The sequence below is a fragment of the Prionailurus bengalensis genome, chromosome A1, assembly GCF_016509475.1.
Source record: "Prionailurus bengalensis isolate Pbe53 chromosome A1, Fcat_Pben_1.1_paternal_pri, whole genome shotgun sequence".
Taxonomy (NCBI): domain Eukaryota; kingdom Metazoa; phylum Chordata; class Mammalia; order Carnivora; family Felidae; genus Prionailurus; species Prionailurus bengalensis.
The window spans coordinates 236,737,086-236,878,986 of record NC_057343.1 but is presented as its reverse complement, the minus strand read 5'-3'; the positions used below and the strand labels follow the sequence as shown (position 1 = coordinate 236,878,986).

At 51.3% G+C, this 141,901-nt stretch overlaps 1 protein-coding gene across 4 annotated transcripts; it reads left to right on the top strand.

The window, feature by feature from the left end:
• The first annotated feature begins 34,775 nt into the window (after nucleotides 1-34,775).
• On the top strand, nucleotides 34,776-91,852 carry ICE1 (interactor of little elongation complex ELL subunit 1). 4 transcript variants are annotated; one of them, XM_043601423.1, is made up of 19 exons: nucleotides 34,777-35,099; nucleotides 47,416-47,474; nucleotides 48,135-48,169; nucleotides 50,365-50,383; nucleotides 51,127-51,238; nucleotides 52,747-52,823; nucleotides 53,769-53,806; nucleotides 55,934-56,016; nucleotides 56,237-56,276; nucleotides 56,362-56,418; nucleotides 63,959-64,045; nucleotides 66,728-67,140; nucleotides 69,428-74,188; nucleotides 75,331-75,499; nucleotides 78,075-78,235; nucleotides 81,397-81,587; nucleotides 83,844-83,950; nucleotides 89,661-89,759; nucleotides 90,799-91,852. In XM_043601423.1, the coding sequence occupies exons 1-19, from the start codon at nucleotides 35,016-35,018 to the stop codon at nucleotides 90,978-90,980; spliced, it is 6,774 nt and encodes a 2,257-aa protein (XP_043457358.1). In that variant the 5' UTR covers nucleotides 34,777-35,015; the 3' UTR covers nucleotides 90,981-91,852. The 4 variants fall into 4 exon arrangements, with proteins under 4 accessions (XP_043457374.1, XP_043457366.1, XP_043457385.1 ...); XM_043601439.1 differs by lacking the exon at nucleotides 83,844-83,950 and having other exon boundaries at nucleotides 34,776-35,099; XM_043601431.1 differs by lacking the exons at nucleotides 89,661-89,759; nucleotides 90,799-91,852 and adding an exon at nucleotides 84,583-85,414 and having other exon boundaries at nucleotides 34,776-35,099.
• Nucleotides 91,853-141,901: the final 50,049 nt, after the last annotated feature.

Sequence of the window (141,901 nt, the reverse complement as noted above, 5' to 3'; positions counted from 1 at the left end):
AATAAGTAATCTGTGGAGGGGCGCCTGGGTGGCTCCGTCGGTTAAGTGTCCGACTTCGACTCAGGTCACGATCTCGCAGTCCGTGAGTTCGAGCCCTGCGTCGGGCTCTGGGCTGACGGCTCGGAGCCCGGAGCCTGCTTCCAATTCTGTGTCTCCCTCTCTCTCTGCCCCTCTCCCGTTCATGCTCTGTCTCTCTCTGTCTCAAAAAGAAGTAAACGTTAAAAAAATTAAAAAAAAAAAAAAGAAATCTGGGGAGAGGCCCTTTAAGATTTGACAATATCCTGCTCCTCAAAATCCGGCCCCGCCCCCGAAAAGACCGAGCAGTCATTGATGATTCCTGCCGGAAGGACACTGTTGGGCAACATTCTACCCAGCGCACCTGCCGCATTTATTTATCGGCCTGACTCGTCAACACCACTGCAACACCACTAAAATGCCACCACAATGCCACTACAATACTATTCTAATACTACCACAAGCGAGAGCCCTCCCTTCTCCCCCGGTTAGCTTGTGTGTCTATTTATTTATTGCATGGACTCCTGGATATTTTGCAATAATTCATTGTCATCCTTGAATACATTGGAATGCAAATACTCCCGGATTTGGCCAGTGGGAGCTCCTTCTGGCAGCTCCTGTGTCCTTGTGACAAGCCCCCATCTCTCTCTCTCGCCCTCTCCCTCTCTCTCCCTCTCCCTCTCTGTGTAGTATTTCCTTACTTTCTGACACAATAAGACGTTCCTTGATCATCTACTTTCTCCACCGCAATCCGGGATCTGCCATTTTTTATGCCCAAAATAAAGTGTTTGATATCTGTATAGTATACTTCAATGCTGTGTACAGAGTTTTCTTTACTAAGGAATTAGGCTCTAGGATGGAAAGCCACTAGTCCGATAGGACCCCTTTGGTGGCAAGAAATAGAAAACCTGAGGTGAATGAGCACGAGGAAAGCGTCAGTTAATCGGGTTGGCAGAATCCAAGGAAGGGGGTAGACGGCCAAGCCCTGGCCGTGAGCAGCGTTTCTGAACCCCAGCGGCTGCTGACCGCTGGATGTAGGCTCAGGCTTTCTCAGCGTCAAGACCTCAGCTCCTCTCGGTGGGCCACCGTGAGCCCAGAGCCCTCCCCCTAAATAGCAGGAGACCTGGTGCCCAGGGTGTCCTTGGCTTACGTTGTTCGACTTCCGCCCCTGAGGAGTTTCCATTCAAAGCCCTGGGGAAGAGGCTCAGCGTTTCCCGGCGAGGATTGGGTGTCCCTCGCTGGATCCGTCGAGATGCCCTGGAGACAGCCTCGTAAAATCACAGGACAGCCTCTGAGCTGGCGAGTGGTGGCCCAGGAGGAGGAGCTGAGGGAGCATCGGGCGTGCACGAAGATGGTTGCTTGGATTCCTGCTCACTCTTCTCGGGTGCTGCAGAGGAGTTATCGTCTCTCTTGTACGCGATGCTGGAATGTGAAGTTTCCAACAGCTACAAAACCGTATGGCGTCCCTGACAGCTCGTGGGTCATGGCAGCCAGGTATCAGAGTAGCGGCGGGCATCGCTTCCTAGTGTTGCGTGCCCCTGCCCGCGCGGCGGTGGCGTTTCAATACATAGTGGAGAGGTCACCGGGTGGGAGGTAATTTGGTGACTCGGGCAACTGGCCTGACCTTGCGGATCATCAACTAGCCTGAAAGGCACTTCCTCCTCTGGCACCCCGTGGCTGTGTGGTCTGTGTTCGGCCGAGTCATTGTTTTGATGACTTATAGCCTTGCCTTCACATAGACCTTGGCCAACCATGACTGTTGGTGGCCACAGATGGACGGAGAGTCCAGGCGTGGGCTAGCCCCTTTCTCTCCATATTACTTAATTCCCGACTCCCTTCCGGCATGCCTTTGGCTTCCTTCTGGTTTGGACCCAATCTACGGGTCCCGTCTCACCCGTCAAATTCCAGATTAGGTGTGTCCAGGACCATCGCAAGGAGTGGCCAGGGTGAGGCCAGCATGCCGGTACCCTCTACACGGAATGGCAGCCACTGCCCCTGTCAACCCAGGGACCGCCCACCACGCACAGCCCACGTGCTCAGACCTCATGATCAGCAGCCGTGGTGGTCCTAACAGCAGCCACTCCGCCATCAGCTGGGAGGGTCTCCATGAGTCCAGAGCTCCCACCAAGGTTAGGGAAGCTGCAGGGAGGCGTTTGGAAGTGAAGCTGGGCTCTGGGGCTAGGGGACTCGTGTTTTGACTTTATTATGAATGTGTCATGTTTCCAGGAGCATGGGCATGCCTGAGACTAAGCCATCGGCTCCACCGTGAGGGACGGGATTAGCGGTTCCGGGGCCCTGCCAGAAACACAGCTGTGTAGACAGGCCACAGTGACCTAATCTCCCAAACTATGAGCTGGCCCCGTCCAGCTGCAATGGGGAGTATGAGAGGGAGCCGGAACGGAGTGGAAAGGTGTGCCCGTGTTTGTGGATACAGGATGGGGAGGGAAATGGCTAGGTCAGACAGAGAGAGAGCACGAGAGAGAAATATACTTTATGATTCCAGGGAAAGGCTATGTGAGCAGATGGCGAGCCCCTGTGCCCAGGGGGAGGAGAGAAACCACAGTGAAGGGGCGGACTGCTTTTGTCCAAAGGAAGTGAGTTATACTTCACTTCCGGGAAAGTGACTAATAAAATGAAAATACTTGGTTGTTTTAAAGAAGGGATTAGTGCGATGTGGAGTCCTCATCTTGATAAGGGTTTTCCCCCTTCTGGGGACAAGCTCACATCTCTGCTCTATCACCTGAAACTTAATGAGTAGCCAGTCTGGTGTGCATTTCTTCCACTCATTTAGTTGACGTTTGCTGAACACCTACTCTGGTGGTGGTGGATGCAGGGGACACAACAGCGGGGAAGGCATCGAAACCCAACACGAGAAAATCGAGGTGCGGACAGATGGCAGGGTGGCAGGGCTCGTGCTGCGTATAGCACATGGTGAGCGTGGGGTGTGACAGTGGGCGATGGGGGTGGGGGGGACCCTGGAGATAATGAGGGACAGCCGCATCACATGGGGAGATTAGGGAGTATGTGGAATTAACCTGGCCCGGGGCATCATCGTAGCGTGTTTACAGGGTGGTGGCGTGTGGGGCTTAAGGAGCTGGGTGGGTCTCAGTCATTTCCTAGATGGAGGGTTATGGTCATTGCGTCCAAGGCAAAATGGATCCAAGCACAAATGCTGTCTCCCAGGCTGGGATGCTCCCCTCAACTCCCTTCCCCTGATTCTTCTCTTACCCCTGCTGTCAGCCCCCACATCCCCCCTCAGAAAAGAGGGACCTGCCCTGTTCCAGCCCCAGCCCTGTGGGCACAGTCCAAGAACACAGAGCACTTCTCAGTTATTCCTGTGGTCGCTCCCTCCGTCATTGTGCAATTGTTGGGGGCCCAGTGTTCTCTCCTCCCCACCCTTCCCCAGCCTCCCGACAGCCTCCTCTCCCCCGCACACATTTCCAGAACAAACCACAACTGATGGCAAAGGAGCCTCTTCAACCCTTCGATCGCTTTTACTGATCTTTTCCAGTTATTTTTGGACACTCACTTTACCATTAAGGTATTACTGAAAACAGGTTTGGCCTGTCCCTTTGAGTCAAAAATTCAGAGTGGTATCCCAAGAAAAAGAAAGAACAGAAACCTTTGGACAACAAGCTTCAAAGATTCGTTTTTTTTCACCGATTTCCTTATCTCAGAACAAAATACTGGAACTAGAAAGAGAGCACACGTACATTCAGTAGCTGGTCTGCCAATCGCTCTAACGATACATGTAACTGGATGGATGAACAGGGGACATTTGGGGAGGAAATGGAGCCAATTATGATCATTTCTGAATGGCTCCAATTAACCGGTTCAAAACGTCCAAAATTTAGTCCAAAGCCTGGAAACCAACTCTTGTAAAATTGGAATCTTTTACGCGAATGAATGAGTTCGATAAGTGGTACGAGGCCTTCCCCCTTTATCTGTGTGCCAGTACCGCATCCGTAGTGTTGGTGGGTGGGACACAGAAGACCCACGGTGGCCTTGGCTGGATGTGTGGTCCCGTCTTCCCCTGCCCCGGGGCTTCCTCCGGGGGTTCCCGTAGAGGTGAGCAGCGTGTCGGGAGGTGGGGGCCTGGCTTAGATTTGACTCAAAAGCAACTTGTTTCACAAAGAAGGTGCCAAAGTGAGCTGTTCAGCTTTCTGAAGACTGGAACAATAAGAAAGTCACTGATCACATCTGTCGGCAATAAATGGTATTTTCTAAACCAAGGAATTCGGAAGCGGTAGTACTCTCAATGGACAGAGGGATGCGGGTACCTGAGGTCCCGATCTTCTGAGAGATCAAGGAAGGGATTGGGGAGGGGGGCGGGATGGGTGGATTTGGATCATGGCACAACTCAACAATCATTCCTGTCCTTAAACACATCCCCTAGGGAGGCTGTCATCCTATGAAGAGACCCAGCTACCATCCAGTGAAGTCACACATACGCCTGAGGGGAGGGGTTTGGCAGATCTGGGTGATGACGATAAACTTGCTGGAAAAACAGGAAAGACTTCCATCCCAGTGACATTCATTTGAACACCTGAACATTCTCTCCAGCTACGTTTTTGCCCCTTGCCGATTTGGTGCTGACACATAAATCTGCTTCCATGAAGACGTATTGAACGAGGTCCTGCTCAGCCCGTGAATTCCGAGGCAGGGGTGCAGGGCTCAGGGGCGCCCTCCATGTTCTGGATGGCCATCGGACCAGAGGTTGGGTTTACTCAACCTTGAAACACTGTCTCCTGGCCTCCCGAATGGCCATCTTCGAAGTGAAATAAAACCCAAACTTCTCTTCTGTCAGCTTTCGGCCCCGTGGTGAAGGTTGGCTGATGGTTTTCCCGGTCAAATTTTCAACAACCATAACAACGTAAGGGTTTGTAATGACCCCAAGTGGGGAAAACGCAGAAGGCCAGACTAAAGCCCTACGATGGTGAGGTAGCTGATTGCAAACCCACCTGGAAATACAATGACTTTGGTCCACAGCCAGAATTTTCTCGAGTAAGCCAGAGCACTCTGGAAAGACACTTGCAACCCTTACCAAGTTCACGTAGGTATGTTTGGGCCGATTTTCCCAGTCGTGCTGCATGGTAACTTGCCTCCCAGGTCAACTCTATGAAACAAAAAGGCAGGCTTCGGGAGACAAAAAGATAATACTGCTTGTTCAGAGTGAGATCAAACCTGAAATTGGATTCCATCCAACTGACGTGATTAATTCAAAGAATCCACCGCAATTAGAGACTGAAATATCTCAGACTGTTCTATTTCCATCACTCGCCCCTCCATGCTACAGGGGCTTAAGAAGGAGCCAAATTCAATAGGGACAGACATTTAAGGAAGGGAAAAAAAAACCACCTCATTTTATTTAAAACCTCATTTTATTAAACTCAAGGAATTTGTCTCTAGGTTTAGAGAGTTGATCCCGTGACTCAAAGGTTTCACACTGGCCTCCTCTGAGGCCTTGAGAAAGCCTCGGGTGCCCACAGAAGACACAGCTGATTAAACAGAGACACTGCTTACCCCCCACATCAATGGGCACTTTCGGATGATTCCGATGGGATAGAAATGCCCCAGATACACAGAGTTCTCCAGTGCAGGGAAACAGAGAAGCATCAGCCTTGCCCCGGGCTAGGAACGCCGTTCTGCTTTCCTGGTTTTTCATCAGCTACAACTATGACTCTTCCTAGACTGAGAAGCTGGTCCGGCTGCCACATGTGTGCAGAACTTGTTTCATTACCGCGTTCCTTCCTGCGATGTCTGCCCTGCAGAAGGATGACATAAACGGATGTCACGAAGGAACAGAAGAGATCAGCAGCAGGGCGCAACCTGTCCCTGGAGGGGAAGCTTTAGCACAGGACAGAAGATGTTCCTTGCCCACGGTGTGGCCCACACCATCCTCCCTAGCCCCCCAAAGCAGCAGATATGTGCTCTCGGGGGCGGCTTCGTCTGGCCGCTGTGTGTTTGTGGTCACCGGGAGAAATGCGTTCTCTGCCACAAACACTGAGGACTGCCCTGTGTGTGGACAACTGGGTACAGATGTTGTCTCTTGGAGGAGATGTTTGACAATGGATTCAACTATTGACATTTTTTTTTTTGTCCTTAATCACATAAACCATCCTTGACGAGCCTATATGCGTCTTCTGTTTCAACCCAGAAAATGCTGAGTGATGCCTGGATTAGAGGGGTAGTTGAGACCATATGCCTCTGTGTAATGGGGAAAAGAAAATGACTTTCTTCCTAAAATGACTCCAGGGGATGACGGGAGGTCACTTTATTAGAAAGTTTAGTTTGAAACCACATGCAATCCACACACGTGCAACCCTTGCAAGTATCTGTGCCTTTAATTATTGCAATTAATTAGGAGAGTCGATTATACTCGGAAGAGCTTAGCTGAGACATTTGTTTGCGATGAGCATTTCCCCTCTGTGGAACTAGAAATATCGTAAATGTGGCGACGAACATCTCTCTCTCCGGCTCAGAAAGTGTTGACACAGATGTTTGGCTAATCATTCCGAGCAAATCACTATTCCCATAAAGGCTAAGATTAGTCGGAATTGGCATACATTTCTTTCTTCTGTGAGCCTCGTTTGATTATAGATGATGTTTTGTTAGAGTGTATCCATGCAACCTCATAAATGATGTAAAACCCAAGAAAAACAGAGATTCTGTGCCAAAACCAAATTAAATACACATCAGAAAAATGCGGGCTCGATTCGGGTTCAGGTACCGTGCGGCTTGCCTTGGTCTATTGTTGCTAAAGCCTTCAGGAAGACTATAAAAAGCAACCGTGACATTCATACCAATTTAAAGTTAGTGTGGCCGCCAGCATGTACTCACCACGAGGCTCAGCTGGCTGTATCCTCTCGAACTCAGCGTCTAGTGGCGGCAATCACAGCCTCCAGAAACCGTGAGAAACGGCCCGCGCGGACCAGGCAGGGAAAAGCGTTCTTATCTGTTGAACGTATTGCAGTCCCCGTCCTCTTTCCCGCGAGCGGCACAGACATGTCGGGAAGGTGGATGGAGGGCTTGCTCTCTGGGTGAGCAGCTACAGAGTCAGCGGCCCGTGTGCCGGGTCCCCTTCCCCTCCCGCCAACCAACCCCAAGAGACACGTTCAGATCGCCGCCCCCTTCCCTCCTTGGCCGACTCCTCACCCAGGTCCCTGGAGCTGCTTGTTTAGTTACCACCGGCTCCCTCTGGAGCTTCTCAGGAAACCTGAAGTCCCCAGTCTCGTCTCCCTGCTCCCCGCCGTCCCGGTGGAGGGGGTTCAGGGCGACCAGAGCAAGGCCAGCCCCCAGCTGAGAACCGGCACAGAAGCAGCAAGGCTGGGGTCCACTTACCACTCACAGGTTTCAGAGGCAGTCAGGTGCCTGCTCCCTGGGCGGGGGCATCCCGCCAGGCGCTGGGGACAAAGGAAGACCGATGCTTGGGCACACTTTGCCCGAACTTGGCCACCAGGAGGCAAAGTCACAGCGGGAAGGCAGATGAGTACTTGAGGCTCCCGGATATCAGGTGAGCTCGTAACCAGTTACCCTGGCAAGAAAGTGACATCGGGTGAGCGGAGAGAAGGCTGAATTACTTGTCTCCAGTGGGGGGGGGGGGGATGCCAGCACCACCTCGGGGACCCGCCTGTGTGGATGGAGCCCGTTCTACAGGTGCCATCGGCCGCTCACCGCAAGGTGCTTGGCCTGCAGGAGGCGTGGGCTCCAAGTGACCCTCAGGGTCTTGCCGAAGAGCCTTTTGTCCCCGTGACAAAACGTTTCCTCCCCCAATCCCACGCCACCTCTTCTCCATCTCACGGACACTAGTTAAGCGGCCTCCCCTCCGAGTAACGTGGCTCCGTCCCCCCAGCACTCATGCTGCGCGAACGCTCTCTCTGTATTAATCTTGCCAAGCTTGGGGTTTTACACCTGGGTGCGTTTCTATTTATTTTCAGGGCCCTGGGTAGGGTCAGCCGCTCACCTGTCACCCTCTGCTTCACCTGGTGGCTCCCGCTCATCCTTGGAAACCTGGCTCAAGGTCAGCATCTCCGTGCTAAGTGCTCCGCACCTGTGCGCTCGTCTGCCGGGACTCATCGGGCCCCGTTCTCCCGTCCATCCTTCGGCAGCCGACTCCGGACGCCTCCTGAGAGGGCCACTGGGTCTTTTCTACCACGCGGCACACAGCTCTGAGCGCTCGGACTTCCAGCAATGACGCGGGAGCGGGTGCCGGAGGGGTGATGTGTCGTCGGCTCAGGCTGCCATGAGCAAGCGTCACAGGCTGGGCTGCCCAACACACAGACGTGTTTTCACGGTTCTGGAGGCCGGAGGTCTAACTTGAAGGTGTCATCCGATTTAGCGTCTGCTGAGAACCCACTTGCCGGTTGGCAGATGGCCGCTGCCTGGCTGTGTCCCCACACGGCATGGACGAGAGGGGTCCGGTCTCTCCCTCGTCTTGTAAGGGCCCCCGTCCTATCACGGGGACCCCACCCTCAGGACTTCAGCTAACCCTCGTCCCTAGTCGCCTCGCAAAGGCCCTGCCTCCAGAGGCCGTCTCGCTGGGGGTGAGGGCCTCAGCATGAATTGGCGGGGGTGGAGGGGACACAAATATTTAGTCCCTAACAGGCAGCCACTAGCTACGTGTGACTGCAGAGTTCTTAAATGAGCACCGTGAGACTAAGGAACTGAGTTAACTGTGGTTTGCCTCAAGGAGTTTACGTTTCTATTTCCATGGCCACATGTGGCCAGTAGCCACCAGATTGGACAACACAGCTCCAGAAGCTGCCATACTGCTTGGAATAGAGTATTCAGCCCTGCAATGAACTGAACTTAGGAGGAAAATCTATGTCGGTTCTTAGTTTAAATAGTTAAATCTTCCGAGATCTCAGGGAAGCTACACCTCTTTGTCTTCTCGTTTCCCAAACATCTGTGGGACTGGCCCGTGCGAGCCAGATGCCCTCTTGCCTTGGGGACACCTGTCCCACTGGGCCCCATCCTGTGGGGGAGGGAAGCTCTCTGGAACCGGGAGCTCATCTGCACAGAGAACTATGCACATGGGACCATCTGGTGGGAGTGGGTTCCAGGGGGAGGGGCCAGGACCTGAACGGGCCCCGAGGTGGGAAGGGACGTGGCGAGGACAGTGGACAGAAAGGCGAGGAGGCTCTTGGAGGCCAGGGGGTCGAGGAGGCCGCATCAGAGAAAGCAGGCTGCGGGCCGCTGTCATATCTGAACTTTATTTTGAGCCAAACGGGAAGCCGTTGGAGGGCCTTGAGCGAGGGCACAGAGTGACGTCATGTGGGTTTGAAACCCGTTCCCTTGGCACCTGGGTGGAGGGGGACACTGGGTATTGGGGCGGGATTCTTTCCAGCGGCCTGGCTGGAGGAGGGAGGCAGAGGGACACGGGGCCAGGAGGACATCCCATCGAGGGATCTGAGCTCCGAGAACGTGAGAGAAACCCAGGGGCACGTCCCGAGTGAGGTGTGAGAGGTGGCTGGGCTGCAGACCGGGAAGGGTGAGATGTGGGGCACGCGGGGGCGGGGCGACCGCCACCCACACCCACGGGGCATCTCTGTGGACATGTGGAAGGGAGGGAGGCGTCCGGAATGACTGATCTCAGAGCCACCACCCTGTTCTCAGAGGGGACAGGGCATGGCCCGGGGGGCGGAGCCTCAGCGTCTCTGTGCTCTCTGCCCCAGAGGTGGGGGGCTCCGCGGGCCCTGGTGGGGGGGGTGGGTGGCCAGCTCCGCCCGGAACAGCGCTATCGCTGCGGGCTGAGCACCGTGAAAGGCCCCGAGGCCTCCCCCACTCTCCTGGCCACACGCTGAACTGCTAGATAAAGTTGTTGAGAAATTCTGGAACCCCCCCCCCAGGTTTCTGTACAGCTTTATTTCTCACAGTGGACTATCAGCAGTGAGATAAATTTAGACTCCCTGCTAAGTGTGACACACAGCGGTAATTGTGCAAGTATGATGTCTTAAATTACACTTTTATTATCTCGCGTTTCTCTTCCAGCTTATAATTCTTCTTTCTCATCACTCTCTGACCTGTGTCCCACCCCCGCCTCACAAGACAATCATTAAACTTCTCCGATCACCAGTAAATGGTGGAAAGAATGAAAGAGCTTGGCTTTAAACACTTCTAAGTAGACAGCTGGGAAGTGCTTGCAAATTAAAACCAGGCGGCTTAATGATATTAGCGTGGCCTGCTTGGGACACGGAGCCCGGCCCCAGGCTCTGGGCCCGTGGTCCCCATGACATCAGAGCTCGGAGGGGATAGCAGTGCGGGGGACGCAGGGACCGGCCCTGGAGCGGGGGGCCCGTGCGGTGGGGCCTGTCCACTCAGCCCCCAGAGGAGGCTTGTTTCACGTTGTAACAGGAAATCACTTCCCGGCCGGTGGGAAGGCTGACGGTTCCTGCAGGGGGGAGTATGGCAGGGAAACAGAAGGGCGGGGGGGCGGGGGGCGCTGTTCCTTTATCATCTCCCCAGTTCAACCCACCCCGCAATGGTGGCTGAAAGCGGGGACCTGCGACCCACCGATCAGTGGGCCCAGGGAGTCTGGTTTGGCTAAGTGTTTTCCTGCTGGATTTCACTAAAAACGTAGGGTGACATTTACAAGCTCGCGATTAGGAACTCGGATGGTGAGGTGAGCGGTAGCTGGGGATGTGACATTCATGTGACAAAGGGTCAGTTGGGGGGGGGGGGTTGGGAACCGTGGTCTCTAGGCATTGATCATCGACGACAAACAAAACGTGAATGATGTTAACATCCCGTAAAGAACAGCCGGGCCACGGTGGCTAAGGATGTCATTGCCCCCAGTACATGGAGCATTATTTCAGCCACAGACAACAAGTGGAGTTTCAAACAGAATCTTCTTCAAATAGTCACTAAAAGGCAACCATTGAACGCTGCACAGATTCTTTCCAACCCCGGGACAGCACGGACAGGCAGCAGCGAGGAACGCGGTTTTGCCGGACGTGGAAAGAACGTGGCCCGGTTGTCACCATCAGCTTCTGGGGAGCCTCTCTGGTGTCCTCGTGTGTTCTACGAATTCTAACTGACATCAAATCTCTTGTGACTCATTTTTTATGTCCCCAAACACACATGGACCACCTTAGCAGCACACAGAGTTTCTAAAGCAAGCCCGATCCTGGAGCCCCACCCAGTAAGAGGTGAATGTGGCTGGCAGAACACCCCGGATCCCCACTGCTTCCCCCCAACCCCATCCGGTACACAAACTGTCTCCCAGATGTTCGATCCACACGAACCGCCGTGACTGGATCTTACAGGGACCAGTAAGGGTCTTAAGGGACCGCCGTGACTGGATCTTACAGATGGGATTGAGGTGCAAGTAAATTGACTTCTAGGCAGGGAGACTATCCTGGGTGAGCCTGACCTAATCAGGTGAGCCCACACAAGGGACAGAGCTCCTCCTGAAGAAAGAGACCTGGACTCCCTGTTGCTGGCTTGGAAGATGAGGGTTCACATGGCAAAGAGCGTGCACGGCCCCAGGACCCGGAATCCGCAGTCCTACAACCGTGAGGAAATGAATTCTGCCAACAACCCACATGAGCTGGAAGCCGAATCTTCCCCTGAGTCTCCAGAAAGGAAGGAAGCCCGGCCAACCCTGATTTCACTGTGTGAGACCCTGAGCGGAGAACCCGGCTTCACTCTGCCGTGTTTCTGGCCTGGAGGACTGTCAGCTAATAAATGGCTGTTGGTTTCTGCCATTGAGTCCTGTCGCTTGACACAGCAAAGGAAAGCTAACAAAATCTGTCGTGCAATCCACGGGCGCAATGCTCGTGCGGGCTCCGGCATCCCACGGCCGGAGGACGGCAGCCTTCTCAGCAAAGAGGGATGATAATGCCTCGCCTGCACTCTGCACCGGGGAGGAGGGAGGGCCGCCAAGAAAATGTACAGAACTCACTTGGGAAAGCCGAAACCGCCACCAGAGATAGAGTGGATCGCCGCCTCCTTGTCGATGATGATCATTAATTACGGCTGTTTTCTTTTTCTCTGCTGGCGACATTTTGTCTTTTTCAGTTTTGTGTGAAAAATCATAGTATCGGAGAAATAGTCTTTCCCAGGCTTCAGAGCTTAGACAGCCTAGTGTTGACTGCGATGTTGACTATTGTTTCTAGGAGAAGGGTGCCAGGGTGTAATAACCAGCGTTTCTGGGAGAAGGGTGCCAGGGTCTAATAACACTCTTGGAGTGTCACAGGATACGAACAGATTAAAGGCCCTGAGAAGTCCCGCTGCAGAGAACCTTGTTCGACATGGTACAACAGGGTATTTTCTAACTTTATTTTGAAAGAACTTTTCTCCAGCTACTCTGATAAATCTCATGGAACCTGAGGAGCCCAGTGTGAGAAAACTGGTTCAGAAGTTAATAAAAACAAACAGGGCCACCTGGGTGGCTCGGTTGGCTAAGCGTCCAACCTCGGCTCAGGTCATGATCTCATGGTTGGGGAGTTCAAGCCCCGCATTGCACTGTCAGCGCAGAGCCTGATCGGGATCCTGTCGCCTTCTCTCTCTGCACCCTTGTCTCGTTCTCTCCCTCTCTCTCTCTCTCTCTCTCTCAAAATAAATAAATGTTTTAAAAAATTAAAACAAATACATAAAGATCAGCTGACTCTTCACTGCAAGCACTCTGATCAAGCTGTGTCGTGAGCATATGAGAGTCTGCACCCTCTCAAGTGCCCAGTTCCCCCCCTCCCTCAGCCAGTTTCTGGACACCCCCCTATGACTCTGGGCCTAAGCATTCCCAGACACTCAGGCAGAGGAAAAGGGCACCTGGTAAGAATATTTAAGGTCAATGGCAGTGCCTTTCATTCCACAGAGGGAAATGCCATGCCCTCAAAGGATTCACTAAGAAGTGAAAATACCTTTTTAATAGGAAAATAGCTGGTTTGATAAGATGATGGAACACCACTGTCCACCGAAAAAGAGAGAACACCCTTTTGCTCATGTAAATTCGATACAAATCGTCACTCTCCCATTTGCAAATAAAAGCTGTGGTATTTAAAATCAGACCTGCTCTGCCAGATAAAGAAGTATGGTACGTGATCACTAGCAATTTACATTTTGTGGCCTGGGGTCAAGACCGCAGGTTGATCAAGGGAAGAGAACAGACAGTCCAGAAGCAGGCTCTTCTGTACAGAGACTTCACATCTGAACAGTATGGCTTAAAAACATGAATTATTCAACAAAGCCAAGAAAACTGGATAATTCTTTGGGGGAAAAATAGTTGTATCTCCAACTCTCATCTTCTTTTAGAAATGGGCTTCGAATGGAACACAGACTTAAGTATAAAATAACCACTTCTAAATATAGTTGGAGGAAGCATAGGTGAAGATTTAATCCCGGGATTGAGAAAGGACTTTTATTTTTTGTTGTTGTTCATTTACTTATTTTGAGAGAGAGGAGGTGAGAGACAGAGAATCCCAAGGAGGCTCCCTGTTGTCAGCGCAGAGCCCGACGTGGGGATTGATCCCACGAACCGTGAGATCATGATCTGAGCCGAAACCAGGAGTTGGATGCGTAACAGAATGAGCCACTCAGGTGCCCCGAGAAAGGACTTTTCAACATAAAATCTCAGATGTGAGCCCATGAAGACAGATGCTGGTGAACTGGATTCTGTATCGATTTCTCTATTAGAGAAAAACTAAATGAAAAGGCAAAGGGAAATTTAGAAAGACATTTCTAACATTTGTAAGAGACAAATGACACATAGACAGATGGGTTGCAAATGAATGAGGAAACGCAGAACTCTCTAAAAGGAAAATCGACAAAGGACGGGAAGGCAAAATAAATTAGAGCTGAAATGGCCAATAAATGTGTGGAAACATACTGGCCATCCCAGCAGTGACAGAAAGGGAAGTGAAACACGAGATACCTGTCTGGTGGGCGGGAAGAGAAAGGAATGTTCATCCCATGTGGATGGTGGTTATGGGAGCCGGGGCAACTGAAGAAGACAACTCTGTGCGCAATGTCAGGACGGCGACATTGAGAGAAAACATCGAAACTCAGGAATGGGCAAGAGGATGACTGTGTCTTTTCAAGGATATGCGGGGGTGAACGCAAGGACCACCTGAGACCTCTCTCATTCATGACTTACTAGTTTCCACTGACTAGCGTATCTCACAACCCTGTACGAGTCCACACTGACACACAGAGAACTGACCGCAACGCAAGTGACCGATGCTGTGGAGCCTCACGGAGGACGCTGTGCACATTCAGAGCTTCCTTGTGAATGCGATCGTGAAACCCCCTTTTGGGCACTGTGTCCCCTCTTCCTCCTGAACCAGCCTCCCAGCCCACCAGCTGTCTCTCTAAATGAGACAAAGAAATCTTGGACATGGGCTCCCTATATGTTTGTGTCAGAGCTGTGCTTTTAACTTTCTAAAAATGATTCTTGGATAGAAATTTGGCAAAAATATATCAGAGTTCTCAATGGATGCTGCTTCTCTGCAATAGTAATTTAGCAGCTGGGAATGTACCTTCTGGGTGTACTTGGATGGAGGCAGAAAGCAGGCTGTGGGGAGGTTCAGGCAGCTTTGTTTAATGATCAGCAAAGCAAGTAAGCGAACACACCTACAAAATAAAACCACTTAAATCCACGGTTCTCAACTTTGGGTGAGCCTGCCCCTGGTGGACAGTTGGCCCCATCTGGAGACAACGTGGGTCGTCACCACTGGAAAGGGCTGCTGTGGGCATCCGGGGGCAGAGGCCAGGTATTTTCAGTGCCCAGATCCTCTGAGGTCTTCATCATGTAGCCGTCCCCGCGATTTCGCAATGAACAAACGGTTAGCATCCTTACCGTTGACGTCCCCGTTGAGATCATTCCCTTGGCCTGACCGCTTTCTCCTGTTACTTCCAAATGATCGCAGACTCCAGGGAGGAGAACTGAGGTAAACTTCTCTCCAAGTGCTAGGCCCCAAGTGTCCCAAAGAAATGTCTCCCTACAAGACATTCTAGAATGTGGCCGTAGAAATCCAGGTCGACCAGCCCCGCTGCTCCCGTGGGCAGAAGGCGGCGGAGGAGGCTGGCTCTGTCTCTAGTCTTTGGTGGGTCCTGATCTGTCACTTGATAACATGATTTTCCTTTAATTCCTTGAAGCCCAATAAATCTTCTCCCGCTCTGCAGCACTTACAATTGTTGCCTCATCTGTTCATGCATGTGAATGTCTCCCCAAGGTTGCTATGGGATTTTAAAGGTGCTGAGTTCAGTAGGTGCTTTGCGACTAGGTCACTTTTCCTCTTCACTTCCATTGGGCAGAGCCATGAGGTATGACCGAGAGAGAAAGGAACACCTTTGTGAATACTGTCCTCCACCCCACAACCTCTTCAGCTTCACATTCTCACGTGAGGATTGAGACCAGGCTCTCAGCCTCGGCACCATGGATGTGTGAACCGGGACAATTCTGCGTGTCGTGGGATTTTTCTCGGTGTCCCTAGGCTCCACCTACTAAATTCCAGTAGCACTTTCTCCACCCCGAACGGTGTAATAATCAAAAATTCAAAAATGTCACATCACCGGGGGCTCTACTGGCCCAGTTGACCAATGGCCTCCACTAGCAGGGGAAGAAGGAGCTCCAGAAGCTTCTCTCTCACCAGTCAAGATGGAGCCTCCTCTCTGTGCCCTACAAGAACCTGTTTGGTCCCAGACTATTTCTGACGAGTCCTCAGTCTGCGACATTCAAGTGTTGTAAGTGATCATCTCTTCATGGTAGAAATAGTAATAGCCAGGAATGATTTTATTTTCTTATTTGGATTTATTCATGTCATCTGCATTTTCTATGTTTATTCCTTTTGCAATTTCTAAATGCTTAAGAAATAGAAGGATTCATACACGTTTAATATAGTCTTAGATAATGTAGCAGACATACCATAGGGTGACCCCCTGTCCAATGATTGATGTCCTATATAATCTCCACCTTTTGAATGTGAGCGGGGTTTGTGACTTACTTTTGGACGACAGAACATGGCAGAGGTGATGGGCTGTCATATTCAAGGTTATGGGTGATGTAAGAGTTTGAGGAAGAGAGACTCTCCCTTGCTGCCTTTGAAGAAGTGAGCTGCCGTTTTGTGGGACCGCCTGCAGAAAGACCATGTGACAGGGAACTGTGCAGCCTCTAGGAGCTGAGAGTGGTCCCAGGTGACAAACAACAGCAAGGTGGGGACTTCCATCCTGTAAGCCCGGCCAAACAAAATGAGAAGGCTTGGAAGGTGATCTTTCCCCACTTGGGCCTCTGATGAGACCACGACCCCACCTGATGCTTGACTATAGTGTGGTGAGACCCAAAGCGGAGGACCCAGCTGGGCTGTGCCAGGATGTCTGACCTGCATAGAGTGTGAGATAATTAATGAGTGTTGTTTTAAGTCACTAAATTTGTGGCGATTCATGATGAATCAACAGATAAAACATGTGGGAGGCTTCCCTGTCCTTTGAGAACACATGAGCCAAATAACTTCTGTACGTATTGCGGCTGTGTCTATATTGAGGGACTAGTGAGCCCTTAATTATCCAAGAACTGATGGATCAGAACCTATGAATTTTTCAGAAGAGGAAAGCAGCCTCCAGGTGCTGACAGACCCGGGCACCCTTGGCCATGCTCCTGCCCCTGTGGGGGTTAAACGGTGTCGCAGAGCACCAGCGCTACAGAAGGCCACTCTGGGGACATGGTGGAGCCGGGCAGAATGAAGACCCCTCCCAAATCATCCCGCACACAAAGACAAGTGCCTCATCAAAACCACAAACGTGACTGAACATCCCTCTCCTCTGGCTCATGTGGGTGACTGCTACTTTTTAACCAGACAGCATTAGCCTCACTCTGCTCTTTTCACCTTCTGGTTGAGAGTTATTATGACATCCAGTCCTGGAATCATGTGAGCCAACTCCTTAAAATCTCTCTCCTCCTGCCCTCCCTCCGGAGAGTACGTATGTATCAGTGTATGTAGGTACATACATATCATCCATCTATGTATTTGTCTATTATCTATGTATCTATCTATCTATGTATCTATCCATCTCATCTACCTATCCATCTATCTATTATCTATCTATCTATCTATCTATCTATCTATTATCTACTATCTATCTATCTAATCTCCTCTTGGTCCTGTTTTCCTGGAGGACCCTCTATCATACAGAGTTTCTTTTTTTTAATGTTTATTTATTTTTGAGAGAGACAGAGAGACAGAGCATGAGTGGGGGAAGGACAGAGAGAGAGGGAGACACAGAATCTGAAGCAGCTCCAGGCTCTGAGCTGTCGGCACAGAGCCCGATGCAGGGGCCTGATCTCATGAACCGTGAGATCATGCCTTGAGCCGAAGTCGGAAGCTTAACTGACTGACCCGCCCGGGTGCCCCTGTCACACGGTTTCATGATCATACTCTTTGGAAGCATCAGTATGATTGCTGTCTTTCACTAACAAAACACTTTAAGGGGTGAACACCTTGTGTGGTGGAGAAAGCTGTATATCATCAGGACCTGATGGTCAACAAGTAATTATAGAGGCTCTTCCGTGTACTTGGCACTCTGCCAGCCTGGAGCATCTTGGAGTTGGAACCTACAGATCATCTGCCCACACGCCGCTTTGTGGATCTGGTACGAAACTTGGTTTATTTTTATTTTTATTTTTTTATATTTATTTTTATTTTTATTTTATTTTTTATTTGAGAGAGAGAGAGAGAGAGTGTGAGCAGGGGAGAGGGGCAGAAGGAGAGAGAGCAAGAGAGAGAGAGAGAGAGAGAGAGAGAGAATCTTAAGCAGGCTCCTCGCTCAGCAAAGGACCCAACATGGGGTTCCAACTCACGACTGTGAGATCATGACCCGAGCCGAAATCGAGAGCCGGACACTCCATTGCCTGAGCCACCCAGGTGCCCCGAAACTTGGTTTTAAACAGAGACATACTAGTTACAGTAATGACGTTGAGTGTTTACTGTCTGACTCTGCCCTCAGTGCTTTATGTGAGTCACCTCACCGAACCCTTGCAAATGCCCCTGCTCCTGTTTCTGCACCGTGCACTCCAAACGTGAGAAAACTGCATTTATTTGTGTCCTGTTGCCGCTGTGACATATCACCACAGACTTGGTGGCTTGAAACCACACGAATTTACTCTCTTGCAGCCTGGAGGGCACAAGCGCACAAGCAGGCTAAATCGAGGCGTGGGCAGGATGGGTTCCTTCGGGAGGCACCAGAGATTTTGCGGCCTAGACCTCCCCAGATTTCATCGGCCACCTGAAGGGCTTGTGGCTCCTTCCACTGACTTCCCAGTGCCTCTCTCCCTTCACGTGGCCTTCTCCTCTTTCCCAAGCCTCCCTCCGCATCCCTGTTGAAAGGATACCCGTGTTTACATTTAGGGTCCCCCCCCGGGGAATCAAGGAAACCGCCCCCCCATCTCAAGACCCTCCTATCACATCTGCAAAGTCCCTTCCACACACCAGCTGACGGGGAGGGGAAGTTGTGACTTCTCAGCTCACCAGGAGAGCAGGTGTTGGTAAGGGGGGAGTCTGGACCCACAGCAGATGCTTTAAAACAAAAAATGTTTAGTTATTTATATTTGACAGAGAGAGAAAGAGAAAGAGAGAGAGAGAGAAAGCAAGGGAGGGGCAGAGAGCGAGGGAGAGAGAGAATCCCACGCAGGCTCCTCATTGTCAGCGCAGAGTCTGAGCTCTGAGTGGGAGCTCAAACCCACGAACCGTGAGATCTAGACCTGAGCGGAAACAGAAGAGTGGGATGCTTAACTGACTGAGCCACCCAGACCCCCACTGCTGCTGACGCTTGGCCCTGCACATGGCTGTGGCCAGTCCTCAGAGATCCACGTGCTCAGCACAGAGGGCAGAGCCCCCAGGGAGGTGACCAAAAGTGCCTGTGCGTGCGCGTCATGCTGCTGAAGGCTGGCTCCCCGAAAATCCTACCAGTGCCCTCTGGGGACAAGCAGGGCTGAGGGGGCTGCTCGCTCACCCTGGCGCAGGCAGGCATTGCCCTGACGGTCTTGGATTTGTCTGGGAGGGACTTGGACAAAGGCGACATAGTTGTGAGGTTTCTGCTTTCTGGTCCAAGGCCGGTCTTTCAAGTGGAATTGGAGCTGTGTTACCGGTCACGATCCATGATATAATCCAGTTGACCTTTGGACAACACGGGTCGGAACCATGTAGGTTCACTTAACGCGTGGAATTTTTAATAAATATGGTAAATGCATTTGTTAATAAACACCGTAAACGTATTTTCTCTTCCTTATGAGTTTCTCAACGTGTTCTTTTCTCTAGCTTCGTTTATGGTAAGAACACGGCAGATAACACCTGTCACATTCGAAATGGGTGCCAATATACGTGTGCCAATGTGCTTACCTTAGCGGTAAGGCTTGCGGTCAACAGTAGGCTGTTGGTGGCGAGGTTTTGAAGCGTCAAGGTTACACGTGGATTTCTGCCCGTGCAGAGAGAGGGTCGGCGCCCCCGACCCCTGCGTTGTTGGAGGGTCACCTGTAGTTTAGCAGAAGCGGACGCGACAAGCCCTGGAAGCACACCGTCGGGCATCGCTGTTCATTGTACATTCAGTGGCCTGATACCCATTTAAATTAATACCGGGGAAGTTCCTGATATTAGCAATGAAGTTACTTGCACATTTTATCTTTCTGGGCTAGACTTACCTAGAGCGGTGAAGCCAGACTGCTTAGGACAGAGGAAAAGCAAGCAGAGGTTAACGGTGACAGTCCGTTATGGGTATAGATGCGTTGGATCTTATTGAGAACCAGCCCACCCCCAATTCCTGAATCACATTAGAGCGGGGCATGCCTCTGGGAGGTCCGTCCTTGGTAGGAAACCCAGAAGTACAAAGTGAGAGAGTCAGACGCATGTGAGGACAGGAGGGGGTCACCTGCGTAGTTTGCAAGGAAGGCAGCTGTCCGAGCGGAACATTTTCTCCACATGACTTCCCAAACCCACACCCCGAATGACTTCCAAGGGTGTGTTCAAATGACAGAAAGTGTGGAACTGGAGACAGAAGGGGGGAGCATTCCGTAAGTGACAAGGGCAAGTGCGGCAGCCCCACCACAGACCCGTGCCGCCTGCCACCTGACCACGGAGGGCCTGCACCCAGGCGTGCGCGTGCCAGGGGCCGCACGCTGGGGCGAGTTCGAACGTCGACAAAGCGTGAGCCCTTCGCCTTATTATCCAGAACCAGGGGAGTGTTCTGGTAGCTCGTTCTGCTTCCAGTGAGAGAGCACAGCCTGTGGCGAAGGAGTAGAAATTCGCAAGTACCGAATTTACGAACATAGTGTGTCTTCAGAGCTCAACATCTCCCGCTCGCTGAGCACCTACCTGCTGCTCAGGTACATTGCATATGCAACCAACTCAGCACAGACAAAGGTCTCGTAGCCGCATCTTACAGATGTAGGAAAAAAAAAAAACCCTCCCGGAGGCTGAGTATCCCGCCAAGGCCACACAGCGAGTGGCTAAACCCTAAACTCTTAGCCTCTGCACAATGCCATACTGCCCCCTGGCCTTTCTGGAAAGTCACTGTTAGGTCTGCTCTTACGCTCTGCAGCGATTGCACAATACGTACCTATAAATACACGTGTTGCCATAAATCACGCATTGTACGCCATGTGTGTTTTTATTTCTGTCCCACTGAAGGGAGAAGACGTCTATCCCAAGGAAGCTCCCTTCCTTAGAAGCCCAGACTGTCATACAAAACCCCTCTCCTCCCCCACCTCCCACAGAATACGGTGTCCTTGGTGGCCAAACTGTATTTCTGGAACTCCAGGGGCCCCTCAGCCCACGTTTATGAGCCCATCCTCACTGCCCAGTACGCCTTTCTTTCTAGTTCTGTGCTACCCTCCAGCTCCCCTCCTGAAGCCAGTACGTCTGCCAAAGCCACCCCTCCCCCGGGAGCGCCCTAGACCGAATGGCCCTGTTCTTGGAAAAATCCTTTTTAAATGGCCACCTCGAAATTTCCTCCTCCTCGCTCTTGTGAATCATCCCCGGACACCCGGTGAGATTCCTGCCTCTGACCCTGCGGTGTCTCTCTGTTCCCCGAGTGTCACGTACAGTGCAGAGTGTCCCGGCCTGGGAGGTGTGTGCCAGGCCAGGAGAGCAGCCCCAGCACGTCCATATCCCAGAGCAGTGCCCCGCCTGAACACACGCTCAGTCTGCACGGTTCAGTGAGCCGAAGCGGGGGCAAGGCGAGGCCCTGACGTGAGCCCTTAGTGCTGGGGAGACGCTGGTGTGAGGAAATTGTGCATTCTCCTCCTGTAACATACAGATGCATCATCAAACCTGGTGCAAAACAGGAATTTCCCTTCCAAACGGATAGGAAAGACTTTTAGATAAGTGAATTAAAAACATAAACTCTGGCAGGAACAAAGATTTTTTTCTGTTTTGGTCTTCTTTGCTAAATTAGTACCACTTGGGTTCAAAGACGATAGATCATGTTTGTCAAGTTTGAAATTCAGCAAACTCCTTTCGCCTTTCCCAAATTTTAGATCTGTGACTTAAACATACTTCATAAAGAAGATTACCCTGTCCTCTCCATGTTGCTATTTATCAATGAGAAACACAGTGCTTTATGAATAACACCGCACTTCACGGGATTCCTTTTCGGTGAGACAATATACGTACGCCCGCTTCTTGGGCGGAAAATCTGAAACACGGGCGAAGAAAATATTTTTAAGCACACAGGAAAGGCACGACCAGCTGGGTACTAGACGTAAGGTATTTGCCACCATCTTCCAGGTCTGATGGCCGGGGCTATAGTTCCATCCGTCATCCCCAAGTGCCTGCTCCCCTCGCGCCATCACAGATTAAAGCCTTGGGAGTCACTTTGCGATGTGCACTGGGGAAGACAGTGCTGCTGCGTGGTTCTGAGGGGCCGCGCCCTACCTGTTGAAGAGTGTGGGGTGGCTCGAGACGAAGCATCTAGCGCAGGGCTCGGAGGTATGGGGCAGGGCGCTGTTCTGGGCCAGGTGCAGCCCTCTCCTCTCCGGCGGGGTGGGGGACTGGGGCACGGAGTCAAAGGCAGCAGCATTTGGACGAAGTTATGGGCAGGAGGGAAACGTCTCGAATGAAAGGTGACATCATCCAAGGCATGATTGGGAGTTTGAGGGCTGACTTAATGTTCTAATCGATATTAAGCTTCCAAAGGGCTTCCAGAAGGCTGCGCGAGGGGTGGAGAGGAGGCTGTGAGTCTCCTTCTATGGTAGCGGGGCTTTGTCTTGTAGGTTACTGTAGTGACAGTATTTAGGCCAAGACAGTGACTTGCTTTAAAAAAAAAGAAGAAGAAGAAGCTCTTTAAGAGCACTAGCGTGTAGAACAGTGAGGGATGTGGAACAGGTGGAGTGTGGGGCTCTGTAAGTCAGCCGACGCAGGGGAGCACCCTTGCTGTGATGAGGTGCAAGGAAGGGAAGCAGAGGCAGGAGGAAGGGAGCAGGGGAAGCGTGGGCTGGTGGGGAGAATGCGCTGTCGTTGGCAGAAGTCAGGTGGGTGAGCAGGGAACCAGCCTGGGGACCGGGTTCGGGAGTAGCGTGTGCTCCTGCCTCCAAAGCCATGCCACGTCAACACGCAAGCAGCAGGAATCACTGGCTATTTAATTTTATGTATGTATGTATGTATGTATGTATGTATTTATTTATTTTTAATTTTTTTTTAACGTTTATTTATTTTTAGGAGAGAGAGAGACAGCGTGAGAGCAGGGGAGGGGCAGAGAGAGAGAGAGAGAGAGAGAGGAAGATACAGAATCCGAAGCAGCCTCCAGCTGTCAGCACAGAGCCCGACGTGGGGCTCGAACTCACAGACCGTGAAATCGTGACCTGAGCCGAAGTTGGACGCCCAACCGACCGAGCCATCCAGGCGCTCCTTTAATGTTTCTTTTTAAGAGACAGAGAGTAAGCAGGGACAGGCCAAGAGAGAGGGAGAGAGAGAGAGAGAGAGAGACAGAGAGAGAGAATCCGAGGCAGGCTCCAGGAGCTGAGCAGTCAGCACAGAGCTCAACGCGGGGCTCGAACTCACCAACCATGAGATCACGACCTGAGCCAAAGTCCGGTGCTCAACCGACTGAGCCACCCAGGCGCCCCGCTAGCTATTTTAAGCAGAAAGATATCTCCTGCAAAGAATTGTGTGCTGCCATCAGCGTCCAAGGGAGGAGTGGTCCATGCCCCAGGCTCCAAGAATGAGTCTGGAAGGCCTTCTGTAGAGCTACGTCCCCTACCCGGGGCAGGAAGGTGAGGCCTGGGGAGGCCGCGGCGGGAAGCCTGCTTTAGGAACGCGCAGCCTTAGCCACGTCCCCGGGAACACGCACCCTTAGCTGCATCCTGGGCACCAGAAAGCCACCTCTGGGTGCAGGCAGTGAGGGCCCAGAGAGCAGGCTGCAGCCGCAGAAACCCAGCATCTCCGTCCTGCCTGCCAGCCCCACGGGCCAGGGCGACAGCTCCCTGCTGCCCCCTGCCCGGCAGCCTTCCCATGCCGGTGGCTGCTTCCTGGAAGTTAGCTTCCGCGTGACGCAGTTGGAATAAAATGACAGAAACACCGCCTCAACCTTGGACCTCTGGGAAGTCACATTTGCGAGAGTGTCCAATGGACTTGGAGTGCCCACGTGCCAAATGTGCCCTAGGAACTCCTTTGCCAACTCAGGGTCTACACACCATCGCGCACCGAAGATTCCGCACCGCTGTGAGGACTCCCGATGCTCCCGCCCAACGTGATGGATTTGTTTATTCTTCATGCAAGTGAGAAGTAATTCCATCTTCTCTGCAGAAGGGAAGACAGAGAGTGGTGTTTAAGTAGAGATTTAAGTTTTCCCCTCATCAACCATAAAATGTCTTACTGGATCCGAAGTCTCTTCTTAAATAGAAATGCAGGATATAACCACAAGTTCAACGGGATGCATCCAAGAGACATTTGGGGGTCATACTTCCCTATCTTTCTTTCTATAAAGAACATCAAGCTATTTTCTTTTTTTTATTCTGGTATATGGTCTCCAACTCTTGGAGCACTCGCTACACATCTGGAATGCACTGTTCAAGTCAGCACCATTTTTCTTCATGGCAGGGCTTGAAGATGAGCCCAAAGGAAAATTTCTGGCCGAAGATGTTTGGTATCATTTTATCTAAAATTCAAACAATTGCTACACACTTATTCTAAATGAAAGACACTTTCGCCACCACCCCCTTCTTGGCAATAATTTTCTGCCTGGATAATTTACAGAATGTACTATATTCTCACGATCTTAGAATAACACCATTCCAACTCACAATCTGAATCATCGGTTTCAGAAATAAGGAAGTTTTGAGACCCGTGGCTTCTCAAGACCACTTAGAAACTCAAAACACTGCTTTTCAAAAAAGTTCTTTGTCACCCTGGGGTCCAGAGAGTTTTGTGTTGTGTGCTTTTTCCCCTGAAAAAAAGTTAACCTCTTTTAGGCTGCATACGTCATTGAATCAACACATCCTTGACTTCCCACCTACCCAGCACCAACTCTTCCTTCCCAACTGGGGAGACGACACCCAGGCTCCCAAGTCTATTTCCAGAAGGCAGCCGGAACCAAAGGATTTCATGCAAATCTGAGAATGCCACCCCCGTGTCTGAAAACTCTTTACGGCGGCTCCTTGCACCTGGAGTGTAAAACGTGTCTACCCTGGTTTCCAAGACCCTGGTGGCATCGGCAGGTGCTACCCTGCCCCCCAAGCAATCAACACCAGGTAAGTGGCTTCCCACTCTCTACACTTCAGACTCTGAGCTGGTTTCTGATGCTTCGACATGCCAAATTCACTTCTGACTCGGAGACTCTCTATTGTCACCTCCAGCGCCTGTGACTTTTTTTTTTTTTTTAATACACTTTACTCTTTAGAGTATCTTTAGGTTCACAGGAAAATAGAGCGGAAGGTACAGGGTTCCCGCGTGCCCCTGCCCCCCGCACTGTGCTTAGCCTCCCACATCGTCAGCATCCGGGTGCTAAGTCTGTTACAGCTGATGAGCCCGCACGGACACACCCTCACACCCCGTCCATGGGGAGCGTTAGGGTCCACTCCTGGTGTTGCACACCGTATGGATTTTCATGCACGTACGGATGATGTGTATGTGTCATTACAGCACCACACAGAGTAGTCTCACTGCCCTCAAGATCCTCTGCGCTCTATCTATGCAGCCCCCCTCCCCCAACCTGTGACAGCCACTGACCCCTTTACTGTCTTCGCGGTCTTGCCTCGTCCAGAAGGTCACAGAGTTGGAGTCCTGCAACATGTAGCCTTTTCAGATTGGCTTCCGTCATTGAAAAATATGCATTTGGGGTGCCCGGGCGGCTCAGCTGGTTAAGTGTCCTGTTGTTGATTACAATCTCACAATTTGTAAGTTCGAGCCCCACGTCAGGCTCTGTGCTGACAGCACGGAGCCCGCTGGGGATTCTCTGTCTCCGTCTCTCTCTGCCCCCTCCCCGATCATGTCCTCTCTCTCTCTCTCAAAATAAATAAATAAACTTAAAAAAAAATAAAATTAAAAATACGCATTTAAGATTCCCCTCTCTGTCTTTTCACGGCTCAACAGCTCGGTTCTTTTTAGTGCCGAATAATATTCCACTGTCTGGATGGACCCCGGTTTATCTACTCGCCTACTGAGGGACATCTTGGTTACCTCCAAGTTTTGACAATTTGTAATAAAGTTGCTGTAAACATGTGTGCAGGCTTTCTCAAGGAGATACGTCTTCAAGTCATTTGTTTAAATACCAAGGAGTGTGATTGCCGGAGCTCCTGGTGTTTAATCTCACAAGGTTATACTTTTATTCAGATGAATATCCACATATTCATGTGCTCATTGATCCTTTCAACAACTCTTTGGTGAATGACTGCTTCTTCACTCCTTCTCCAGAAAAAAAAAAAAAAAAAAAAGCCTTTCCCTTGACTCCAATGGCCCTCTTCCAGCCACCGAGAACATCTCAAAAGCCACTGCTTACATGTAGAGTGACAGTTCCCCACCAGGGAGCTTCTGTGCCTCCCCCCCCCCACCCCCACCCCAGGTCGTGGGGCAAGTCCGGAGACAGCTACGACGACCACGGGACTGGGCCAGGCGTTCCTGGAGGCTGGCGTGAGACGTGGGGGACGGCGCACAGGGCATAGGATCGCCCCGGCCGGAGACCCAGGAGACCTGCTCGGAGTAGTCCCCAGCCTCAGGCCCCCTAGCAGAGCCCAGTGGAAACCCCCTACACCAAGCACACAAATCTGTGACGATACTTGCCCGCGTGGGACTGAAGACACCAGGGGGCTTGGTCGTGCCAGACCTTGAATAGGGCTCACCAGACCTCCGGCGGTCCCGTGGATGATGGTAAGCAAGGCAGGGGTGCTAAGGGAGGGGAGCCCAGGAAACGTCAGGCAGTGCAGGAACGGACCAGTTCCAGAGCAGGTGCTCGGGGCCATGAGGATGTGGGCGCATGGGCGGAGGCCGTGGGACCTGAACCCACGGGGCTGGGAGGGCGCACGGTGCAAGCGGGTGAGGGGACGGCACGGGGCCCCCCACGCGGAGAGGGATGGAAAATCAGAGCGGTCTCCGAGGAACCCTACAACAGAACGCCTGGCACCCTGTGAGGCCCACGGCCAGAGGTCAGCACAGGGCTTAGCCTCTGTGCTGGACGTAGGGAGGTGGCACCAGACCCCCGGGGAGGGACCTCCAGGGCCGCGGCAGGGGGAGAGGGTGGGCAGTGCAGCTGGCAGGTGACAGCTGCCCTGGGTTCTGGGCGACTCAGCAGCTGGGACTCCCACGAGGGAGTCCGTCCTCGAAGGAGCCCGGCCTTCCCTGGACAGCGCCCCTTAGAGACCCCGTCTTTCAGACTTGCCTAGAAGGACCAGGGGACCAGTTCTAAACCAGCAGGCAGGTACTAAGGCAGCGGACAGCCTTAGCGAGGGCATCGGTGAGCAGGGATCCCTGTGACGCCTGCCTTGCTCCTGTCACCCCGATGCAGGGACCCACCCTCTCAGCCCCGAGGTGGTAAGGCTGGAAGATTCTTTACCAGGCGTCTGATGTGGAAACGCCCTGGGGGACCTCCTCGGAGCGGAGCCCCCTTCACCAGGCCTCGGCTCTCACTCTGGCACAGGTCCGTTTTCTCTGGGAGTGAGAGCCCTCCTCAAGGAGGCGTCCCGGAGGAGGCCTGGTGGCAGGTGTGGTGTGGTGGGGACCAGAGCCCCGTGACAGTAGCTGCCTCCCATCGTGACAGTCTCTCCTGACCCAGTGTTGGCCAGGCCCCGACCCTCTGCTCGGCCAGGCCCCGCCTTCTAGGCTTCCGTGCTCATCTCTGCATTGTCCTCAAGAGTCCTGCTAAGTGTTTGCCCAGAATCCCCCACCCTCTAGGTCTGACCCCCTTGATATCGAGTCCATTGTCCCCCAGGTCACACGTGGTCACTCCATCTGCCTAAAAATCCTGTGAGGTCAGCTGCTCCCAAAGCCGCCTTTCCCCCAACGTTCCCTCTTAGGAACATTCCATTCTCAGGCTCCTCTTGGGCTCCCTCGGGTCTTATGTCCACGGCCCCAGGAGAGAGGACAGACATCCAGCATGGGCAGGCAGGAGAGCTGCTGTGTAACCGGAATCACCAAGGGCCTGGACGGACAGACGGAAAGGGCAATGTGAGACCTGGAATCCAAGTTTGGTGAGGGTGATATGGGTCGGTGCCCGTGGACCGGCCGGATGGACGTGCCTAGAACAGGGAGGGCTGGGCCATTAGAGGCAAAGCGCCCCTTCAGTGCGCAGAGTCTGAGGGCGAGGCTGGGGTGACTCTGTGACTCTGGACTGGGAGGAGGCCTGTCCCTGCAGGCGAGGGGGCCGGGAGGGGTGTGGCCAGGAGGCCGCTGGCAGGGAGCTTCCCTGGGCGTGCGGTGCCCCCTCCGCTCTCGTCCTCACGCTCTGCTGTCGGTGCCTTCGAAGCCTCAGTACGTGTGAACACAGGGCCTGGCGTTTTCATCTTGCACTGGGCCACGCAAATCGCGTAGCAGGTCTTGGCGCTGGAACGTGCTGGAAGCTGGCTGGGCCTGCGGCGCGGGCGCCTGGAAGGTGCGGGTCGCTGAGGAGGGTCCAGGCAGACAAAGGGGCTGCGCAGGAAGCCGGGGAGCGAGCGGCCCGAGGGCAGGGCCGTGTCCGGCCTCCCCTCCCCGAGGCGCCGCGTGCCTGGCGCACACAGTCATCCGGCAACATTTGCCATGTGATGAACGAGTGCGGGGGAAGGGAAGAAAGAAGGTGGACGAAGCGTGGCCTCTGGGTCTGGTCTCAGGGCACCTGGAGGTGAGCAGGGAAGAGGCCGCTGTTAAGGTACATTTGCAGGAAGCGCATAAGATGGAGAAGAGCTGGGGAGGCGGCGAGGGGCTGGGGAGTCGGCTGCCCCTCCGCCCCCGGTCCAGGGAGGACAGCGGACGAGGCCCGGCGTGGATATAGCGAGGCCCCTTCACATCTCACATTCACCTTCCTCCTGGGAGAACGGGGCTACTGTGGGGAAGGAAAACGCAGGAGCCGTGGGGCGGGGTGGGCACAGGGGCCTGGAAGGTCTGAGCAGGTAACATCTGGGTTGTGACCGGGTGAGGCAGAGGGCCGGCCAGATCCAGAGGACCGTGGGGTCACGTGGCACGAAGCGTGGCCCGGACCGGAGCCCGGGGAGCCTTGGCGACGGTGGAGAGGAGTCCAAATCCTGTTTCTGGCGGAGAGGGAGACGGTGCCTCGATCCACAGCCTGTCCGCCTCTCTCCTGTCGGCGGTGTCGTCCTCATGGACAGCTGGACACCGATCTCGGCTGGTGGCGAAGGGCGGGAGCTGGCTGGGGGGGGGCTCCCGGGCCGTCCGGGGGCTGCCGGTCCCCGGATGGTAGTGGCGGCCGTGGAGGGGAGCTGGACGGTGGGGACGTGGCACCAGCAGGGCCGCAGGTGATTGGCCGTGTGGGGAGGCGAGGGGGCCGAGCGGGGAGGACAGCCAAATAAGACAAGGGGACGAGGCACCAAGGCCTACACGGCAGCACCAAGGAGACTCCCAGGGGAGGAGCCGCCACCGGGACGCCCAGCACCGCCCCTCAGTGGCGGCCCAGAGGGGCGTCCTGTGCAGGCCGGCCGCGCAGCCAGGTGCCTGGAGCCCCCTTCGAGGCACGGCCCAGGGGGCAGAGGGAGGGCAGTGACCGCAGGGTCCACACAAGTGCAGCAGGTGAGCAAGAACAACCCTGGGCAGGGCCACCGCGAAGTCATTCCACTGACTGAGCTCTCTGTCACCGGTCCCCACGGCGCGGGCTGTCTGGGGCCCCTGGTACCCTGGACCCCGTGTTGGGCCCGTGGTCTCGCAGGCGTCTCCGTCCACACAAAGCCCAGCACAGCTTGCTGGCCGCTCACCTCCTGTCTTGGGCTTGACTTCTCCCACCGGCTGAGCTCCAGCCTGTGCCGGGATGCCCCAGGGAGGCTGGGGGAGGGGGAGGGGTCAGGGTTAGGGTTAGGGGAGGGGAGGCCTGGCCGGCTTTTTCTCTGCTGCAGCCAGGGCCTGGGCCCTCCAGGCGGAGGAGAAGTTACGGTCCCTCGTGGTTGGTTCTGCGGTGACTTGGGTTCCCAGGCTGCTCAGCTCGGGGTCAGAGTGCGACGTGGACAAGCAGGCTGTTGGGGGGGGGGGGTCCCCTCCTTTCAGGACGGGGACCTCGGTGCTGCCAGAGGCACCTGCCATCCCGCAGGCTGCAGGTGACCTCGGGCAAAGGACAGAACCTGCAAGAACAGAAGCCTGGAGGACGTCCCCTGGAGCTCAGGTTCAGACGTGGGAGGAGGGGCCCTGTGGGGCTGGGAAGGGACTCTCCGAGGACTCAGACGTGGCCCAGGGCAAAGTGAGGCAGAGACACTGACAGGGCCTGGAATCCGCCAGTACCAAAAGGGAGGCCCAGGCCCTTCTCCCTCCTCCCACCGCTGCGGAGCAGCCTCTGGGCAGAGTCTGCGGGTCCCCAGCAGCGGGAGCCCAGCAGGCCCAGCTCAAGGGTCCCAGTACCGCAGGGCAGGGCGGGTAGCAGGGGAGGGGTGGGGCTGGGAGGCGGGAGCTCCCTACCCCTCAGTGCCCTGGGGCTCCTCTCTGCCCCCTGGGGGGGCAAGTGAGGAGCACAGAGGGTCTTCTGGGCCAGGCCCCTGCTGCTGACAGTCAACCGGGAGAAGGTAGTTGCACGCCAGGGGCCCGGGGGGCCGGGGAGTTCTCGAATGCCGCGGAAAACCTGACGCTGTTGAGCCGCTGCCCTGCCCTGGTCTGCGGCTGGTACAAGACCCAGGAGGGGGCCCAAGCGGACCCTTCCCAGCGGCAGTGCTTCTGATGGTGGCGGAGGAGCCACATTGGACGTCCGGCTGCCTGCTTCCACTCTGCCTTGGCCGTGGCATCGAGAACACCTGCCAGGCAGCTTGCCTCCCTCGGGCCGCCCTCTGGGTCCCGAGCGGCTTTCACCAACAGGCCCACGATATCCAGTGGGCAGAAAACCCTCACCTTTTGTCCCCCGCCCGCAAAAGCGTGGCTCACTCCCCGCGCGCCCCACCTCCCACAGCCTCAGGAGTGGGTCCCCTTGGAATGACACCAGGGCAAGTGCCTGGCTTGGGGTGGGCCATCCCACAGCCCCCTCCCTCCTTCCCTCCCTCTCCTTTGGGGTGGGTGGGTCGCACCCCGCCCACCAGCCCTCCCTGAGGGAAGCCTCTCTCCCTTGCCCCCGAGACCCCAACCTCCCTCTGCAAATCCCCAGAAGCGACTCGGGACAAGCGGTTTACTGCTGCCTGGTGTTCACAGAACACCCCACGAGGGAGTGAGCCTGAACTCCCGTGGAACCGTGAAAGTCCTTTAAAGTCATGCTTCATCATTAACACTCACATGGGTTCTGCATTCCCCTTCAATGATGCTTGTCTTGAAAAATGGATTCTTCGGCTTTCTGAGCGAGCTCCATCTTCCAGGAAGCGGCCGCATTTCCCCCCAACTCTGCATCACTTCGAGGGTGGGAGCTGGGCTCTAAGCGAGGGCCCAGGGCCGAGTAGTGGCCCGTGGGGACAAGTCACTGCCGTAACCCAGGACAGTGACACCAGAGCAAAGAGAGCTTAGGACCATGCGTGATGGACTGTGAGGGGGCAGATGCTCCCTGAAAAGTGCCTTCCACTGAGGATGCCACACAAATAGAACCGTAAATGTGGTTCCAAAGTCCATTTGTGTCTAAAAACACAAGGAAAGACTGACATCTGGTGGCCATTTGTTAGCATGACATCACAGGTCCAGAAATTAACTTCTTCAGATGCTGTCTGAATTATAAACTGTCAGAGCTGGAAACCACTCCATGAAATGTAGCCAGGGATTTTAAACGACATAATGTGGTTGATTTTTATTATGCAGAAGCGCATCAGATGAAGGAATAGCTCTTCGTAAAGCAAAACATAGGAACTTGCAAAGAACAAGTATCTTTCCGTTTTGAGTTCATATCTCCTTGGCTTCTAGACCAAATCTATTAACCATTTCAGGGGAAGACGACATTAATGAATTAAGTCATCAGTGTAACTAACATCCAAATTATGTTACGTTCTAAAGCTTTAGTTTGGAGATGTTACTGAGTATCTGGGAGGCCGTGAGGCAAGAACTGAGCCTTTGAGTCAGTTCCTCTAAACAACTGACTGGGCTCCACATGTACAAGGGAGCCCCCTCATCAGAAGCCAGAATCTAGACATCTCTCCAGGCCTGAGGATGCTCGAACAGAAAAATGCAATGTTTTTCTTGTAAATTTGGTAAGAAAAAATGATTAAAAAAAAAACAAACAAAACCAAACCCAAGAGACCACAAATTAGTTTTGTACAAGTAAGCTAAAGGCATATTTGTTTTCCGAAATGGATACCATCGATAACTTGTTACTAAGTACTCTCTGCTTCATAGATCCTATGGATTTGGATCTGTCCTGGTTGCTTTTCCCCTAAATGACAGGTAATCCTTTATAAGAAAACACCGGCTCAAATAGGCCACTCACTTGACAATTTAAAGGCAGGTATGTGGTTCCAAATTCACTGTCCGTGACTTTCTGTAGTGTAGACGTTTGCTGGCTTTTTTCCATGACAACAATGAGACAGGTGTGGCTGTGGGAAATGGGGAAAGAGGAAAAATGTAATTTTCGGCATTCCTCAATTAGTGGCCCTACGTCAGTTTCCATCACCACGTATAACATGTGGTTTTGTTCAGCTGGCAAGGTAAGAATGAGTTTTACATTTCTTTTAACAAACTTAATTTATTTGTTTCTCATGTTTATTTTTGAGAGAGAGAGGGAGAGGGAGACAGAGCGTGAGCCGGGGAGGGGCAGCGAGAGAGGGAGACACAGAATCCGAAGCAGGTTAAGGCTTTGAGCCGTCAGCACAGAGTCCCACACGGGGCTGGAAGTCACGAATGTCGAGATCATGACCTAAGCCAAAGTCACATGCTTAACCGGCTGAGCCACCAGGTGCCCCAAAATATATATTTTTAAGTAATCTCTGTACACGACCTGGGGCTTGAACTCATGACCCCAAGATCAAGAGTCGCATGCTTCATGGACTAAGCCAGCCAAACACCCCAAGTTTTACATTTTTAAATGATTCTTTAAAAACCAAAAAATAATGACAAATACACAGTAGATCTACGTGGCCCCCAAAAGCCTAAAACATTTATTATGCGGCCCTTTGTAGAGTTTGTCTACCCTACGTTATATGAACAAAACGCTTGTTTCTTTGAACGTCTTCAGGAATGGTTTAAGAAGAAAATGCGCGTTCAGTTTTGAATGTTAAATGCTTAATTTTTTTTTTTTACCTTCAATCAGTTGTAGCAAATTTGATTCACTCTGACATTCATTGAGTACCTACTGTGTACAGCACTTCACGAGGTTTATAAGGAAAACTGAGAGGTGTCAGAAGACATGACAATCACTGTAATCCAAGTCTAAACGCGGGGTTACAAAAAGATCAGTCAAGGGGCGCCTGGGTGGCTCAGTCGGTTGAGCAACTTCAGCTCAGGTCATGATCTGGCGGTTCGTGAGTTCGAGCCCCACGTCGGGCGTCAGGCTCTGTGCGGACAGTTCGGAGCCCGGAGCCTGCTTCAGATTCTGTGTCTCCCTCTCTCTCTGACCCTCCTCTGCTCGTGCTCTGTCTCTCTCTCTCTCTCTCTCTCTCAAAAATAAATAAACGTTTAAGAAATTAAAAAAAAAAAAAAAGATCAGTTGGTGCTAAGGGGAAGAAAAGAAGGTAGGTGTCACTTCAGGTTGTGGAATAAAATGTGGGACCTGTAAGGATTACCTGGTAGATGACAACCAGTAGACCTGGGAGGAAGGTGTTCCAGGCAAGGGGAAGAAACGGGCCGAAAGACAAAGGCAGAAAGGCAGCAGTGAGAGTTCTGAGTTCCAGCAACAGCAGGTGTGCTGTGGGTGTGGAGGGCAATGTAGAGGGAGATGAGGCTGGAGGGTAAGCTGGTGCCTCCTCCACTCAAATAACCTGGGAAAAAAAAACACTCATTTGGGAAACTTTAAATAAAAGGGAAGTTACTGTTAAGACACGTTTGTCTGGATCAGAAGCCAGAGATGGAAAGTTACCAGGACGCAGACATGGTCTGCTCTCCCCTTTCTCTAATGGGTCACACGACGGTCTTCCGAGGTACATCTGCTTCCCGCTGCGCTGCTGCTCATCTCCTTTCCCCGTAAACCCTGGTCTTGTTTTCCGCTCAGGGGTAAATGGATCCGTCAGGTACTGGACCGCCTTAGGTGTCAACGACAGGAAATCTGGCTGTCAGGTCCGGAGCCCTGGTCCCTTGCTCCACAGCAAGTGGCAGCCACAGATTGTGTAAGAAGGGGCAGGGGTGCGGTATTTGTAGAGGAACCAGACTGCTCTCTGGGGAGGGCCGTTTCCCGTCGCAGTGTCCGTACTGAACATTTTGGAAAAAGCCGGTGAAGTCTGGGTGTCTAGGTAGCACATACAATGCTCGTATCGAATGCTAAGAATTTGGACGTTGGGAAGCCGCGGGAAGTTTCTGAGCCAGGCAGTGATACGGTAACGAGCTGGGATCGTTAAGAAGAGAATTCTGCTGCCGGGGGATAAGGTGAAGACCTTCGGTCCGAGCCGAGGATCAGGGCCCGAATTTACCCAGGAATTGCGGCCAGGGGGAGGAGTTTTGTTTTTTCCCTCTCAAGGGGTATAGACTTGAGATTTGGGAGCGGCCTGCTACCGTCCGTGACTGGGGTCACCGGCTGCGCCCCAGCCAGGGCTTCGGGCCGCAGGGAGGGGCCTGGCAGAGAGACCGACCGACCGACCGACCGACCGCCGCAAGCGCGGCCAGCTGCCGGGAAGAACGACGGTTCCCGCAGGAAGGAGCGGCCGCTGTCGCGAAGGCCGCGCCACGGCGGGAGGACTCGCCCGGGGTCGTCCGCCGCACGGGGCGTCGGGAAGCGTAGTCCGTCCTTCCCCTCCGGGTACCCGGCCGGGCTCGGACAGAGCGGTTCCCTCCAGCTCCAAATCGCACACCTGCCCGTCCCGGCGCGGGACCTCCCATTGCTGCAGGCGCCTGAGTGACGTCATCAAGGGGGTCACCGCCCCCTCGCTGAGGGCTGTAGGTGTCTATGGGAACCTGCCACACAGCCAGCCGGCAATAAAAGATTAACCCCCTACTCGGCGCAAGGGGTGCACCTCCGATGCCTCTGCTCTCCCTGACTTTTCCTTTGTGGGCGCCTCTCCCGCCGCCTCGGCTCGGCTCCGCTCCCTATTTTGCTCAGGCGGCGCCGCGGGCAGCCCCAAGCCGCGGAGAGGGGCGGGGCGAGCTAGGGCGGGGCGGGGTCCTGGCTGGGCGCTGTCGCGCTCGGGGGCCGCGCCGGGTCGCGTTTCTCTCTAGTGCCCGAGGCGGCTCCGGTTGGGAGAGCCCTTCGCCAGCTCCACGGGGACCTCTGTGCACGGATGGACCCGCCCGGACCCGGCGGGAAGCGGCCTGGCAGGCGGCGGCCCCGGCGGCGTCAGCAGAGGGAGGACAGGGCCCGGGCCGCGGGTCCCTGAGGCGCGCGGGCCCACCGGGCCCGGCGTTGGCACCATGATGCCGGGCGAGACCCATTCGGCGGCGCCCGGGACGGCGGCGGACCTCTCGCGGTGTCAGGGCTGCGCCTCCCTGCAGCAGGTGCGGCGCCTTCCCGGGCCGGGGGCGCGGAGGAGCTCGGCCGGCCGGGGCGTGGGGCTGGGGGTCCCGCCGCGCGCGCTGCGCCCGCTCCACGGCGGAAGCTCCCCCTCCTCCCCTGCCCGCCCCCCTTTCTACTGCAGTTGTATTGGGAACCGCCTCCTTTGCTTTATTTAGGCTTGCATCCCGGCACTCGTTTACCGGGATGCGGCGGTGGGAGCGGGGGGCAGCGTGAGCGAGCGCTGGCGGGGCCCCTTGCTTCACTCCCCCAGTCTCAGGGCTTCCCCGGGGCCGACGGGTGATGGGCGAAATGCTCGGGGCCGCTGCCTCTCCGAGGACGAGGTTTGGGGCTGCTCTGGCTCATCTTGAAATATTTCTTGCCCGGAGGCAGGCCGTGCTGGTTGGCGGGGAGGGTCATTCATCAAAGGCGTGCACGTACTGGAAGTTTCTAACAGCAGGAGGGACTGTTCTCTACGGTGACAGGAGAGGAGTTACTAGTGTCTGGCCCCAAGTCTTGTGAGGTAGTAGAAACGGTCCCAGGCACTTGTGTCCGACCTGATCCTCTTAGCTGTCTGATATCGAGGGTCTCTTAACTTCTGTCAGCACCATTAGTGGTGAAGTGGGGCCCCTCCCTGCCCTACCTACTAGATGTCATGAAGTTGTCACTCCTTCTGCCTGGTGTTCTAGGCACCAGGGACATAGTGAGCAGAACACACGATCTGCCTTTATAAGTAAGACTCGTGTGTGCAAGTAAGACTTTACAGGGTTTTAAGGATTGGGAGGAAAATAAAGGAGGAGTTGGAATGGTGGTCTTGTGGGGGCAGAGGGTTTTTGAGGGGGTGAGGTAGGGAGACCTGAATGTTAGCCGAAGAGCGGGAGAGGACCTTCCTGCGTGGAGGGGTCAACGTGGAGGAGCCAACAGGTGGGATGTTCGGAGGTGGGAGGGAGCAGTGGGTCTTTGGGGAGCAGAACAGCGTCTGCTTGGCATGAGCACAGTGTGGAGGGGAGAGTGGCTGCTGGGATGAGACCAGAGAAGAATGTAGGCCAGATAGGCCATCGAGATAAGGTGTTTGGTTTGGTTTTTTTTTGTTTTTTTGTTTGTTTTTTTTTAAGAGCGCTATCTGTGAAGTGATCCCAATGTTAAGTGTTGAGAGCAGGGGAGAGAGAAAGGGAGTCCTGCACTGGCAGGAAAAGCGTTTCTGAGCTCAGCTGCTGCGCTGGATAGGTGTCTATAATGTGCTTTTATTTTCCCTCAAAACCCCGGGAACTTGAGTGGAGGTCTCTTGGATCTTTCATAAACCGCATTCTTTGGGCCAGTTTCATCCCAAACTATTTATAGGTAACCTGCTGTGTTTTAGGCAGCAGGAGGAAAAAGGCAAACATTCTTGATTTCTTGAGCTTCCATGTTAGGAGGTGGGGGGAGGGAACAGGTTAAACAAGTTACATGAGAAAATAATAAATATGTTGGAGATAAATTAAGCAAAGGAGGTAGAAAGAACAAGTGGGCCAGGAAGGGGCCACTGGTTGGTGGAATTTACGTAGGAAGCCCTGGGAAGGCCTCTCTGAGAAGGTTCTGTTTGAGCAAAGGGAGTGTGAGAATGAACCCCATCGACATCTCGGGAAGAGAGCGTCCCGTCCAGCAGGCAGATCAGGTGTGGACGCCCGACACGGGAGCATGCCGGATGTGCTTGGGAAGAGAAGGCCAGTGTCGTTGCAGTGGAGTGAACGTGGATGTCATACCCCTTCTAGGCTGCGTAACAAAACGCCGTAAAATACAATGGGAGTTCATTCCTCATAGTTCTGTTGACTGGGAGGTCTTAGGTCAGCACAGGCAGATTTAGGGCTCAGGGCGGGGTGGGGGGGGGGCGGCGTGGTTCTGGTTCCTGGTTTGTGTCTGTCTGTCTTCTCGCCGTGTCCTCACCCCGTGTAAAGGGAAGGGAGCTTTCTGGGGTCTTTTGGAAAGGGCACTAATCCCATTCCTGAGGGCTCTGCCCTCATGACCTAAACACCTCCCAAGACCCCACCTCCAAACGCTGTCACATTGGGGATCAGATTTCAACCTGTGAGTTTTGGGTGGAGTTTATTAGCAGTCAGGGAGTCTGATGAAGGCAGAATGAGGAGGGCCTGATTGTGGGGCTCTTCTGGACACCGTAAGGATTTTGGCTTTTACTCTGAAAGGACAGTGAGCTGTTGGAGGCTTCTGTGCAGAACAACTGGTGTGAATTTCACTTTTCAGTTGTGGATTTCGTCCTCCTTCAGGAGCGTGGTTCCCCGTCCTCTGGTAGTTGAAAGTAGCAACTGTAGCTTTCTCTTCGTGTAGGCCGGAAACTAAGTGTCATCCTTGGTTCCTGTCTTTCTCTCCCATCCTGCATCCAGTCTGTCAACCCATTCCCTTGACCCAGCGTTCGTTTCCCCCCACTCCTTGCTCTTCCCCGCTGCTGCCAGCCTGTGTGACCCAGCGCGATCTCTGGCCTAGAGATTCTCGCTGAATCTTGCCGAGGACTCCCCCTCTCCTGCCCTTGCCGCATTCCCAGACTTGGGTCTCAGAACAGCAGTAGGAGACCTGTGAAGTCTCTTCAATCCAGGGGCCTGCAGACTGGTTCCCTGGGGGGCAAGGTCATTGAGATCCAGGCTGTTGGCAGCTCCTCCCCTGGTCATCGCAGGGCACACGCCGTGCGGGCAGCAGGCAAGGAGTGGGCATGCTTGGGCTCCAGGGAAACTTGATTCACAAAAGCAGGGCCTGCCTTTGGAGACCTCTTCCCTAAATCAGGACACTCCATTGCATTTGGGGTTTTTCCTGGAACGTCTTTTTAGGGGAAGAGGAGGATCAGATACGCGTAGAGCCTCGAGCAAGTCTTTAATTTTGCAAAGTGAGGCTGGGAAAATAGGTTTGTGGCAGGCGATTGAAGATCTCGATGGTCACCACCTTACAGTTCTGCGTTAGTATTCTCAGCTTATGGACTGGAGCGAGGTTTTGCACGATTGCCACGTAGTAGCCGTGTCTTCCCTCAAAATAGCAGGTGGTGACGTACTGCTTGGATTGGAGGGGGTGCCACCAGCTGTGGTACGTGCTAGTGATAACAAAAGCCTGGGGGAACTGAAGCTTCCCAGGGATGGGAACAAAGAAGAAAAAGGTCTAAATGTGAGAATCTACAAGGAGGAGACGGGTCCCAGGTCTGGGAACTAGAAGACCAGAGAGTAAAACCTGAGCAGCTGAGCACTGGTGGAGGGAAGGGAAGTAGAAACGCGGCCGGAAGAGACGTTGGAAACGTGGGAGTGAGGTTCTGGAACGACCACGGGATTGGGGATCCCCAGCTGCAGTCACACGTGGTGTGTGTGGCGATTTGTGTGGTACACCGTGCCCCCAGGTGCCCAGGGGACTTCTGGGAAAACAGAAGCGGCCCGGAGGGTACGCTCCATCACTTACGGAAACTTTGGAAACTTCTGCGGCAATCATGAGACGAGGTGCTGTCGTGAGGGGTCCGTGAAGGGAAAGCTGCTGGCGGAAGGCAAGTGTGGACCGAAGGGGACAGAAGGGCACAGGGAAATGGGAGCCCGCGAAGTCAGGGTGGGGAACGTGGAGAACAGGGAGCAGGATCTGGCCGCCTGAGCGGGGTCACCTTTTGGAGAGGCGCCTCAGGACCGCAGCGGGTTCCACACTTGAGGCAACCTTGTGCCAGAGAAGCTAAGGGGGTGCCCTGCACAGAGAGGGTGGCCTGCTGTGTAGTGTCGCACAGCTCCCCGCATCTCGCACACCACGGGCAAGCAGGCAGGTGTCATCCCTGCGGGAGGCGGGTGCTAGGCCTTTGTTGCGGACCGTGGCGGGTAGCTGACTGTCTGTCCTAAGTCCCGCGGTCCTGTCCTTGCACTGGAAATCTTCCCTCCTGCCCCCCTCCTCCTGCCCACTCCGTCTTTTTCGTGGTACCCTGTGGTCGTCGCTGCGTCCCGCAGGGTGCGGATTAACCACATCTTCTGCATCCTCTGTGTTTTGTAGTCTCGTGCCTCCTCTCCTGTCTCTTGTCACCCTCAGTGGTGATCATGGTTTGTCACTGAGCTCTGGCCCCAGGTGCGTCTGGGTTCCTGAGTGTGGGACGCCACGGGATCCAGTGTGGGTCCTTACCCTGCTGCCAGTGACCGTTCTCGAGCTGGTTGTTTTAGGTCTGGCACAGGCTGCTGTGTTCTGGTGGAGGCGAGGCCCCCTTGTCACCGGTTCCACTCCCTGCGGAGCAAAACCGTTTAGCCCTGGGAACCCTGATGAGAGGCCGAAGCACATGGTGATCCTTTTGTGCTCGCGTCACTGGACTGGATGCGGGGCAGATGCTCTCTGGCCGTCCTCAGAGCAGAATCGAGCCTGTGATTTATGTAAACTTGTGTTGGACTCCCGCTGATAATTGCCTGTGGTTTAGAACCTGAAACCTGTTCTCTCCTAGACATACTGTAAGTGGTTTGTAAGTGGTTGTGTTACAAGGGACACTCCCTTGTCCGGCATTGTCGGTCGTTTAGCAAACGTGTGTGCGTGTCACGTCATGGTATGAGTTTGGAACACAGTCACGGACAGGAGGGGCTTGAGGCTCGTGTTCTAGTTCAGGTTACAGATGGCGAGAAAACCACAGAACAAGTGTAGGAAACAGGTACCACGTTGGGGGATGCACGGGGTACCCCGAGAGCACCGAGGGGCGGGGCAGCGGAAGGCGGCTTCCTACAGGAAGTGAGTCTGAACTGAGGTCTGAAGATGATTCTTAGCTGAGTAAGGAGAGAGAGTGAAGGGAGAGTGTTGTGGCCCGAAGGGGGGCCACCGTGTCCTGCCTTCCCGGGACGCGGAGCCACTCAGCTGGTCTGGCGGGGAAGTACCCGGAGCAGCACTGGAGGGGAACGTCCCTACCTTCCTGCCGTGTTCCCAGCCACTCGACGCCAAGGAGTCCACAGGGGGGGTCCTCACTCACCGTTCAGGAGACACGCTCCGCTCTGGTGGAGATCAGTGTGGACTTTAAATGATTGCAGTTGATAAAAAGTTGGCCAGGACGAGGAGGCGGAGGTGTGTGGCACCCTGGAGAGGATTCAAGGCGAGCAGCGAGCCACATCACCCCCAGCCTAGGGGTTAATGGATTACTGTGATTTTTAAAAATAATTTCTTTTGAAAAAAAAAAAAACAAAAAAAAAAACGACTCAACTTAGAACGTACAAGAAAGTCGCCAGAATAGCACACGGAACTCCAGCATTCTCTTCACCCCACTCGCCGATTGTCCAGGGGTTTGCTCGTGGGCCTCGTCCCTGCTGTGCACACACGCCTTCCCTGCCCTGCACGCTTCGGGCTGTGTTGCCCAGAAATCCGAGCACCCTTCAGCATGGTGAGCCTGCTGCCCTCCAGTCCTGACGCGAGCGTCGGTGCAGCCGCTCGCCCAGTCCCTGGGCCCCTCGCAGTTTGCTTCCGGGCCAAGGAGGAGCTTCTGCCTCTCGCTGGTTCGAGGCCCGGTCAGGAAAACGTGTTGTAGAGCACTTGTGTCTCTTCAGCCTCCTCTGTGGAGTCTCTCTCTGAATTTCGTGTCCCTGAAAGCTTCAGGAGCATAGCCCGTGTTCTCGTTGGCGAGGTCTGCAGCCGTTGTGGGGGCCACGCTGTGTCAGGGCTCCGTGAGCCCACACCCGGGGTCAGGGGTTGGCCAGGAGCATGCACGTGAGTGCACTCCCCTCCTCGCCAGGGGCCTTACGGCCGGAGGGCACAAAGCAGAGTCTGCCCTGCCGGGCGGAAAGGCCCTGAGGAAGCCCAGCGAGGGTGACTGGACTCAAGTGACGTTACCCAGCAGTGCTCAGTGACACACACGGAGTGTCTGCTGGGGGCCGGTAGGGCGGATACACACTCAGATTCCAGAAGGAAAGCAAGTTTCGGCAGAAACCACACTGCAGGTCAGCACAGGGAGCCACTCAGCATCGAGCGAAGGGTGGGAACCCTCTAGAATCCCAATTCCCCACACACCACCACGGGCACCCTTGTAGCAGGCCTTTCTGGGGACAGTCTCAGACCTGCCGTGTCCTTTGTTCCCACACGTGCCCTGGGGGGGCCGAGGGAGCGCCCCCGCCACCTCGTGAGCCAAGGCCAGAGACGCCGCGAACATCGCACAGTGCACGGCACAGCCACCGCAGACGAGAACCTGCCAGCCCGGATGTGAGTGTGGAGGTCGACCTGGGCACCCTACTTCTCCTGTCGCCACCTCTGCTAACTGACTTGCTGTCTGTCACACGTCGTGCTGACCCCTTCGGCGGTGCCGGTTTCCTAACCGACCGCACCGGTGGCCTCTCGCCTGCCCCAGGCCCGCGGGCCGGCCCCCTGCCAGGTTGTCCCGCCCCTCCTCGCCCTGTGCCCTCCGGCCACCGCTCCCGTTCCACGTCCCTGGGAGAAGGGAGGGAAGGTAAGCAAACGGCGGTGCCCTTTACTTTCGTCAAGTGCTAGGCGTGCGCAGTGACCGTCCAGAGGACCTTCGTGGATGAGATTGAAACAGCGCGCTGTGGAGGAGGAGTACTGGGGAGTCAGTAGGGGTGACGGGACGTGCTGGTCCGGGAGCCGTATTGGTGGACGAGTGAGTAAGTGCGACGGAGGGCTGGAGGGAGACTCAAGGTGGGGTTAGCGACGGGGGACAACCGGGAGGAAGCCCGAGCCTTCCGGCAGACGTTGCAGCGCGACTTCCAGAAGAGCCAGACGGCTGGGAGAGAAGCCGCGGTCCCGGGGAACCCCGTCACGTGGGCCTGTCCTGGAGGGGAGCTCCCCACACCTGCCTCCTTCCCGAGGCTGGGCGGCGTAGGGCCGTGTGCACTCGTAAATGAGCGAAAGTCACTTAGACACAGCCCGCTGCACACTCACAGCCCTGAGATGTGCTGGTTAGTTAGAGACGGTTTGGACCGGATTGGAGAGACACAGAAGACTTGTCAGGGTGCTGCAGGATCTGCCCGGATTTGAGCTGCCGTGAAGGCGGGCTCAGAGGGAAAAGTCAGGGCCTCGAGTGCTGTGGTTTCGTCTTTGCTTCGTCTGCTTTTCCCCTGTGTGGTGCTGTGTTTTGTGGTTTTCATTTCTTGCCTGTAGCACATGTGGGCGAACACAGGTTAGAGAGGTGGCCAGATGGACAAGATGTGTCCACGGACGGACAAGAGCCAGCAGCCCCCAGCCCCACCCCCCTCCCGTCCCACTTTGAATTGTTCGCGGTGCGTTTTGTAATGAACCTTAATAGCGTTAAGTGACAGACTTGTGTTGCTGCTTCTTGCTCTTCAGTGTCAGGCGTCCTGTCGGATGGCTGACCTCGGCAGGTGCACGCTGAGCTCTCCTTGCAGCCGGGACCCTGCTGCCCCTGAGGCCCCTGCCCTCCCTCTGCTCCCCTGCCTTCTCAGCCCGTGTGTGATTTCGGTTCCGTCCCTGCTCCGAGCGGAGGTTATTCTGACTGTATGGTCTTCAGAGCTGTACTCTGGAGTAAATCGTGATTACTTTTCCTTTCTTGTGTTTTTTTTTGTTTGTTTCCCCGGATGAGTGATTCTAGCCTTAATTCAGCTTGCTCATCTTGAACATGTTAAGGACTCTTTGCTGTATGCCAGGGACGGGTTGACCCTTTCCTGGCTCATCCTGTTCACTTCTAATAGCAGGCCAGCTCTGTCCCTCCCAGTGCTCTGTCTCCTTATCTGTAGGATTGGAAAGGGTCCTGAGGCAAAGGGAGGCTAAATAAATCTGCCCAAGGTTCCCGGGCTGGAAGGAGGTGGGGCAGGAATTTGAATCCAGCTGTGTGGGACTCTAGAGGTTTCTGGAATGTCTCTTGCATGGTACTTAGCACTATAGAACGGCATCTGGAAGCAAGGTGGGGAAGATGAAATCCACTAGCAAAGAACTGGAAAGAGGATGGGAAAAAAGGAAGAATCACTCGTGTTTAAAAAATCATACTTTAAACGCATGGTGCGAACCAACCACGTTGACTTGCAGCTCTCTGCCAGTTAGGTCAGAATATCCTCAGGGCTTTCATTCCGCCAGATGCTCTGTCGTTTGCTCCTTAAGGGGGAAATTCCGTGCAGAGCCTTGGGGCCTCCCTTCCAGGGTGCAGCCGCCTTCTCGATTCTCGTCACCTCTGTCTTTTGTGCCACGTCGCCTTCTCTGGGTTTACTCCAGGAGTTGGGGGGCGGGGGGGGTCACGTGTGGTCATGACCTGCAGTACCTCCCTCAGTAAGGATGTCTGCGAAGTAGAACTTTTGTAGAACTTTGTAGAACTTCTGACTGGGAAGAGTCTATTTTCAGCTAACTTGAATTTACATAAAATCTTGTTGGAGGAAAAAACCAAGAGTGTCAGTCTTACCATCCCAACTGATTGCTAGCTTGCACAGAATTTTACCTTGGAATTCACTTTTCCTTCAAAACTTGCAGGGTTCTAGGTTTCCAGATTGTTGTGAAGGCTGAAGCCATTCTGGTTCCAGATTCTCTGCATGCGACTTGGCTGGTTTCACTTTTCTCTCAGCATTCCTGTAGGGTCTTTGCTGTGTCTCCGATGCCCTGAAACCTGGTGCTGATGTTTCCTGGTTTGGATTCTGTTTCTATTTAATGTGCTGGGACCTTTCAGTTTGGAAATGTCTGGCTTTGGTTCTGAGATTTGTTTTCCTTGAGTATCAGAATGACTTTGATCATCTGTCCGTCTTTCCTGTTACTGTGTCTAGAGCTCTTACTTGTTGGGCATGTGGGATCTTGCCCTGACAACTTTCATTGCTTTTTATTTTACTTTATTCTTAGGTCTGTGTTTCGTTTTATCTGGGGAACTTTTATTTTCAACTTTATCCTCAACTCTTTTGAGGTTTTTATTTTGCTTCCCTGTTTTTAATTTAGTTCTGACAGTTTTATTGAGATACAATTCACATACCATAAAATTCATCCTTTTTATGTGTGCGATTCAGTGGTTTTTAGTTCGGTCACAGTTTTGCAACCCTGTCACCACTTTGTAAAACACGTTCCTCTCCACCCGAGTCCCCCACCTCGCCCCTGCCAGGAACCTCGTGGGCATTAGCGGTCATTCCCTGGCTCCCCCGCCCCCCGTCCCTGGCAAGCGCCAATCTCCTTTCTGTCTCTGGATCTGCCTGTTACGGGCAATTCACGTGAATGGAGTCATACGTGAATGGAGTCCATTCACGTGAATGGAGCTTTTGCGAGCTCGTGTGGGTAGCGTGTGTTTGCAAGGTTTACCCCTGTGGTAGCGGGTGGCGTTCATCCGTTTCATTGCCGAGTAATCACGTTATGTGGCTGTGTGACATTTTGTTTATCCGTTCTATTAGCTTATTTTTTACTTCTTTGTCTAGCGTGACTAATGCTGTAAACCACAGTGTGCGGGGTTGGCAGGGACGTGTGTTTTCGGTTCCTCGGGGCACGGACCTAGGAGTGGAATTGCTGGATGGTCAGGTGATTGACATTTGAGCCCTTGCCCAACCGTTCGACGCAGCTGCACCGTTTCCTGCCCCCCACCCCCGACTCGGAGGGTTCCGGTCTCTGCACCCTCACCAGCACTTGCTGTTGTCTGTCACTGTGGTTTTTCTAGCCATCCTCGTGCGTGTATGTGTTTTTAATTTTTAAGAGCTATAATAAAGTTCCTCGGAACTCTGTACATTCCTTTTACGAGTGTTGTTTCGTGAATGTAGCATCACTTAACCTCCGCTCGTACTACTGTTCTTGCGGTTTTCGTCTCGGTCTTTGTTTACTCCAAGTTGCTTGGTCTTCTTTTGGTCTCTCTCGCTCACGTTCAGGGTTGTCTCTGATGGGCAGAAATCCTTGATTATTTGTTCGTATTAAAACTGTTGGCTAAGGTGCTGGCGGGAAACGCTGAGTGTGGGGCTTCAGGACCCTGGGCTTCACACAGAAGGTCTGGCGGGCCGTTTATTTGAAGCAGAGCTCCTGTCAGTACCTTTAGATCTCATCTGCAGGCTGGTTACACTTCCTCCGACGAAGTGTGGTCAGTCTCCTGCCCGGAGGGCAAAAGGACTGGCTGCCAGTGTCTGGCAGCTTCGTGGGGCCCGGAGGTGGTCAGCGTCCCCTCTGTGTTTAGGAGCGGCTCGTCCCTTTGTTTCTGGCACTGCGTTCAGTGTCCCGGGCGGAGAATTCCTCACAGCAGACCTTTTCCTGGATGGTGGCAGAGAGGTAGGAATTTGAGGATTAAATGCTTGCAAGAGAGCTTGCGACCAGTTCTCACGTTAGCACCGCCTGCCGGCCTCTGGTCTCAGGGGAACCTGGTGTCCCCGTTCCCCGCCCCCACCCCCTGCTCTCTGGAGCCCCCTGAATCCGTGTTCTTGAATCTGCTTTCCAGTTGCCATTGGCCTCTTACTCTGCTCTCATCTTTGTGGGTCTTGCCTTTGGCGGAAAGTTCCTTGACTTCAGTTTCAGCTGCTTTTTGGGGAGGGCGTCAAAGCAGATGCATTCCTTACCCTCTGGGCCTGGAAGTCTGTTGCTACACCCCAAATTTGTTAATGAAAGATTGTTTCTTCAACGTGGGAGGCCAACTATACATTGAATACAAAAATGAATGGGCCCCCTGTTGCCCTTTTGACCGTCAGCGTTGAGAGTCTGGATTGTACACAGCACCGGAGCGGTTAAAGCTAGAAATACAAAATATGAAAGCCTAAAAGTACTAGGACAGCATAGAGGAGAATCCCTTAATTTTAGCGTCATGGGTGGGATAGGACTTTCTAAATACATCAGGAAGCCGAAATTTTGTAAAAAGTGACAGATTCAACTCTGAGTATTTAAGACGTATACATGCCTGCGTGGGTGTATTTCAGTAGCCACCTGACATACCGTATATGCATTTGTAACATTTAATGAAATGTCACCGTGCCTTAGATGTGGCAGCCCCTCAGAAAGGGCAACTTCCCCGTGAGCAAACAGTAGGAAGGAGCTGTTAACTAAGAGGAGAAGAACTGTGAGTAGCCGGGAGAGATTTGTCAGTCACGCTCCTAGAGAAACACAAATGAAAAAATAAGGGCCCTGATGGGGCGCCTGGGGGGCTCAGTGGGTTAAGCGTCCAACTTCGGCTCAGGTCACGATCTTGCGGTCCGTGAGTTCGGGCCCCGCGTCAGGCTCTGGGCTGACAGCTCGGAGCCTGGAGCCTGCTTCCGATTCTGTGTCTCCCTCTCTTTCCGCCCCTCCCCCATTCATGCTCTGTCTCTCTGTCTCAAAAATAAATAAAACGTAAAAAAAAAAAAAAAATAAGGGCCCTGAGATTTGCATTGCCTGTAACTGTCACTGCTGCATGAGCCTGTCTGCACTTGATCCTAAGGACGGGGAGCAGCGTCTCACAGGGGATGGGCAGGGACGCTCGTGGGGTGCGGGTGAAGGCTGAGGAGAACCTGCGTGTCCCGCAGTGGCCCCTGGTGCCCTGAGCACACCCAGTGTCGTGTGTGGGAGCGGTTCCGGAGGGAGATGGGCGATGTGGAATCGAGATCTTTCATTGGGGGGCGGGGCCAGAAGAGAGCTAAGATTTTTTCTTTATGTCTTTCAGTGTATACGGTTTTTATTTTAATGATCACGTTACGTGTAGGACTGAAGAAGGTGCACGTGGTACTGTAGAGGGAGATGTTTCTTTAATTCTCAAAATCATTTGGATTATCTAGAAAAAGGTGTTTTGGTATAATCAGTGAAAATAAGTACTTATTTCTGAAATATTTGCTAATGAAATGTGCAGACATGAAGGGGAAAAAGTCACTTAAGGAAAAAAAATTTTGCTTTTAAATCTTAGAAACACTTTGAGCAGTGTAATTAATGATGTTTTCCCTGTCGATAGCAGCAATGTAGAGCCGGATTTGTAGTTCGTCCCTAAAATCTACAGATCCTTATAAAATGAATTTTTTTTATTGAATCTGGTCCCTATTTTAATATTCCTATTTGTCCTTCCTGTGTTATTTTAATTTTTAGTGTGTGTGCGTGTGTGTGTGTGTGTAACTTCTGTGTCTTTTCGGTTGTCTTCAATCCCTTCAGAAACAATGCAGAGTAAGTTGTAGACTGATGATGACTGGTAGTTGGTGAGCGAAGGTACTGACTACTCACCAGACTGTCATTGAGAGCACAAGTCACGGCCTCAGCACGGCTCCCTTGCTGTCGGGGAGAGAGCGTCATTCACGTAAAAATTCAGGGAGATAGAGCATGGGTTCAAGATCACTCGGAGTCTGTGGGTCTGTCTTTATAGGTAAAGTGAGTAGCGTCTTCATTTCTTTTATGTCACAGAGTGAATGAACAACGTGTTCGTGTTTCACAATACGTTACACAGAGAATCTGTGTAATTTCTAAAACAAGTAGCTGACTGTAGCTGTTTTTGTCTTTCAGAATTTAAACGAGTATGTTGAAGCATTAATTACCTTGAAGCAAAAAATTATTAATACAGAGTGAGTATGTTTTCAAGTGTTTGGTTGCACTTCATGAACCCAACGGATAAGCCGGAGCAGGTGGTGTGTTAGACCCCTGGGCCAAAGAGACCTTGAGTCTGTCACTGGAGCCCCCGTGCTGTGGGCCACGGTGCAACTCACATTGCGTTACTGGCCCACAGGCCTTTACAGCCAGCCTTACAGCTTGGGAAGTGATCTGTGCTAGACAGAGTAGACATTTTGTTTCAAGCTGTTTTCTGTCTTTAAAGCCCTCTTAGCTTTAGGACTGGACCTCAGGTTTCCTCACAGTAAGTATTTCATAGTCATGGGATGAGATTTAGTCTTTTTTTTTTTTTTTTTTTTTTTAATATTCTAAAAGTCACATGAATTTATAGGCTAAGATGTTACTCCAGTCAAAGGGATTTAAATTAAAAGTTCATGTATCCGTGCAGCGCTGCCTCTAAGGAATTGAAGGTGATGTGTACATGTATACATATATACATGTATATATATTCAATATATGATACAGCTGCAATATATACACACACACACGCATACATATTAAGCATAAATCTGTTGCCAGAAACCTAGGAACAAGGGTGCCTGGCATATTTTGAAATGTGATTTTAACAATGTATTTTCCAGATCAAAAAGGTAACGTAATTCTTTTCTTTGTTGCAGTAATTTATTAACAGAATATCAGAAGAAATGTGATGATATCCTTTTACCAGCTTTTTCCTTCGAATTGTAACATTTACATCTTTATAGTTTCTTAATGAACCGTGGGGATTTTCAGTTATCTTTCGGAAGGTGGGATTTACAGCCTCTAAGGAAGGAACACAGCGTGGACGTGAGTCTCTTCCTGTGACCGCGTGGAATGACAAGGACTGTGAGTGGCCGTTTTAGAACAGTCTGGTTTTGTCCCTGGCTTCGGTTTTCTTCAGGTTTCCTAACTTTCTAACGCGTGGGTCTCTTTCATTTGTCCTGAGGAGGTGTGACGTATGTTCTGCGGGTTTAGGAATAGCGTGAAGCTGAATGTGAGAATGTTTCGGAATTTCTGAAAGACTTGCCCTGTAGGAATAGTCAGAATGTTGGAAAATTGACTTTTGTTAATTAGCTTTCTGATTTGTAGGGAATTACTATCGATACTATCCCTCATCGGGGTAATTTGTGTTGACAAGACAGGCGTGGACTCGTGGTCAGCATTTGTTGAGTAACCGTCGAAGTATTTTGTTGCGAGGGTGCAGATGGTGTGTGTGATTCATTTTTCTGCATTTTGTGGTGAAAACATTCATCACGAAGGAAATCTTTCCCGTAAAAAATAGCACAGGTGTATTTGTGAGGATTCGCTGAAGTTCAGCTTCAGTCTCGGGACACATTCTGCTGTTCAGCTTTGTCGGGAACCTGAGGCCTGCTTCGATACTCTTTCTGACTTTTCTGAGCTTGTGTGTGATCGCTGATTGTTTGTGTCGGTGCTACCGTATCTAACTTGTGTGATTCGAGTAATAAAATGAAGGCATAAGCTGTAGACTTATTTTTAGTACTGGATTTTTATGTTAAAAACCATAGGTCAGTGAAAGCCCCTTGTGCTTTATTTGTTGAAATTCGCAGTCTGTCTAACTAAATGTATATTATGGTAAGAGCAACGATATCTTTGATAGTAATAATATCTTTTATATCTTTGATCATGAAAGCTGAACAGAAACAATTAATAGAAATACTTCTAATTAGCTGAATAGGGAAATAGGCGATTCCAGTATTAGAAGAGTATATACTTTCATTATATCCTTTTTTGGCATAAATTTTTGAGGTAATTAACACATGTAATCTAGCAGGAAAACTGATTTACTTTTCAAAAATTTGTCAAATTTTAAAGTCAAAATTGTTAGAATAGTTTATTAAAAACTGGTAAGCCTCGGGCTTAATTCTTGAATGCGCGTTCTGTGCTCTGATCCTCTGCGGCCTAGCTGCGTACTTGGCGTTGGTCCCAAGTACGGACTTCTGTACCTCGCGTGGGCAGTAGCTTGCCCTCGCAGCCCACGGTGCTCGTGGTGCAGGTTTAAATGGCTTTATTTTGTAACTTCATTTCCTACTTTTTTGTGTAATTCTGGTTGTTGTGTTAAGTTTATTTCCTTTTTCTGAAGGACAGAGAGTATATTTTATTTTTCCTTTCGATATGTTTGAACTTTGCTTTCTTGCAAAGACTGGCAAGAGTGAATATAGTCCTTGATCTGGAGCAGTCTGTATTCTGGGAGGAGGATGCAGGTGTGATGTTGTAGACATCTGCCACATTGTGCTCTAAACGTGGAAACTTCCAGGAGGTGAAATTTAAAGGGATAATTGTTTTGTTCTTTTAGCACGGTTTTCCTGGCAGCATGAGATGGGGGTGAAGTGATCATACCATGGACGCTGTCAGAGTAAGGTCGTCTAGATTTCCTGTTCTCCCTGTGTTTCTCTTCTCCTTGCTCATTAAGTGTAGTGGTAGATGGTTTGTGCAAGAACCTAAACTCTTTTTTGCTGGAATTATGCTGGGGACCATCTGAGAAATCCAGGGTAGGTTGTTTCAGGATTTTGTTACTCACAGGATTGGAGGTGTTGCTCGTTGGTTGATTATTACCTTGTGTTTATTCTTGGAATTTCATATTAATCTGTATTTAATTGAATACCTTGTTTCAATTTAGAGAAGTAGGTGTTTTGACTTTAGGTACATGGTATGGTAAATAGAATAACGTAGTAAAAATTTTTATTGCTGTGTTATAAATGGCACGTCAAATAATTGTTTTCTAGGAATTGTGATCTTGCCTGTATGTATATTGAACAGAGATTATTACAGATACTTTTAAAGTGAGTTTAATCTTCAGACAACTGTCAGTAGATAAAACTCTCAAGAGTTTTCTTTAACAAGTTTCACAGCTGCAGTTTGCAAGAAGGTAAGCTACCTGTTTTCATCGTTGTTTTGGGGTAGACATTTAAAAGACTAGATTTTTTAAACAGACTCAATCGAAGTGTCACATGGGATTGATCCATTGTATACAGTGTTGCTTTGATGGTCATAATAGAAGAAGATTTACATTTTTATCCAAATCAATTTGTTATCAAGGTCTTAAATTACAGCCTGGCGTTTGACTTTTCAATACTTGAACCCATGGCATTGCCATTGAAATGAAGTTTACTGTTAATCAAATTGTAGTCTGTATGAATTGGACTGTTAAGTGCGGTTATCTTGTGCATTTTAAACAATTTTAAATGGACTTAACATTTAGCAGCGTCTCATACTCTGAATACATTCGTCACCTAGAAGAAGGCAAAACATTGTTATGACCTGGATCACAAAATTGCCCGTCACTTAGTTTGAGTAAATGGAGATGACTTCCAGATCGGAAAAGCCAGAGTATCTGACAGATTGTTCTTTAATATATTCTCCGTCAGACTGAGAGTGTCTCAGGTAGCTGTTTCATATACTTTTTATTAGAAATAGACTATCATGTCAGAGGAACAAAGGGCAGCATGAAGGTCATGTTGATGTAAATAGAGAGAAGGCATTTCAAATGAGACATTCTCTTGTTTCTTTTTTGTTCCAAGTTAGAGAAACCAGGAAATCATCAGTAGGTCTGTTTAGTAACATGCTGGAGATACTTTTGCCGACTGACGCTAACGCATTGTCCGTTTTTAGAGAGAACAGTACTCTGCATCACCAAGTGGAACAGATGCTTCAGAAAATCTCTCCTCTGCAGAAATGTCAGGAAGAGCTGGGATCTTTAAAAGCAGAGCTAGAGGAGAAGAAGGTACCTGAAGGGATTTTCCCACAAAGCTTCACCTTCCGTAAACTAAGGGCTGCTTATTCACTGTCATTGGAATGAGGGGGCATTTTACATCTTCACAGAGGAAACAGGTGCTAGTCAAGAAGCATTAAGCGTATTACTATTTTTAGAGAAGGTCGCACGGGTTGATTCAAGGCTTGGTCCTCATGGTAATTGCTAGCCCTGTAATGCTGTGTTCGTGGCTTCTGTGTTCTTTGAGGTTCTCCGGAGGAACCTGCTAACTGTGGGTTTTTAGGGCTATTGCGTGTCCTGCGTTGATTGCCTATTCACGTTGGTCTTGCTTTAGTTATAAAATGAAAAGCAAACATTCAAACTTAAAGGAAGAGAGATCATGTTCTCTGTTTCAAAATCAAGTTGCAGTTTATTTAAAATTCTGTAAACCTGGGGGGTGGTGCAAAAAAAAGTGCTGTAAACTTGCACTTCAGTATGAATTTCGGCGTACTCTTCCCAGGAGTCTTAGGAGAGAATTTATGGCTTTTGCGGGTAACGTAAGTCAGAGGCCAGTAAAGTTGGTTGCTTGGTTTGCTTGAGACATGTCGTAGCTAAGCTGGGACAACGCCGGTCTTCTCAGCCTGTTCTCCAGGCCCTCGTCACGATAGTGTCTGTGCCTCCCAGTCTTCACCTGGTGCTGTTCTAGCAATGTCGTGCACCGATCGGTTGTCTGACCTGCTTCAACAGTGACCGGTCGTAATACTTTTGTAGAAAGTCTTTATTCTGTGTTGAATGATGCGAAGAAGGTGAAACGGAAACAGCCGCAACATTGAATTTTGGCTGCCTCTGACACATAATCGTGTCCGCAGCCACAGCCGAGAGGAAGCAGGAACACTGGCGTCAGACCCCAGTGGCAAGCCCTCATTTGTCACTCGTTCTCTGTGGCTCTAGAGGAATAAGTCAGCTGTGGATCCTCAGACCCCTCGTGTGTACAAGGGGGTCGTGAAACCCCTCTCGGAGCTGTGGCAGTTAGAGACCCCGCATGTGCACGTAGTAGGAGACAGTGCTCAGTGACAGTCTTTCCCGTTCTGTGCTGGCCATCAGGACATACACGTTAGTGGGTGTTAACACATTCTTCCCAGTTATCGTTAAGTATAATGGTTTGTGTATATTTTTGTATAGTAAAAATGATAGCTTATATTTATTAAGCTCTAAAATTTCCTCAGATGTTGTTGAATTTTAACTGGTTGAGACCAAAATATTTGCTAATCCGTATTACAGAGATTTGGTGTTGCCCTAAAATTAGTATATTTTCACATTCTTAGCAGCTTTCTTTGATGAGACTATTAATCGTGTTAAATTTACGTTAAGGATCTGGTTATCTTTATTAAAATGTTCAAAGAATTATATGGTGGTTTCCTGCCTAACGTATGTATTCATCTGGTTAACTTCTTACTGTTAAGTGATGATAATTTTGCTGGTCAAGGTCAAAATAAGTTATCACTGATGGTGATAAGATAAGATATGTTATCTTTTTTCAGAGTTCTCTGAAGTTGTACCAGGACACTCATCAGGAGTATGCTCGTGTGAAAGAAGAATGCTTGAAAACAGATGCTCAGTAAGTGTTAAGATAACTGTGGAAATATGGTTTTCCTTTTCCAAAAGAGCTAATGGTACGATTTGTCTCTCTGTCTTTGGGCTGTTGCCTGTAACTAACCTTGTGGTTGTAAATGAGCCGGTCCTTCAGCCTTAGTCTCCACATCTGTAAAATGGAGGTCACACCTCGCGTGACGGTTATAAGAAGGACTAAGAAGCCTGGGCGCGTTGAAGAACTGCACAGAGAAAGAACTCCAGAGTTTTTAGGTCTGTCTGCGCGTGCATGCACGCGTCTCCGTGTGCCTTCAGACACGACCGTCAGCTCCTTGCCCTGTGCCCTGTGCGGTGGGGTCTTTGTTACCATTAATAAAAAGAGCTGTCTGAAGGCACCCAGTTGGTCACTTCCCCGCTCCTCACAAAGCTTGGGAGCCACACACACAGTGCGGTGACGTCGACCTGACGCGGTGGTTACTCAGAGACGGTTTCTCGGAGTTTCCCACTCGCTCTGACTCCAAGTCTGTCTGAAAACCGGTGCAGCTCGGCAGCCCCTGCCTCCTGGGACGTGGGACCGTGAGCACTGCCGGCACGTGCGCCCCAGAAGTCCCCCCGCCCGCACCCGTGCCGCACCGCTTGCGGGAGCCCGTCTGCACGCCTCGGCTCTGCCTGGCGGCGAGGCCGCAGCAGTTCCGGGAAACCCCAGACTTGGCGGAAAGAGAGTTTTTTTAGAACCAGTGCATGCTAAGCCGCGTAGCGCTCTCTCTTGGGTTTCCTCTGCCTTCAGAACAGCTGCTGGTGATTTCAGTGGTCGAGGTGCGAGGCTCGTCATGACTGATCATGACCGACGTGCCTTTGTTGTGTAAATTGTAGCGATTTAAGAAAATCTAGGTACCGTGAATTGTAACGTACATGTTTCTGGTTTGAAAGCTGACTGTTTTTACCTTTTTAACTTATAAAATTGTCTCAATAGGAAGAAGAAGCTAGAAGCCAAGGTGAAGAAGCTGGAAGGTAATGGGCACTGTTGTCACCTCGCTGGTGGGGTCACTGCTCTTCTCACCAGTCCCACCGGTGACTTCACAGAGTTGTAGTGCTTGGCCCGGTGGCTGCGTGGTTCTCGAGGGCGGGCCCTGAGTGGCCGCGCCGAGGGCACAATTAGCCGGAGGGTCGACGGCAGCGCTCCCTTCCGGGGGAAGAATAGGAATATGAGCATACTGTGTGGCAAATCTCTGAAACGTGGCCCAAACTAGGAGCGGCCCGTGTTTTTACCTTCAAAAGCAGCAGTCAGGAAAAGGATTTAATTCGGGAAGTTGAGTTTTAGGAGGCTTTCTCATTGTTCCCTGAAATAAGAGGTTAGTAGAAAGAAAATACTACTTCTGGTGCCAGGAAACTTGATGTTTTTAGATAGTTATGACACATCTGTGGGAAGGTTCTGAGAAACTGCCTGCCCTGGGTATCATCCCTTTGTCTCTGACCCCCTCCCCGCCCCAGCGTTTGGATTCGGGCTCATTCTACGCTGAGTAGGAAGAACACAGAGGGACCGCGAGAGGGTCAGCTGAGTCCTCACGGGACAGCTAATAGCCCTTTCAGGAACTGATCTCAAGATCTTTCCTTTGGGTTCTTTCCCCTTTCGTTATGTGGTTGGGACACGGAAATACATCAGGGAGAGACCAGTGGGGCTTTGCGGGTCTCCGTGTCCCCCTTTCATTCCTGCGTGGGCTGTTTCATCAAGCTGATCCCACCTTCCTTCAGAGCGTGGTTCATTTTTCATGTAGTGGAGGAGTAAGAATTTCAACGTAGTTGGATCGGGCACAGAGAAGAGACTTAGCTGAAAATATTTCTCATCATTAATTTACCTAGACTGAGCCTACATTTTTAGATTTAAACTCTATAAATATTTTAACAAGTTTTCCTCTGATTGGGTTTTTGCACAAACACTGACAATACGGTAGTAAATGTGAAATGACTGTGTTTGTTAAGTATTGCTTTCTCTTGCTAGTGTGTGGAGAGAAGTGTCTATTTTAGGGAATGTTTCAAAGACATCTGAAATGCCTGGGAGACTGTGTATAGCTCTTAGAACAGATTTCCTTTGAAGCAAAAGTGTAACCTTTATTTCCCGTGTGACAAAAATATTTTTTCCTCGTAAGTGATATGGCATAATAATCAGGTAAGGAAATGCTCAGGCTTGTCGGAGCAGTCAGGGATGGATCGTTACTGCAGTGGTTTATGGGAGTTTAGTTTTCATGGCAGTTGTGTCTGAACATATTCAGATGAAGTCAATGCTGGTTAGATTCTTTTTTTTTTTTAATTTTTTTTTTAATGTTTATTTTTGAGAGAGAGAGAGAGAGAGAGACAGAGCATGAGCAGGGGAGGGCCAGGGAGAGAGGGAGACACAGAATCCGAAGCAGGCTCCAGGCTCCCAGCTGTCAGCACAGAGCCCAATGTGGGGCTTGAACACATGAACCACGAGATCATGACCTGAGCTGAAGTCGGATGCTCAACCGACTGAGCCACTCAGGCCCCCCTAAATTCTTGATTAACGTATTTGGAGCGTGTGCTTCAGAACCAGAAGCCAGATTGAAGAATTTGCCGAAGATCCAGGGAAGAACTATCACAATTCCTTAAAAGTAGGTCTAGAGCAAAGGCACTCGCTGGAAGTATGTGCTTGAAGGGAACTCCAGGAAGGCACAACATAGAAGAAGCACGGCGAAGATTGCCCCCCTCCCCAGTAACAGAGAACGGTAGGAACTATTCTGAGATGAAGCCACGCTTCTGACACGTCTGACGCGTGAACGTTGCTTCTTGCTGAAGAGCACGGGGGAGCAGTGCCCCTCCTTCTGGAAAGTTCATGTGTATCGGGTTCTTGCCTGACCAGAGGGCACGGGCTGGCTTGTGCTGGGATCGGAAAGGAGTCTTAGGGTCTGAGCCAAGTCTGTGGTTTCACAGACAACAGGGTAAATGCGAAGTGTTCCTACATTTATCCCTGACCGATAACACGCTGAAGGAGCAGCGACTTACAAAATTTGTGTTAAAGTTCTGCGAAGTAAGGAAAACTCAGATTATATTTTGAGTATTATGCGAACGGTAGTTGTAAAGTTGGTAAATTATCGTTCTCTCTCTCCGTTGCACTCTTGAAAGAGGCTGCTGTTAAGCAAACTCAGGACTTCAAGCAACTGAGGACCGAGAAGAAGATACTCGAGAAGGAATTTAGGAAGACACAGGTAACAGATAATAGCACACACACATGGGAACTGCCAGCCTCGGGGCTTCGTACTGTCCACCAGCCCAGCGGGTCCTGGTCCCACGGGAGTCAAGAGCGGGGCCACCCCACAAGACTCCGCAGGACCCGCTCAGCTCCCTGTCTCACATTGGGTGTGGGGCGCCTGCGCTCTGTGTCCCCCTCTGTCCCCTACAGACACTGGCAGCCTTTTGTTTTCACAGGAACGGCTGGATGAATTCTCTAAACAGAAAACTGCAAAGGGTGAGTATTCACTTCATGCCTACTTAAAAATCCTGGCTCGACATGCAGTGTTCTTTATTAACAGTTTTCTCCTCCATGATTTTAGAGTTGAGACATATTGGAACACAAATTTCAAGCGATTCTTACGGAAGCATAGATAAAAGTGAGTATATTACAGATGTCTTTTTACTTGTGTGTGATTTCGGTGGTTTGGGAGGTGGCTCGCTGCTCTCACCTGTAATTAGGAAGATTCTGAGGTTTAGCGGGTATTCACGTGCGAGGCGTCCTGTCCTGTTTTACGTCTCCCCCAGGTCTGCACGTGTTAGCACCTTGCTGTCTGATCAAATAAAATAGCGAATGAAAGACTCAGAAAGCAATATTGTTTGGAAAAGGAAACTGTCAGAGATATAATTTCCATACTTGTCAATAAACAAGTATAGTTTTCTTACGAAGTTTCTCAAGTTAATTTATAAACTTTCTTAGGTGCCAGATGTATAACGATTATTAAAGTCAGGCAGGAAAACTGGAGTCAAAGCCCTCGGCTGTATTTTTGGAGGACAGAAGCATTTGGGGGAGGCCAGCATTTATACAGGAAAGTAAAAGGGCAGTCGTGGGGGAGCGAGGGGTTGCGTCCGTGTGCGTTTTGTCGTTCGGTGTGTTATCTTGCAGGCAAGAAGGTCTAACTCTGGAAGTTGAGAAATTGGCAGATTTTGCTTTAATCTTCCTCTTTGTTGTTTGATCTTTGGCCATTTACTTTCCTTCTTTTTTCTTCACTTTTATTTTTCTTGAGAGAGAAAGTGAGAGTCAGGAGGGTCAGAGAGAGAGGGAGAGAGAATCCCAAGCAGGCTCTGCACCGTCAGCGCAGAGCCCGACGCGGGGCTCAAACCCACGAGCTGGGAGATCATGACCTGAGCTGAAGTCGGAAGCTCAACCGACTGAGCCACCCAGGCGCCCTTGTTTTTCACTTTTAAAACCTAGATTGTGAATTTCTGCTCTGCCTGTCTCACACTTTCTCGGGAAGGGATGGATTGAAAATGGTAAATAAGTAACTAATGGTATTTTCATTCACCAGCGTGTTATTTCTCATCCAAACGGAAATTACTGAAACCACTCGTGTTGTTCTGGGCGTGTAGATAGTGTCTCTTCGGAAGTCTCCTTTACCTTGTCTCTGCTTCCTTTTTTTTTCTTTTAATTCCGAGCATAGGACCAGCTTTTCCTGGGCTTGAGGCTTTAATAGTCGACGCCTTGCAGTTGCCTGGACCCCGGTTGGCCGTTCACTGCTCTCGCTACGTTCCGTGTGCTCTGACCCTGCTCTTCGTGCCCTTACATGTGGAAAGCCAGGCTTCGGGCAGACGTGCTGCCCAGGGAAGCAGCGGGCACGCTGGGCTGGCCTCTCGCAGCCACCTGCCGGCTGCCGGTGTCCCCGTCTTCTCTTCTGCGCTGACGGGTGATTGAGGATCTGATGTGCTCAGGCCTCGCCGTCTCAAACCGAACCCTCCCACCCCACCCCCTTGGCTGCTCTCTAGCCCCGCGTTCTGTTTTCTTTGGTCTTTTGCCTCCCCTCACCGTGACGCTGAGCATATTGTCTGCTGTACGTTTTACTTCTTCTAAGTAAGTGAAGTCTTTGGGCATCTGTGAATTATTTCACTGAGGACCTTGGTGGATTTAATTCCCAAGTAACACTTTTTCTCTTAATACACTCTTTTGGCCCTTCACACTTGTTTGAATTACACGCGTATCCGCTTATATGTGGGTATTCTTTTTTCCTGTAACTGCAGTATAGCACTGTGAGTGTTTCTTCTGAGTTTTTAACAACGTTTTCTTTCTTCTAGCCTACTTTAGTGTAAGACTACAGCATATAACGTGTGTAACATAAAATATGTGTTATTGCCTGTTATGTTATCAGGAAGGTTTCAGGTTAATAGTGGGCTATTAGTAGTTAGGTTTTAGGGGAGCCACAGTTACATGTGCATTTTCAACTGCCGGGGCTTGGTGCCCCTGACCCCCATGTGATTCAAGGGCCATCTATACTTATGAAAGAATTCACAAGTTGGAGTATTGGGTTGACTTCATTTTTAAAAAGTCTGCCTGAATGCCACATTTCCCTTTTATTCCTTCTAAGTTCCATTAAAAATGGCAGGGAAAAAAAAATAACACAGAACTCTCCTTTAGAGTTAAAAAGTGTATGCAGTGGAGGAAGGTGTAAAGCAGGTGGCTTCAGTTGGTGATGAAACCCAAAACGACAGAGAAAATAGCAGCCCTCAAAAAGCAAGTTTTATCGCAGAAGCCCTATGTTGCTTCCACTCAGGGGCACGGGGAGTGGGAGAAAGAGCAGGACAGGACAGGTTTGCCAGGTGATTGATTCAAGGGTGAACATTTTGTAGCCTTTCCACGTCACAAGCCGTTTCTGGAACTTGTCCACACGCTGTGGCCCAGAGTTCGGGTCTGTGAAGTGTCACTTGTGGCACAGGAGGCACTCGGAGTGGGTGTGGATGTGAGGAAATCAGGAAATTGAGGAATGATGGCTGCTTTGAAGGGTAGCCACTCCGGTTCCCAGAAAATGGGCTACTTACGTTCTCCGGGTAAATCCTTGTAACTGGTTCACTCTGCATCCCTTCCGTCCGAAGGTAGAGACCTGTAGGTCCGTGAGATAAGACCCTTCGTTTGTCGCCAGGGAAACGGACGCTGAAGAAGTAGACACTGGCTCTCAAAGATGTCCTGCCTTGACTTTCGTTTAAAACCGAGAGGCAGCAGGCATGTGAAAGGAAGCCACCACACTCAAGGAGAAGAACCCTGAAGAAGCAGGATTAAATCACGAACGAGGAGAAAATGTTAAAAATAGAGGTGATGTCGTTAGAGAAAGTCTAAGAGCGTAGCCATCGGCCGCTGCTGCGAAATGGAGCCAGCGGGGCTCTCGACTGTGGAAAGCCAGATCGCCAATGTCCCCATGGTCCTCCAGCAGGACCTCTCGGAGGGGAGGACAGAGCCCTCGGGACAGAAGGTCGGCAAGAAGTAGTTGAAGGAAACTCAGGAGCAGGACACACACGTGATATTTGTGTTAGAAAGGCCTTCCAGGTGTTGGGTGTGACTTCTTGTGCATGACTTTTGTTTTTGGCATGTCGTAGGAAGTATTTCTAAAATCAAATGGAGTTGAATGTAGAGGGATGGATAAAGAAGTTTCAAACAAATGCTAACTTGAAGCCGTCATCAGGCAAAAAGTAATTCCAGCCTGGAAATGAGTTTACATGAATTAAAAGGGAATATCCAGGTTGATTAAGTTGATTGATCAGTTGGTGATTGATCCGTTCGCCAAGCAAATGCTATGGTCACAGACCTAAAATCATGAAACTGCATCGAGTAAAAATGCCTGGAAATTCTAGAGGGAATAGTCACATTGTTTCCATAAGAGGCCTTAGTATTCTTCGCAGAAACAGTTGATTTTGTAAAAGCAGACAAAGTAGGAGGTAGAGTTGATTTCATAATTGCAGATTGGTGATTTCCATCTAGTCCTTTTAAAGCACAAACATAGAATTCTTTAAAATACTTTTCAAACATATATGAAGGTTGACTACTAGACAACAGGAACTATAGCCTAATATATTATTAAGTTACCGATATTTAATAAGATGTTAACAAAAATCCTGCCCTCGCCCAAAGGGGGGGAAAATTACTTACCAAACCTATCTGGTAACTAAATGTGCATAGACACAAACCGCCTCTTGGATAACAGAAAATAACTGAAATACTAAGCCCTTTTGGAAGTAAACAGTAGGGCAGTATTGAAGTCTCTGCGATCCTGCCAGTATGGCATTCACAGGAACGAGTGGGCCTATGTGATTATTCTAGAAAGCAAGACCTACAGAAGATGAATAGCAAAGTAAGAAAATGCGACGGAAAACAGAAACTAAGGAAAATGGAAGGAAGGACCTAAGTTAATGAAATAGGAAACAAAGCAATTGATTTGGGGCCATTAAATGGAACAGCTGGATCTTTGCAAGGCCGGCGGAGCCCACAGCTCCTTTCGGCAGGTGTGACCGAGACAGGAAGGGACAAAAGCCCGAGGACTGGGAAAACTGGAACAGAACTGCAGTTAGAGAATTACTTAGTTCACAGATTTATATTCAGATTTGATCGTGTTTGTGAAATGGGCCATTTTCAAGGAAAGCATGCTCAGATTGAGTCGGGATAGTTGTAAACCTGAACGGGAAAAATAACCCAGAAGAAATTAAAATAAAATAAAGATCTAACACCGTCGAAGATCCAGATGACTTACAAGGGAGCTCTGTAAAGGCGCCGGTGGATGAGACGAATGTCTTTATTGTTATGTATTCATTTCGGAACTTAGAAAAACACGGACCGCTTTCCATGTCATTCTCTCGAACTCAAATAGGCCAGTACCAAAGGCGGCTGAGAATCCCGTGCTCACGTCCTCAAGACTCCAAGCGCGGGCACTCAGGAACGTGGCTGCAAGGCACTAGATGAAGTTTTGGGGACTCAAGTTTAGTAGTAGTAGAGAACACACACAAGTTACGACTCACAGATTTGTCTCAGGAATACCACAACAGCTGCCGAAGACAAAAAGTACCCGTTCCTCAGGGAAAAATATTTGGTGAGGTAGTAATAGAAAAACACATTTTGTTTTGTTTAATTTTTTTTTTAACATTTATTTATTTTTGAGACAGAGAGAGAGCATGAACAGGGGAGGGGCAGAGAGAGAGGGAGACACAGAATCTGAAACAGGCTCCAGGCTCTGAGCCATCAGCCCAGAGCCCGACGCGGGGCTCGAACTCACGGACCGCGAGATCGTGACCTGAGCTGAAGTCGGACGCTTCACCTACTGAGCCACCCAGGCACCCCCTAAATGTTTATTTATTATTGAGAGAGAGGGTGCACAAGTGGGGTGGGGCAGAGAAAGAGGGAGACACAGAATGGGAAGCCCGCTCCAGCCTCTAAGATGTCAGCACAGAGCCCGATGTGGGGCTTGAATTCATGAAATGCGAGATCATGACCTGAGCTGAAGTCGGACGCTTAACCTACTGAGCCACCCAGGCGCCCCGAGAACAACACATTTTGAAATCGAGAAAGGTGAAATGGAGGAGCCTTGTCACTACCGTGAGAAGCGGACGCGCATGCTTTCTGTGCCGTCTACTCTGTGTGGGCTGGAAGCCATCAGCAGTGGAGCAGGGCCAGCACAGACGAGAGCGAGCTGTAGATCCGATAAGGAAGGCTCAGAGTTGTCATCGTTGCAGATGGTAAGACTGTCTTGTGGACTCTGCTGGCAGAGTGTGATGTGCGGTGCCCGATGGTGACCTGTCAGAATAGGGACGGGACAGGAACAGCCCATCCTCCAAAGGCGGCGGGACCGTCAGCCCTCTAGGAAGAGAAAACCTATGAACCGTGTGCGCCCGGCCTCAGCGGGAAAAGCCATAAACCCCGTGGAGAGCGTTAAAGACCAGAACGTGTAAGGGAACGTTACGTTCCTGGATCAGAGACTTGCCGTGTAAAGATGTGAGTTTTCCCATCTTACGCAGACCCCGCTGCGGTTTCATATGGGGAAGGACAAGCAGGCGGTCGAGGCTTATCGGGAAGAATAGGTATTCAGAATAATCGAGTGTTTGGGAAGGAAGAACCTGAGCAAAGCCCACGCCCACCCAGACATCAAAACGTAACTGCGAGCTCATCATGTTGAAGGAAGCGTAGTGTTCATGTGGTGTAACTGACAAATCCGTGGAGCAGACAGGCTCCGAGATGCTCGTCGACGCCTTAGATTCTGATTCAGGGAGGACTTTACAGGCACGGGGGAAGGTGTGCAGTTGGACCCAATGAGGTTTCCACTTCACAGCTGAGTAAGGAAAGCACAGGGTGGATTTTTTCCTGCTTTACTGGGAAGGGCTACTTTTGTTTTGTGTTTGTCCGATGAGAAGTAATGAATGCTCAGTTAGAACAGGTGTAGTTGTGGGCAGTAGCCTCCGTAAGGATAGAAAAGTAACTCTGTTTCTTTTTTTTTAAGGTTCCTTGTAAGCAGGGATCCCGGTCAGGTCATTTAAGCAAAGGGCATTACAGTGTTTGGAAGGAGGCTTTGGGGTAGGTTAAATCGCCACGTAGATAAGTTGCTTGTTGAAGAATTTTGGAACTCAAGAATGGATGTGGCTCACACACAGTGCAAGTCGGAAGCTGACCTGGCTCAGGAGAGGTTGGAAACGTCAGACTTTTAAACTTGCCTGTTACCGTGTTCTCACCACTTATCCTGGTCCCCTTTCTGGGGCCGTGCAGTCCACCAGCTTCCGTAGAGCCGACCTATTTCAAAGTATGAATTCTTGGCAGATATTTTGGCTTAAAAGGTTGGTCTTTTATCCTCTCTAGAACCGGATTAAAGATTTCAGTATTTTCAATAAGTGCTTCCGGCTAATTTAAGAGCTTCAGGGAAACTATAATAGAGCTTGAGATGGCCTGAAATTACCTAACACTTAAAGGGCATTTTTAATTGAACTTTCCTTAGCGTGGTTGGTCTTTTGATGCAGATTTGACCACAGGCTCTTCGTTCATACTTAAGTTTTTAAGAATATTTTTTGTTCTGGGAGTTTTTTGGAATGTATGTACACATTAATGCTAAACTCACTTAAAAACCATAGTGTCATATTCTTTTTTTTTTTTTTAAAGAACTTTTTTAAATTTAACATTTATTTATTTTTGAGACAGAGAGAGATAGGGCATGAATGGGGGAGGGGCAGAGAGAGAGGGAGACACAGAATCGGAAGCAGGCTCCAGGCTCTGAGCCATCAGCCCAGAGCCTGATGCGGGGCTCGAACTCATGGACCGCGAGATCATGACCTGAGCTGAATTCAGTCAGATGCTCAACTGACTGAGCCACCCAGGCGCCCCCATAGTGTCATATTCTTAATGTTACATTAAGAATTTCGTTAGGCCTGTCTTAGTTACAAAAATCTGAATTCACAGATCATCAAGGATCTAAATCTATAGAAATACTTACCTTTCAACCTGAACCGACGGTTCTCAACTATTTTAGGAATTCAGACCCTTTTGAAAATTCATACAAATTCAGAAACTTTCACTTTTCCTTATAAAAGCATACGCTTCTCTGTGTGTCTGTGTGTGTGATGATCCCTTCCTTTCCAAGTGTTTATACACACGTATTTTTGTCTCCCATCCTGTCACCCCTGAAAACCATTAATGGATTTTTCCATTATCCGCGAAGCCCCCGGGTCAGTTACAGCGTGGTCAGTTCTCACGGGTTCTCTGACACCCTGTTGTGACCGAGGGTGCCTCTCTGCCATTGTCTGTCGTGTACGGGGAGCCGACGTCTCCGACGTCGGTCATTCTGGCCGTGCTTCCGTCCCTCATCTCTCACCGCCTTCTGTGACAAGGCCAGAGATGTATTGGGCCCACGCATATACAAAGACGATAGAGGCCTTCGACAGCAAGTAGATTTGGTCCTTCGAATCCCATGCCCTCTCATTCCCCCACCCCTCGAACGAAACCAAGCGTGCATTCAGCCTTCAGTGTTGAGCTGAAGCGTCGCAGGCCTTCCCGCCTGCAGCCGAGCGTGTCACGCGCGGTGGTGGCGCTCGGGGGGCGGTGTTGCGGGAACCTAGTCTGGGAACTCCCGATTTCCTACGAGTGTGTTTGGCCTTGGGGGGACTGGGCCAAGTGACCTGTCTTTAATACTGTGCTCTTTTTCACAGGGAAAGTAAAGCTGCTTCTGAAGGAACTCTGGCTCTGTATAAACACAACACACAGACTACCTGGTGAAGGCAGCAGGTGTGTCCCAGGTGAGAGCGCAGCTTCCGCAGGCGCTTCCCATACGTGACCGTAGAAGCGTCTGCCCGGGGCATCGTATGCCTTCGGTCTGTGACGTCTCCCGCTACCAGAGTGAGATGGGCTGGCGTGGGTGCTTCTCGTTATGCGCAGCTCCTTTCCCTTCAGCGGGGCCTGAAATTCAAACCAAAAGAAAATTAAAAGCGCCTTCGGCTTTCGCCGCTTAAGTGGCGGCTTCCAGCGGAGAACGCGCAGAGAAAGTGGACGGACACACGACGGAGTGCGTGTGGCGGGAGCCGGCAGGACGCCGGGGGGCACGGCCCTTTCTGAACCCAGTGGCAGCCCGGCTGCGCGCAGTTTTCCTGCCACTTACCCAGCGCCTGTGGTTGACCTTGTCGCCGCCACCTGCCGTGCTCGCGTCGGCTCCTTTAGAGGACCGCCGTGGTCACCGCGCAGCGCCACCCCTGATGATCTGCGGGACGCCCCGATTTGCAGGGGAAAGCTGCGGAGGCGTTCTCCCACGTGCCCACGTGCACCCGACCCAGGATTTAGGATTTGGAAATCGGGGTTGGTCGTGCCAGCGGGGATGGGGAGAAGTTAGCGGTCTCGCGTTAGAGGAAAGTGTTTCTTGGCCGTTTTTCTTTCGTGTAACTAGTTTCTTGTGGTTAGCTGCTGTGAATTGCCAGATCGTTGAGGATCTAAATCTGTAGAAACGCGGACCTAGTGTTTACTCTCCGGCTCTGAAGGCAAAGTTCCTGCAGAAGAAGGTTGCTAGACGAGTTCCTGGTTCTCACCAGTGCTCGATTCGCGACTCGTGAGGTTTTGTGAGGCGAAGGGAGGCACGGTGATGGGGTGCTTTTAAGCAGATTGTCACATTCTGGGTAGACGCACCGCCAGCGGGCCGGTGGGGCCTGCGTCTCGTGAGTCCGTTTCTGCGGTCCCGAATCGCTCTCTTCGTGCCTTCAGGCAGAGGCAGCCTGGGACTCTTCCGCCCGCCTCAGCAGGCAGTAGCTGTGTTTCATTATGAGCACGCGACTCCTTGTCGTTAAAGGTGTTATTAAAAGGGCCTTCCGTTTAATAATCCGATGTCTTTATTTAAAAGCAAACTATTTTGAGGGGTAGGTCTATGGCTTAATGGTAACTTTTTCAAGTAAAACGGAAAACATGGCATCTTTGGAACGTTAAATCCTAAAACATCTTCTTTTTCTTCCAAATTTTTGTTTTTCTCTGAGAAAATTCATAAAAATAAGGCAAGAATCCCCTCAGGCTCCTCATCCAGATTCCGCTGAATGTCCCCCTCAGCGCGGCTCTCTGGGCCGAGCTGGGCCTCACACGGACGCCTCCAGTTCCGCTCCAGTTGTTTCCATCCCCGAGCCCTCGTGGCCCCTCGCGGCGCCCCCAGCCCGCATCTCGGCCCCCAGTCCGCGGTCCGCCCATCTCGCTTTGTCTCTTGTCTTTGACGCCTTCAGGGAGGGAGGAAACCCATCAGTTTCGTCTGCGTACCGTCGTGTCGTGCTGGGTGAAGACTGTGTTTATGGCAAGAGGTCCCCAGTAGCGCCCGGCGCTGTGCTCGGGCCGTTGCAGGGGAGGGGGCGCGTTCGGGGTGGGGGGGCAGGGCTGCTGCTTTACAAAGGTGGCGTCCACCAGGGTTCTCCACCGCAAGTCGCCGTAAATCGCCTGGAGGGGGACACTGGGATGCTGTGCAGACAGTCTGTTTCTCTCCCAGTCGAGCCCACTGGCAAAGCCCCTGGGCTGCAACTACTACTTAGTTTGTTAGCGATCTTGCATTTCTCTCATCCTTTCTACACACATTAATCGGAATTCTGTATTTGCATCATAACTCATCATATCATTTCATTGTTCAGATTTTTCCCACTTGGTGATTGGGTCCATCTTCAGGTCGGCTCCGGGGCCCTTGAGGCACCCCCAGCCTGTTTGGAGAATTTCTTTCTGGCTCTGTGAGATGTTCAGGTCCCCCCCCCCAGCCCTCCAGTCAGTCAGTCACTTCTCCAGGCAGCCTTGAGTCCTTGTGTAAAACATATGTTTACAACTTTCATAGATGACAGATGGTTGTTTCCAGTTACTTCCCAGGACACAGACATCTTCCTTGACAGTTCGCTACAGTTCACCAAAATCAAGACCCCCAAACCATTGGCTTTTTACTGTAATTTTCCCGGTGCGCTGTGATACAAAGCATTTATGTGACCTAGCCGAGTCCCTTAATTAGAGCGTTGTATAAATATGACCACTGGATAGGCTTGATGTTGGCTGATTTTTGATTGCTTTTCAGACATGAAGATCATGTTCCCTGTCAGCCTCTATGCACAGAGCCGTTCCTCCCCAGTACTACTCACTGTGTGGAAGATTTACTGAGAGAAGGCACGTGCCGTCCAGGCCCGTTACCCGCCGTCGTGGTGCCCTTCCGCCCAGGCACCGTGCTGCTGGTGGGCGGGGGCATCCCCTCCCTCTGCCTGCCGGCCCTCTCGGCTTGCTTGTTGCTAGGGAACTGTGCTTATGGGAAATGTGCTCGGGTCTTCTAGGGTGATCTGTGGGGAGGGATTGGCAGGTTGCCTTTTAAAGGATGTTTCTGTTGATTTGAATTTACTCAATAATACAAGCATTTTGAACGGTTAGCATATTTTTTGTAAGTTTTCTTGATATTATAGATGTTTAGTATTAGCTTTTGTCTCCCACAGAAAAACCCGCCAAAGAAAACCCCCCCGCACCCAGAGACTCCCGGGACGCTGGCGCACCCCCTCCGGCAGGAGGCGGTCCCCTCAGAGCCGCAGCCGTGCAGACGTGCCTGACGGAACTGTCCATGGAGATAGAGGGCGACTTCTCTGCCTGTAAGAGTGTGGGAACAGAGGGGCCCGGTGCCGCTGCTCACCGTCCCGAACGCGTGTCTCCCGAGGGCCGGAATCCTGAGGTCTCGCTGCACAGGAGTGAGCAGGACAGCGCTGACTTCTCTGATCGTGATCGCTTTTTTGATGAAGATCTCCAGGCTGCAGTCGACTTCTTCAGACTTCCCCCTCCTCTTTTGTCTCCGGTGCCGTCCCCGCCTCTGGTGTCCTTACCACACCTGAGCACGTTACCTTCTTCGCTCGCACCTGTGAGTTTGCGCTTTGGATTTGAGTTATCCAGTGGGCACGTTGCCCATCCTGGCACTTAGCCGTGCTTGGTGGGAGGTGCTCGGTGATACTCGGGCCAGATTTTATTGGGGACGAAGTGAGAACTGCATAAGGCGTGCCCGTGTTCTTGGGACCAGCGTGGCTGCCGTGACACTGGTGGCTTGTGTCAGGGTCGTGTTCTGTTTGTCTTTATTCACAACCAAATCCTGAGTCCCTACAAACAATGTGTGTAGGCACAGAGTTGGTTTCAGAGATGGGGCATCCCTGTTTGTAGCACGCATGCCCGTTAACCCGCGTTTGCCAAATTTCCCACTTTCGCTTGATGAATTCGTCATCTTTTCGTGTGTTTGCACGATGGTTTGTTGTAATTTCTTAGGAAGCCAGTCTCGATAAAGCAGACTTGTATGCTTTTTGGCTTAAGGAGCAGATAAAAGCATTGCTCCTCTGAGTCGCTCCCTTCATTTGGGAAGCAGTGCGTGTCCGTTCTGTTCCGGAGGCCGTGCCCGGCACTGGGAACGCGAGGTGACGTGGTTACCACTCGGCGGGGTCGCGCCTGGCAGTGGGGTGGGGAAGGGCGCAGGCGATTGCGCGGCCGTGATGGACACCGTGGGGCTGGAGTGGACCCAGGCCGGAGGCTCGGCCCTCAGGGAGGCCAGGGCGGGCAGAGAAGCTCTGGGAGGACAGGAGCCCGCTGAGTGTTCAAGAGGGCAGGGTGTGTCCGGTGCCGAGCTCTTTACACACCTGTGGGACCGAAGGTGATCCCGTGCCAGAGGATGTTCACGTCGACCAGGCGTGCAAGGGCCGTCTGGGGCCTCGGGACTTCCCAGTTGATCGTGGGGGCACTGGGAAGTGGTGGATCCCGGGAGGCGGATCGGCTGGTAGGTTTTCAGTTGGAAGGTTCCACTTAGCCGCTGTGTGGCAGAGTGTAGGCGGTGGGGAGAGTCCGGAGGGAGGTGGGAGCGTGGACGGGGACGTCACTGACTGACTCAGCCGTTGCCGGCCTTCTCCACAGGTCATATCCCTGCAGCGGCACTGGGGTTCAAGGTGGGGTGGCTTGAGGAATGGTAGGAGGCGAACGAGCGGCCTCTGGCGAGGTTTTCCACGTGGTGGAAAGGGAGGCTCAGGAGTCAGCGATGCTGGGAAGGAGAGGAAGGAAGAAACCGTGCGTGGGTGGGAAGGCGCGGTGTCAGGTGCGGATAGAGGTGTGCGTGGGTTTCCAGGCGGACACACGCGTTGCGACGTTAGGCCCACGGGCGTGGGGCCCGGGAGGAGGCTGTGGCGGGCCCAGACGTCGGGGCTCCCCAACCTCGGGGTGTCACAGAAGCCATGGGACTGGGAGGTTGTTCGGTGTGTGTGGGTAGCAGCAGAGGCTGGGGTCCCAGGAGCGCATCCGCCTGTAGGTGACCGCATCGAAGAGGAGAGGAGGTTGAGGACGAGTGGCAGGACAGGAAGAGAACCAGATAAAAGTGCCTAAGGTTTCGGGGGAGGAAAGGATTGGCTTAGTGTGGGGCAAGCATATGTCCGTGCTGTTCTTCGCCGGTCCGTAGTCTCCCTTGTGGAATGAGGCCCCGCGGTTGAGGAGGTAGCTCTCCTGGAGGTGCTGCGTGATGGGGGCCGGTGCGCCCGGGCCGTGGGGCTGCCCAGGGGTGGTGGGGGGTTTCTGGAGCAGAGGCGGAGAGCGGGTTGTGTGGGAAGGAGCAGTGTTGTGTGTGCACCGTTGGAAGAGTGGAGCCCGTCCGCTTGTTAGTGGCACCCCGGGTGCAGCCTGGTGAGAGGGGCTGTTGGCACGAGAGGTCTACGTGGCGTCACCAGAGCGGGGGCCAGGTGCACCGCCCACACGGGTGGTGCTGGGCCGGAGCTGGGCGCCTGGGCCAGAGTGACCCGGAGGCCGGGGACTAGAGGGCAGTGCGTCCCGAGTTGGACACCGCTGTGCCGGGAAATGGAGGGGAAAGAGCTGGAGAGAGGGACTGTTCGGGCCTTAGGAGAACAGACCGCAGGCCACGTGGGGCTGTGAGTTGTGGGAGGAGCCGGCGGTGGGGGTGGGGCTCTGGGACAGGGTCAGGGTGGAGGCGAGGCGGTGCTGTCTGTGCTCCCGCTGCCGCCCGCCCGTCGCCTGTGGGCTGCACACGAGGAGATGCTCCTTCTGCGGGTGGGTGTTACGGGCTCTTCAGGAAGCAGGAGTGTGTTCTGTGATGCATGCGATTGGTAAGTTGTGTTCACTCGGTTCAGTTAGTCTTAACTAACGGGAACAACTCCTTCGTTTTTCAGGAAACCTACTTCGGAGAGTATACGGATTCCAGTGACGATGAGTCGTCCCAACCTAGAAATTCTGCCGCGTCTGTTTCAGAAGATGAGACGTCTGAATCACATTACTTTGGCTCATCCGGAAGAAGTGATGGAAGGAGGGATACGCGGGAGGAAAAGCTCACATCGCACGAAGCCTCCAGAACTCTGACTGCGCTGGAAGTAAATGGAGTGACAGCGGTTGGGTTTGGGACAGTCACAGCGGCCCTGAGAGAGCCTTCAGCCACACGTGCTTTAGCTCACGAGCAACCCTGGGCAGTGTCCTCGGAAGCCACGAGTGACAGGGAAAGAGGCATTTTAGATGAGGCACAGAGACTGAGAGAGGGTCGCGAGGCGGACAAGTCGGTGCAGACAGAGAACACGCTCGATGACACCGTAGGAATCGTGTGTGGGGGGACGTCTGGCCGCCAGGCCCAGGACGGGGCGGCGGCCCTCTGGGGGGCTGACGTGCATCACCCTCCCCTCGGCAGCAGACCATTCAGTGATCTCGTGGAATCTGAAGGAAAGACCCTGCTGTCTGAAATGATAGGATCGCCCAAACCACAGTTTACTGCGTGGACACTGACAAACGAAATCCCTTTTGAATCGGATCATGTATCCATTTCTGACCACTTTCAGGGAATGTGTAGAGTGTTGGGAAAAGACAGAGATGTTCGGAGGTTCATTTTAGGAACCTCGCCTGAACCAGCAGATGCAGGTCACACAGTGGGCACCACGGGGCTCGGTGTTGACGCCAGGCTTTCTTCCTCTCCTACCTCGGGGGCATCGTCTGTGTGCAGTGACTCCCAGCCTTGCTCTGATGCACACCTTCCTCCTGACTCTGCCCCCACTGAGCTGCAGCGCTCAGAACAGAAGCTACGAGCTGAGGCCTTCACCTTGCTGGACCTGCAGCCCGAGCCCCCAGAGTGTCCTGCCGGAGAGAACCATCTGGAAGATAGCTTGTATGCTTTGAGCGCCGAGTTGGGAGCATCACATTTTAATAACCTAAGTGGCAGTGAGGTCGAGGGCACAGACGTTGGGAAAGGCAGGCCCAGAGTCTGTTCACTTCCGCATTCGGAGTTCATAAAAGCTGCGAAAGAGGCTCAGTGTCGAAGTCAGGGTCCGAGAACTGAGCCCTCCCTGACCAGGGCGGATTCCACGCCGTTGGTGGAGTCTCAGTGCGGCTTGACCAAGAGTGGGTTTGGCTTCGTGAAAAGCCCTTCCTGGCACCAGAGTGACCTGTTAAGGAGAGGTAGTGAGGAAAGGCTGAGAGCTAAATCAGAACACGAACACAAGACTGACCATCAGTTACAAAAGGCAGTGCCAGCCTTAGAAAACAGGGGACCCGCGTCCAGGCCTGAACTCGCCAGAGAAAATAACCCCGCGGGGCTCAGGGCCGCTCCGTCACTGTTGCCTAACCAAGTTTCGGTGATCACCAAGCAGGCCAGACCCGAAACGGCACACGGGGCTAGGTCAGAGCACTGGGGGCCGCAGAGGACTGAGCCTGCCTTCGCGACGGCGTCTGGAGCGGGACGTGGTGGAGAGAGAGAGGACCCGGCCTGGAATGTGCCGGGGGCGGCTGCTACGGGGGGGACCTCGCCACAAGTTTCTGCCTCAAGGAGAAAGTTAGATTTCAATTTTCCAAGCGGTTCTGTACCTGTAGAAAGTCCTCACTGTTCCACAAGTAGCAAACTGTCTTTCTCTTGTGAAAAGATCCCAGTCCCGAACCAGGATGTCCTGACGGGAGCCCCGGCACAGGAGGCAGTGCAGGAGCAAGGTCTGCTCCTCCGCGCCCCGAGTCTGGACTCGTCCGGGCTTCCTGTGGATGGACGCCTTCCGGCCATGCCGGCACCCGTGTCGAGAAGCTTTCCTGGTGCAGGAGCACCGTGTGGTGGCTCGGGCAGATCTGGCGGGGGGGCCCTGGCCGTGTCCGAGGACCCTGCTGGCGGGCGGCAGAGCCTGAGGGGGTCTCTGGAGCTGCCGTCGCCGACCCCAGGCGGCGCTTCTCCCGGAGACCCAGGCACCTCTGGGACGGCGCTCCCGTCGGCGGGTCTCGGGAAAGATGAAGAGACGCGCGGCGTCCCTCCGGGTGCCCTGGCCGCGGCCCCGTGTTGTTACACGGGCATCCGGGAGGCGGGAGGCGGCGACACGGAGGTGGAAGAGAGCGAGGCACCCAGCTGCAGCGAGGGCGAGAGTGAGCCCGAGGCCGTGACGGGGGCCGCCCAGCACGGGGCCACCAGCGCCTCCGGGGAAGGTGGGGGAGCCCTGGGGGCCGGCGCGGCCGAGAGCAGGCCCTCCGTGGAGGTGGGGTGTCTGACCTCGGCCCTGCAGGACTTCAACATCAGTACTCTCTCAGAGATAGACGGACTTTCTACGTCCGAGGTCGTCATGTTTCTCGAAAGTTGTCAGTTAAGAGATTATAGTTCCGGGGACTCTGTTTCAGAATGTTCTAGCAAAGGAACCCTGAGTAAGGACATGAGCAAAGAGTTAAAGCCAGGTGAGCCATCAGGAGAAAAGTACAGGAAGCAGCTGTGTGAAGAAGAAGCGCTCGAGACCCCGGAAGAGTGGCTCGAGTCCGAGGAGGAGGACGGGCCCCTGCGGGGCACACGGCGGCTCTCTCGGCGCTCTCTGGAAACGCTGTCAGAGGTCCTCACCAAGATCGGACAGGAGCTTCAGGCCAGCTGCGAGGGCCCCGCCGGAGAGGATGCTGCCGATTTCGTGCTCTTCAACGTGCACGACGCCATGACTGCCGGGCCCGTCCGAGAGCACGGCCCACCTCGGGAAGCGGGGGACCCCTCGCCACTGCCCACGGGTTCGCCCCCTCCAGCAGCTGGCCTGGCCGGCGAGGGCGGCTCTCCGGGCAGCGGTCCCGCGGGGAACGGAAGCGCCCTCAGCGGACCCGAGGCAGCTTCCCACGTCACCAGCCCGAACCGTGGTGGGGAGGAGGGCCTGTCAGAAGCGGCGGAGCCCTCAGCCCTGGACGCCGACTCGGGAGCGGGGCAGACGGCGGAGCGCGGTGCCGAAGGGGAGGCGGAAACGACATTCCAGTGCCAGATCTCTACAGTGACCTCCGAGGTCATCAATGTGCTGATCAACAAGGATCAGAATCTAGTCATTGAAAAGGGGGACCACTGGACCATCATCAACGGGGTGGCTCTCATGCCAAACGTGGACCAGGTTATACTGTGCGACACTCCCGAGGACATCGCTGTCTCCCCGGAGCCGGGAGGCCCGGGAGCCGGTTTCATCTCCGTCACTGCTGTGGACAAGTCTCCAGAGACCGGTCACCCTGGCCTTGCGTTTCCGGAGCCCCAGGGCGGCAGCCTCCCGGGTGCCCAGGAAGAAATCTCCAGCAGTAGTCAGAGCACCAACTTCGATAAAAGTCGCTTGCGCAACAGGCCGGTCAAACCTAGTGTGAGGCTTAGCTCCGAAATCTACGACCAGAACTTCGAGTCTCAGGTAGTTGCGTCCGATCACACGTATTTTAACTCAAAACTGGAGCCGTTTGGCAAGAATAAGAATCGATCCAAGGTGACCAACAAAGATCAGTCAAACAAGCCAGCAAAGACCTCGGCGTCAAGCAGAGTTGAAGCTAATCAGAGTGAAGGCTCCCAGTCATTTTTAGGGGAAAGAGAGAACACAAAAACCCAGAGAAATCAAACTCAGACCATCCTAGCCAATGCGGACACGTCGACCCCCACGGACTGTTCTGACACCCTGAGTAAAATACGGCAGGAGGTGGGGCCCCCTCTGCCACCCTTGCTTGCTCCTTTGGTTGCCACCCCCCCACGGACTTCCCGGCCGGTGTCTCCTCTGATAGCCGCTTCCACTCCCTCCTCCCCCGCCTCTCCCATCGGCCCCATTTCTCCCTTGTGTGAAATCCCGGTGCCTCCTGCGATGTCTCCTTTGCCGGAAGAGCCCGGATGCCCCTCGCCCCCGCACACGTCCCCGTCCCCATCCACCGCAGCAGCCGGTGAGAGGATCCTGTCGTCTCCCCTGCAGTTCTGTGCTGCGACGCCAAAGCATGCCCTCCCTGTGCCGGGCCGCCTCCCCCCCTTTGCTTCCGCCCACGCGGCTGTGGCCGGACCCCAGGAGAATTCCGTCAAAATCCTTGACAGCATGTACCCGGAGTTGTCTGCCAGGGCCCGCACCCTCAACATCCTCAAAGGGAACATTCAGCTCGCCCGGGGCCCGCCTGCTGACTGTAAGAACTTAGCAGGGCCCGTCGGTGCCATCACAGGATTCAAAGCAATCACGTCAACATCAACAGCCTTTGTGAAAACGGGGGGCAGCTCTGGGACTGACTGCAGTCAGGATAAGTCCAAAGATACGGGGACTCACCAGGACTCAGGTGGGAAAAGGACATTGTCTGCATCTACGCTGAGGAGCGCTAAGAGACTGCGGCTGGACAGCGGGTCCCCAGAACCAGAACCCGGGAGCACTGCCGCAGAAGGAGTCCACAAGACCCTCCGGAGGAGCCTCCCTCAGGCTGAAGGCGTGGCGACAGAGGAGGAGAGAAGCGCTCTTCCGACCGTCAGTACAGCCTCACAGTTGCCTCCAAACCCGAAAGAAACCGTAGAGTCCCACGACAAAGCCATAGCTGACGCGCTGAAGAAGATTGCAGAGTCGTCTTTTGATCTCCTGCCTGTCATTCGGAGTCACGTGTACGTGGGAAATATCTCCAAAAAGCCCGTAATGAGAGATCAAGAGAAGGAAGTTGTTCACGAATTCAGCACAACCAAAAAGGTATGTGGAACTTTTCTGTACGAGCGTTAGGAACTGCATGTGCTCGGAGACGCTGTCTGCTCGCAGCCCGGTGGTAGATGGCCCTGAGCAGGACTTTTATTCCAGAGGTGGACAGTTGCCCGTGTCCACGTTGTGACCCATACTTGGTTTCTAGTCAGCATTTTATACACGCGGGTTGTGGTAAGGCAGTGGAGATTTGATCACTTGTATTTATCAAATACCTGATAATTTGGAAGGAAAAAAGTGTCTGTCAGGACCACAGTTGCACATTTTCCATCGATTCTGGCCTGTTGAAAGGCTCAAAATGATTTGTGTCAAAGCAGCAGATTTGTCTCCTGTAGTGGAGCCTTTCTTTTCCATGAATTGCACCATATACACACCCGAGAGTGAGCGTCTGTCGCAAAGATAGCGCGGGGTTTCCCGTCCCTCCCTTGATGTACGTCGCGCACGAAGCAGGACCACGTGCTGGCTTCCAGATGGGGAGAACAGAGATGGGAGCATCGTGTAGACCGACAGGTGGTTTAGTGGGGCCTTCACAGGGCTGTGTCTTCTGAGTGCCCGTGTCGACACCCTGTGCGGATTACTTCCGGTGCCCCTGCTGTGTTGCCTACCCACACCTCCTCGCGGTGGAGTGGTGGAAACGCGCACGTGGTTTTCCTGGGTCGCGTACTTTCAGACAGCGCGAGAGGAGTGCGAGTGACTTTGGAAGGTTCGTTTGAAACGAACACGTGGACCAAATCGTTTAGCGCCCTTCTTCCGAAGTGAGACAAACGTTGCCCGGTGTTTTTAAGATCTAAAGGAGTTCAGAAAACAGGAACTGGAGTAGATCAGAGAGTTACTTTAGCGAAAAGCAAGGAAGTGTACTTCGGTGGGGAGGTGGCGGCTTCAGGGGCCCAGGCGTGCTCGGGCGCGGCCTGTGGCACCTGCAGGCAGCCCGCGGCCGCGGCCCCTGACCCCCGCGCCGCGTGGCTCACTGGGCCGAGCGAGGCGGGTTGTCCTCCGCAGTCACCGCTCTCCTCTGCTTGCTGCTCCGGGGCACGTTGTGTGGTCCCGACAGACTTCATTTGTAAGTTGTGGCCGTTGTTTAGTAAGCAGAAGAAATGTCGGTATACGTTGTGTTTTCTCTTTGTGTTTCGACCCAGCATCTAGCAGAGTGCTTGCTTCACTCCATCCTCTCAGAACTGAAGATTCAGAAGATCTCCCTGGAGCGCAATTACATTCACGCCCTCTGCAGGGTGTACGTGGGCATATGCCGGCAACTGGGAGACTTGGAGCGAGCCCGCCTGTTTTGCTACAGTCTACTGAAGGAAGGTGCGTTCACACGGTGGTCGTTTTGTGTTGACATCTGTGTACTTACCCCGTGGCACTTGGTCTGTCCTTGCAGCCGAGGGATCGCTTGTATCTTTGCAAACACGCAAGACGTTGGTGCGTTTCCCCGAGGCCGTGAAGAACCTTGGCCGGGTGAAGCCGTGCCTCGTTGCCCGGGGGGCGGTTTCCGTGGCTTACCTGCTCGTAGCAGCACGCGCGTTCCCGCTTGTGCATAGAGTGTCGTCATGACGTGTGCCTGTCTGTTCTTAGTGTAGCCACTCGAGAGTCAGGTGTGGGCCACACGAGACGGGAGGATGCTTTTATAAGGTCGGAGTCAAAGCGTGCTGCCGTGTCGCTGGCTGGAAGAGGCAGCGTCTGAAATGGAGCCGTAAAGCCCACAAGACGAGGACCAGAGACGTGGAATCCTGGGAGGGCTCCCCTGGGCCCCCCTTGCTCCTCCGCTCCCTCCGTCCCCACGGACGGGTCAGCACAGAAGTCTCCTTCCTGATCACACATCATCGGTGGCAATGTTTATGAACGGTGACACGGCGCATAAATGCGATTTGACTGCAGCCCAGAAAGTCTGACCTGGATCATGAAGATTTTTAACCTTTAATCTTTTAATCTCACGGGGGGGCGTGTGCATCGGGTGACGGGACATGTCCGCTGCCTGCGGGGCTGCGAGTGAGGCTGCTGTGTGTCGCCCTCTCCCTCGCCTTGTTTACTCTCTCAGGCCCTGCTTTCCTCACCAGTGGTAACGGGGTGCGTGCCAGGCCTCAGGCTCGGGTGGTGGCCACAGCCCGACCCAGATGCGCACAAGCCAACGTGACCCCGGCTCGCGTAGCGCATCGTCAGTGGTGGGCAGGAGAGAGGCGAGCTGCGTGCGCTCTGCTGAGCCCCCTCCGGGGTTCAGCCCGCGCCCCTCAGGCTCGTGGGCACAGTTTTCTCCCCTGGGAAGCTTTCCCTTTAGCTTTCTTGGGGCTCACGTGGTACCTCCCACACGGACTCCTGCGGTCTTTCTCCTGGCATTTTCTTCATGGCCCTCACCCCCGCTTCCATTGTGTCTGAATCTGTCTTTCTCCTCCACTAGATTGCATGCTCTGTAAAGGAGGAACTTCGTCTTTTCCCCACTTATTCCGACCCCAGAACAATGCGCTGTCCACAGTCACGGAGTATCTGTTGAATGAGTGAACGAATAGTGCTGTGGAGGGAGGATTTGTGAGTGTCTGTGGGGTCAGAGAAGCTCTCCTTGTCAGAGTGACCTTTGAGCTTGAGGTGGCAAGATGCCAGGCAGTGTACCCAAGAAAAGCGAGGGAGAGAACGCCAGGCAGAGGAAGCGGCATGTGCAGAGGTCCTGGGGCAGGACCCAAGATTTCAGAGAGAACAAATCAAGAGAGTGCAGTTGCTTTGGTCGTCTGCTCTTTCAACACGTTGCAGTGTTAGATGAGATAGAACAGGAAACGGAAGAGACGCGCTTCCTGCCAAACCGGGTAAAAGTCCGTGTTGGCTGGCTCAGCCACGTCGCAAAACACTGGCAGTTTCTTATAAAATGCAAATACTCGCTTACCAAATGACCCAGGAATCCCACTCGTCGGTCCTTGCCTAACAGAAGTAGAGACATGAGCTCACTGGACTGGCTCGCGGTTGTTCGTAGCAGCTCCATCTGCAGTGGCCCGTGGCTGGAAGCCCACATCCCTCAGCGGGTAAAAGAACGAGTGTGCTGTATCAAGCAGTGGCCACTGTTTGGCCACGCAAAGCGAGGGACCACTGGTGTGCGTGGCAACACGGGTGAACCGCAGAAGCATTCTGTGGAGTCAGGGAGCCGGACGGAAAGGGGTGCGTGCTGTCCGAACCCGTTCGTACAGATTTGAGAAAAAGCAACTCATTGAAAGTGACAGTAAGCGGATCAGAGTTGTCTGTATCTGGGACTAAGTGACGCACTGGAAAGGGTCAGACCATGGGAATTTGGGGTGACGGAAATGTTCTTAAACTGATTGCGGTGGGGGCCACGCAGATCCATTCATTCACCAAACCGTCTGCTTGAAAAGGGTGCATTTTGTCGTATGTGAGCTGTACGTGGCTTAGGTTGATTAAACAAAGCCAGACGTGGGCAAGAGCATTCACGATAGAAGATCATCCTCCGCAGTGTGTAAAAACGTCTCTCCAAGTCGAAAGCCTTTTATAAAAGTGTTGTACCGGTGAGTTCTGTCTTACAGATGCATAAAAAGTGGCCTGAAATGACACTTAACAAACGGGAAGGTTCTAGGCTTGGGGAATCTGGAGAGAGCGGTTTGCCTTGGCTTCGTGTTTTGGATTCCATGGCTCTTTTCCTAATTCAGTGGTGTTTCTGAGCTGTCATGGTTCAGATGTAATTAAGGAAGGTTTGCCAGAGCGAAGGGTTTGCGGGAGAAGAAAGCAGATTTTGAAATAACTGCGGCCGGGGCCTCTTCGGGCTCCCTCCCTTCACTGTTCGGAGGCCTTGCGAGGCACAAGCACAATTATTAAAATTTGTTCTTAGCTTGTAATTTATTCATTTGATCAGATGTAAAGGTTTATTGTCTGTCTGTCTTTCTCATAGATTTTCCGGAATCAGAAAAACTGACTTTGTTCATTGCAAACATGTGGCATGATATATTTATTTCCCAGTCGGTGATTAATAAAGCAATGCAGCTGGTTGCCAGGCAGCGTGCGAAAGGAGAGGTTCGGAACTGTCTGAGAGCGTTCCTCAACTGGGAAAAGGTGAGGCTGGCTTTTACTTATTGTCATAACCATGCTCGTAGATCTTACGTGAATGTACTCACTCGGGTCGTACTTGTTCATCAGCATTTCAGAGACATTCCTCTTTGTGTGAGATCCTTTAAAATACCATTTTAGCCCAAGCTTATGCGTTTAGTTCGGCAAATGTGCACGGGCCAGCTTGGGAAGAAGTGTAGACTTACGTGTTGTGCTGATTTAACAAAAGTTTCTTCTGTCCACTGGTTTACCGCTGATGAAGTCCACGTGTATGTGTGCAGGGCCCAGAGGGGCCGTCTGCAGTAGGCACTTGGAGAGGCAAAAAAAAATGGTGAGGTGAAAAATTTCAACTCCTCGTTTTGATGTTTTTCAGTCTGTACTCTCTTTTTCTTTTTGGTTGATGGGATTTTTATTTATTTAAGTACTTTGTTCCTATGCGTTTATTTGGTAACTGAGTGCTAATACGGCATCTAGATTGGTATTCCTTTATGTATAGCTTTTATCGAATGAGAATCTCTGGATGTCGAATTGCCAGTGGGAAACTCAAAGAGATGTCGAATTCAGTGACGGGTTGACTTTGGTTTGTTTTTAAATGACTGTGTATTAATATCCTCTTAATATTATCCTGGCTCATGCACGTACTGGAATTTTATATGCCGTTTTGCTTTCCTTTTTGGTACTTTTTGATATTAATATTCGTTAGACTTCTGTTTTCTTATGAAAAGTACAGGAAGGGGCTACTGGTGGATACAAGTTAAGGAAATATTTAAAAGCAAGTCTGTTATCATCTGTTTAGCAACTTGTCCAGACAAAGCAGAGTGTAGTCCTGGGAGGCATCATCAGATTCCCATCAGTCACTGAGTCAGAAGGGCCCTTCCGTCTCCTGCCATCGACCGCGATGGCCACTATCACACCCCCACCCCCAGGTCCCCCGCGGGGCCACATGCCTCTGCCTGGTCCCCCTGCTTGTGCACTGGAACCTGCTCCTCTGGCCTGTTCAGGATGAAACCAGATATGGGTGATTTGATGATAAAAGACATTCTTCATGAAAAAAGCAGAATTGTAAGAAATGTGTTTGCCATATATCAAATAAAAATATCAAGTCCAGGGGCACCTGGGTGGCGCAGTCGGTTAAGCGTCCGACTTCAGCCAGGTCACGATCTCGCGGTCCGTGAGTTTGAGCCCCGCGTCAGGCTCTGGGCTGACGGCTCAGAGCCTGAAGCCTTTTTCCGATTCTGTGTCTCCCTCTCTCTCTCTGCCCCTCCCCCGTTCATGCTCTGTCTCTCTCTGTCCCAAAAATAAATAAATGTTGAAAAAAAAAATTAAATAAAAAAAAAAAATACCAAGTCCAGGGTATAGAAAAACGAGTAATACTTGGGGGAAGAATGCCATTATAGTACAAGACTTGCAGATTTTCTCTCTCAGAGAGACAAAAAAGAGTAGACGCACTGGAATTCATTAATATGTAAGGTAAACTTGAATGAAGAATATTAATTTTTCTGTTTGCCTATAGCACATGTACAAACCCATCATGAATTTGGTTACGTGAAAACCTTAATTCTTAAAAAGTGAAGATTCCCGGGGCACCTGGCTAGCTCAGTAGGTTAAGCATCTGACTTCGGCTCAGGTCATGATCTCGCAGTCTGTGAGTTCCAGCCTCGAGTCGGGCTCTGTGCTGACAGCTCGGAGCCTGAAGCCTGCTTCCGATTCTGTGTCTCCTTCTCTGTGCCCTCCCCCACTCATCTTGAAAGTTGGCATATATGATCCTGGACAATTGGGGAATAAGGAACTCAAAAGTAAGATCAGTGTTTCGCAAGTCATTGAAAAGGAAAACCCTTCATACCAAGGATCTCTAGTTTTGGGAAAACTTAGACTCACTAACATAGTTTAAGTGTTTTCATTATTAAACCGATAAAGTGGCTGATAATTATTTTAAAAATTAAAAATCTGAGAAGCAATCTGAAAAAAAAAAGAATATAGCTTAAAAGGTATGAAGCAGTGAACAAAAAGAAAACACATAGAAGAAAAACACATTGCCTTTAAAAAATAGTAACAAAACAGATAGCTCTCAGGTCAGACTAATGAAAAAAGAGAAAAGGGAAAATATTGAAGATTTCAAAACGAGAAAGAAAATAGAACTGCGGTCGTAGGATAAAGGGTGCGAGAAGACCACTAGCCACAACTGTGGTGGCAGATTTGGAAGCCAAGGACGGTTTCTAACGAAATAAACACTATCAGAGTTGGTTTTGGGGCAGAACACTTGAAGAAACAGCTGTTGTCAGCTAACGTTTATAGAAGAGGGGGAGAAGTTGATGTAAAACATAAAAAGCATGTATAGGCTCCACCTGAATTTTGCTGCACCTTATAAAGAACCAAGTTATTCTAGCCTTTTGCAAGTATAAGAAAAGATTGAAAGCTTCCTATTTACCGTTGATAACAAAACCCAATGGAAAATAGGACGAGAAAGAAAAAGTTGTAAGTCCACTGTTAGGTATTTATCCAAGAAGTCGCGTTAACGTCCACACGAAGACATGTGTGTTCACAGCAGCATTCTCGCGCATCACCTGAGGCCGGAATAGCCCCGAAGCCTGTCAGTAGGTGAGTGGATAAGCACACTGGTCCGGCATGTAATGGAGAACTATTCAGCAGCAAGGAGCGTTCAGACCGCCAATAGGTACAAGGACGTGGGTAAATATCAACAAATGCGCGCAGGTGTGAATGAAGCCAGGCCAAGGAGTCCAGTACTGGCTAAATTTTATCAATTTCTGTAACAAGACTGATATCTAGCATCAGGAAGATGTTAGAATTTAAAGGACTTTTTTGAAGTTAAAAAAATTTTTTTATTACAACTTTTTAATTCTTTGCTTTGAGGTAATGACAATTTGCATTTCTATCTGGATTGCGGCTGCTCTGTTTTCTACCTGACTGGATTCTGCATCCTGCCTAGAGCTTTTTTTGTGGCCTACCCACCACCGGTTTATAATCAGCTTAGGACAAGTATTATGACTAAGATAAACGTAGTTCCTTATTCCAATACAGCTTTCAAAAGGTGTCTTAAAATTAAATGATTATTCATGGGATGCTTGTTACACTCGAGATTACAAATGAAAGGTGCTGTATTTGAAAGTCTAAATTGTATTTTGTTTTTTTCCTTTCTCGTTTGCTAGAATGCTCCTGTGGATGTGGGTTTCATGGTTTCTAAGCTGCTTTTGACCATACAGCTGTGTCCAAAAACAGAATTCCAGTCCAGTGAAAAATTTGGTGAGGATTTGAGTGATAACACTTGGGAGTACATATTTGCCATCGACCTGCTGTGTTGCCACCAGAAGTGGATTTGGACACACGACAACATTATAAGGTACGGCCGTTTCACTGACTCAGAGCTGGGGTGTTGGATTGGAAGGTAGTCTGTTGAATGGCTGCTGAAGTTGGTTGGAGCAGATTTTGCTGTTGAAGGCAGCGGAAACATGTACAAATGACATTTGGATTTGGGTCAGAGTTGGTAAAACTACCCTTGAAGGACTCGTATTATCGTCACATGTCTTTGCGTTGTTTTTTTGTGGTGCCTGTGACTTCTTCCCCTAGATTGTTTTATTACCACCTCTGTCCCAAGGGGAAAGGAATCTCCTGGAGCAGGGGTGTGGGCTCGCTGGCATAAGCCGGCATGCGGAGCAGTGTCCACCGAGGGAAGTGCTCAGCCAGTAGCGTAGGATGAAGTGTGACGATCGTATCTTAACCTTCAAATACTTGGGAAAACCCACGCGAACAGGCAGAGTGAGAGTCCAGATTAGCGGCTCTCCTCACCTGGCCTTTCAGGAGAGAACGGAGTCCCAGGCATCTGTTTTATGTAACGAATCTGCCTTTCTCTGGGCTTGGAGAATTCTGGCACTGGCAGCGTGCCATCTTTGGGAGACCGGGAGGTGGGGGGAAGGAGAAAATAGCTGCTCAAACAATTGTTCTTATTAGATCTTAATTGTCTGGGGACCTGACTTAGGAAGGCTAAGGGTTTGGGGGGTCTTTTGATTTTATTTAATTAATTAATTAATCTATTTATTTGAGGTGATTTATTTTTGAGAGAGAGAGTGAGTGTGTGTGTGTGCGTGTGTGCGTGTGCTTGCATAGGGGGGTTGTGTGGGGGCGGGGAGGGCCCGAGGGAGGGGGAGAACCCCGAGCAGACTCTGCCCTGTCAGCGCAGAGCCCAATGCAGGGCTTGTTCCCACGAACCGTGAGATCATGACCCGAGCCAAAATCAAGAATTGAACACTTCAACCAACTGAGCCACCCGGGCGCCCCAGAAAGGCTGGTTTAAAGGAGTTTATGACCCGAAAAAGGATTCACAAAGGATTGATAGTCCGTATCCTGGAGATACTTGAATGTATTCTGTGGGAAAGTGTACTCTCCTTTTTTCTCCTTAACACTAGGGAAAGATTACACTCCTAAATGTGAAACAGTAGGGAATTGAACGGTGGTACTTCTGTATAACGAGGTACGGCTGTGTTAAAATACACAGCTACAAACGGATGCTCGGGTAGTGACATGATGGCATCTCACAGTCCTTTGCTGACAAGTAAGGAAGTGACAGCCGTCTGCCCAGGGCTGTCAGGAAAGGCACGCGGGCCTCCTGTGGGCCTCATCCCCTGGCTCTTGGTGGGAGCCCAGTGGGCAGGGTGACCGATGAGACCACTGGAAGTGGTTCTCACCAGAGGTCCTTTGGCCAGTGCCCCCCGCTGGGCGTGAAGGTGTGGAAGGCCGGGATCTCTGCCTGAGCAACTCCAGTCCCGGAGCCCTAAGCGCTGTGGTCACCCTCCCCAGGTTTTTACGTACATGCACATGGAGAAGCATGTGGAAAGAAAAATCCGGAGTTAGTGGAGTAACATTCTCTGCAAATGTGCTGTTTGGGGCACTTTTAAGTTACGTTATTCTCCTGTGTGTTGTCACTCAGCTTTTCGAATACTACAAATGCTATGTAAGAAGGAAATCGGGTTTTGGAAGGAGAGAAGGCAAAGAGGAATTGGCAGTGTTTCAGTCAGTAGAAAGTTTCGACAGTGTGGTTTTCTTGAGCTCCGTGCTCCTCCGAGGACACGCTAGGCTTCTGGGAAACAGAGGCCACGCGCACGTCTGGAGGGTCCCAGTGAAAATCCAGACCCCCACCGCCGCCAGTTCTGGGACCTGGAGACCTTGTTCAGCTTCTCCACTCAAAGCCTTGTGAAAAGGGCGGAAACAGACTCAAGATGCAAACATAGCTCTTTGTAGCCTCTTTGAAGCCAGTGTGGGCAGAGACGCCCTGAATAGTTGGAGAGTGTGTGAGCCTCCTGTGACTGTCCTCATTTTAACCTAAAAAGTTACATCTTCAGAAGTCCCTCTTCTCGGGTGCCTGGCTGGCTCACTTGGTAGAGTGTGTGCCTCATGATCTCAGGGTTGTGAGTTCGAGCCCCACGTTGGGCATGGAGCCTGTTTTTATAAATAGATGAAATTTTTTTTAAAAAGTCCCTTTTCTTGACTAATTGTCTTTTATGGGCCAGTTTCAAGTTGTTGATATCTGAGCGGTGACACACATATGTTCTTTTCCTGCACATGCACATGAACACGCATGCGTGCTGTTACTGTTTTGTAGTAAAGAGCTGTGGCCTGTCATGGATAAGTGGATAAAATACCGAAAAGGACATGCAAACATTGCATATACTCCCGACATTATTATAGCATCAATTCTGAGGCTGATTGGTGAGTTGTCTGTTTTATTAAGCCTTTTCTTGTTATTGATCGTGTCTTGGTAGGGGAATAAAGGTGGAATAATACACGTTGGGGGAAACTTGACCATAACGAGTGACTTTATCACCGTCACAGTAGATATTTTCTCACTTACTCTCCTACTCCGCTCTGCCAGAGATGAAGTGTTCGTGCCAGTATATTTTGTGTGTGATTGAACGTGTGCTTCTCAGTTCGTACTGTTGGTAGCCACACAGGCACACACTGCCATATGCCAGCCGGGGCACAGAGTTGCTCTGAAGGACACTCTGGTCTCATTTGGTTCCTGAAAGTCGGCTGCCTGCCCGCCAGGCACCCGGGTTCTTTCCTGTTTGCCTAGGCAGGGTCACGTCCTGTGGTGCCGTGACTGGGAACCAACTTTGTTTTCCTCCAAGCTGAAATGTAGGAATGAAAATCGCTGTGTAAACATATTTTAAATGAGGCGTCTCAGATAAGGAGGACCTCAGTGGCTTTTTGGTTCTGCTCCTCCCTGTCTGCCACAGATTTTTATTTCTTAGTGTTACTCATTTTTTCCTCTTTGCCTCATCTCTGATGAGGTGCTCTCTAAGCCCTGCGGGATTTACGTGATGACATCTGTTACCTTTCAGAAGGCTCTCCTTACTCGGAACTGACTTCTCTGTCTGCAGCATGTAGCATTGCCCTCCGACACACAACAAACAAGGTTCGTCTGATAACCTGCACTGTAGCCCCTCAGATCCTTGAAGGTACTTCCTGCGACTTTCAAGTATCTCTAGAGTTGAATTATTTAGAACTTGAAGACAGTACCGCTCAAAAGAAGGTTTGAGAGTATTATTTACGTTGTCTAAGTAAGTCTTCTACTTCGAGCTGTCTGTGGCTGCTTTTGTTACCGTCTCAGCAAGAAGGTATTCCTGCTCTGTATCTGCTTCACATGCAAACCTAAGAACCTTGCGCTAAGTAAATGTGTAAAATGGTTCAAGACGGCAACCTGCTTTCAAGGAAGACTCTAATTTCACTGGAAAGGACAGAAAATACACTTGGAGTGAAGTGTGCGAGCCCGGAGTGATTGCCCGCGACCGTGGAGGAAGAGAGCCACCTGCAGAGATGAATAAGGCGTGGGTGGTGGAGGGGGCGAGCGGCTCCGTGGGCACCGCCGCCACACGGGCCCTGCAGAGCCCCTCCCTGCAGGCCCCCGGGACAGTCCGCGACAGCAGGAAGCAGGAAGGACACGAGGGCCAGGGGGCGGCAGACGGGCCGTGTGTGTGTCTGCACATTCTCCTTTCGGCAGCATCTTCTCTTACCGATGTTCGTAGTTTGAACTGATTTATTTTAAACCGAGAAACCTTCTTGAAGAAAAAATTAGGAAAAGATGTTAAGTCTATAAATACATATATCAACCTCCATAAAGTATCTTTGGATTTCGAAACGAACACGAAACTTTTTGAAGTCACGCTTACAAAATACTGTGTGATTTTTGCCGCTGTTGTTGCAGGAGGTTGTCCATTTACACACTTGTTGGTTGTGACGGGAGAGGAAGCGGGCGTGGGAGAGCGGAGGGCTGCGCTTCTGGTGGCTTCCGTGCGATCCTCGTGCACCTGTGGTGGACGGTCGGCCCCACACGTGCTTCGCCCCTGAAGCTGGCTCTCCGGAGTCCGTGCCTTCCACCTTTGGCCGGTCGTCCAGATGCCCTGAGAAGCTTCTTAAAGAATGTGTGTACACTTACATAATTAAGCCATATGTAGTGAAGTTACATAAGCTAGGAGTAAATGATGACGTGTACTTAACAGCGTTACGGGATGAGCTGATCACATATAAACACACGAGTGTCATTCGGAGGATGGATAGCCAGGAAGTGGTAAGGGTGAAAGTGAGCGCAGGGTCGGGCCTGGAGGATTCTCCTGGGGTCTGCAGACACCCGGCGTAGCTGCCGCAGCATCCCTGCCCGAGGCGGGTGTGGGGAGGGCCGGCGGGCAGAGGCCGGTGCCGGAGAGGGCGGTTCAGCTTGGCCAGCTCTGGTCGTCTGTGGGCGCCGAAGCTGTGGCGCTGGGCGATGGGGGCGGGGGGTGGGGACAGAGACGGGTGAGGCCTGTTCTCTAGAACTGCAGAGCTCTGAGAAGTTGGGTCCGGGCCGGATGTGCACGGACCCCCTGCACAGCTGTCCCATTTGGAGTTTGAGCCGTTTCTGAGAGGAAACTCCGTTAGAGAACCTTCCTGCAGTTTCTGAAGCTGACGCTATAGAATTCGGCACACAAACGGGTGAGCCGTGATTTTCCTAGTAGTGACACACTCATCATTCAAAGAATAGAGGAGTCGTCTTTATTTTTATTTCCAAATTGGCAAAATCCCAAATGAATTTTCACTCCACGGGAAACCCAAGACGCTTTCTGTCAGAACAGCCCGGGGTTACCTGACGTGGGATGGGGGGATGAGCAGTGCTGTCCGCAGGGGGTCGTACATGATTAGTAAGTGGGGTTTCTTCTAACGTGCTCGAGTGATGGCGTATTAGAGCATTTTGGGGAGTGTTTGGGTTGTTCTAGATCAAGGGGGATGTGGAGAAGTGCTAGAACCTGCTTCAGTCTGCTCATTTCAGGGCAGCGGTGAGGCTAGGGAAGGTCAAGCCCTCGTCTGAGGTCCCTCGGTGCTGAAGGTGGCCGAGCGGAGACAGAAGTCTGTCTGCTGCTGGACTCGGTCGAGTGCAAAGCCGTGTAGCGCCACCTTTGCCCCTAAGAGCTGGGGAACCCTCCAGGGCCCACCTGGTATTTAGCCTAGAAGCCAGGGGAGCCCTGCCCACATCAGGCGTTTGCAGGCCAGGCTGAAGTAGCCTCTGCTTGTCCATTTCCACCCGGCCTTTTGCCAGGCCTTTCTTTCACCCTTTCTTTGACGTCGCCTCAACTCCTGTTTTCCGGGGCCTGCCTGCACCTGCAGACTTGAGGGAGCCCTGGGGGGCTGCTCGGTCACCTTCCCCGCAGGCCCCCAGCTGCCTCCCTCATGCTTCCCTGAGTGCTGGGGGCTGTTACCTTTGACAGCGAGGTGAACTCCGTGTCTCTTACCTGTGTTTTCACGTGGCCGAATCCCCTGGACTCAGGTTCCTTCTGGGGGGACTGTTTCTCCCGTCTGTAGGGCAGATTTGTCTCTCATCTTTGTTCTCGTGCGTTAAGGTCTTTCCCCCAAGCCACCTACCTCTGACTCATGATTACTGATCATTTGATCCTTGAAAGTTCCATTAATTTAAAGAGCTTATAAAATCCAGTTCATTAAGTACTTTTAATTTAAAGAAAAGGGGCCATTATATTATCTGGGAAGACATGCGCATCCCGGGCTGAGCGAGCCCGTGTCTGTTTGGCACACGCCCTTCCCCCTGCTCAGCTGCCACGTGTATGTTGAGCACCCCTAGTAGATTGTCTCAGAGGACACATGGGGGCAGACAGCAGTTTGATCTAATTGGAAGCAGATAACTGAGTGATCACTGATTGAAATTCCTGATCTCTAAAGTACATTACTTTTCAACCTCGGTGAGAGATTTCCCGGGAATTATCCAGATGTCTATAGTTTCATCCTGGATTCGAAATTTTCCAGGCATCCATCCATCAGTAGGAATTTATTGAGCCGTCTGTGACAGCATTTGGGCTGCACGCCACCAGTACTGAGTTGGTTCCTGTAGGAAATGCTAAGTGATGAAGGTTACTTCAGTGTCCTATGTCTCAGTTTCTCCGTGTTCAAAATGGCAATGAAGCTGGTGGCCTGGGTTCGTATATATATATACAGCTGAGGGTGTGTGTAGAGTTGAGAAAACGCAGACACAGAAGAGTGAGATTACAGGGCGATGTCCTAAAAACTCAGGAAAAGGACTTGGATAAAAGGGCATCCAAGTTCGTCTGGAATCCCCTTCCTGTGAGAGAGGAGGGGCGGAGAACACGAGGCCGCACCTGGAGGGAGGGAACGGGGTTCCACCTCGAAGCAAGCCCACCTCCACGGACCGCGGACCACGGGAGGGATCCAGGTGGGCGGGGCTAGGCGCGTGGCATCATCGCGCTTCCTCCGTCCTCCGCCTTCAGCGGGATGTGGCTTCCCCCCCCCCCCCCCCCCCCCCCCCGCCGCGGTGAGGACCGAGGACCCCCAGGGCTTGTCACTGCAGGTCCTACTGACTGGGGGAGAGCTTCCGTTAGCACTTAAAGCCAGTAATGATAAACCGGTGTTAACATAAATGACATTCTCCGTGGAAAGTGGTTGCCAAACAAAACCGACCTCGAGGAGAACGGTTAACTTGCTGCAGATCCTCTTTTCTGCCAGGATCCGAGGGCCTGTCCGCGCTGCACCGGGCTCTTGCAGTGGGTTTTTTGGTTGAAGTGTGTAAAGAAAATCCAGCTTTGTACGGAGCTCCTGAGTGTTTTAATAGCCCTTTTAGATCATTGCGGATATGCTGGGACACCACGTAAAAATTCACAAGTGCCGACTCCCTAAACGGACGGAGTGGGGTCTGAACCGTCACCAGGGGGCCTTCCTGCCGCATCACCCGCTGGTCACGGGTCCTGAGGGCTCCAGGGCGACTTCATAAGGCGCGCTGCTCCCTCGGAAAATACTGATTTGCACACATCTTCCAGCCGTCAACAACATCCAGCAGACAGACAGACATTAATATCGTCACAATCTCATCAGAGAAGTCTTAAATTTTGAAGCTGTCAGGCGCAGGATGGCTGGTGGAAGTTTTTCCAAAATTCTAATTTGGCTTAAGAGCGCACATTTTGTCACCGACAGCAGTGATCAATTTCCTCGCTTTATTCGTTTTTGAGAAGAGGTCTGTCTGGGTCCAAATAGCTGTAGGTTGTCAGTCATTCGGCAGAGAAATGTGGGCGTGTCTCGGAAGAGCACCGCCTCCCTCCCGGTTCAGGCAGCCCCGTCGGTGCGTTGCCCCGGCCCGAGCCTGGCCAGGCCCCCGGTGTGCCGTGTGCCCCCCACACCCACAGCAGCTTACGGGCTGCTGGCCGCGGCAAGAGTAACTGTCGGTGCTTCGGAGGGGGCATCGTTCCGCGAAAGTAGCTGTTTTGACCGGGAGCTCCTGGTGGCAGCAGTGGCCCCCTTGCGGCCGCTGCCGTGACTGGTGCCGCGGGCCCAGTCGTCCGATCTGCGCTGGTGTTGAGCCTGGGTCTTATCTCAGCATCGGGAAGGAGGCAGGTCGCCTCTTAGTCCACGTTGTTCCGCTGTGAAAATCATTTGGACCCTGGGGACCGTGCAAACCACGCCCGCGCGCTCCCGGGCTGCGGCACGGCCAGGGCCGCGCCGCTCGGAAGGGTGCTGGTCCAGAACCTGGCTGCCGGCGCCGCGGCCTCGCCTGGGCCCTCCCGACCCAGCGCAAGTCAGCCGTGTCGCGCGGAGCCTGCCGAGACCACGCGCTCCGCTGAGCTCCCTCTCGGCTCCCTCGGCGGAGAAAGCCGCACGTGCGTGCCGCCCTCGTGTGACCGGAAGAAGGGACGGTTAGTCACCCTGGCCACCGTTGCCCCCACCCCCCAGGGGGACAAGGGGTGCTTTAGGCGTCCCGATGCTTTCCTGTTCCGCCCGCTCTCGGGTGAGGACAGGTACCCGTTTCAGCTTGAGGATCCTTCACCTCAATGTGCGGAACGGCGTAAGAGAGAAAACGTGAATTTTACATTCTCGGGAAAAGTTGCCATGTAACCAAAGACCGTTTACGTTTCGGTTTGTTTCCCCCCAGGTCGGTTGGGCCAGTTGGGCTTGAAGGAAGGGTTCCCGTCTGCTGTGAAAAGCATCAGCTCCGTCATCGGCATGTTTATTCAGCATGCCCAGGACGAAGGTAGGACCCGTGTCCGCTGAGACTGTTCTGAGTCCCTCGCGGCCCCGTTAAGCCTCTTGCGAGTTCCCACCGTGCGCCCTGCTCTGTGCACCTCTCGCTGCCGTGCGGCTGCGGGAAATGCATGGTTTTCATGCTTTTAAATGTGTGTCTATTTTCGAGAGAAGGCGTGCGCGTGAGGGGGAGGGGGGGCACAGAGAGCGGGAGAGAGAATCCCAAACAGGTTCCAGCACAGCCCAGAGCCCGCCACCAGGCTCGATCCCAAGATCCTGGGACCGTGACCTGAGCCGAAATCAAGAGTCAGACACACAGCAGACTGAGTCACCCAGGCGCCCCGCCCCCCCCCCCCCACCTTTTTAAAATGTTTATGTGAGGGGTGAGTAATTTTTAAAGCTGTGTTTCAGAACTGACGTTTGAGCACATGTGGGTTTTATGTTGTGTTCTTTGAATTGTAGTTTTAACTGAAATTCACCTAAATTAAATTTTCATTAAAGGACTTGTAAATAAACGTAAGCTAAATGAGAAAGAAGCCTAGCACACGTGGTCTGTGACCTTGCTGTAACCTACCTTCCTCTGCCGACCCGCCGGCCTCTCAGGCACATGGTGGGCGGGCGGGGGGGGGGGGCAGTGCTGCCCCGGGGAAGGGCTTTTCTTCTCCTCTCGTGGCTCTGTTTGTTTTCAGAGTAGCCCTTTCATAAGCACTCGCAGTGGCTATGTAATGGAATCATTTATTTGAGGAACGCTCCGGGATCCAGCTTCCATCGCAACATAAATGTGGAGCGTGATCCTTCCAGAGCTTCCTGCTCGGACACCCCGGCCGTGCCCTGGGTGCCGGCCTGCACACGGCTCTCTTGCCGTTTTGTTTCTTGCCACGTGTGGATGGGTCTTCGTTAATTTTTTCACTGTGGGTTTTTTCTCTGATACTTTTCACTGCTGGCAGAAAGTGTCCTGTGTGTGAAGAGTGTTTCCGCAGATTACGGCATTCAGATTCTGAATAACAAGCATTTTCTTGCGTAGCGACTGATAGGAAAATTCTTTGCAGATATACCGTGGGGCATACAGCTAGCAGCTGTGTACGCGCTTTGCGATCTGAGTCCCAGCAACCCAGCGGAGATCTCCCGCATCCTGGAAGCCTGGCGCAGAGAGACCTCTCACAGCGTTCCCTCCGCGGTGCTCAGCTGCCTGGAGGAAGTTAGCTGCCTGTGCGCCGAGGAGGTGGGCTAAGAAGCCCGTGCGCTCCTGCGTCTAGAGAAGTGCCTTCGCGTGTCTGAGTCCGGACAGTTGAGTCAGCTCGCAGAGTCCCGACTGAGGCTTCGGAACGTCGTCGCAGAGGAGAGGATGTCCAGGCGCGCCCGTCACTGTGGCGAGGACACCGGAGCCAGCAGGGGCCGGGCCGCCCTCCCCCAAACCGCATACATTTCACTTAAGGCTGTTGTGATTCCATGACATGTGGGTTGTATTATTGTGTCTTGGTCAAACAACAAAAACTTGAACTTAGCCCTTTTTTGCTGCAGAAAGTGTCCTTTTAGTCGCTTTTTAAAATTGAGTGGCATTTTATAATGAATTTAATATAAAAGCATTGATTTGGTTCCTGAGCTAATTTTGGACTTTGCGCTGGAATGGCTGACTAGGAAAAAATAAATCGGCTAAGAAGGAGCTAGAAGACTCTTCCGCGGTCTTAGCTGGAAACGGACGGTTCCATTGTTTCTCCAGGTGGGCGCACCACGGGTGAGAGGGAACCCGGGGAGAGCCTTCGGGCCCCGTTGTAGCGCGTCTTCTTCCTGTCTCTGCGGTTCCTTAAAACCCTGTCACTCTAGGAGGACCAGGAGCGCCTCCGAGCAAAGGTCACTTGCAGGGTCGTGTCCCGACGTGTATCTAAACGATTCAGAGGCCAGCGCGGGTGGGTCTCTGTGTGTGCCGTGTACATATGGACAGTGCTATAATGTGTTTCACATTTGATGATATTCCACTTTCGGAATTGTAGTATTTGTACATAGAAAATGGGTTTAATAACTCACCGTGGTTCCGATTTGTCTTATATTCATCATTTCTTAAAACTCTTGTATGTGTTTTTTATAATAAAAAATAAAAAGTAAGCCACGCACGTGATTGTTCTCATCCGCCAAGAGTGACACTGGGTGTTAGTTATCAGCAAAGATGGAAAATTCTCCACTCTAACCAAAGGGAAGACGGCCGCTCCAACACAGGAATACGCCACGTGCTGTTATCACGCCGGTCGTGAGTGTTCTCCGAGATGCTCTTGGCGTCACTGGATCCCGCGTAATTACGTGCTGATGGCCCCTCTTTGTTTACTTACGAATATTGCTGCCCTTTAAAAAATCACATCCGACAACTCTTTTGTCACTCCTGCCTCGTGTTTTTGAAACAGTTATAACAAACATAATTGACATTTATAAATAACTCTGCGCTGCCCTTTGGAAGCTTTTTATTGGCGGGTTGTTCTTTCTACCAGTATTTACTGAGCGTGGGCTCCGTGCTGGGGCCTCCCTGGGAGGAGCTGGGGAGCGGACAGCCCGGGCTGTGTTCTCAAAGACCTGTGAGCTGCCGGGAGAGAAAAACCCGGCCCCCCAGTGAATCAGCCGTCTGAAATTGGAGCAGGTGTAGTGAGGTCAACGTGGAGGTTTGTGCCGGAACAGCAGGGGAGACTCTGTCTGCACCGGTCCCTCTGAGGCCGTGGCCGGCAAGCTGGGAGCTGGGCAGAGGGAGCGAGCCTTGAAAGGAGACAAGTGACCCTCCCGGGCAGGCGGCTGGCTCTGAGAGGGAAGAACCCGCTGCGTGCGGGAAGGAGGCCGGTGTGGCCCCGGGCACGCTGCGGAAGGGAGCGCGTGGTGTTTGTTCGGTCAGTCACACAGGCAAGGGCCCGTCGCCGGCACCCGGGGGCCCCGGGCGCATTCATGCTTAGAGGGAGGTTTGACCGAGGTGTCCCACGAAGTCACCTTCCACTGTGGCAAATGATGGGAGGAGGGCAAGAGGGAAGCAGAGACCTGTCGGGAAGTCAGGGGAGAGCACAGGGCGGCAGTGCAGGGGGCGAAGGGTGGGGGGGTTTCAAGTCCCCCTTGGAAGTAAGGTCACTGCTGAACTATGCATTGCGGGAGGGGCAGGTCGGAATCGGGATCCCCGGGTCACGGAGTCGGGCACCGGGGCTGGGGACAGGTGCAGAGGCTGGTGGTTGGAATCACGAGTCCTAGGTGTGCGTCTGGGATGTGGGGACCACGAGACATGGCAGTGGAGGGGGCAGCCTTTACGGGCAGAAGTCTGGGGGTGGATGAGATCGGGCAGAAGTTGGGGAGTCGACGGCGTAGGGAGGCTATTTTGAAGCTGTGTGTGTGATCACGAGGAAGGAGAACTTGCCAGCTTCGGTGCCTCCTGACATTTGAAGCTGTGTGGGCCGGGGACAGTGGGGTGGCCCCTTGGCGGCTGTCTCCTGGCCGAGGCTAAGAAGGCAGGGAGGCAGGCAGGTGGCCGTCTCTGTGCTGGAGCCGTGAGGTCAGGTGAGGTGATGCATTTTGCCCCCCGCGGGTGGCGGGGACTCGCTGATCCTTTCCCGAAGGAGAGGGCGTTAAGGGAGAGAGAAGAGTGGGTCCGCGGACAGGCTTGTGGGAGAATCTGCCTGGTAAATGGACTGGTCATAGGCTTCAGAACGGCTTTTGGACCTCGGTAGGTGTCATTGGTGGAGAATGCTGGCATCCCGGCAGAACACCGTTGCAGGTTTTATCACTTAGGGGAAACGAATAAACAACCAAGGGAATGTGCAGTTGAACCTGGAGTTGGATGGGGCATTAGGCTAGAGCGGGGTCCTGTGTGCCCAGGAACCACACAGGGTCTGGGCAGCCCAAGCCGGGCCCCACACAGCTTAGGATTACAGCCCGGGGCAGGCCAGGCCACGCACTCTGGGCTGGGGCCCCTAACGCTAAGGGCACAGGATGAGGAGCTGTCCCTGGGACAGTGGCGGTGAGCAGGGGCGGTGAGCCGTGTGGCCGTGATCGTCACTCACTGCCGAGCCCTGTCTGCAGGGACTTTGCTCGGGAAGTCCCCGCTCTTCGTTCCGAAGATCAGCCCGCACGCGGCCCTTCAGGCTGCCATTTTCCACCCTGATGGCACTCGGTCACTGCTTGCTTCATTTTTCAAGACATGTGCTGGCGTAACTCACAGATTGAACTTCTGCAAGAATTAGGAGCCTGGATTAATTTGGGAATGGGAAGAATTGCACCGTGGCCATTAGAGGGTGCTGCAGCCTCGCCCGTGAGCAACTCCCGCCGGGCTACAGAGGCCACCTGCCTGGGATGTGTCTGATGAGGACAGTGCACACTCACAGAGCCTCTCACCCCGGGACACCTGGTTCCCGAGTGAGATTCCCCTGCCTCGGCCCATTCTCCCCAGCAGTAAGTGGGGAGAATGTTTGGAAAGGGTCACACGTAAGCTCAGCGGTACCTGAGAGCATATCTACCCCTCCCGCCAAACACAAATGCACACGCTTTGCCTGTTAGATTCTCTCCTGGATGTTTTTTAACGACCCTGGAGCAAAGGGCTTGGACATGAACGGATACACGCATAAGGTGGCCAGGTGCCTAGGCCGTAGCGATAGCGGCTGGGAAGGCTGTGGGCCCCTCGCCCGACGAGCCGGTCCTGTGTGCACGGCGGTGAGACCCCCCCTGCCCACCCTGAACACGCTGGGTCCTGTTCAGATGCCGTCCCTCACACGCCCTCTCGCGCAGGACCATAGTGTGGGCGGTCAGCGGCGCACGTGGAGCTCAGACTGGTAAGTTTAATCCACCTGCCGGAGACTGGAGAGAAGGGGTTCGGTGTGGAACATTCTAGAAACGTAGGGGAAAGTGTTTCAAAAGGAGGGCCGAACCATTAACTGAAATACACTTTCCTCGCTTCTTTCCTTCCGTTCGCCGGATACCTGGTGGGAGGAATTCTGCGCGTGGTTGTGACACGCAGAAAGTTCCTCTTCGTACCTCCGAAGAGAGTTCTGAGGGAGAGTGACTTTCGTGGGTCTGTCTGAAGTGAGGAGCGGTTCCTGAGCCGGGTCCTGTGTTCGGCGCGCTCACATGGCGCGGAGGGTGTGACTTTGGTTTTGGGAGAGTGACCGTGTCTGCCGGCTCTTGGGGGAGGACTTGGGGCCCCTGGTGCCCATACCTGGCGGCTGGTGCTGCCCTGTTGGGGGCTCTGTGCTCGGGGGCCAGGGGCCCGTTGGGCCGATCCCCCCACCCCTGGTTCTCGGAGGGCCCGGCCTCCCCCCTGCGCCCACGAGTGCCAGAGTGGGGGGTCTGGGGCCGCGGGTAAGAGGCCTCCCGCGAGGGGCACGCCCCCCCCCCCCCATTCCCTTAAGGGGAAGCGGGAGAGGAGGGGCCGGTAACCTCCCGCCCTCAGGAACCGCGGTCTGTTCTAAGTTGTTGGTGCATCGTTAGGAATATTCTTTTCTTTCTTTTTTATTCTTTTATTTTTTTTTAATGTTTATTCAGTTTTGAGAGACAGAGCGTGAGCGGGGAAGGGACAGAGAGAGAGGGAGACCCAGAATCCGAAGCAGGCTCCAGGCTCCGAGCTGTCGGCACAGAGCCCGACATGGGGCTCGACCCCACGAACCGTGAGATCACGGCCTGAGCCGAAGTCGGACGCTCCACCGACTGAGCCATGCAGGCGCCCCTGGAATATTCTTTTCTTAATACATGCTCGGTAATTGCTGCTGTGGGATAACGTCACCCTGCATCACAGGTGCGCAGCTGACAGAAGAGGAAAGCGAGGGCTCGGAAATGTCAACCCTGAACCCTCCACACCTTTCGCGTTCACAGCTGATCTGCTTGTTGCCATGTTTCTGTGTGTAAGTGTGTTACCGTGTATCCACTTTTAATAGTTTAAATTGGGACCCGGTGCAAGGTTTAATTTAATTTTCCGTGTTAATTCTGTTCCGTGTGCACGGAGCAAATTAAAAAGGGAAGCAGGTCACACGCTGGCCCCCAGTCTCCCTCCGGCCTGCTTCCCAGGCCCGCGGCTCCTTCCACATCCGCCAGCCACACCCGACTCCCACCGGATGGCCTGACGCCAACGTGGGGGACCGCGTGCCCGCCTCACCCCTCTCTGCCGACGAACCAGAGCTTACTGACGGCGGGGCGGCGGGCCCTCCTGTCTGCTGCTCCCCTGCCTGCAGGGCGGGGTCCTCCGGGGAGGCTGCCGGCTTGGCGGGGACGGGAGGGCCCGCAGTGACTGGGGGGACACGTGTACCCTTGTAAGTGGGCGCCCTCAGAAGCTGAAGGTGGCGGGGAGTCCGGTCTGGAGGGCTGTCCCTTCCCTCCAGCCTTAGCATTCTGGGAGCGGGCACTCCCGCTGGGGTCCTGTTCCCCCTGAAGGCGGGGAGAGCCGTGTGGTGGCTCTGAACCCAGCTGTCACTCAGGTGGCTCGTACACCTGAACCCCAACTCGGGCGGATGGCCGTCGTATGATTCCCTGAAGTCCAAGCCAACACCGGTCAGACTCTTAAAATCAGCTTTAATCCGTGTGCAGCAAGCCCCAAATAGGGGAACCATTCTGACCTCGGAGGAATCCTATGTCGGGTTTCCTGACAGTCCTCTAAACACCACCACCTAGTAACTTTGGGGGGGGGGGTTGTGTTTATGATGAGCCAACCAAGTCAGTGTCTGTCTACACCTGCGTTGTCTGATGCGGTATTTAAGGCCACCTTGAACGAGTGGACCAATGGAAGGTGACAGAGGGGGGTTAGCGAAACGATTGACAGTCGGGCCAAAACCACAAGTGCCAGGCACTCTGCCCTTCCTGGGTACCACCGCCACGTGTCCCTTGGGGGCCCAGGCACCTGCTCCCACAGGCACTGGGGAAAGCCCACCTCCATCTGCCCATCAGTCACTAGCAGATAATTGAGGACTGGCCTTATTTTCTTTCATATTTTCAATGTTCATTTATGTTTGAAACAGAGAGAGACGGAGTGTGAGGAGCGGGGGGGGGGAGGGGGGGCAGAGAGAGAGGGAGACGCAGAATCCAAAGCGGGCTCCAGGCTCCGAGCTGTCAGCACGGAGCCCGATGCGGGGCTCGAACTCACGGACCGCGAGATCGTGACCTGAGCCGAAGTGGGACGCTCAACCGACTGAGCCCCCCAGGCGCTCCCCGACTTGCCTTATTTTAATAGCAAACAGCAGTCATGTTTGCAGGTGTCTGGACAACCCAAGTCTGACCTGCGGAAACTTCCCTCGCAGGAAGACTACTGGCACGTCGGGTCTCCTGACCTGCATGTCTGTGGTTTTCCCACCAATGCTTCTCCTTTGGGGAAAAAGTGCGTTTGTGGAGGAAGTGGAGAGTCTTTCAAAAACAGGCATTTAGCCTGCGGGGGTTTCTTCTGCTCCGTGGAGCCCTGGCCAGCCCCCCCACCCCCCCACCGCCTGCCCTGGGCCGAGGAGGGTTAAGGGGAAGCCCCCACAGCCCTGTACCTGCTGAGCGGCGGGCGCCCCCACCAGGAACTCGGAGGCGCTCAGGATTTCGTCCGCAGCATCATCCGTTTTCACGTCACCCTGGGGACCTTGGGGAGAAGAGGAAAGGGACCCCGAGGGGGAGGCCCTGCCAGTCGTCGGGTGTTCACTTCCTCCGGAGTCTCGTTAGTGTGGAAACCTCTAGAAAGGCAGAGTCGGGGTCCTTTGTGGTGGCAGCCAGTGCTCCAGAGTCATTTCTCTTCTGGGGACATCAAGGGAGAGACTGATGGAGAAAGCCAGGTGGACCTCCCCCTGCTTCAAATGCAGAAGAAGTGCTCTTTTGAGTGCTGGGGTTCCTTTCAGAGGGCGGTCCCCGGAATGGCTGCAGGGTCTGTAGTGTCCTTTCAGCCTGAGGCCCCAGGGACACGTGCTGTCCTGGGGAGCCACCTGCGGGCGGAAGGAGGGGCGTGACTCAGCGGGCTGTTCAGACAGCCTCCTCTCTGCCTCCGCCACCCAGGGCCAGCCTTCCTTTGCACCTTGGAGACGTGTTTGTTAAATCTGCGGTGGAGCGGAAAGTAGTTTTTAAAGCACTCACTCCTTCCTGACCTTTCCGGATTCGTATTTTTAGGGAGCCTGAAGCCGTCATCCAGAATAAAATGTTCCTGCATCTTTCTGTTCGGACAGCCTATCTGTTTAGTGATGGGGAAATTAGTTTTCTGGATTCTGATGCCGTTGTGAAATACATAACTTTAATTTGTAAATAGAAACATTGACAAGGCGGGCGGGGGGGAATAAAGCGAGATAAATACAATTCCAGGAACTGTTCGGTTCACGTTGCTTGATTTCTGGCTTTGCTCAACTGCACACCCCCACCTTCCCAGCCCGCTTGAGATCAAGGAAGCGATACGGCGAATGGTTTGTTTTTACATCGTGCCCTTTACCTGCGCCCCTTTCACTCTGAGATCCCAGTGTGGCCGCGTGGAGAGAAAGGAGAGGGAGAAGAAAAATCTTAAAATAAGAAACCCCTGGTGCCTGGGATTTAAAAGAAATCTGGTGCAGGCGGTGCCCGTCGGAGCCTGGCCGGCCTGCAGGGGGCGCACTGCACCGGCCGCGGGAACAGGGCACACAGGCGGCGTGAGCTGGTGTGGCGGGGTCCCCCTGGGGCAGGGCCTTCTGGCAGGGACCTTTAGAGACCCTGCTGAGAGATCACACCCTTCCTTGTTAATCACGGGGCAGCCTCCGTGGGACCACTGGGGCCGGGAGCGCGCACCCTCCTGCGGGTGGAGGGTGGGTGGGGGAATGTCTGTGTTCTCCTGTGACTTCCTGAGGCTGTTGGCGTCCCTGGGACTTGTCTTCTGTCTGGGTGTAGCGAGACAGAAGACGCGCATCGCATACGTCACATCTATGAGTCACCCAAGAAATTTCGGTGGGGCTTAAAACTTTGTTCTATAGAAAATACAGACAGTACCCCTGAACAATGCCGATTCAGATCATGAGAACTTGACCTCAGGATGATGAAGTTGTGGGGTGATGGTGGGGTGAGCCGGAACCGACGACCAAGAAAGAATTCTTGAAGACGTCTTTGGTGCAAGAAAGGCGATTTTTTTTTAAATTTTTTTAACATTTATTTATTTTTGAGACACAGAGAGAGAGAGCATGAACAGGGGAGGGTCAGAGAAAGAGGGAGACACAGAATCCGAAACAGGCTCCAGGCTCTGAGCCGTCAGCCCAGAGCCCGACGCGGGGCTCGAACCCATGGACCGCGAGATCATGACCTGAGCCGAAGTCGGACGCCCAACCAACTGAGCCACCCAGGCGCCCCAAGAAAGGTGTTTTTATTAAAGCACGGGGACGGGACCCGTGGGCACAAGAGCTGCCCTGGGGTCCTGACGGGTAACTCGTTATATAACCTCAGGTTGGGAGGGGGCTGGGGATAGAGTAAGTCTCTAAGGTATTTTGGAAGCAAGGTTTCCAGGACCTTGAGGGGCTGGCTGTTGTTGCTAGGGAAACACCACTTATCACCGTTTAATGAAACCTCAGTCATGAGCCCTTTCAGATGTGTATCGGGGACCATAAGCTTGGAGTAAGATTGCCAGCATATGTCCCAGGGCAGGTGAGATAAAGGAAGTAGGCTTACAGGGTCCTCGAGGTTGGGACAGTGTTAAGCTAAGGGGCTCTTTTGTCCCCAGCAAAGTGTCATCATCGAGGCAGCTGAGCTCCTAGAGGGAGGTCACTCTGCCCGTCTCAAGGACTTGTCAGTGGGCTGCAGGCGGTAAGGGAATTTAATTTTTCATTTGCCTTAGTTTCCCACACCACCATAGCAAGCACTTAAACCCCTCTCCTTGGTTCTTGGGTAGCCAGGAGTGTCCAGAGAATATCACACATACACCGTGGCTGGGGCGGGGGGGGAGGGGGGATGGTACCACCCTGTATTTTGCCCTCAGCTTGCCCCATGATCCCCCATCAAGGAGACATTCACCTCGGAGACACTGCTTTTTATTAGCAAAGCCCATCAATGCTCTAATAGCTTTTGGGCACGATCCTGGTGGTTTGGGAATTGACAGCTAGTAACCTTTCACCATCGGAAAGGAATGATTTTGATGGCTTTCTTTTGCCTTTATTGTCTTCTTGTTGATTCCGGTTGGGTTTTTTTAGGGGTGGGGAGAGGGGAGATTTGCTTTACATGTTCATGTTTATACCCAAATATCACAATCTTCTGTGTTAATGATTGAAGTAATTAAATGCCACTAATTTCGTTCGGTTAAATGTTTAAATTGTTTGCTCGGTAGAGCTTTTCAAGACAAACTATTTTATTAAAACGGAGGAATATTGTATCTCTGCATTAGAGCCTGCTTGAAAATCAGGGAAGGGCATCGCGGCGGCTGCCTCCAGAGCTGAGCGGCAGGCAGGTTAAGTGACCTCCAGTCAGTGACAGCATGGCTTGTAAAGAATGTAGGAGCTTCTTTCTGTTTCTAGCAGCCTCGTGAGGTGTCAGTGGCCATGGATACGGTGTTTCCTGAGTCAGATTCAGGTAGACTGAGCAAAGGCACGACAAAAGTATCTGAGAGGTCAGCCCTGATTTCTGGCCACTCGCCTTGTCTCAGAAGAACGGAGCTGCCGGTGTGCCCCGGCCAGTAGAGCGGGACAGCCCGTGGCCCACACGAGGCAGACAGACGAGTGCTCTCAGCCCCACTGCCCCCAGACCCTGTGCCAGGTCTCTGTGACTTCAGTCTTGAACCCGCTGTTCCTAGTGCCCGTGCCATCATCTGCACCCAGCGTGTGTATCCGTGCAGGAGGCGTTTCTTCTCTGCAAAAAGGGCAGATGACCGTGTGTGAAGAATTCCAAGATTACTTACTTCCACTTTCACCCTGGACCGGCTCACGGCGTTTCCATGTAATTCCAGAATCGATGACGCACTTCCCTTTGACGAAGCTGGCACGGATTTATTCAACCTTGCTTTTAAACTTAGTAATATCTACATTCGCTTCAGCATGTACAGCTGCCAAAGTAAAGGCTAATATAAAAGCCACTTTAACCCAAAGGTTTTAAAGTCAAAATGGGCCAGTGGCCCGAGGAAGGAGTGGGCTCTCTCCTTCGAAAGTTCTGGAAGGTGGTCATCCAGACGAGTGTGTGGAAGTTTGCCCAACTGTCCTGCCCTTAACCCAGGTCCTGGAGTGTGCTTTAAAAATACAGATCCTGAGGCCCCTGGAAAGCACAAACTTGCACAGTAGTTGTCAGGAAAGCCCAACAGAGGTAAAAGTTAACGAAGGAATCCTGCAGAATTGCAGACTCACAAATGCTGAGTAAGACATTTAAAACATAGTGCACAGTTGAGCTGGCAGAAAATAAGAAAATCTGCTGAAGGTGAGACAGGACAAAGAAGCTGAAATCCACTCGGGGAGGCATCATTTCAGCATCTGCCTGCGTGACAATGGGAGGGAGTAAGCCAGTCTCAGGTGGCAGACAGATTGGGGTGTGCGGGCCACACGGAAGGGGAGAGGTGACAAGGCCTGGGGAGAGAAGAACATGGGTTCCATCAGTGACAACCGCACCCCATGAAGCCAGGACACAGGTAGGGATGAAATTCTAGGTCAAGCCAAGGGAAAAAAAGAAAAAACCACAGAAGGAGAAGGTAGGGACAGGAGCCCCCCTCCATCCCAGCTATGGATGGAACAGGAAAAATCACCCCCAGCACACACACAAAACAGTATCTTGCATGAGAATTGCTACCCCACGTCTTGCACTCGTGAGTGTGGATAGGAATGTGCCCCACTTGTGTGGCCCCAGTCCCTCCAGGTGAGTTTACAGCGATCCCAATTTAGCTGTGCTAAAGCGCCTGGAAAAGTCGAATGGAAATCCTTGTTGGAGGAAAGAGTTTTTAAAGCCCAGTCCTTAAAGAATTCCCACAGGTAAAGTTCCAGGGAGCATGAGTTTATACTCATACCCATAAAACTACTGAAGAGACGAGAGCTTCCAGTAAGAACAAACTCCAGATTTATGGACTTTGTGTATGTCTTATTTCCCAGATTTAGAATACACACAATAAGTGTTTCACATTTCAAAGAAATTGGACAGGAAGATGAAAGCATAACAGGAGGACAAGGGATGATGGAGGTTTATCAGACAATCGGTGTGGAAAACAAAACAGAACTAAAAACAAGACGCAGACACGCACGTGTGGATCTCAAAGTATAAAGCCGGGAGACAGGATCTAAGCAGATTAGTTACAAATCGGGAGTTATTGGTATAAGAGTGCTCTGCAAATAATTACAGAAAACAACTCAAGAGAAAAAATGATAGGAAATAGAGGGTGAGAGGCGTGGAAGATGTCTCCCAAGAGACTGATGCTCTTGATAACCCAAACAAGACGTATAAGCCACGAAATCGTGGTCTTTCCAAACCAGTGAGAGAGCTTAAAATGTGGGGGGAAAAATCCCATAAGGAACTTAATTCCAAGAAATGGCGAGGTTTTCAGAGGCGAGAAGAGACCCAGAGCAACTCTCATTCTTGGTGTACATACAAGAGAAACAGGATTCTGCCGTAGATGGGGATAAGGAGAAGTGGGTATGAATTTTAAAAGTCTTTGCATGGCCACACGAAGCTGACAGACTGGAATTCCGAGGAGCCCCAGTCCCAGAACCGGTCTTTCCCACAGGCCCTCCTCGAGTGCTCAGGATCAGGGCTGGACAGGAAGCTGGAGATTCCCCCAACGTTCCTGGCACCTCCTCCAAGTCCAAGACAACCACCTACAAGAGGAGGGGAGAAGCAGCACACGAGAACTGATGTCAGTCAGTCAGTCAGAGGCGCTGTGGATTGTCAGCTGCCGAGGGCTGGGCACAAGCAAGAGACCTGGGGCATTGTCCACGGGCATTAGCTGCAGATGGGTGGGAGAGCGGAGAGAGCCCTTCCACGTACCGAGGCAGAACAGGTGCCCCAAGGGCCGTGGCTGCACCAGAACGCAAAGAGAGCTCAAAATATCGGTTGACTTGTAAATCTCAAGATCTCATGGTGTGGAAAACAGGCGGTTTGGGTAACATGAAGACGTTTGGGAATCTTGCCACAGCCCAGACCCCAGGCACTGCAGAATGGAAAATCCTAATCCCATTCTCAAAACATTTGAAGGTCGTGGTGAATTAACTCCACTTGCCAAAAAGCTCAGACCTGGCTTAAGGGTAAGACACATTTACTCGGTCCCTCCGAACCAGTGGCCTGAGCCAGAAAGGAAGTGCCCTTTAAGATAAAAATACTATTTACTTCAGTCTCTACTGTTCTCACATACCATGATGAAGAAAGGAAACAGTAAAGAGAAGTAGACCCATAGATGGCTCAGATGTTGGAATTATTTGACAAAAGCTGTAAAATAACTAGAAATATGTTAAATGATCTCTTGGAAAAAGTGTGCGGTAGATATGAACAGATGGTGAATTTTAGCAGATGCATGGAAAGTATCAAACAAATCAAGTAAAAATACTAGAAGTGAGAAATATAGTATCAGAAATAAATATTTTATTGGGTTTAATATCAGAGTGAGTCAGCAGAGGAAATGATCGGTAAACTTGAGGACAGGTTAATTGGAAGGCTCTAAACTGAAATGCAAAGAGGAAAAATATTTAAAAAAATAAAACAACAGAAAAAACCAATAGATAAAAATGTCTTAATTTACGGGACAATATCAAATGGTGCAGCATTGTAATTGGAATCTGAGAAGGAGAAGAGAATGAGGAAGAATAAATTTAATGAAATATTTGCTCCGAATGGTCTAAAATTGACGAAAGACATCAACGCACGATTCCAAAATGCTCGGAAAACACCGATCGGGAAAAAGAGAGGATGTTCACGCATGCGTGTACGTGCACGCACGCATGCGTACACGTGCAAAGAGCTGTCAGTCCAGAATTCAATATCCTGAAAAATAGCCTTAAAAAACGAAGCTAAGACAATCCCAAATTGTTACAGCCCGCGTAATTTCATTCTTGAAATGGCAACGTCGCAGAAAGGGGAGACAGATTAGTGGTCACTAGGGGTCACCGACGGGTTAGAGAGTGTGAGGTGTTTCTTAAAAGAGGCGCCATAATAGATCCTGTAGTGACGGAGGCTCCGTATCTTGACTGCCCCAGTGTCAGTATCCTGGCTGTGGTATCGTAGGGTAGTTTTACAAGGTGTTATCGTTGGAGGAAACTGAGTACAGGGTACACGGAATCCCTCTGTTCTTTAAAGTTGATTATGAATCTAATTCTATCTCAAAATGAAAAGATTAACTTAAATAAGTTTTGAGAAGAGAAAAGCTAAGAGCACTTCTCCCGATGAAATCTTCTCTACAGGGAACACTAAAATAATTTCTTCAGGCTGAAGAATAATGCCAGCTCCAATTCTGAATCTGTAGGAAGCAATAAAGAGCACCAGAAAAAGTACGCATTTGTATACATATAAAGGACGCGATAAGTGTGTGTGTGTATTAGAAGTAGAGAGAGGAAGAAATCAAGGGAGGTGAATCGATCTGGAGATGCAAAGAAAGGGATGCAAAGAAAGTGCTATTTCGGTGGCAAGGACACGGACTGCGATAGACAAGTGTGGCCGATAGGTCCGAGTGGGGCCCTGGAGAGTAGCTGGAAATGCTAGAAAAGCAGGCAGATCTCAGGGGGCTGTCTTATGCCCCCAGGTTGTCAAAATCTGTATTAAATGCCAAATTGAGGAAGGAAGGAGTGTACCATCCCACTGCTCTATATTAATACCTTGTAATTTAGGTCTTACAATGTGCTTTGCATGAGATCCATTTAAAACGTTGTATGGAATTCACTCCATACAAGATCCTAGTTAAGATAGACCAAAATGTAAAGGTAATGTAAGCAAGAAAATAAGGTAATGTAAACAAGAAAATGAGAAAACACAAAGGAGCATATTTGTGACCTTGGGGTAAGCAAAGGTTTCTAATGAGTCAAAAGACATGCTCACAAAATTTAAAAAATGATGAATTAGACTTCATGGAAAGAAAAAAATTCTACATCACAAAACACTATCAATAAAATAAGCAAGTCACAGACTATGAAGACATATTCATAAGTCCAAGTATTTGTAACCAGAATATATAAGGGACTCCTGGATTCAATCATAAGGGGCAATACAGTTTCAAAAGCGATAAAGGCAAATAGGCACTTCGCACGCACAGGTCAATAAACCTGTGAAAACCTACTCAACTTTATTAATCATCAAGAAGCTTGCACATTAAAAACCCAATGCAGCATTGGCTATAATATGATATAATGATACACATGCTGCACTAGAATGTCTGGAATGCACAGGGGTGACCACAGAAAAGCCTGGAGGACACAAAGGACACGGTGACTGTCACACGTTGTAGGCGGGAATATAACCGCTGTGGCAAGCTGTCCGTTTCCTAAAGTGGTAAATCTGCTTCTATGACACGGAAATCCCACTCCTGGGTAAATTGTCCAAAATACACGTGTCCGTGTGTATGGAAAGTCTTTCATAAGACCTTTCTAATAGTCACATGTGGATTATTGATCAACAGAATGGATAAACCATGCTTTGTCCACACAGTGGAATTCTACCCAGCAATGAGAAGAAATTAACTACATGTACACGCAATGTGTAAGTCTCAGAAATAATAGGCGGAGTGAAATAAGCCAAACGCGAAAATGCACATACTGTGTAATTCTGTAGATATAAACTTCAGGAATAAGTAAAAGAGGCCTATGGTGATAGGAATCAGGATCAGAGCTTGCCTCAGGGAGGGAGGGATTGACCAGGGAGGAACGAGGCAACTTTCCATGCAGGAAGGTGCTGTGTGCCTCGGTGGATATTCACAGAACTTGTAGAACAATGCACTCGAGATCTGAGCATTTCAATGTGTGTATATTACATTGACCTTTTTTTTCCCTTGTGTGAAATTGGGTACTTTCCACCCTTGAGGCTCACAGAGCAGACCTGAAGTCACCTTCAGGGAAATTTCCTGGGGAACAAAGCATCTGACCTTCAGAACACCCCCAGAACAGCCGGCTCGGCCTGCCCTCCCAGGCCCCCCACCTTCCTCAGTTTCCTACCACCTGACTTCCCTCTGCCTTGGGACCTGTGGCTGGTGGACCCACGGGCACGTGTGCTCTCTGGGGAAAGATGACTGTTCCCACCCCATGGAAGTTCTAGAGGGAAGGAAGTACGTACCAGCTGGGATGGTTAACATTATGCATCAGCTTGGCTGGGCTGTGGTGCCCAACTGTGGTCAAACACCTATCTCCACGTCACCGTGAGGGTATTTTCCAAGTGTGGTTCACATCTGCAATAGATATATAGGTTTATATAAATCTATAGATAGACATAATCTCTCTAATCTGTGTCCATCTAGGTAACTATATAGATGTAGAGACGTACGTAGATATCTAGATTTATTTGTCTACAAATAGATACAGAGATCTACATGTCATATCTAGGTCTCTCTATGTCTGTGTATCCATATCTGATATATCTGAAACCAATTTCTATCTATCGTCTATTGATCATCTGTCGGTGTTGGGTTCGTCAGGGTTCTCCAGAGACACAGAACTACATATTCCCGACCAATACGTGTCCTCTTGGTCTCTGTCTCCGGAGAACCCATACTCCCAATGCAGAGGAAGCAGGTGACTTGGTGGGAAGGTCATTTATTTGGAAAGAAACATTCTTAAAGTGATTGATGAGGGTGTCTTCAGGCTGGCATTTTGGGGGACCAGGACATTCATCCTTCTGAATCCAGACTCCCTAAAACAGTGCTGTAGTGCTCATTGTATACTTCTTCATGATGTGCCTGTTCATTACCTTCTCAATGAAAAGCCGTGGTTGACTGCAAACCTGTTGAGCTGCAATCTCTTCATCTCTGGTTTCTGAGGGTTTCAGTCTGATATATCCGTGTGATACTTCCTGCTGAGGGCAATCACGTTGGCTACTCTAGAGTGAATACACCGGGTGGGTGAATGTCGGTTCTCAGAGTCATCATAGGATGAATTGCTTGGCTGGGACCGGAGCCCCGGAGCGAACGGGTATGGGGGCTGGACCACCCTGTCTGGACCCTGCCACCCCAGCCCACGCCGACACAAAGCACACATGTGGTCCCGCTCACCCTCCGCCTCCCCACTCACCCCTCCTCTCGGGATGTATGGAGCCCTTTGCTTCTGTGTCCGCAGATCAGCAGCTCCTTTCCATAGTCACACCATTGCCTCTTGAGAGCCACGCCATCTTCCGTCTCACGTGGGGTCACCAGGTGGACTGCAGAATCCCACTATGGGGTCCAGCTGCAGCCTGCTATCCTCAGTGTATTCGATGGCGTAGCATTGTCATCGGCACACCGTTGAAGAAGACAGTCGCATCCAAACTGGGATAGGCCCCAGGTTCCCGAGCAGAAGGAAGGCGAAGGCTGGGGCTGAAGCAGTAGCCGACGTCCGGTTCCTCTTAAGGACGTGACGTGACCTGGCTGCACACCACGATGGACCCTCCTTGCCATCCTCCAGATGATGCACGCGCTCCTGTCCCGGCACCTCGCCCCCTCTCTTCCTTCCCTCCCTTCCAAAGGCATAGACCTGCGGGGGTCCGGGTGGGGCCGGGAAACCCGTCCATCCCCTCGCACCCCTCCCTCGCCTTGGACATGGCACACAGGAAGGCTTCGCCTCATTCCAGGCTTGGATCGGTCTCCCCTGCTGGTTGGTAGAATGCTAATTTCACTGCCTTTACAGATCACCTGCCTCCACTCACCTGCCAGTCTGGCTCTTTGATGGGCCCGCGGGGAGACCAGCATTCGCCCCTTGCGTCTCCAGTCCCATCTTGTCACACACCATCTGCGCTGTGAACGCACAGCTGGGCGAACTTCCATCCCCTGTGGCTTTGCTCACGGCACCTGTATCTGGGATTTCCTTGCCTTCAGTCTCTGGACAAGTACCATGCTTCTCGGCAGCCGAGGGCTCACCCCCTGCAGCCTTCCTGAGGAGGCTGCCTCCCTGTCCCCCAATCTGAGCCCACGCTCTGTGCTTTCACCCTTCAGTTCTGGCATGAAGATCCTTGCCTGCTGCCTTCCTCGACCTGCTGTTCTCCCGGGGGGCCGTCCGCTGGGGCCCTGGGCTCAGCTTGTGCCTGAGAACCTCCCAAGAACCACAGAAAGTAGCCAGCGTCAATATCTCCAATTATCTGCAAATAGCGTATCATGCTGGCTTTCTTCCCACGAGTGATAATACATTTCTTCTAAGGTTGAAAGGAAAGGGGCGAGAGGAGAGTGTGGGCAGAAAATACGGGGAAAAAAGTGTGAGGGCTCTGAACTCAAGTGTGACTCGATTCCTACAGTCGACTTTCAATTCATCTGTTTTCCTTGAATCAAAAAGTTACTCGCAAAATCGTTAAGTCAAGCAGAACTAACTACGATCAAACTGAATGATTTTTCAGGGCTATAATAAGAATCAATACGCTGCACGTCGCTTCAGAAATAACACCAGCTTCTGAGAATAAATATTTATTGAGACGGACACTTCGGCACGTTTAAGGATCTTGCAGAATAATTTAATGGCCTACGTTCTACAGTCCATTCATTTTGTGTTTTTCTGAGACTCCATTCCCAGCGTGGGAGGGTGCTGATAGGAGATGTCATGGGAGCTAGAGGCACACATCTGGGGATTATCATGTTACAAAAGTATGTTCAGCTAAAGAAAGCCCATGTTCTATCATAATGGTAAACGCAGATGCAGGGGAAGGGAGGCCATCATCTACTAGCCACCTCTGGCTTTAGAGATCATGTAAAGAAGGGCCGTCCGGGGCCAGACCTGCAAGTGTGGAGCCCCGTGCAGCCCCTGAACTCACAACTTGACCTTGGCCAAATCTCTCCAAGTCTCCCTGCCTCACTTTCCTGCTTTGTGAAACAGGATCCCCGCACCGGTTGTTTGAGGACTAGGTGCTGAATGTAAACGGCTGAGCACAGTATCAGTATATGGCTCACGCCCAAGAAGTGTCGGCTTCCCCGCATGTGATTCCGTCCCCAGCCTTCTGATCTCCATTTGAAAGATGGAATGCTTGGAACCAAACCTGCGTTCTCCAGAAAGCAGAGCCTGAGGAAAGGATTATGTGCTGCTGGCTGATGCCTGTGGTGTTGGGGAGCAAGGGAGCGGGGCTACTGTTTCCGTCTGTCTTGCTGCCGTGACAAGTCAGCACAGACTGGGCAGCTCGAGTGGCACACGTGTATTTCTCATCACCCTAGATATCGAAGTGCTGGCGGACTCTGCGAGGGTGGCTCTGGGGTTGCAGAGGGCTGTCTTGCTTCATCCTTGCGTGTCAGGGAGGACACAGAGGAAGCAACCTCTCTGGTGTCTCTTCTTATGAGGACGCTGCTCCCATCATGGCAGTGCCACCTCCAGGACCTCGGGGAGACCTGAGGTCCCCTCAAAGACCCCATCTCCAGATACCATCCCGCTGAGGGTTAGGCTTCCGCATGGGAATTTGGGGGGGGGGCACAGTCAGTAGCAGGTGGGAAGCGGTGCCGGGGGGAGCCACAGCCAGGTGGGTGCACACAGGTGAACCCGCTCTGCTCCGCAGGATGGCTCCAGGCGGCCCAGCTTCAGTGTTAATGAGGCAACTCTTACTCTATTATTTTTTTTATTATTAAAAATTATTATTTTTATTATTATTTTTAAAATTATTTTTAAATTATTATTTAAATTATTAAATTATATTATTATATTAATATATTAAATTATTATTTAAATTATTAAATTATTTAAATTGTTAAATTATTAAATAATATTATTTATATATTATTGTATATATTAATGTAATATATATTATATTTATTATATATTTATTATTATATTATATTTATTATATATTATATTTATTATTATATTTATTATATATAATTATTATATTGTATTGTATAATTATATTAAATTATTTAAATTGCTATTTAATTTATTATTTAATTTATTATTTAAATTATTAAATTATTAAATTATTGTTTAAATTATTAAATTATTAAATAATATTATTTATATATTATTGTATATATTAATATATATATTATATTTATTATATTATATTTATTATTATATTATATTTATTATTATATTATATTTATTATATATAATTATTATATTATATAATATATTTATTATATATAATTATTATATTATATAATATATTTATTATATAATTATATTAAATTATTTAAATTATTATTTAATTATTAAAATTATTATTTAAATTATTATTTAATTATTATTATTATTTTATTTTATTAATTATATTTTATTATTATTTTTATTCTGTTTTTGCTTAATTTATTTTCAACTTAGTTAACGTACAGTGTAGTCTTGGCTTGAGGAGGAGAATCTAGTGATGCATCTAACACCCAGCGCTCATCAGGACAAGTGCCCTCCTGGTTGCCCTGCGCCCATTTGACCCATGCCCCCCACCCACCGCCCCTCCATGAACCCTCAGTTTCTTCTCTGTGCCTAAGAGTCTCTTATGGTTTGCCTCCCTCTCTGTTTTTATCTTACTTTTCCTTCCCTTCCCCTGTGTTCCTCTGTTGCGTTTCTGCAATTCCCCATCTGAGTGAAATCCCGTTTGTCTTTGCCTGACTTACTTCGCTTAGCGCAACACCCTCTAATTCCATCCACGTTGCTGCAAATGGCAAGATTCCATTCTTGCTGGTTGCGAGTGACGTTCCATTGTGTACACAAACCCCCATCTTCTTTATCCCTGGGTCGGTTGGTGGGCGTTCGGGCTCTTTCCATACTTTGGCTGTTGCTGACAGTGCTGGGGTGCGTGGACCCCTCCGAGTCAGCATTCCTGTATCCTTTGGATAAATACCTAGCAGTGCGATTGCTGCGTCGCAGGGTAGTTCTATTTTTAACTGTTCGAGGAACCTCCACGCTGCCTTCTGGAGCGGCCGCCCCGGTTTGCACTCCCACCCGCGGTGCCAGAGGGATCCCCTTTCTCTGCATCCTCGCCGACATCCGTCGTCGTTTCCTGAGTGAATTCCAGCCATTCTGACAGCTGTGAGGCGGCATCTCCTCGCGGTGTTGATTTTGCATCAACTCTACTGCAGACAAGCTGTCTTGAAACAAAGACGCACGTAAAACAAGGTCGTGTACCGGTAGGTTGGCAAGGGTGCCCGGAGGCCCCCGTATTTCCCCTGGCGTGACCACTCGGTGCGACAAGCCTCGGCACCCGCCAGCGCAGCGTCCACGGCAGCTTTCTGAGACAAACTGCCAGCTGCGCCCCTGGCTGGGCTGGGTGCCTCGGGGAACAGAGTGCCGTTGTCGCGCAGCCACGCCCATTCACCTGCGTTCGCGGACCGCTGGTGGGAGGGTCGCGGCTAGACCGCAGAGTCCTGAAGTGTGACTATTTAGTATCTGATTCCTTGCGCGGGGTGGGCGGGCCTGCCGAGCACAGTCCCCACCCCCACCCCCTTGGTGCACACAAAGGTAACGGGACGCCCAGGAGTCCTGACGCCTTGGGTGGGGAGGAGGAGCCGCGTCTGGGGGTCTGGGGCGTGAGCACGCAGACCCAGGACCAGGTCCCAGCTCGCTCGACCCTCCACCCCCCATTCCCGACGAACAGCCCCAGCTCTGCTGCTCCGGGACCTGAGCAGGCCGGTCAGCCCTCTCATGCCTCACTTTCCAATTTCAGTGCCAAACAAAACCAGGTACTTGGTGGCTGTTTCTTGCGTTCCTTGATATTATAACTCTGCCCGGAGAGGAAACGGATTATTTTCACTGAACATTTTACTGCAAGGATCCAGGCACTTCCCAAGGGGTAGATGTTGCTGGTGGCCCAGCCAGTGTCTATTTCCTTTCCAACTGTGGTGGGCAAGAAAACGACACCCCTCCCCCCCAAGATGTCCACGACCTACTTCCTGGGACCTGTGAATGGGCCACCTTACGCGCACAGGGGCACTGAGGCCCCTGAAGGCCTTGAGGTGGGGGTAGGAGTCTGGGTTGTCAGCGTTGGCTCAAAGTAATCCCAGGGCCCTTGAAAGTGGAAGAGGGAGACTGAAGAGGGAGAACCAGAGAGACCAAAGTTCGAGAGGACTCCACGAGGCTTTGCTGGCTTTCAAGACCCAAGGGGCCCCAAACCAGAGAATGCACGTGGCCGCTGGGAGCCAGAGAAGCCAAGGAAACGGATGCTTCGCTACAGCCTGCAGAAAAGAACAGAGCCCTGCCCACACCTCCAATTTAGCCCGGTGAGGCACGTCAGACACCTGATCTCTAACACCGGAGGAGAATACATGTGTGTTGTTTCAAGCCACTACGTTTGTGGTATTCTCTTACGGAAGCAATAGAAAAATAGTGCTCGCATGGAAACAGCATTCTCGAGCAGCAGTGAACTCAGATCAGGGAGTATTATTTCTTAGCCTCCTTTGCTCACGATGTCGCCATGTGAAATTGGTCTGACAGATGCGTGTCCTGGGGTGAGCTTTCTGGGAAAACTTGAAAAGGCAGAAGGCTCGGCTGGCACTTTGCATTCTCCCTTTGCCCTTCGGCTCTTTCTTCCTGTTGCTTGCGGTTTGGGTGTGATGGCGGGAATCACAGCAGCCATCTTGTGTCCTTGAGGGAAGGCCAAGAGACTAGCAGACTGCTTCCAGACATCCGGACTGGGTCACTGAATCAGTGCTGGCAACCAGTGCCTCTGGAATCCCCATTAGGTGAAGGAAACAAAACTGCCAGTTTTTAAGGATAACTTCTGTAGGTTGGTCCTGGCACGCGGAAGAGGACGGGTGTAAGTGTCCGTTGCACAGAGGCTGTCGTGAGGGTGGAGTTAAACATGTGCGTAGTTGTTCCTGTCCATGAGCCAGCTTGACACTGGACTCGGGGACCAGAGGCTCACGTGGCTGGAGCTGACTAAGGCCTCTGGTCATCTGGGGCCAGCAAGGTTCCCTTTCTGGTTCTTCCTGCTCCCGGAACGCGGTTCATCAGCGGTTTCATGATTAGCAAGGATCTTCCTGTATGACCTTACTAGCCAGTTGTTACTTCATTTTCCAGAGGAGGAAACGGGCTGTTACACGAAGGCAGAACAGAGAGGTCATAGCGCGGGCCCTCGGGGCGGACTGGGGGCCTGGCTCTTCCATCTGTAGGAATATGACCACAGAGGAGCCCTGCGACCTCTGGCCACTTAACCAACCTCTCTGTGCACAACTTACCCGTCTGTAAAATGGATTGTTATAAGGGTGAAGTGAATTCCTATGCATACATTGCTTAAGTGTCAAATGATAAAAAATAGTCACGGCCTGTGGTGGACGAAGCCAGGTCCTTGCTCGGATCCCCCCAGGTCCCTGGGTGCTGCTCCGTGCTGGTCCCCCTCGTCAGCACCCATTCAGTGGCCAGAAGCTGGGGCTCCTCCCTCATGCACTGGCCTCCTCGGGCTGCTGGGCCTGTCCTCCCAGGTGCACAGAGCAGGAGTGCCTGGCCCAGGGTGACCGCTGACCGTGTCCCCGGGTGCGGCGCCTGGTGCCGGCTGCCTCGATGGGGGAGGCGGAGCTCACACCCCGGGCTCCCTGTGGGGTCAGCCGAGCTGCCATCGAGGGACTTTGCTTGGCATCTCCCCTCGCTTGGGTCCCCGTCCTTGCCCGGCTTCGACTGGCGCTGGCTTCTGCTCAGCCCCCTTTCTTGTCACACGCACGTCACCCCGTGTCTCAGGTCTGCTTCTTGGGGACCTGACTGGAAACATCACCGACGGCTGCCCGGCCCCGCGCCGGGGATTCTGGGACTGAACCCACCGTGCCGCCCTGTCCCTCCCATAGCCGCCCATGTTCCTGTCCCTCGTGTAAAGTCTGCTGAGGTCAGAGACAGGTGCACCTGCTGGTCTCTGGAGGGGCCAGTCTGCGGCCCTGGTGCCAGCAAGCACCTTCCACAGGCTCTAGCCAAGCAGCGTTAAAAGCCACCATGTTGTGGGGCGCCCGGGGGGCTCAGTCGGTTAAGCGTCCGACTCCGGCTCAGGTCACGATCTCACGGTTCGTGAGTTCCAGCCCCGCGTCGGGCTCTGGGCTGACAGCTCGGGGCCTGGAGCCTGTTTCAGGTTCTGTGTCTCCGTCTGTCTCTCTCTGCCCCTCCCCCGCTCATGCTCTGTCTCTCTCTGACTCTCAATAATAAATAAATAGACGTTAAAAATCAATGGGTGCCAAACGGGAATGCCGTCTACCCGGGAAGAAAGCTGGTCGGAGGGCAGCAGGGATCTCTGGGCGGAGAGAGGCCTTTCTGTCCCATTAGGGGTTCCCCCATAAACCAGGGAATTCAGGAAATGATGTTGAAGGCTGTCCTGAGACCCCCTGAGACCTTACAAAGTCTTTCATTCTCCACGGGCCTGTGTTGGGTTCACCGAGAGAACTGCAGGTGCCACAGGGTCACGTGGTGAATATGATGGAACAGTGGGCGAGGGCTGCCGAACCCAGGGGGCTCTCGGGCGGAAGACAGAGTCCCCACGGAGGCTGGAAGTACAGGAGGGCTCAGGCCTCCTGGCGGTCTGTGGGTCCAGGTGTGGCTGGAGTTCTGGGAGCCCAGGTGTGGTGGGGCCCTGTGTGCCCAGGCGTGGTGGGGACCCGGGTATGGTGAAGGCCCGGGGGCCTGGGTGTGGTGGGGAGGCTGGGAGCTCAGGTGCAGGTGGAGAACACACATTTGAAGGCACATTCTGTGGTGCTTGTGTGGTTTCTGCCCACAGCACTGGCTCCTCATGTGTAGACGAGCAGTCGGACCCACCGGGAACCTTTTTGAAAAGTGGGGCTATGAATCATTTTTTGTCAGGATTATGCGAAGGGGATGGGATAGACGGGAAAGCATCTCTCACACCACAGGTCAGTCTGCAAATACGGGTGATCTTTAGTGATGGGCAATCCACCTGGTATATAAATATGGCTTACCCTATCAACTGGAATATTGAATTTACCCACTTCCCGGCCAAGCAGACACCCAAATTCTGTTGGGACACGTGGGGTGTATGTGCGGAGCACGTGCACGTGATCTGGGGGGAGCTGGGTTTCTCTCTGCAAGTGCCGTAGTGCTGCGTGCCCTGAATTACACGGGTCCTGCTTGCTAGCACAGAGCAGAGCCTGAACAAAGCGGATCATTCATTCTATCCGTTGTCCTCTTCCTGTTGAGAAAGCTTAATTGGGGGTTTACTTCGTATTGTTCTTGGAAAACTGGGTAGCCGATGACATCAGTGGCGACCGTGTGATGCATTTGAAGCAGATATTTATTTACATAACGTGCTGTTGCCAAAACCCAGCTCACGTACGCCAGATGTTTTTATCACAAACCCTTGGTGTCCGGGAAAAAATAGGACAGCGCAGCACGCGGGCCATTGAACAGGGGGATTTCAAGGAACACACTCCCTAAAATGCCATCTTGAACGTCCTCATAAATTTCTTCCTTCTAAGAACCACATTTACCTGAAAGAAGACGAGCCGTTAGTTGGAAAACAGTGGTAGGGGATATTGGAATCACATTTCGGGCCACATTCGCTCCCATTCCAAATATTTTTTTTTTCCTAATGCTGTTTATCTAAAGGGATGATAAACAGGGTGGAAATTTTATCCCAGTGACCCCAGTGCTCAGCATTTCCCCTCGTTCTCTTGATGACTCCTGTCTGGGCCCCTCCAGTCAATGCCTGGTCTACTCGTCAGACACAGAGATCCCGAAAACCCCCTGAAGTGAAGTCGTGTCTAGCACACCTCGATACCCAGCCTCCAGGGGCTTTACTGGAGCCTCAGGATCGTCCCTGAGACAGTGATGCACGCAGCTACTCAGAGTTTTCTGGTTTTCTCTCTCTCCCTTCTAGGCACGGCCGTCTGGCCATGGCCTCTGAGTTTCTCTGCTGCTGCATTATTCCCTCCCGCCTCCTCTCTCTCCCTCGGGCTTGACAATTATGATTTTCTTTTGCTTTCTTCACTTCCAAATCATACGTCATCTGGTATTTATCCCAGACTGGAACGTGCCTATTGTTCTAGCCGCCCTTGTTGTTACTCTTCATCCACATGTGTTTGGGAGATAAATTAATCTGTGCATTTGATGCTTCAAATTAATATTTTTCTTAATTTTAAAACTTAATTTAGCTGGAGAGGGTGCCGTGACACAGACACGCTCCTCTGTTATTGGTGTCACTCTGAGTTGTTACAACTCTTTGAAAATAAATCTGACAGTGTGCCTCCAGAGCCTACAGTCATTAATCCTCTTTAAGCTAGTAATTGAACTTCTGAAAATCTGTTTTATAAAACCAATCCCAAACTCAAGCACAGAATCACATACAAAGCTATTCGTGATCGTGTCGTCCCTAATTGCATCCGGTGGAGGAGAACCTGAGCATAATATTAAGACGGCTTTCAAATGGAAACGAGCACACCCAAATATGACAATGAGAAAGATACAAGTGCAAATTGGGTGAAAGATGGAAAAGCTGCAGGACTGACAGAGACCATGTGCTCAGGCTAGAGGAGGGTTATGACGCAGACACTGGGCAAGTCTGAGTGACGTGGCCCAAATCATGATACGTGTTGTAGCTATTGAGCGCTGTGTAACAGACAAACCCAAGCTTAGAGGTGTAGAGCAACAGTCATTTATCATGCTCACAAACCCTATGGGTCCAGAACGGCTCAGGAAATTGTATAGAATGCAGAAGGTTTGGAGGTCTCATCTGGAAAACTCGAATGGCTGGGGTGACCTGAGTTTGGCATTGGATGCATCGGGAAGCTCCCTCACTGAGACATCTGGTGTCTGGGCTGGGGAGACTTGAAGGCTGAGATTTGCTGGGACAGGTAAGCGGGAGTGCCTCTCCACGAGGGGGGGGCTCTCCACGAGGCTTGGTCAGGCTCTGAGGAGGAGCATTCCAGGAGAGAGTGTTCCAAGAGGCCACATGGAAGCTGCATGGCTTGTGTGACCTCCCTCCGGAAGTCAGGTGGTGTCCCTTCTGCCACATTGACAGCCTGAAGCAGTCACAAGCCTGCCTGACTTGAGGGGGAGGTCTCAGGGGAGGCAACAACAAAGAGACACCACTGTTGAGACCGCCCATGGACCGGCAGCTTTAGAAATTAGTAATGCAACTCTAAAGTCTCTCTCCACGTGCCTGGTGCCCATGTGTTTACCCTGAAGAGAAGAAGAGCTCACAGCCCAAAGGGCCTTTGTGCCCAAACGCTTGATGCAAGGAGTTCTCATATCTTGTTTCCAGGAGAGCCATAAAAGAAGGTGAGTAATAGTCTAGGTTGGATTGTCTAACAATATTTCTATTTGAGGTGGAAGGAATTACATCCAATTCTTGGTTTCTAGGATTCGTTTGGGGAGGACGTTTTCCTTTTTATTAGCCTTTGAAGATCTCTAAGCAGAAACTACAATCCATGCCATGAGTTCTGACATAAATCGGTTTATTATGGAACGCTTGTTATATGCTGTCCTACAAAGGAAGGTTCCTGGGTATGGCCGTGAGTACATGGGGGGCCCTGGTTTGTTCATACCCGTCTGAGGATTCTAGGAAAGACAACAGGAGCAGGTTCAATCCACAAAGTTGAAAGAAATCCTTCTCTCTCTCTCTCTCTCTTTTTCCTTCTGGAATTTGAGAGTAAATTTCTGAAGGCTTATTTCCAAATCTCCTGATTCAGTGATCCCCCGTGATATTTTCTCTGTGTCTCTGCAATGCCATGTATCATATCTAGTCTTGGATTATAGTTATTTGTACACTTATCTAACCCATGCTAGATTATATTCTAGTATATCCTATACATAGATTATACTCTATGCATTTGGCATATGGTCCACTTAAATATTTATTTTACTGATGTGAACTGCTTTTTTTCTGCCTTGTTTTTGGGTATGCACAATAATTATCAGCTAAAGTTTTCAATCCTGGAGGCACCTTTTATATTTTCTTATGTGTTTACAGCACTAACCACTTATGGTATTCCATCAGTAATATGAAAAATGTCTATATTCATGATTATTCATAATTTTTAGATTTTAATTATGTTTTATAAAAGAATATGAATTATCTGTTCATTTTTTGTAACATGAATGGGCAGAATTATTTGCTATTCTTTAGAGAGTTATTTGTTGTGTTGTTTGAGACCAGCCCTGCGAATATCTTTGCCTGGTCAGTTTTTTTACACGATGCCCCGGTCATCTAGTGCCTGCTGTCTTCCTTACAACTGTGGCAAAGTTGAGTAGAAATTGGGATAATAGTCAATAAGGATCTGTGGGTGATGTGGTCAAATTCCATTATGTTCCATATCACAGTTTTCTTACTTGAAAATGGGATGTATGATACCTGTCTTACCTACATCACGAGGTTGTGTTAGAAACAAGTGAAAACCTAATGATGCACCCTGACGTGTCACAGCAATTCTGGAATACTTGTCATTGTACACATTTTAATGGGAGGAGTGGCTGGTGCAGCTCCAAGCCTGTGGCTGACTTCACCCGTTTGCAGTAGTGTTCTTTGCCATTGACCTTGATGCAGCCTCAGAATCTTTCTGAGCACAGTGCCTGCCAATTGATAAGGTTTGGCACACGAGATTAATGTTTTTAGTGAGTGTGTTTTCTAAGTGACCTAAAATACTCATCAGGCAGGGAGCTTGCAAGCTTTTCTCCCCGACTTGCCCGTACGCATCTGTGAGCACATCTTTGCTTGTTCATACAGGGGCAGCCCCCCCCCCCCCCCACCCCATCTCTACTTTGTACAATGAGCTCTCCTTCCTTGCCTCTTTTCCCAGCCCTCAGACTCAGGCTGCATGACAGGGTCCTGGGAGTGACGAGGACTGGGGTTGGGGGGATGAGCACAGGCTAACTCTGAGGAAGAGTTCAACTCAAGCTGATCATTGGCTCTCATTCTCCAAGCTGGATCTCAAGAGGAAATGGATAAAAAAAATGAGGCTGTGTAGGATTGACTTGCTTGATTATGCTTCTCTGATCTCTCATTTTGCTTTCTTAATTAAAGTTCTTTTTCGCCCCTTAAAAATACATTTATTAAGTTTGAGGCTAGGTTGTCCATCTTGAACCCCCTTATCCTGGCCCAACTGCTGCTTGGAAACTCACAGTAAAATGCTCTGCATGCTTTAATGAAGAGTGGACAGTTTCTATGAACACAACCACACAAATGAAACTTGAGAGAGATTTACTGTTTCAAAAAAGTGAACACTTTAGGCCCTTTATGATGCAAAATGAAGCAGGGGGAAGAAAACTTCATTAAGGAGATTACTTGAAATAATGTGCTTAAGGCACTGCATGAAGTCATTTGTGTTTATACCTGTGGGAACTGCGTGGTGAACTGTGTCTTTCTAGGCATCTGCCATGCTGATGGGCGATGAATGCTTTCAGGGGGACGTCTGTGAAGCTGTTTTAAGCAACTCAGAAGAGACTTCTATTCCTGGTGATGGAAGTCTAGATAGCGCAGCACAACCTTTCCACCGAGAACAATAAGAAAACTGAACACAATAAAAAGGAAAGAGACTCATCGGTTTGTAGCCATTGCAGAGCTCTCAACAGTGCAGGATTTGAAGAGGCAAGTCCTGAGGTCAGGTGCCACTTTCCTCTCAAGACACTGCAGGAGCCAAATGTCTCAGCATCTGTAGAGCTGAAAGGACAAGAAAGGAGTCTCAGAGACTATCTTGAAGAAGTCCAGGCTTTCAGGTGAGACTCTCACAGGATAGCATGTAAGGGTAGGGGTAAACCAAAAACCGGTCAGGTCTCCCAAAGAAGGAGCTCCACTGTGAATTCACCCCATGCTGGCCACCAGTCTGACGAGAGAGGTAATCTTCCCTGCAGATTGATGGTGTAATGAAAACAGAGGGGGTGGAATTAGCAGACATGGACTGTAAAACAACTGGTGAATATGTTCAAGAATCAAAAGTCAGGTTGGAGAATTTCACCTGAGAACCAGGGCACAGAAGAAACACGATGCAGACTGGATCACAGAAGGAGTGATTGATGGAAAACATGACAAAGAATGGAAGGACAGAGTAGCATAAGGGAAAGGTCAGATATTGATGGAGTGAGTGCCCCTAAAGGTGAGGAAACAGAGAATGGGTCAGAGATGATCTTTAAAGAGATGATGACTGAGAATTTCCCCAAACTGATGAAAGACATTGATTCACAGATATAAGGAGCTCATCGATAATGATGAGTTTGTGATGTTTGTCTAGCTGTATACATCTGGATGCATTTTCCTGTATTGAATTTAAAAAAAAAATTTTAATGTTTATTTATTTTTGAGACACAGACAGAGCATGAACGGGGGAGGGTCAGAGAGAGAGGGCGACACAGAATCTGAAACAAGCTCCAGGCTCTGAGCCGTCAGCACTGAGCCTGACGCAGGGCTCAAACTCACAGACCACGAGATCATGACCTGAGCCAAAGTCGGACGCCCAACCGACTGAGCCACCCAGGTACCCCTGCATTTTTTTTAATGTTTATTTATTTTAGGAGAGAGAGAGAGAGAGAGAGAGCAAGCATGTGTGAGCAGGGGAGGGGCAGAGAGAGAGAGAGAGAGAGGGAGAGCATCCCAAGCATGTTCCACGCTGTCAGCACAGAGCCTGATGCAGAGCTCGATCTCACAAACTGTGAGATCATGACCTGAGCCAAAATCAAGAGTCGGACGCTTAACTAACTGAGCCACCCAGCACCCCTTTCTTCTGTTTAATTTTTTTTTTCAACGTTTATTTATTTTTGGGACAGAGAGAGACAGAGCATGAACGGGGGAGGGGCAGAGAGAGAGGGAGACACAGAATCGGAAACAGGCTCCAGGCTCCGAGCGGTCAGCACACAGCCCGACGTGGGGCTCGAACTCACAGACCGCGAGATCATGACCTGGCTGAAGTCGGACGCTTAACCGACTGCGCCACCCAGGCGCCCCTCTTCTGTTTAATTTTTTAAAAACTTTGGAAAAACAAAGAATTGATACCCCTAAAGCAGTGCACTCGGAAAGGGTGTGAATGATACGGTGGCCCCGGGACTCCTCTGCCTATGACATACGGCATGATAACTATAGAGCGTATGCCAACCTTTATCGAGCAGTAAGGATACTGTGGTGGAAATATCTGTGTCTCAACTCCAGCGGACCTGGATTTGAGTCCCAAATCAGTGTCTCACCGGCTCAGTGATCTTAGGCAAGTTACTTATCTCATTTCCTCGCATGAAAGAGGGAAAAGCACTTCACAGACCGTTGTAAGGAGCTGGTTTCTCCTGCCTTTCGGCACCTTCTGTGCTTGGTGGAGCTCCAGCCCCCTCCACCCGGGCAGCCTCCTTTGTGGGCGCTCTCCCTCCCTGCCCTCCAAGCCTTCATGCCTCTTCCCTCCTCTGCTCACACTTAATTCTCCCGGTTCTAAACGTTGTACGTTAGCTCTTGGTTCCCGATTTGTACCTCCAGCCATGAGCAATATGTTGACTCCAGACTTTCATCTCTAAGTGGCTGTCCAGTATCTTCCCCCGGGAGTCCAAGGGGCATCCTAGATGTGACACGTGTAGATATAACCCCTGACGTGCCCTCGCTACCTATCTCCTGCTCTCTATCTCCTGCTCTCACGGTTCCCAGTGGCTCCATCCTGCCTGGGAACTCAGAGTGATCATACACTGATTTCTCATTCCCTCCACGTCCCTGTCCCTCAGTAAATCTGGACAACAGTGTCCTTGACCCACATCCCGAATGCATTCCCTCCTCCCAGGACAGCCCAGATCGCCTGTCCCTGAAGGAAGGGTAGGATCCAGAGGCCAGGCATTCCGCTCTCCAAGGGGCATCCCGGGCAGGGGGAGTAGCAGAGGCAAAGGTCCTGAGGTGGAGCTGGCAACTTTAAGGACAAGCAGGGAGGCCGCTGTTTGGGGAGGCCAGCATGCGCTTGGCTCAGTGACCACGTGGTCTGCCTTGGTTTGTCCCCACTGGAGGCAAAGTCAGCTTTGGTCTTGATGGGAATTTTCTAGTGAAAGACTAATGTCACCTCCCAAAGATGACACAATCCAGTCTCTTTATTTTATGTAGAAAGAAACTGAGCCCCAGCAAGGTGTGGTAGGGGCCCCTTCAGGACGGTGAGGATCTGCGAATTTTTCTCCCACGGCAGAGCGGGTGTCGTGATTCGCTGCTCCCCAGGAAGCCGACGGTAACCCCAGCGCCCGCTCGGCAACGCCAGCCCAGGGGCCACATCCACCCACTTGAACCAGCAGGTGTTTGGAGTCTCAGAGTGCCAGAGTCACACAGCCACGGGCGCCGGGGTCATCCGTGGGGCCCCAGCTCTGATCCCACCACACCTCCACCCGTAGCCCTGCTCCGGCTGTCACCTGACCCCATTCGCCGGAGAGGCAAGGAGTTTGCAGCTGAAACGGAAGCTCTCGGGGCAGCTGGAAACGACGCAGACGTGGGAGCGTCCCGAGCTGGGCGCCGCCCGGGGATGAGGCACAGAGGCACCGTGGCTAATTACTGCAGCGTCAGACGCTGTGGGCTTCAGGCCTCAGCCCTGCCCTCGACTGACCCACGTGGGCCCGAACAGGCCGCTGTACCCGCATCCCGGTCTCCTTATCAGATCCAGACGCCCACCTCCAGGCTCTGGCGAGGTTCTGATAACGCAGGGCTCAGGTCATCCGCGAGCCCTTCACAACTGGTGCCTGTGTTTAGCTTTTACTCTCCTGCGTCGGCCTCCTTCTCGCTTCGGTCTTCCTTTGGGGAACCGTCCGTACACGGGACACCCTCCAAAGAGGCAGACACGGGGCTGCTGAAGGCAGCCGAGCACATGGAGGGTCTTCCGTGGCCTGAGTCGGCCTGCACCTGCTGACCCCAGCCCCACGTGGGCAAAGCCCTCTTCCCGAACAAGCAGCCTCATTCCCCTGGGCACACCCGCTCAAGTTCGGCAGGCAGAGCAGGGCCACGCGGGCTCCGGGACGGCCGTCACGGAGGGAGGCCCTGGCTGGCGTCGGCGTGGGGAGTAACCGTGTCATTCGGGGTGTAGAATCGCTCCTCCCCAGAAGCTGTGGTCTGTCAGGGACCCACTTGGGTCTGCCGCTTTCTCCTGAAGCCGAGGGCACCGGGGAGCTCTGACCCCCAAAAGGCGGGCCCTCAGCAGACGGGCCCGTGTGTGTCCTGAGGGGCAGAAGGGCTGAGAGCACAGGTGGGGCCCAGAGATCGCCAGGCCCAGACCCTGTGCGGGCAAGAACAAGGTTCCGAAACAGGGTCATCACCTGCCCTGCAGGGCTGGCTGCAGGCAGGGAGCGGTGACAGTGGGAGAGAGGGCCAGGTCTCCAGCCGTCAGCTGACCTGTGTTCCCCCCCCCCCCCCCGAAGACCTGTCCAAGTCCTACCCCTAGTACAGGGCGAATGTGCGTTTCTGCAGAAATAGGGTCTTTGCCGAGGCTAACGTGAGGTCGTGCGGGGGTAGGTTGGACCCTACTCGGCCTTTGATGTTCTTCTGAGGGGAGAGATACAGAGACGGAGACATGGAGGGAGAGCGGCACGGGGATGCTAGAGGCGGAGATCAGTGTGATGTGGCCACGAGCCAAGGACCCCCGAGGATCGTCTGCAGTGCCAGAAACTAGGAGGCACGGGACTCTTCCCTGGAGCCCGCAGGGACCCTGCCGACACCTTGACTGCACACGTCTGGCCTCCAGAGCTGTGGGAGGGTACAATTTTTGTGGGTTTCGGCCACAAAGTTTGCTTCAGAGAAAGAAAGAGGTGCTGCATCAGTGACCCAGGAAACTAATGCACCTGTGTGTGCAGGGACGAGAAAGGCTCACGAGGGGCAAGGGGGCTGGAGGAAGCCTGGCATACAGTGGGGGAGAGCGAAAGGGCCAGGGGAGGGAGAGATGGGGCAGGGCGGGGCCGGCACGGGAGTCATGGCAGATGCGGAGGCAGCCGGAAAGACCAGGTGAGACTTCCAGAATCTCAGCTAAAAACCACGGACGGTAGAGCGAAAGCCAGTCCAGGCTTTTGAAAACGCAGGCTAGATGATTAAAGGCGTCGCTTCCCATCAGCCTGGTCCTCACACGCACGGGACTGGCGGGCCCCCGGTGGCGCACGTCACGCAGGGCAGGACAGAGTACCCGTCAGAGCTCCGCGCCTTGGCACAGTCACCCAAGGGAGGGCTTTCCTGATCTACTTGCACAGGTGCTTCCCTTCACAGATTTCAAAAGGCACTTGAATGCCCAGTGTGTAAGGGTCCCCGGAGGGTGCTGTTCTGTGAACTCCGTTCTCCAGATGGCCACGGGACCGGGCACGGCTTTCCTGCAGCTGCGGTAACAAAGTGCCACACGCTTGATGGCTTGTGTTCTCCTGAAGCTTCGAAGGGAGATCTCTCCTTGCTTCGCCCGCTTCTGGTGGTTGCTGGCAATCCCCAGTGTTCCTGGGCCGGTGGACGCGTTACCTCGTTCGCTGCCTGTCTTCACGTGGCCTTCTTCCCTGTTGTTGCTGCGTCCCTGTCTTCCTTGTATGAGGACACCAGTCCTTGGGTGAGAACCCAGCCGAACCCAGAAGGACCTCATTTGAACCAATGCCACCTGCAAGGACCTCGCTTTCAAATAAAGTCACACCATGAAGCCCAGGGTGGACGTGGGTCCGGGGAGAGGCGCTCTCCAACCCGGTCCGTACTTTGTGAGCACACACACGTTTATCCCCTGGAGCTCAGGCCCCCCGAGTCCCAGTGCCCCTCAGCTTCGCTCATTCTGCATATTTTGTGATGAAAACTCCTCAAGGTATCACTGGGTTTGGCGGTCAGAGTCATGTGAGAATAGTAAAACCACCAGAGAAGTGGAGAAATTGTATTTGCAACCACAAACCGGTATTTTGAAAAATAAAGAGAAACTGGGGAGCCTGGGTGGCTCCGTCGGGTAACTGTCTGACGCTAGATTTCGGCTCGGGTCACAATCTCACGGTTCGTGGGTCCTAGCCTCGCATCATCCCTCAGGCTTTGCGCTCACAGTGTGGACCCTGCTTGGGATTCTCTCCCTCTCTGCTCCTCTCCCACTTGTGCTCTCTCTCTCTCTCAAAATAAATAAATAAATGAAACGTTCAAAAAAAATTAGACGTAACGATTTGCTTCTGATCTAGTTGGGTGAAGAAATCACATTAGAAACCCAGTGACAAAGATATATTTTATATACACTGTTGTCTATAAAGGTGCGAGAAGTGAATAGGTAAGAGAGAATGGTTTTCCTCAGCAACACCACCAGGGAGATCATCCCTCTGCCCCGCTCGGCAGAAGACCGTGCCGCGCCTGTGTGCACGACCCGGGCACCTGTCCCTGTAGGTCTCTCCCTGGGAGCACGCACGGAGGCCGATGTGCTTTTTCCTGCTTTTCCAGAGCCATTAGCCATGTGCCTCTGTTGCTCGTCGTTGTATAGGAGCTATCAGACGACGTGCAACTTCTCCTTGACTTGTGGGTGTGAAGTCTTTTCTGACGGCACGTACATGCACCTGCAGCCATAACCGCAGACACACGGGGCTCTGCTGGTCTGTTCAGCCTTTCCGTGCTCACATTTCCGCCATTGTCTTGACTTCTCGCGTTTCTGTTGCCAAATCGAATTTGCCTCTTAGCAGCCCGCCGCTTTGATGGCCTTGACCTTGGTTTTCCCCCCAGCATGCGGCCTTCCAGCTTGTGACATGAGGTGGCTCCCGTGTCCCAGCAGGCTTATTTTTTCCCCCCTTTCTTTTCTTTTCTGGTTCAGAAGGACAGAACTATTCAGGTATTTCCTTGTGACATTAGGAACATATAGATTGCTTTTCAAGAGCGTTCTCTTTTCAAAGGAATGTGAGATTAAGGTGCACACATCTGCAGTCTGTAAAAGGCCTTGAGGGTACATCTTTTCAATAGAGAGATTGTCTTTTTATTGGCTTTGATTAAAAACAGCAGCATTCCCTGCTGCCAAATAACTCACCTGGGTTTTATCTCATCACTATAAATAAGCAGAACAGACACGCATCACGATGAACTCCATTCAAAGCCTCAAGGCCAAAGAGTCTCAAAACAGGCTCCCTGCGGCCACAAGTCAGTTGCACTTTCAAGATCACAGGCAGCCAGTTTCTTAATATCTTTATTCTTAGCCATCTGGTCACGCTGCTTCCCGGGACCCAGGTCCTCCTCGTCCGTGTCCATGAGCTCAAAGCCATGTGTCCAGGCCGGGCTGTGGTGGGTCTGACTAACGTGCTGCGCCGTTGTTCGTCGACAGGCATCCCTGCTTATTTTCATGTAGTCAGGGCGGGGGGCACACAGCGCCTTGCCCGTGCCTCTGTGGTGGGCACGGCTGGGCACATTTAGTTCCGGAGGCCTGGGGCGGAGCACTCCAGAGTGCGGGAGGCTGGAAAAAACCAAGAAGTTAAGAAATAGCACACCAGCTCCAGAATGATGATGATGATGGCCGTGGTGATGACAGTGGCCGTGATGGTGATGAGGACAAGCATAGTGGAGATGATAATGAAATGACGATGATGGTGATGCCTACTGTTTACAGAACTTACTCTGTTTCAGGTGTCTTACATCTAGTTTAATCTAATTTAAGCCTCAAGCCCTAGGATATAGTTACTGTTATGAGCCCAGCTAGTAGACTTGGAAACTCTCCTTAACGGATTCTCATTTCCCTTGTTTGGGATGATTCTTTTGGAAATGCTATCACATGGACTCTTGGACGAGCCCGCTCACGGATCTGTCTTCACGTGTGTGATTGTTGAAGTCAGGATGCCATCCCTGCCCTATGACCCATGGGGGGAGAGGCTGAGACCGAGCCAAAGCACTCGGACAAGGGTCGGAGGAGATGAAGGGAGCTTCATAGGCCAGTCTCCACCGGGAGTGTCCCATGCTTTACGCCGTCCGAGGTAGGGAGGCTCTCTCAGAGTTCCCGATGAAGGTGTGGGTTGGGGCACAACTATCATGGCTGATCGTGATTTCACTGTTTCCTACACTGGAAAGACCAGAGAGAAAGAAGGATGAGCTCAGGGCAGTGATTCCTGAGCAGAGAGCAGCAAGATCAGCCTTACGTACTTATTCGCAAAGCCTCGGGACGTAGGACGTGCTGGGGCTTCTCGTGCTGTCTCTCTCAGGCCCTCCGAGTCTCAGAAATTCCTGATCTGGGACAGGCTCTCAGGGAGAATGTGACCCATCTGATTCATTAGCAGATCTTTGTTTTTCTGTGGTTCATCCGCTCCCGACCCAAGTAGGATTTCTGACTATACGGTCATCTATATCTATATCTATATGGTATCTATATGAATATCATAAGACTATCTATATGAATGAGGCTGCAAAATCGCAATGTGTCATGCTACTTTTAAAAATTATACTGGGCCAAAACACACTCTGCTCTATGATCAGTGCATGGCAGTTCCTTGGTGAACGCTTTCCTTGATACCTGGAGGAGATGTTTTTCTGTCTAGGATTGCCTTTTTTATTAAACTGGTTAAGTATTTTTTTTTAATTGTCCCATCCCCCATTCTCATTAGCTTCATAGTGGGGGAGGAGCAGAGACAGAGAGGGAGACACAGCATTCAAAGCAGGTTCCAGGCTCTGAGCTGTCAGCACGGAGCCCGATGCGGGGCTCGAACTCACAGACCACGAGATCATGACCTGAGCCGAAGTCGGACGCCCAACCGACTGAGCCCCCCACCCCCCCCCACGGGCCCCAGTTATGTACTGTTTTTACAGAAGTGATTACCCTAGAGAATGCAACAAGCATTGTGACTTGCGATGTCTGACATAAATTCCTGCTTTTACTTGTTTCCACCCCCAGCAGGAAGGGTGGTCCATCCTACCTGCATGTAGTCTTGTCCCACCTCCTGTGTTCCTGTTGTCACTTACGTTGATTGGATGCTATTAGCACTTGACACGGACACTTCTGTTCAGATTTACTCACATGTTTGATGTTTGCCATCTTTGTAGACAGCTACGAATTATTACCTGTTACCTGGAGTCATTTTGCTTCCACTGAGAGCACTCGAGCCTTTCTGCCCGTGGGGTTCCAGGCTAATAGATTCTGCCCATTTGCCGTAATGTTTTCACTTTACTTTCATCCTTGAGATACATTTTCCTAGAACTCGGATGAACTTCAATTCTTCGTTTTGTTGTTGTTGTCATTTGAAGACATGACTTCATGTCCTCCTGGATTCCGTCACTTCGCGTGAACAGTCAGCTTTAACTCTCACGGACATCGCTCTGAAAGCCACTCGTCTTTTCTCTCTGCCTGATTTCTCCCTTGTTTTTCTGTTTTCCTACGTTGTGTGTAGGTGTGGGGTTGTCACAATTACCCTGTTTGAGTTTGTAGAGCTGATTGAATATGTGGCCTTAGGTCTCTCATTTGTTTTGGAAAAGTATCATTATTTCCTCTGCCTCTTTATTTTTCCCTTTTGGCTGGGTCTTCAGGCATAGGTCATGTAGACTTCCTCACCTTGTCCTTGCATCTCCTATGTTCTTTCTGTTGTCTTCATTATACTGTCTGGGTGATTCCTTCTGCCCTACCTGTCCGTTTGCTAATTCCATATTCAGCTCTTCATAATTTTCTGTTAAATTCATTAACATGGTGTCACTGTAGTTTTTTTGTTTTTTGGGTTTTTTTTTTTTTTTTTTTTTTTTGGTTCTTGAAGATCCACCTGGGCTTTTAAAAATAATTCGTAGCTGTCTACAAAATTCTCTGCAAAAAGAGCGTCTAGTTCTATAAAATTTCTCAGCCTGTATTTTACTTCCATAAGCGCGTTGAGCATTGTGGCTTTACAGCCTGTGTCTGATGATGCCATTGTCTGCATCCCTCGTGGGTTGACTGTTTCTCTGGATTTTAAATAATGCTTTCTTTTCTCCTCATGCGTGGTAATTTTTGACAGGGTGCAGGCATCGTATTTGAAAAGTTGTAGAGATAATTTGAGGTTCTTTATGATGCTCTCTTCCTATGCAGGGGGTTTCAGTCTACTTCTGGACCATAACTAGGTGAGCAGATTCAAAGCTGGGGTTACCTTGACTCTCAGAGACAGGCGTGGATCAACGCTTAACTATAGTCTTTTTCTTTAAAAACATTTTTTTTAATGTTTATTTTTGAGAGAGAGACAGAGCATGAGCAGGGAAAGGGCAGAGAGACACGGAGACATAGAATGTGAAGCGGGCTCCAGGCTCCGGGCTGTCAGCACAGAGCCCAACGCGGGGCTCGAGCTCATGAACCGTGAGATCACGTCCTGAGCCGAAGTCGGACCCCTAACCGACTGAGCCACCCAGGTGCCTTGACTACAGTCTTTCTGTGAGGGTCAGTCTACTTCTGGTTGATCTTTAGTCCTAGGTTTTAACTCTCTGATGTTCCAACTCGATGCCTAGATGTATTTACAGAACCACCCTCCATACCAGGAAAGCCCTGAATTCCAGTTTCTGTCTCTATCCCTGGGAGTCAGCCAAAGCCTCTGCTCATTGCTACATGTTCTGCTGATCATTTCAGCAGGAGGAGAAGGTTCTAGGGCAAAAATCCCCCAATGCTAGACTCACCTGTTAAAATTAAACAGGTCTCAAACAGGTCTCAAATTAAACAAATTAAACAGGTCTCAAAGCTCGTTTCTGTAATTTTTTTTGTTGTGTTAGTTTTCTGACAACTTTAAATACATTTCAACAATATTTTCTCAGATTTTATGGGTGTTCTCATGGAGAAGGATTAGTCTGGTATTAGTGGAGCTAGAACTCAACTGTATAGCCATATCTTAACCATTTGTTAGATAAATCGATTTCATGGAAAGTTTGCACGTAATACACGGGAAAGTAATCAAACCTACCCACCAACCTTCTTCTTCACAGCTATCCATGACCATGCTAACTAATAAAGACTGCTCTCGTGCCAGCACTGGAATATTTTTGTTCTAGAATGTTCATGACTTTCGGATACTCTGCCAACTTGATTGTGTTTTCTGCTCTTAACTGGCCATGAAATCGGCGTGGAGATGGTCATCCCCGTAAACCCTGTGCTGGACCATCTGGTCACATCTCCCAGGTCCCCGCCTGCCTAGAAACTCTGCAGGGTCTTGGCCATCACCACTCCCCACCCCCTTCCTCCTTGAAGCTCAGATACTTTTACCGCTCAGGTGTCCTCATTGACTTCATCTGAGTCTGTCTTTGTTCCACTGTGGACAGTAGACAGTGATTTGAAACCCTCTCCGTCTTGCTTTTACAGCCACCGTTTGCTGAGCCACAACTGTGCGCCTGGCACTGCCTCCCTAATGGGTCTCAGGCACACCTCCTCACAAGTGCTCTGTGAGCTCCACGCTTCTATGGTCGCTCAGCAGATAGGTCGCTGGTACGAGATCACGCAGGGAGTCTATAAAGGAGCCAAGGTGTGAACTGAGATTGGACAGCCTCTAAAACCCTGGGTCTTGCACTACACTACTTATTAAAACATCTTGTGCAAACTGAATCACCTCAATTTCCACAAAGAACAACTTAGGTGCATAGAGGTATTTATTGTTATGAATGACGAACGTCTAATGCCATCGACTTTGATTTTATTTAATAGGACTTTAGCCCAGAAAGCTCAAACATATTAGCACCTGCAGGTAGACAGGTAGCACATTCTATGGACATTCTTGACTACTTAACTTTTACCTGCCTATATCTGTATGTGTAACTGGTAATTTAATGAGTCAACTTGGCGATGCCACGATACCCAGCGTTGGGTCAAACAGCAGTCTAGATGTCCCTGTGAAGGTGCTTGTTTAGAAGTAATTCACATTTAAATCAGAAGACTTTGATTAAAGCAGATTTTCTTATTTAATGTGGGTGGGCCTCATCCAATCAGATGAAGGCCTTAGGGGGAAAGACTGGTGTTCACTGAGGATGAAGGAATTTTGTCTGCAGACAGCCTTCAGGCTTGAGCTGCAGAGTGCACCCTCCCTGGTCTCCAGACTGCCAGCATTCCCTCAACATTTCATACTGGCTAGACTGCACAATCGCATGAGCCAGTTCCTTAAAATAAATCTCTCTCTGTCTACACATACACTATGGCTCTGTTTCTCTGCAACCTGACTAATACACTATATATGGAAAAGTATTTTGTTCGTAAATAGACCACCGAGTTAATCCCAGGCCTTTGTAGACATCCTCGCGTTTAGTAGAGATTATGTACAGGAGGAAAAGTTCGGTAAGTGGAACGTGGGTTCATTAGGAAACCGTTTCTAATGACCCACTATAGAACAAAAGACCAGTTTTTGAAAATACCAAAGCCCAAAATTATTTTATCAATGGTTGCAAATACTCGATGGGCCACGTGCAACGTAGGAGGCGGAGTGGGCTTAGCTCACGGGCCACGACGCCAGCCTCTTGTCTGTCACCTGGTCTGGTGTGCATTCACTGCATTACCTGCCACAGATGCACTATGGACACGTGAGAGCTGGGTAGACTCCCGCTCGTGGGCAGTGGCATTATTTAGTGTCCAGCCAACAGTGCCTACAGCTGACGACGTGAGGCTTTTACTCGTGTGAGCCTTCCATTGAACAAAAGTTTTTTATTCCCTTGAATGGAAGCACCTTGCTGCTCTGCGTTGGATTTCTAGAACACGGAGCAACCTCAGTAGGGCTCCAAGTGTCTTTGTCTTCAAGGTGGTTTGTCTTTCAGACACTCAGCATGAATCCTGCAGGCCGACTTCTCGCTCAGTGCTGTGCAAGGATGGGGGCCAAGTGCTTTCTCACGTGGCGGTCCCGGCAGCTGTCATCGCAGAGCGGGGGAGATGCCTGGCGTTGAGTTACAGAAAGTGCAGCAAAACTAGACGGGCCGCGCCAGGGCCAAGACCGATGGGGCCGGAAGGGAAGCTGGGATGACCAGGCGGACGGAGGAAGCCCCGGGTCCCTGTCAGAGCCTCTGTAGTGTAGTTCAAGGTGGGGTGGAGGAGGGGCCACACCAGGCACCCCCGTGAGGTGGCTTTTGAGCAACTGTGGTATGAAGTATTTACCTCCGTTAGGCTGTGGTTGTTCTCTGGCGTCAGTGAAGGAAGATGAGTCGAAAAAAGGTGTCACTTTACACTTCGAGTGAGAGAAAACCAGCAAGCAGTTGCCTCCACGTTTCGCCCAGTTATGATCCACTGACCCGTGTGTCGCGGTGGGTTTTTCCAGCAAGACTAGACGGGTCACTCCGTGCACTGGGCTCGTGGGCTTGCCTCGTTCTCGGTGACAAAGGGAGGCTCAGAATGAAAGTGCGGGCTCCGTGGTGCAGGCCAGAGCCATCCCCTTTAGAGGCAGATCAGCATTCGTGAGAGACAAGCCCACGTCTGGCGGTGGGGAGGCGCCTCTCCGGCCGTCTTCACGGGCCGATTTTGTGTCACTTCGCTGTCTACGGCTGGAATGCTCTGATGTGAGGTGCGGACTTGTTTTCCCCAGCAGGGATGACAGTGATAAATCTTTCCTATTCACAAGCCACTCCTTTGAGAGGCCTTGAGAGCATGGGGTGGGCGGGGGGGACATCTGTCTTTCACGTGCCTCCGTGTTGAAAGAAGGACCTGCCTGTTGTCAGGAGGTCTTCAAATTTCTGCTGCATGATACCGGGAGAAACAAAACAGTAGCTCATGTTGGGCGCTTTGGTGATGGCTTTGGTGGCCGTCGCAGACAGGGCCGGACCCCAGGCTTGGATCAGTCAGGGTCCCGGCAGAAGAGGAAATCAGAGTCAGATGGTTCGGGAGACCTGGAGGAGAGGGCTGGTCTCAGAAGCGGGGGCTTCTTTCAAGGAAACAATGGGGAAGACGACCGTTACTCGCCAGACCCGATGGGCCAACGCGGTCAAGTGACCCCTCACTGACCACACTCTGGTCAGGGCTCTCTGAGCCCTCTTGCCAACTGGACCCTGACTTTCGGACTTCCCTGTCTCTCTCTGCTTCATGAACTTTTAACAAAAGTCCTGCTAAGTTGGTTTAGCCAGAACCGCCCTCCCTGCATATCTAGTCACCCCCAATATCTCTCAGGTCTCTGACCCCCCCACTGGCCCGGTGATGCCCGATCCCCTGGCCCACCTCCAACAAGAGTCCTGTCAGGCCGGGTGAGCTGGAACCCCTCCCGGGCTGTAACTTCCCATGTTTTCGTCTCACATCCAGAGCCGAGCCCAACCTCCCTCCTCTTCTACAAAACCCTACTGTGGTGATTCCTGGAGCGATTGTGAAAGTTCCCTCAAGAAAGTCTGCCTTACCGTCTTGCCAAGTGTCATGAATACTTTTTCCCTTTTTAAAAATATTTATTTATTTATTTGGGGGGGGGGGTTGTGCAGAGAGAGAGAGAGAGAGAGAATCCCAAGTAAGCTGCACACTGTCAGCACGGAGCCCGATGTGGGGCTCGATCCCCCAAACTGTGAGATGGTGACCAACCCCCCAATTCATGTGTTGAAGTCCTAGCCTGTAGTACCTCAGAACGTGACCTTACTGAGAAATAGAGTCCTTACAGATGTAGTGAGTGAGGACGAGGTCGTACCGGAGGAGGTGAGCTCCTAACCCTGTGTGATTGGCGCCCTTATGACAAAGAGAGGCTTTGAACACAAGCATACACTCAGGGAGGGTGAAGCCAGAGACTGGGGTGATGTGTTCGAAGCCAAGAAAGGCCAAAGATTGCCCACAAGCCAGAAGTGAGGGGAGAGGCATGACTCTCCCTGAGGCCTCAGAAGGAGCCTTGGACTTCGGGCTTCCAGAGCCGAGAGAAAATGGATTGTTTATGCCACCCAGTCCACGGCGCTTTTCATGACAGCCCAGCTGACTCGTACAGGGGGCGGTGGTGTCTTATAGCCCCATCTTTGTATGAGCTTATATGTGTTTACAAGTTTGTGCGCACACATGGGCACCATATACACACGCTCACATTCAGTGCATCTTCCAGATGTATAAAGAAGTCCCTAAATGCTCCCACCTACACCCTGAAGTCCCTGTTGGCCTCCCTCTCCCCTCCCTCAGGGGGTGACGAGAAACCTGGGATCCACATCAACCCCAGTCGACACACCAACTCCCCCTCATCTTCCGGTCACCAATCTACAGGTGTCCTCTCCCTCACGGTGCGGAGAGGCGGGTGGTGGCCCGTGGGAGTTGACCGCAGCCCTCAGCAACGGCCTGGGCAGTGACTTGGAGGAACTCTAGTACACAACTGTATATTTGATCCCAGTCTTAAAATAGGCCAAGTTCCAAAGGAGGAAGTTAAGGAGACAGGAGTTTTAGGTCAGTGCAGGCAGGAGGGGCCGTGCAGTGTGACTGCCCCCCTCCCCCCCCGCTGTGCTCTCGTAGCCTATGGGACCACAGTTTGTTTTTTAATTTCAAGTTTTTATTTAGATTCTAGTGAGTTAACGTATCGTGTAACACCGGCTTCAGGAGTAGAATTCAATGATTCATCTCTTGCGTGTAATACCCAGTGCTCGTCACAACAGGTGCCCTCCTCAATGCCCATCCCCCATCTAGCCCATCTCCCACCCACCTCCCTCACTTTGTTCTCCATGGTTAAGAGTCTCTTATGGTTTGCTTCCCTCTCTTTTTTCCTCCTCCTCTATGTTTATCTGTTTTGGTTCTTATGTCCCACATAGGGGTGAAATCATACGGTATTTGTCTTTCTCTGACTGACTTACTTCGCTTAACTTAACACTCTAGCTCCATCCACATCCTTGCAAATGGCAAGATTTTATTCTTTTTGATGGCTAAGTAATATTCCATTGTATATATATACCACATCTGCTTTGGTCGAAGGACACTTGGGCTCTCTCTGTAGTTTGGCTGTTGTTGATGAGGCTGTAGTAAACATCAGGTACACGTGCCCCTTTGAATCTATGTTTTTGTATGCTTTGGGTAAATATCTAGTAGTACAATTGCTAGGTCATAGGGTAATTCTATTTTTAACTTTCCGAGGACCCTCCATGCTGTCTTCCAGAGCGGCTGCACCAGTTTGCATTCCCACCAACAGTGCGAGAGGGTCCCCCCTTCTCCACATCCTCGCCAACATCTGTTGTTTCCTGTGTTGCTAATTTCAGCCACTCTGACCGGTGTGAGGGATCACGTTGTGGCTTTGGCCATCAGGTACCATGCATGTAACTAAGCAAGGTGTTTGCCTTTGTTTATGTGATGGGGTAATGGAGAGAAACAACCTCCATTTCCCCTCGGTGTGCATTTTTAGGCAAGCATAGGGAGTGCACACCGGAGGAGGCTAGGAGGGTTTATGATTTTTGAAACTTTATATGTTAGTTTTTCTTTTCAGTTTTATTAAAGCCTTCTGGTGTTGTTTGAGCGTTTAAAACAAAACCCATTTTAGCATTTGAGACAATCTTAAGATGGGAATTATTTTTTCTTAAGGGTTGGATAGCTTCCATTGGCTATGGTGATTTTTAACATTTATTTATTTTTGGGACAGAGAGAGACAGAGCATGAATGGGGGAGGGGCAGAGAGAGAGGGAGACACAGAATCGGAAACAGGCTCCAGGCTCTGAGCCGTCAGCCCAGAGCCCGACGCGGGGCACGAACCCATGGACCGCGAGATCGTGACCTGGCTGAAGTCGGACGCTCAACCGACTGCGCCACCCAGGCGCCCCGGCTATGGTGATTTTTAAACCCTGCTTCAAATCAAAGAAAATAACCCAGGCTGCTGTCAAAAACAAGACAACAGTCTCAAAACGGAGTTGCTTATGCTAAGCCCCATGTCACCAAGCTGAGAACTAACTGACTTGAAGTTTGGGCTCTCCCAGAAATGGAAGCAGAAATAAGTCAATCAGAAGTCGCTTAATTTTCACTAGGTAGGTAATCTGCCTGATAAACCTGTAGGGTCCAAGACCTGCCCCAAACTGCACCACTCTGACATATTGATTAATTATTTTTGAATTAAGAGATACTTAAGAACAGCCAATGCAAAAAGAACACTATGCCCCCCACTTTGCCTCCAGAAAGCAGGAAATAAATGTCCCGTGTGAAAGGTACCCTCCCTGTACCAGGAGGTAAAGAGACACCCTGATCACCAGAGATATGGACCTTACAGCCCGAAAGCTGTATAAACACCTTTTGTTACTTTTTACTAGATTACTACCCCAGCCCAAATTCTGTTTAGAATTCCTTACTAATTAAAGCTCCTAAAGTTAAGTTATTTTTGTCTTATCAATTCCTCCCAGATTTATTGTCTGTCTAAAAAGCATAAAAACTGGGTGCCTTGGTCACTTCTTTGGGTCCCAGTTTTGTCATTGGGTCTCCGAGCACAGGTAATAAAACTTTGGCTTTTTTCCTCCTGTTAATCTGTCTCATGCAAGTCAAATTAGTAGACCAGATGGAAGGATTTTGTAGGGTAGGAAGGATTTTTTTTCCTTTCCTACAACTCCTTCGATTCCCTAAAGGAAGGTGACCTTGCAATAGCCAACCTGCCTTTCTTTTTTGCCGGTAGAACTTCCTTGTTTCCAGTCACCTCTGCCTTTAAAAATCTTTAATTCTGTACAGCACCCCAGATCTCCTTTCTACCTGCCAGCTTGGATGCTGCCAATCCGAATGAGCTGTTTTGCTCAAATAAGCTCTTAAATTTTTTAATAGGCCTCAGTTAATCTTCTAACACTGCCGAATGCCCAAAACATGTTCACATGTGATTGCGGCATAGCAGTGAGCAATGAGCAGGAGAAACGATGTCCAATGTCTGAGTGTCTGGACACACCTGCTCTCCTTTGTAAAAAATGTCTTGGTTGGAATGGCTTCTGCTTTTCTGCAATGACCTTGACCCTGTGAATTTGATTGTGGGATTGACAAGTTGCTGGAAGATTCTGGAACCCTGAAGTCTGCCTTTCCTAGCAGCATCAAAAAAGAAGGCAGGGTTGGAGCATGTTAGGTGACAGTCAGATCTAACCACAGGATGACAGGGGACTGAGCCCAAGGTGGGGTCTGCAGGCAGGTGGAAGCAATGAAGCTGACCTTCAGGGCCCTACCTCCTCCTATTTGGAGCCCACCCCATCTTCTTTTGTTGAAAACCACCTCCTTTTCAGAATGGCTATGCCTTTCCTTCTTGTCTTCTGCCTTTGCAAGCTTGCAGGGTCTCCAGCTTGACCCAGGCTTTGGTAGGAAGCGCAGTGTGGTTTAGGTAACTCAGAGGCTGGTCACCATCCCATATGCTATTCACTTTGTTGAGCGTCGTGCAGACTTAACAGATGACAGCTCATGGCACTCTGTCTCCTCCCCAGGACTACCTGCAGAATAGGTTTTGACTCCAGAGTTGGGGATCCATTGATGCCACTGGCAGAAATAGGGTTGGGGAGGGAGGTCTCAGGGTCCCAGTGGATAGGCAGCCCCCTGTGCCGGGGGTTGGCATTGACCATGATTACACTCAGCTCTCCGAGTCTTGGTGAAATTAAGCTGCATAAAGCTATTAAAAATGGAAATGACAGAACAATATGCCAGGACAGTGATCAGGGACTGACTTACGTTCAGTGACATGTATTCATTTATTCTGTCCCAGAACTGGGGGACCGGGTGCCAAGAGTGGATGATAAAATTTACCATCCACAAACACCTGGCGTTGTGATAATTCTTGCTATTTGTTTGGCTTTATTTTTCATAAGTCAATAGATTCTGAATGGTTTTTCATACTTAACTTCCCTCCCATTCAAGAGAGCTCATTTTATCAGATTTTCCCAAGTGAAGGGTCCCAAAACATGTTTTCCCCCACTTTGGAAATCGAGATAAATTCACATAACGTAAAATGAACGATTTAACCACTTGAAAGCCTACATGTTAGTGGTTTTTAGTACATTGTCAATGTTGTGAAACCGTCACCTCTACCTAGTTGGGGAACATTTTCCACTCCCCTCTCCACTCCCTGCTTACCCAGAAGCCGATCAGAAGTCACCTAATTAGCACTAGGTAGGTAATCTGCCTGATACACCTGTAGGGCCCAAGACCTGCCTCAAACTCTCCCTGCTTATCCAGAAGCTGACAATCACTAATCCACTTCTGTCTCACCTGACTTGCTTACTGACATTTCATATAAGTGGAATCATACCACATGTGGCCTCTGCATCTGGCTTCTTCCATTTAGTGCAATATTTTCAAACTTCATCCACGCTGCAGACTATTTCAGGCCTTCATTCCTGCTTTTGTTAATCCATCCATCAGGTGATGAATATTTGGGTTGTTTCCACATGTTAGCTATTGTTACATACCTTTTTAAAATATTTATTTTTGAGAGAGAGACAGAGCATGAGCCGGGGAGGGACAGAGAGAGGGAGACACAGAATCCGAAGCAGGCTCCAGGCTCCGAGCTGTCAGCACAGAGCCCGACGTGGGGCTCCAACTCACAAACTGTGAGATCATGACCTGAGCCGACGTCAGAGGCTTAACCGACTGGGCCCCCCAGGTGCCCCTACATGCTCAGTTTGTAAAGGACGTTTTCTCTGTTGTTTTCACCACGATGAAAAAAAGTTACACAACCCTTTCTTCCTCTAGACACATATAGTCTCCAAGTTCCCAGCAGCCTCTTGCCCAGGGTTAAAGAGGGGCTTTCATTTTCTTAGTATCCCATCAGGACGGGATGAGTCATCAGAAGGTAGCCGACTTCTAGAAAGCAGTGCAGCAAATGAGGCAGGTAAGAATATAGCCTCTGAGATCCTTGCAGAAAAAGAGTTGATGTGTGGACTGTGCCGAAGTTAACTCTTTGTGGCGCATCCCTACCCCAGGCAGTCGCACATTCTGGAGCCATCCCCACCCAGATCAGTGTGTAATTAAGGCCAACCTTCTCTGCCAGCAACATCTTGAACAAGAAGACGGCACTTCAGCAGGAGATAAGGCGGCAACAATGAGCCACCTACTCACGTCCCTATTTGGGTTTACGAATATTGGAACCCGTACTTGTGAGAAAGATAGCGGATCCGGGATCTGAGTGTGAACTAATTCTGATGTCAGAGGCGCAGGCGAGGTGTGACTTCTCCTGTCATGCAGTTAGCTGTGGTTTCTCCACCTCTGCCATATGGACATTTGGGCCGGGATCCCTGCCCTAGGGGCCATCCTACACACTGTAGGCTGGTGAGGTACATCCCTTGGCCTCCGTCCACCAGAGTTAACAGCACCCTTCACCTCTGCCCAGTCATGACCTTCAAAAGTATCTCTGGACGCTGCAAATGTCTCCTGGGTGGTACGTGTGGTGGTTTCGGCAGGGGTGGGGGGAGGGGGGTTATCTCTGCTTGAGAACCACAGGGCGAGATAAAATAAACAGACTTCTCACTCCCCAAACCTCTCGCCTGGGTCTTGGTGGGAAGGAGGGGGGGAAAAAGTGAGAAATTACAGGGGGAAGAGTTCCTCTGGAGAGAGGAAGCCACATCAGGTAAGATGCGTGCTTGTTTGGATTCCGAGGGTTTTCTTGTCTGGGGACACTTTTTAACACGGTGGCTGATTACAGGCTCAGGGATCATTACTCCCAGATTGCCTGTCTGTCTCTGCTCATTAGAGGAGCCTTCCTTTGAAATCTGTTTCTGGTTTCTGCCCTCTTTGAAGAGAATGGTGAATGACGTCGCAGGGATTAATGGCTACTAAAAGCCACTCTGTTCTGATTTTTCTCCAAGGAAAACAAATCACCGTGGTTTGTGAATGCACAGCGCTGAAATAAAAACACACGCCGTGGCAGGCGGTCCCTCATCAGAGAGTTGCAGTGGAAACCTTTAGGTGAACTTTTATAGCGTTTTCTCAAGCCACCTGTGGAAGGGAGGTGACAAATAGAGAAGGCACCCGGGGAGCCTCCTTTAATCCAAAGTGTCGTAAGGTTGGGATCAGAGTCCGGATGTGTGCGTCGCCTCTGCCTCGGTTTCCCCGCCCCACCCCTGGCGTTTCCCGCTTTGAACCTGGCGAGAACCCTGGCATAGTCCTCCGTGGAGCTCCGTCCTTCCTCTGCTCCATCTGGAAGTTTCTCTTCACCTGCTGTTTGCTGCTCTCCTTTCGACTCTTGGCTTCTGTGCTTCCAGCCAGCTCCTTCTGAACTGTGACCCTCCCCGGCCTCTGAGTTCCCTGCCGCCCACAGAGGCCGTGGGGATGGGATGGCCCGTGTCCCCAAGCCCTGTTCCTGGCCTGCGCTCCCCTTCCCTTCCTCCGCTCAGAGCTATTCTTTTTCCCCCTTTTGTTTCCTCCCAAGTCGTTCTGCTAACTCCCTTCTGCTCTGCTTTAAATCAGGGCTCTTAAATGTGTTCTTCCTTGTGCATTTGTCTATCTGGCATCAGCTGAGACGCTAACAGGAGCCGGGAGACCTGGGTTAGCAAACATCTGCTGCGAAGGAGCCCCGTGACCTCGCTCAGACCATGGGGGTCTCCCCTCCGCAGCGCCTCATCTGGAAACAAGGGCTGATGCTTCCTGCCCCGGGGGTACAGTTAGCAGATGACCAGATGATGGTGTTTGAAGTGCTTTGTGAAGGGAGCCTGTAAACGGAAAGTCGCGTCGGTATTCGCTTGTTTCCCCCCAGTTCGTCACTCCTTCTCTCCTGCTGTCCCGCGCGTTCTTGACTTTCCCCACCTGCTTTTCTGTCCCCCCTCATTGCCAATTCTTCATTTGCTCTGTGTCATAGTCTTTAAAGAGCCTGGAAATAAAGGCAAAGTCCAGAAGCTCTGTCTTCCCAGCGGCTGTCCCCGGGACTCAGCTACGGAAGCAGCTTCTCGGCGTGGCGAGGGGTTCAGTGATCCTACCCGGGGACCGGACCCGGGCAGGAAGCTTTGCAGGGCAGCCCCGGGCTGCAGAGTGCATCTCACAACCAGACATGCAGGGGAGGGGGACCTGATTCTCTCCCCTGTTGTGCACAGCAGCAGCCCCAGCCAGCTTCCATTTCTCCCCATGTGCGGCCCAGCAGTCCCTGCTCTGAGTTCGTTGGCGAAGGATGTTTCCATCTCACTGAACCTTCGCAGCCCATGTGGCTTTGATGAGGTGTCAGCCGCAGAGCAGGAATTTTTCAGAACTGTGTCTTCTCAGGGAATCAGAGAGGAGGGTCAATGCCTGGCGTCAAAGGAGGCATGTTTTTGTTTCTGTTGTGTCATCCCTGCCCGGCGGGCTCGAGAGGACTTTGTTCAGCAGCATCATTCAGCTGAGACTAGCAACTATTTATGCTGGGTAGTTTCAACCATCTCTCCATTCTGAAGGCGATCACCGAGAGCTGATACTGCGCGGTTGGGATGCAGGGACCCATCATTTCAGTTGTGCCCCAGTGGAGGCATCAGCCAGGAGCCACTCGTGATCAGGCTCCGTCCTCACTGGGCCATCACACCAGCAATGGGGCTTTCAGGCTTTTCCAAGGGAGCTGACTTTTTCAATCTCTGGGCTAAAGAAATATGGAGGGTGTGCTACATTTTCCAACGTGTGATTCATGTCAACACTGGAAGGAAGAAGAGATGATATGGAACGCAGTTGGAAAAAGAAGAAAAGAGGGGACATTGTCCTTGGGGTCTGGTAGCGGGGAAGAGAGAGTGGGGCACAGGGACTGAGCTGGTGGCTTCAGTCTGGGGACCGGACCAGCTGGCAGAGCTTCTCAGGAAGGGAATTCAGCAACAGCTATGTAAACTCTCAGAGTTTTACAAAGTCTTGGGCAAGAAGCTATTCTGAGGAATGATTGTGGTTCATCTCATTTATGAAACTACAAGCGTGTTTATTATGTTGCTCTTGATAATGAAGAAATATGGACCACTTAACCAAAAAAGGTTGACTTGTTATGATGTTATAGGAGGATATTTATAGTGCTGTCATTGCAGAGCGTATTCGGTTTATTAAGTAAAGCCAAAAAGTTTATAAACCCGTATATGCAGCTACAATAATAAAAATGGCATAAAGACAGAGGTAATAGCTAATGGACTAAAACTGAGCGTGCAGAATAAACCCATACATCCATGGTGAATTGATTTTCAACAAAGGTGCCAAGACTGCTCACTAGTCACCTCCTCACGGGGAGAGGATCAGCTCTGGGACGGGTGGTGCTGGGTGACTAGATCTCCACACGCAAAACACAGGGAAGTCAGACCCCTACCCACAGCACACGCAGGTATTAACACAAAACGGGTCAGTGATCTCAACATAGGAGCTGAAATCCATCAGGGTAAATCCTCATGACCTTGGCCATGGATTCTTAGGTATGACACCAAAAGCACGAAAGACAACAAAAAACAAAAATTGGACGTCGTCAAAATATTGTCATCAAAGGACATTACGAAGAAGTGAAAAGGCAACATACGGGAACGGAAAAAATTGGTTGTAAATTATACATCGATCATTGATATATACATTAAAATATGTAAAGAGCACTTAGAATTCAACAACAGAAAAAGCCAATTAAGAAAGTGGGGCAAAGGATGTGC

Bases quoted from the DNA above. Each gene is read 5' to 3' on its own strand.
- ICE1 (XM_043601423.1), top strand. From the start codon at position 35,016: ATGATGCCGGGCGAGACCCATTCGGCGGCGCCCGGGACGGCGGCGGAC. The intron at 35,100-47,415 runs GTGCGGCGCCTT...TTTGTCTTTCAG, and splicing joins GCTGCGCCTCCCTGCAGCAG to AATTTAAACGAGTATGTTGA. The intron at 56,017-56,236 runs GTAACAGATAAT...TTGTTTTCACAG, and splicing joins AGGAATTTAGGAAGACACAG to GAACGGCTGGATGAATTCTC.